The sequence below is a fragment of the Eumetopias jubatus genome, unplaced genomic scaffold, assembly GCF_037043125.1.
Source record: "Eumetopias jubatus isolate StellerSeaLion01/CBP00866 unplaced genomic scaffold, mEumJub1_p1.0 scaffold_12, whole genome shotgun sequence".
Classification (NCBI taxonomy): domain Eukaryota; kingdom Metazoa; phylum Chordata; class Mammalia; order Carnivora; family Otariidae; genus Eumetopias; species Eumetopias jubatus.
In genome coordinates this window covers 78,461,313-78,603,372 of record NW_028274818.1, presented here as the reverse complement: position 1 = coordinate 78,603,372, position 142,060 = coordinate 78,461,313, and the positions used below count along the sequence as shown (strand labels likewise).

Genomic DNA, 142,060 nt, shown 5'->3' with positions numbered 1-142,060 from the left:
GTTCCTCCCAGTAGCAGAGGAGGTGAGAACAGGACCCCACGCTGGAGGGCAAAGCTGTCCCTTCCGCTTCGTCTGAAGCGCATGTTGATTCTAGCGTGTATTCTGTTACATCCGAGTTTCAATTAAACAAATCTCTTGCTCTGTGTTCTGTTTCATGCGTACCTGAATTAGCACAGCAATCTTCAACATGCCACCAAATACTATTGCTTTTCCCTTAAAATGCAATGTATATTCTGGGTCTTTAAGTGTTTCTAGCAAACCTCAGGACTACCTGGTGTACCCAATGCAGTCATGGTCTTTCTGGAAATGATCCAGAAGTTTGTGATAGATGGCTTCTTGAAGGTTATAGGAAGAAATAGTTAAAGGAAATAAAAAATATTTTTATATTGGTGGTACAGTCAGTTGGGCATCCGATTCTTGGTTTTGGCTCAGGTTGTGATCTCAGGGTCATGCGATGGAGCCCTTCGTTGGGCTCTGTGCTCCGCAAGGAGTCTGCTTGAGATTCTCTCTCTCCCCCTGTCCCTCCCTTCTGCTCTCTCAAACAAACAAATAAATCTTAATACCTGTATATGTATTAGAGCTCTCCTCCTGGATTTTCTGGCAATCTTTGGAAGTTCACTCCCAGATTGTCCAGAAACTAGTTATTTGCCACCATCAGGACACTTGATAACTTATATGAACATAATTAAAAACTTGATCACGAGGACTGTCATGCCTAATGTGGAGATGGGTTTCTGGTCAACCCTTTAAAGAAAAAAATCTAACTTTAACTTTTTCCTGCGCATCCTCCTGCAGATAAGATCATCATGATTCCAGCAACTCAAGCTCATCGTCTGAGGACCTGGTTTTCAATAATAACACAACAAGGGTTTTCACGCAGATGCTCCAAACGCTTCTGTTTGTTCTACACTGGACTGATAATTTTGCTTCTTGAAATTGTTGTGGTGGCTTTGTTCTCTGATCAGTTTCCTTCCATTGTCTCGATGACAATGATGGTTTCTGGCATTGTTTTTGTTATCATTACTGGAGGGATAGCCTTGTATGAATTACGCCACAACTCCCAGGAATACACCACCCTGGGACTAGAAGAAGGAACGGAGTGTGGCACTGCCCAGAGTCGTGCTGAGGATTCCGACAGGGAAGTAGCAATGGCCGTCACCCGGCTCTAAGACTACATTAAACCTGGATACCTCGGAGCCTTTTAGCCTTCTGAAAGTTCTATGAGTATTGCTTAAGTAGAAATAAACTCTGGCTTCTAAAAAGCTTTGTTGCCTGACTGTGGGGTGTTCTTATTCCCTCTTGCCTTTATGAACTCTTTTAAGAAGTCGTCTCTCTCAAATTCATGTCTGGTGAAGGAAAGAGTCTCCCCCTGCTTGTTTCTGCAGCTCCTCAACGTCTTACCGTCTTCCTAGCACCACTGAAGATCCAGCTGCTGCCCCTTATTCTGGCTGTTCGTGTCAACTCCTGCGGATTTCAATGTCCACGCAGGTGCCCAGCTCATGGCAGGTGCCCAGCCTCCTTCACCTGCACTGTCCTGTTCTTTCCCCATCAGATACCCACCTCTGTGGTCATGTTTTGTATCTTACCATAAACGCCAGACCCCTGAAACACCATTTTTGGTCCCTCAATCCCTCGCCATGCATTCTTCCCCACCACACACACCTCACCTATCGTTCCTGATGGCTTTGTGTCCTGCCCCTCACTTGACCGCTCTCCATCGTGATGAATTGTCAAACCCTTGGATGTCACTGGCTCCTCACCCTCCCACAGTGCCTTCATTTGCTTCTTGTCCCATTGGGGCTCCTTCCTGAGGTCCAAGAAAACCAGAGCCAGACAGTAGTTAAGGTGGTAAAGACAGATTTCGCTCAGAAACCATGACGATAGTGGAAAAGAGATCTCCATGTAGAGGTGGGCTCAACTCGCAATGCAACAAGGACAAGTGGGGATGTCTAGCCCAAGAGCAGGATGGGTGGGTGGGACCTCACAGAGAGGAAACCATGCAAGTAAAGGGGGACTCCTGCTGGAGGCAAGCCAGGTGCTCTGACATGGTCGGGAGGATGGTGGGGTTGGGGGAATTTGATCAACTCTGGAGGGTGGGAATTCCCCACTAAGCCAGCCCAGCAAGACTCTTGCTAAAATTGGGCAAATACAGAGACAGACTCCGAAGTGCTACTGCAGAGTCCTACCTGGGAATAGGATTCAGAGGAGCCTCTCTAAAGTTTGGTTAAGGAGAGACTCTGTCACTGGAAATACCCCCAATTTTTCACCCCTTTTAAATCTACAGCTCTGAGGACATAGGAACCTGACAAACTATCCACTGTCGATAGCCCCAAACATCTTAGAGCAAATCAAACAAAAAGGTTGACTGGGGGGCTCCCGGGGGGCTCAGTCGGTTGGGCATCTGCCTTTGGCTTAGGTCATGATCTCAGGGTCCTGGGATCGGGTCCCACATCAGGCTCTTTGCTCAGTGGGGAATCTACTTCTCCCTCTCCCTCTGTGCTTTCCCTCTGTCTCTCAAATAAAATATTTTTTAAGATTTTACTTATTTATTTGATAGAGAGCACAAGCAGGGGGAGTGGTAGAGGGAGAGGGAGAAGCAGGCCCCCCCCGCCGCTGAGCAGGGAGCCCAACGCAGGGCTCAATTCCAGGACTCTGGGATCATGACCCGAGCCAAAGGCAGACGCTTAACCCACTGAGCCACCCAGGCACCCCTCAAATAAAATCTTAAAAAAAAAAGGTTGACTGCTTTCTTTTATTTTTTTTTTAAGATTTTATTTATTTATTTGAGAGAGAGAATGAGAGAGAACACGAGAGGGAAGAGGATCAGAGGGAGAAGCAGACTCCCCGCTGAGCAGGGAGCCCAATGTGGGACTCAATCCCAGGACTCCAGGATCATGACCTGAGCCGAAGGCAGTCGCTTAACCAACTGAGCCACCCAGGCACCCCTCAAATAAAATCTTAAAAAAAAAAGGTTGACTGCTTTCTTTTAAACTCATGATCATTCCCTATTTCTGTCCTTCCTTTTGAATGTGTCCCCCATGCCTTCAGCCCTATTGAAGACTGGAAGATGGTTTCTTAATATAATTGGCCAAAGAACATTCCTTCCTTCTCCTTGGACTGACGTGTGGGGTCCCACACTGAAAACGATCACTAACTATGTCACCTCCTCTCCCTAGGAGTCACTTCCAGCAGTCAAAGCCCTACCCAGCAGCCCCCCAAGTGCCTCACCCTGAAATAGGAAGGCAGAGTTCCAGAAACTAGATCCTTTGGGGAATGTGTCTGCCATGATGGGCAAACTTAGAAGGTGTTAGAGGACGCGGAGACCATGCAGGGAGCAGCAAGAGGAGGAAATGGTCTTTCAATTTGCGATTAACATTTTCAGACATGAGGGAAACCTAGTGTAGAAATGAAGTTAAGTATAGGGGATTATGAAGGATCGATAACAAACAGCAAGGGCTCTTGGAACTTAAAAAATGATGGCAAAGGGGTGTCTGGGTGGCTCAGTTGGTTGAGTGTCCGACTTGATTTCAGCCCAGGTAATGATCTCAGGGTCCTGGGATCGAGCCCTAAGTCAGGCTCTGCGCTGGGGTAGTGTCTGCTTGAGATTCTTCCTCTCCCTCTCTGCCCCTTCCCCTGCTCACGTGTGTGCACTATCAATAAATGAATAAAATCTTTTAAAAAATGATGGGAGATATTAAAACACCAAATCTCTGGCTGATAAAAACTTGAGAAGAACCATCTATAATGGGAAAACTGAAACAATATCCAACAATAGGTAATTACAAAAAAAAGATACAGAATAAGACAATAAGACATTTTACTGTCCCTAAAACTGATATCATAAGGAAGTAAAGCTAACAGGAAATTATATTAATGGTAATTGTTTTTTTTTTTAAGATTTTATTTATTTATTTGACAGAGAGAGAGAGCGAGAGAGGGAACACAAGCAGGGGGAGTGGGAGAGGGAGAAGCAGGCTTCCCGCTGAGCAGGGAGCCCGATGCGGGGCTCGATCCCAGGATCCTGAGGTCATGACCCGAGCCAAAGGCAGACACTTAACCATCTGAGCCACCCAGGTGCCCCAGTGGTAATTGTTTCTGAGCAGTGAGGTAAGTAGTGATCTTTGCTTCTAGTCGAATCTTCTGGAATTTTCTGAAATTTCACCAAGGCTTCTGTATTATATTGTAATTTAAAAGACCCTAACTGGTTATGTATATATAACATCACTATCCTGGTGACTCAGTGAAAGTTTACAGGAAATGAAAATACATTCCCAAAGGAAAAAAAAAACATTTTCATACAGGCCATATCATGGTATTGTTTTAAAAACAATTATAAGCTTTTTTCTTGGCTTTTCTATCACTGAAATGGGGACAACTCCCCATGATATTTCAAAAATGTCTTCCACTGCTGAGATGGAATATCTATAAGAAAATAGTACCCAAAACCCAGGAACTCTCAAACATAAGGGTCATTGATTTTTGATGGGTTTATTCTCCTCAAATGACCAGTCTATAGTTTTTCAAGTTTTTGTTAATAAAATGTTTTTCTCCCCCCCTTTTTTTAAAGTAGGTTCCACACTCTGAGATCAAGAGTCACATACTGTACAGACTGAGCCAGTCAGGTATCCCTGAAATTTCTTTTTTAATTAAAAGAAAAAAGAGTAAAATGTTATTTATCCTCTCTTTAATTACTTAAATTACTTTAATGGCCCCAAAGTAACCTAAATATTTATAAAAGAAGGAACAATAAGGGGGTGCCTGGCTGGCTCAGTCAGTGGAGTGTGTGACTCTTAATCTTGGAGTTGTGAGTTCGAGCACCACATTGGGTATAGAGATTACTTAAAAATGTTTTTTAAGGGATGCCTGCGTGGCTCAGTTGGTTAAACGTCTGCCTTCAGTTCAGGTCATGATCCCAGAGTTCTGGAATCGAGGCCCACGTTGGGCTCCCTGCTCAGTGGGGAGCCTGCTTCTCCCTCTCCCATTCCCCCTACTTGTGCTCTCTCTCTCCCTCTCTGACAAGTAAATGAATAAAATCTTTAAAAAATATGTTTTTAAAAAAGATTTATTTATTTGAGAGAGAGAGCGCGAGCGTGCACTTACGTGAGTATGAGTGAGGGGGTGGGGGCAGAGGACAAGGGAGAGAATCTCAAGCCGACTTCAGGCTGAGCACAGAGCCTAATACGGGGCACGATCTCACGACCCTGAGATCATGACCTGAGCTGAAACCAAGAGTTGGATGCTTAACTGACTGAGCCACTCAGGCGCCCCCAAAAATAAAATCTTTAAAATAAAAATAAATAAAAGAGGGAACAGATAAACAGTCATAGACCCATACTGCGCAAAACTATTCAACATAAAGAACAGGCAACGGATACTCAAAACAACATGGGTGAATTTCAAAATAATCACCCAAAATGAGGGGCACCTGGGTGGCTCAGTCGTTAAGCGTCTGCCTTCAGCTCAGGTCATGATCCCAAGGTCCTGGGATCAAGCCCCGCATCAGGCTCCCTGCTCAGCGGGAAGCCTGCTTCTCCCTCTCCCACTCCCCCTGCTTGTGTTCCCTCTCTCGCTCTCTCTCTCTGTCAAATAAATAAATAAAATCTTTAAAAAAAATCTTTAAAAAATCACCCAAAATGAAAGAAGCAAAATAGAAAAGATTACATACTTAATGCTGTTTATATAAAATGCAAAGCAATCTACAGTAACAAAAAGCAGATCAGTGGTAACTGGATATAGAGAGACAGGTATGGATTACTAAGGGGCACAAGAAAAGTTCTGGGAGCGATGGATGGGGGTTTTTCATCTTATTCCTGCTGATGCTTCATTGGTACGTACACAGTTCAAAAGCCACTGACTGTTTGAATTGGTGCAGTCTTGTCCCTCATTTCTACCTCCACAAAGCTGTGAAGAAAGAAGCATAGAGTGATTTTAAGCAGCGTTTCCCATCTTTGCTGATAGATTAGGAAGCCCTGGGTGCTGGGGAAAGTCTATTCTCCTGGTCCCGCTGCCAGAGCCCCTGTGAGGCACCAGGTGAACTGTGCTTTCAACAAGGGACTTGGGAAACACGGGTGTAAAGTGGGTGGGAGCCAAGAAGGGGGCCTCCATCTTGACCAAACCATCATCAGCTGAAGCCAAATGAAAACACCACCATCAAGAGCCAAGGTGGGGCACCTGGGTGGCTCAGTCGTTAAGCGTCTGCCTTCAGCTCAGGTCATGGTCCCAGAGTCCTGGGATCGAGCCCCGCATCAGGCTCCTTGCTCAGCGGGAAGCCTGTTTCTCCCTCTCCCGCCCCGCTGCTTGTGTTCCCTCTCTTGCTGTCTGTCTCTCTCTCTCCCCGCCAAATAAATGAATAAAATCTTAAAAAAAAAAAGAGCCAGGGGGAAACCATCAGGATTTCCTGGCTTTTCACCCAGATTCATAAGTACCGCTTAACAGTGTTCTACCAGCCTCTCCTGGAAAGAGTTTTCTCAGCCCCTCGGCATCTTCTATGACTGGAAGAATTGGGAGAAAGCTACGCTGATGGGTAAAAATGGTTTGCCATGAGAACCCACGTTATTCCAAATATCCAATCAAGATCCTATCTCCTATAAGAGAAGCCCAAAGAGCTGTGCCTGGCTGTTTCTATTGTGGATGCTCATTTTCTTACTAGGTGAGGTCACGGATGTCTTTTTAGGTTCATCGACCACTGCAATAACTTAGATGTTTCTTGTTATACCCTCTGTTTTTCTCTTGTTTTTATTTCTTTATTCGTCAATGTTTTTTGTATAGAAAGGATCTTAAATCCTTGTCTTCTATGTGTCTTTCAGCCTCCATTCCATTATATCTAGTATCATCTGTACTAGTTCTAGTCTAACAACCTCAAACATACCATCGAGTAATGCCGACACTCCCAAAAATGCAGTGTGTATCCTGGGTCTATACACATCCCTAAGCAAAGCTCAGGACTGTGGGCAATGCCCCAATTCAATACGGGTCTCTCTGGAAATCTTCCAGAAGTTTGTGATCGCTTTGTGGTGGTTATTGGAAGGAATATGGAAAGGAAATTAAGAATATAAATGAACCATCCCTAACTCCCTGGCAACCTTCTGTGCTCATCCTAACCTCCAGCCCTTTGACACCATTAGCATTTTGAGGTTTGTTTTTTTATTGTTTTTAAGTGGGTTCCATGTTGGGCAAGGAGCTGAAACCAAGAGCCTGAGCCACCCACGTGCCCCAAATGTATCTTTTTCTTTTTTGGGGGGGATTACTCATTTTGCTTCTGGAACTTTCTGCAGTGGCTTTCTAATCTGATCACATACCTTTTTCTCTTGCAATGATATTGGCTGTTTCTAGAATTGTTTTTATTGTTATTACTGCAATGTTCACTTTGTATGAAGCATGTCAAAACTCAGAAAATTCATCCTTCAGCCTAGGAGAATTAGCAAATCTTAGAAATGCCCAGCGGCTTAGAGGTAACTATTCCCAGTATTATGAAATGAAGCATCCACAGCAAGCACCTGACTACACGACACAATTGACTCATGAAAAATAAAAAGGAAATGAATAACTTTGGGAAAAACTAAAAAGACAGTTAATGATGTACCTTCAAAGAAAACACTATGTTCAGATAACACTGCTCAAATAACGTCACTGTGCGATTAATTAGAGCTTCCCAAGTGTTCTTATGCAGAGAGTATAATCCATATACCTGGTCCCTCCCCGCAAAAGGGCTCAGAAATTAACAGTATATCAGTTTCATTTAAACATAGATGTGAAAATCTTTAATCATTTATTAAAACTCAGCAGCAATTCATTGCAATCATAAGTAAAATGTTACAGGGAAAGCTTTTTCATGCGAAAGAAAAAGGCAAACCTCATGAGAAGTCCTGAAGGGTGTTTCCCTGACCCAAAGATATGGGCATCATTCAACACCGCAATGAAAGTTTCACCTAAAGGAAACGAAATATGATAAAGCACAGGAAAGAGGCAACTGTTTCTTGCATTTATGACTACATACCTAGACTACCTAAGACTTCAGTAATAACTTTTTACAATGTAACATTTCAAGAAACTCTTAGAACTGGTATCATTTCATGAGTGGACTAGATGTCAGACAAATATACAACCAGTCAAGGTTGACATTTGTTTACTCAACAGGCACTTACTAAGCGCTTGCTCTCTTCTCTGACAAATAATAAACCCCATCCCGGGTCTCACGACCCACAGATCCCAGCCTTCGGAGATAAGCGGGCGCAGCAATTGACCACAGTCCTCCAGGGCTGGAGAGGACCTTGAGCCCAACAGTGGCACTTACAGATGACAGAACACAGAGATTGAGTGACTTGCCCCTGGTCTCCCAAGGGAGGCACCCAAGGCTGTTCTCTTGGCTCCTTTCTCTCCCACACACTCAACGCTGGTTGATCACAACTACTTTCCTATTCAAAAGCCTCATAGACTGGCGATGCCCATCTGTGTTCTGCCCACACCCCTTTCCGTACATTTTCCTGTGTCTCCCATCAGGTCCGGCCACCTGAAGAACCTCCAGGAGCTTCATCTCAGTGTGTCTGAAACTTCATCACATGCCTCTAAATATGCTTTTCTTTCTGTGACCCGATTTCTCTGCCATCAACCATGAGTCACCTGAGCCAGACACATGGGTACTATACAGGTTTACTCTTGGCAATAACAGCTTCTTTTTGTTCCTCACACATCGAGTCACCGGGTCCAGACATTTCTGTTTCCTTAATGTGGCCTGCGAACCCCCCATCTGTATCACTGTCTCCCTCCCGTACCCCTTAAAGAGCTTCTTCTCTCCGTGACACTCTTCTGTCCCATCACACCCATCCTCCACCTTCCGCAAAGGTAAGGGGAACATGATTACACCACCTCTTTGCTTAAACCTCCCCACCCACAACAGATAAAACCTGGTCTTCTGAGCTTTCACATGCAGCTTTCTGGTTGGTCCTTGCCTACCTTCCCACACAGGGTTTACCTTCCCGGCACACTGAATTCCTTGCGCACCTGGGTATTTCCCTGGGCCTTGTCTCAGAGCTGCCGGTTCCCTCTGCTCGGCTAGAGTTTGGGTTCCTTCCTGTGGCCTTGCAAACATCTCCTCTTATTACGATTCAGTGTTTCTCTGTCACCTGTCTCTCAGATCTTGCATGCCTACCACCCCCCAGAGCCCGGTAGGCAAGCCTTTATCTTAGCAAGCGTACCTTCATATTCTTTCACCTGTGTTTTCCTCTTTAGTTCTACAGGAGACTTGGCAGTAGGGACCGTACCTGATAGGTCTCGACTTCAGCATCTGATGCAGGGATAATGGCAGCTACAACTTTGATACAATGTTGTGGTTTTAATTAATTAATTTCTTTAAAAAAAAGATTTTATTTATTTACTTGAGAGAGTGGGCGAGCGCATGTGAAAGAGAGCAGGAGTTGGGGTCGGGGCAGAGGGAGAAGCAGACTCTCCACTGGGCAGGGAACCCCATGTGGAACCCAATCCCAGGACCCTGAGATCATGACCTGAGCCGAAGGCAGATGCTTAACCGACTGAGCCACCCAGGCTCCCCTGTATTCTATCTGTTCTTTTAGGTATCTCATGCAGTGCGGTTTATCTGACCCCTGTCGCTGCATTTTGACCAAAGCAGAAGTCTTGATTTTAGGTAACTTGAACTAATTTAAATTTAAATAGTCCCATGTGGCGAGGGGCCTCTGTACTGGACAGCATGGGTCCAGACCTATCGGCACACTGGACATCTTCACTTACAGATGATCTGTCTCCCCGTCCTAGGCTACAAGCTCCTTGAAGAAAAATGTGTCCATGTGTCTCAGCACCAAGCTGATAATAGATGTTCAAATAATTATTGATTGAAAGACCGAGGAATATATTTTGAATCCTTGGCTTTGAATAAATCTTAGAATCAACTAGTTCTATGCTCCCATTTTACAGATGAGGAAAATAAAGCCCAGTGAGATGATGAAATCTGCCCAAAGGCATTCAGCCATGTGGAATCCAAGGACTGAACCCGAACTTTCTGGTTCTCAGTTCAGTACTTATTTTACTATATCATACTTCTTACAACATTTGACTCAATAAAATTGTGGGTTGTAGCATATGGAATTCATTTTACTTTATTACAACTCTCAATTTCCAGTTCGTATTGAATTTAATTTTACTTAACCACCAGAATAAAAGAATCTTATAGGTCTGTTGTGGCTCCCTTGACATGTCAAAATGCTATTGTCACCTGTAACTGGTGAATTCTGAACAATATCAATTTCTTGCTTTTGAGAATATAGTATTTTAACATTGGGAGAAGCTGGGAGAAGGGTACACAGGATTTCCCCATACACTTCTTAGAAATCTCCTGGGAATCTATAATCATTTCAAAATGAAAAGTTAAAAATTTAAGTAAGATTAAAACACAGACTATTTTTTAAAAGGAATCCTATTGTTTTTGTTTGTTTGTTTTTTGTTTTTTGAAGATTTTATTTATTTTTGACAGAGAGAGAGACAGCACAAGCAGGGGGAACAGCAGAGAGAGAGGGAGAAGCAGACTCCCCGCTGAGCAGGAAGCCCGATGCGGGGCTCGATCCCAGGACCCTGAGATCATGACCTGAGCCCAAGGCAGACGCTTAACGACTGAGCCACCCAGGCGCCCCTAAAACGCAGACTATTGAAATGAAAAAAAAAATATCAGTTTTTCTAATTTTACTTTTGAAGGGGACCCAGAAATGCTATTGTGGTTATAAGAACTGGCCACAAGGTGTCACTGGTGGCCTGTCACAGCTCACTGAAACTTTTTTTTTTTCCCCTTTTTCCCTAAATGAGAGTTGTCATTCATGAAGGACTTAAGAATATAAAAATACTATATATATATGTAAAGTTTTTATATATATAGTAAGTTAATTTATATATATATCTATATAGATATACACACATATATATAAACTTTATTAAGTAATCTCTATCCCTAAGGTGGGGCTTGAGCTCATGACCCCAAGATCAAGAATTGGATGCTTGGGGCGCCTGGGTGGCTCAGTCGGTTAAGCACAGCACTCTTGGTTTCCACTTAGGTTGTGATCTCAGGGTAGTGAGATCTGGAGCCCTGTGAGGGGCTCTCCTCAGGGTGGAGTCTGCTTGACAGTCTCTCCTCCACCCTCTCCCTCCGCCTCTGTACCCCACCACCCCCTCCCGTGTATTCTCTCTCTCTAAAATAAATAAATAAAATATTAAAAAAAAAAGAGTTCCATGCTCGACCGACTCAGCCAAAGCTGCTATATTCACAGTTTTTTTCTGGTTGGGAGCGTTGTGAAATCCCCGTATCCCACTCTTTTTTAGATGAAAACACAGAAAACCCCTAAGAGAAGGAATGGAGTTTCAAAAAGGCAAATGGGACATTGTCTAGAGGAACCTCCCTTCTCAAAGTGTGGTCCACAGACTGATAGTGATGACATGGCCTGAGAGTTTGTAAGAAGTACCAAACCTCAGACCCGAACCCAGATCTATCGAATCAGATTCCCAACAAGTTCAAAGGGCTGATGCTGCTGATACATAGATCGCACTTTGAGCGGGACCAGAATCTAGAAGAGACCCCAGAAAATGGACAGAGCCATGGCAAATATCAGCTGCTGCCAGTACCATAAAACCTTCCTGATTTGAAGCTCACAAAATTAGAATTATCATTTTTACCTGGATTGGGTTATCACAAGCTGATAGTTTATGCAACCTGCCTAATTATACCCACAAAATAATGTCTGCACAGCTATGTGTAGACATGGAAAACACAGAAATTATATTAAATATGTATTATACATCAAACTTTGGTTCTGATCTTGCAACAACAACAAGAAAAGTTTAGTGATAATTCATTTTAGAAACTCAGACCAGGGCGCTCCCCACCCCCTGCCGCTCAGGCCGCCCCTTCCCCCCCACGCCGACCACCCTCCTCCCCCCAAGATGTGGCACAACGCTGGGCTGACCCTGTTGGTGTTCAAAGCACGCTGCTGATCATACTGCTGCTGATGGTGTGCAGTTGGTATTTTCTTATGGCATCTTTTTTTATAGAAATTCAAGTTTCTGGGGCGCCCGGGGGGCTCAGATGGTTAAGCGTCTGCCTTCGGCTCAGGTCATGATCCCAGGGTCCTGGGATCGAGCCCCACATCGGACTTGTGGCTCAGCGGGGAACCTGCTTCTCCCTCTCCGTCTGCCTCTCTCCCTGCTCGTGCTCTCTCTCTCTCTCTCTCTCTCTCTGTATCTCTGTGTCTCAAATGAATAAATAAAATCTTAAAAAAAAAAGAAAGAAATTCAAGTTTCTGCAGGAACCGGTGGGAGACACGGGAGCTCAGGTGGGAGATCGTGAGCCCACAGGCTCTGAGACTGAAGAAGACACTTCGTCATCTTCACACAGGATCAGATCTTCTCGGCAAAGGAGGGCACCTGCTGATGAAGGCCACTGAACCTAACCCTAGTCCCGTACTAGTGAACGACGAAAGGCAGTGGGGAAACCTCTGTCTTTAATGACCTGGCTTTGCAGTTTGGTAAAAGATCGAAGAACATTTTTACTTGGATGTTAAGTCCAGTTAAAAGAAAAAGATTTATATATAAGCCATATGAAAAAAAAGGGAATTAAAACCAAATCAGACCACAGCAGATTTCATCTTGAAGATAATCTTTTGCTCCACTAGCTTTCTACTTACATACTTAACTCTCTGGCTCCCGGGCTTATTTTCTTGCACTGGTGTGGATCTGGTAAACACAACAGGCTTGAAAAACCGTGTTTTATTAATTCTGTAATGTATGTTGTATTTTTTGTTTGTGTTTTCACATTTTACCTTGTCCAAAATTGGGATGTGTCTCATGATTACTGTAAACCAGGAGAGGGTCGTGATGTGATTATCCCAGCCTGTGCGGGTGGGAACTTATTAACGGCTTGTCACAGCATTGTCACTGTATTGTTGGCAACAAATGTGTCAGGTGTAATTGGCATTTAAAGATGTCTTCAAAAAGATTGCACTATGATTCAGCATTGAAACGAACACTGATTGTGTACAAGGGAAAGCATGGAAACAGAGCAGCGGGGCGAATGTTTGGGGTTAGGGAAGCAAATATCTGGCGCTGGAGGAGTGACTGCCATTCCATATTTTCTCGTAAAGCAACAACAAAATGCTTAAGGGGGCCTAAGAAAGGAAGGTACCCACAGGTGGATGAAGATGTATTATGTTTTGTTAGCGAGATGCGTGCGAAAGCACTGCCCGTCAAGCAATGCGATCGAAGGCAGGAGAAATCGCCAAAACCCTGGGAATAGACGAAACAAAATTCGAAGCGATGAGAGGCTGGTGTGACTGGTTCATGCGCCGAGCACATGCGCCGAGCAGGGTTATCTTTAAGGCATCAGACATTGTTTTGCTCAGAACTTTCTGCTGACAGTAAGCAGAAGACAATGGTGGAGTACTCTTTGAAGAAACACCACAACCCCAGTACACTTGATGATCCCACGGGTGCTGTTAACGTGGACGAAAGCAGACATCCATGGCTGTGATTTGAGAAGTGATTCAGAAGAGCGGGACCCAGAATATGAGGTGATAGTTATAACCTAACCAGTTACTTCATACACTTTCTTTTGGGTATGCCCAAGATTGATGTGTTAAAAACCTGCTTCACTCTAAAAAACCACTTCAATAAATATAAAATAAACATTCTATGTGATGAAAAAAAAAACTCAGACCAAAGCATTAATAATGTTCTTCTTTTAGGGGCACCTGGGTGGCTCAGTCGTTGAGCGTCTGCCTTCGGCTCGGGTCATGATCCCAGGGTCCTGGGATCGAGCCCCGCATCGGGCTCCCTGCTCGGCGGGAAGCCTGCTTCTCCCTCTCCCGCTCCCCCTGCTTGTGTTCCCTCTCTCGCTGTTTCGCTGTCTCTCTCTCTCTCTGTCAAAATAAATAAATAAAATCTTTAAAAAAATGTTCTTCTTTTAAAAAAAAAGATTTTATTAATTTATTTGAGACAGAGAGAGAGAGAGAACGTGCGGAGTGGGGGGTAAGAGCCTCAGAGGGAGAGAGAGAAGCAGACCCCCCACTAAGCAGGGAGCCCAACGTGGGCCTCGATCCCAGGACCTGAGATTATGACCTGAGCCAAAGGCAGACGCTTAACGGACTGAACCATCCAGGCGTCCCAAAGCTGATACTGTTATTTTTTAGTTGTGCTAAAAAGCACCTAGTTCAAAATTGGCCCCCCAGCACTGCTGCTTTTATTTGGCTTTCTTGAAGGACAGTTTGCTCCCTGGCTCTTCACATCCCGTTGTTTACTTTTCCTTTCCTGTTCTTCCATTTTGTTCCCGGGCCTGTTTTGATCTTATCAATCTCTGCTTTATTTCCCCCCGGGGTGCATCACTTCTCTCACACTGACACTTCAATTCGTTCAGGTACCTTGTTTTCTGACAATTGCTTGATTTTCACAACTCAGTATAGAATGCTACACACATTCTCTTTGACTTGCCTATCTTCTAAGAGCCTTCAGGCTACATAGGAATCCTTTGGGATGGCCTTTTACTTACTTAATTTTTAAAACTTTTTTTTATTACTGAAGTAGAGTTGACATCAGGATGGCCTTTTATTTTATTGTTTCTTAAGATTTCATTTATTTATTTGACAGGGAGAGCACAAGCAGGGGGAGTGGCCGGCAGAGAGAGAGGGAGAAGCAAACTGAGCCAAGGCAGATGCTTAACCGACTGAACCAGCCAGGCGCCCCAGGGGATGGCCTTTTAAATTCCCCTTAGAATCTCTTGCAGACCAGTGGTCATCAAGGAGCATGCATTCACAACCAACTTCTTTTCATCCACGAGCAGCATCTGGTCTGCTATACTGTGGATTAATTTCTTACTAGCAAATGGTCTTTTTTTTTTTGAAAGTATTTATTTTTTATTTTTTTTGAAGGGGAGGGGCAGAAGGAGAGGGAGAGAGGATCTTTTTTTTTTTTAAAGATTTTATTTATTTATTTGACAGAGAGAGACACAGCGAGAGAGGGAACACCAAGCAGGGGGAGTGGGAGAGGGAGAAGCAGGCTTCCTGCTGATCAGGGAGCCTGATGCAGGGCTCGATCCCAGGACCCTGGGATCATGACCTGAGCCGAAGGCAGACGCTCAACGACTGAGCCACCCAGGCACCACGAGAGAGAGATCTTAAGCAGGCTCCACACCCAGCCTGGAGCCTGACCTGGGGCTCAATCTCAAAACCCCAAGATCATGATCTGAGCTGACATTAAGAATCGGTCTTTTAACTGACTGAGCCCCCCAGGCGCCCCTAGAGAGTATTTATATGGTAGTGGAAAACGTTTTTCCGTAAATAGATATACATCAATAAGTACTAATGTAGTCAACAAAATATTTATTGAACATCTGTGTTCCTGTCACTATGGGGGGCAATATTGAAGAAGAAAAAAAGATAAAACCCTTGTCTTCGTTGACTTACAGTCTAGTGAGGGAGAGAAACAGAAATCAAATAATATACTAACAAATGTAACCTTGCACTTGTGTCCAGGGCCTAGAGGGAAGTATGTGACACACTGAATGCCTCCACTGGCCAACTTGACCTACTCAGTAAAGTTAGGGACACTTCCCTAAGAAAGTGTCACAGGGAGAAGCCATGAGTTGGGTTTGTGACATGTTATGTTGGAAATGCTCCTGAGGTAGCCAAGAAGAGATGCTACGCAGGCAGGTGAACGTAGGGGGTTCAATGGGCTGGTCTGGGCCAGAGATACACATGTGAGAGCATCGGAGTGTAGATGACAGAAAAAGTGGAATGTGAAAGGTTTCCTGGGAGGGCAGAGCACTGGAACAGGAGAGGACACACAAGGGATTTTCTTTTCCGACAAATAGAGTCACCATTTTGGACGTCCATGTGTTTGATCCGTAACCTTCCTCAGGTACAAGCACTTTTCCTTGGAGGAGCCATCCTTCCCTTTCTTGCTGAGGTCAACACCCCTCCCCAGCTCCAGGGGTGGCAAGGACCTAATTGAGGCCCCAGTCATATAACATGATTGTATACAACCCATTGTAGACCATGTGCCTGGCCTCAGTGATTGATTCCGGATGGTCATACAACCCAGTTCTGACCAATGAGAGTCAGGCTGGAATATTTGTGGGAATTTTTCTAAGAGTCGATCTTCTTGGGGTTGCTGAAAAGACGTCCCATAAGCCTGGACCTGCTGGGGGCTCTCCGGCCTCCCAGAGGGAGGGCCTGCTTAAGAATGCAGAGCAGAGGGGCGCCTGGATGGCTTAGTTGGTTAAGCGACTGCCTTCGGCTCAGGTCATGACCCTGGAGTCCGGGGGATCGAGTCCCGCATCAGGCTCCCTGCTCAGCGGGGAGTCTGCTTCTCCCTCTGACCCTCCCCCCTCTCGTGCTCTCTCCCTCATTCTCTCTCTCAAATAAATAAATAAAATCTAAAAAAAAAAAAGAATGCAAAACAGAGTCAGCGGATGGATAGGCTGGGTTCTGATGACATCGGAGCCAACGTCTTGTGGATGATTAAGTTCCACGAGCTCATACATTTGCTTTTTTTTTTTAAGATTTTATTTATTTATTTGAGAGGGAGAGAATGAGAGATAGAGAGCACGAGAGGGAAGAGGGTCAGAGGGAGAAGCAGACTCCCTGCTGAGCAGGGAGCCCGATGCGGTACTCGATCCCGGGACTCCAGGATCATGACCTGAGCTGAAGGCAGTCACTTAACCAACTGAGCCACCCAGGCGCCCCACTTGCTTTCTGCTTTCACCTAGTTTAAGTAGGGTTCACTATTTACAGATCGCTTGCAACTAAAAAATTCTTGACATAACCCACCAACACCTTTAAAGAGAATACCAGTAAAGTGCTTAGAAGGAGCTAGTCCCCAAAAAGGTATCTGAATCACTAAGAGGTAGGTTGCCCCTGGCTACTGGGACTTCATTGCTAGATTTTTATGCCCTCCTATTAAAAAAAAAAGTGTGCCAAACCACTGTAATGTGGATAATCTAGTGGACTTGAAACCAAGTCCCCTGATCAAAGGTGAAGAAAAGCAACATAGACCTTGCTGATAATATAAACCAGGTGGGGAAAATGAGCATCTGAAGTGAATGCTTTTACAAAGCCACATTGAACCCAAGAATGTCTAAAACCTAGGTAGATGGGTTTATTCTAGAAAAGAAGCAGCAGATTTAAGTCCATTTTGTAACACATTTGTGTGTAATGTATAAAATTTTTGAATTTTTTTCTTCCAAAAGACAACATATACATACACACACGGATACTTGGTTCCCTGTACTTATATGCACCTGAGGCAGCGCCCGTTCCCAAAACATTTTTTTTTAAGATTTTTTTTTTTTTTTTGACAGAGAGAGACACAGCAAGAGAGGGAACACAAGCAGGGGGAGGGGGAGAGGGAGAAGCAGGCTTCCCACTGAGCAGGGAGCCCGATGCGGGGCTCGATCCCAAGACCCTGGGATCATGACCTGAGCCGAAGGCAGACGCTTAACAACTGAGCCACCCAGGCGCCCCCCAAAACATCTCTTCTAATGAAGATACATGCTTTAAATATCATGTTGATGGATGTTGAATATTAGGGAACAGAGTGGGCCCAAGTGTTTTTTTTATTAATATTTAAAAATCTAGAGCACAACCTGATTACCATGATTTAGATTTAGAATTTGTTCACATTTATTCCTTTTGACAAATGTCTTTTAAATACGGTGATTTAAATTTTGCTATAAATCAATGTAGAGCAGCAGAGGTAAGTTTGTGCTAAGTGCATTTCATAACAACCTCACAGAAGGGAAAAATGGCTTTGGACATATTTTTGGAAACATTTGTGTGTGTTTACTCAAGGGGGGACTTGTGCACTCTTTATATTTATGGTTTCTGCAAATTTCTTAGTAAGCCTTGGCACCCTGCTGAGGAATATAAATGACTGAGTAAAATTTATGATCCTTGAGTATGATAAAAAAAAAAGGAAGAAGTCAGCACTCTCTTGTCGATTAGCTGGATTAAAGAAGCCTGACAGAGGTTTCCTTGAATTGAGACAGGAAGTATCTTTTCAAATGCAATGTTGGTGGTGAATTACCATCTGATGTCATGTTAATTCTTCTCATTCATACACATCCCACAGTCTCACATCTTAAAAGACCAAGATCTTGGCCCCGGCATTCCAACAGATCAAGTTCCTTTAATCTGTGTTTTTGCTTCCTCACAGGGGTCCTGCTGCTACTTCCGGGCTCTCCATTTCCCAAACCCACATCTTGGAGGATCTTCAAACAGCTTTTTTAATTCTAAGGATCTTGCGTGTAGGCACCGTGACTGGTCGATTTGGCAATCCAGCAAACTGCCCTGAACATAGTTGGCATTTGTATTTGTTGAAAAGATGCGGGAAGCTCCCTGGATTCTATCCACGGTCCCAGAAGGACCAGTCCAGTGGCCTGAGTTCCAGAGGCTGGAGGCAGTAGAAAGTATGGGCAGGATTAACTCCATAATCGGAAAGTCGGGGAAGGAAAAATCAGCTGGGAATAGGTATTGAGGGAAGACAGAACACATGGAAAAGGGATCCTGTATTCCCAACTCTGGGGCAAAAAAAAAAAAAGAGTAGGGGAAAGTAGAGACCCTTCCTGAGTCCAGGAAGGGAACGCTCCTGATTTATGCTTCTCCGTTTTCAGAAGTTACTAGGAATTGAATGCTTTTTTCTGGTAAACGTGTTGTCTCCCCAAATACAAGCAGGAAACTGTGATACACCGTGACATTAAACTCAGTATCAAATCCAAAAGGAAAAGAAGTCCTTCAGAAGCGAAGATCTGTTTTCCCATCTGTGTGCAGAGTATCCTTCAGGAGTGCTCCTAAAATTTACTGGAAAAAAAATACAAAGTCTGTCTTATTATCCCCCATATTATTTATGTATCTGCTTTTTTTTTTTTCTTGAATAATTAGTGCTCTCTTGCTTTATCTAATGTTTAGTAGCTTGCTTGCAGTTAGGTACACATTAAACTTGATGTCCAGGCAACCAGCCTAAGGGAAATAAAGGAATCCAGTCGATATTTTTTTGTAACTTTCTTACACTTCAGCATTTCATCAAAGCTTCATTTGGGGGGCGTCTGAGTGGCTCAGTGGGTTGTGTCTGCCTTTGGCTCAGGTCATGATCCTGGGGTCCTGGGATCAAGCCCCACATCAGGCTTCCAGCTCTGCGGGAAGCCTGTTTCTCCCTCTCCCTCTGCTGCTCCCCCTGCTTGTGCCCTCCCTGTGTCTCTCTCTGTCAAATAAATAAAAAATAAAAAAAATCTTAAAAAAAAAAAAAGCTTCATTTGGAAGAAGCACAGCCCAGGAGATTCATGGGAACTGTTCGGTTCACTTGATTATTCAAGAAGGAATGTGATATGAACTGTTTTATGCTGCAATTCACTTGATTATTCAAGAAGGAATGTGATAGGAACTGTAGGTTCTAGCACAGGATTCCATATGATTCACTGACACATGTCAACGCATGTGGCTTGTACAGTTATCACGTGGTCACTTGGCAAACATTTAGCACCTATCTTTCATGTCTGAGTGCTATAAAATTTTCCTTTTCTTTTTTCTTTTTTTTTTTAAAGATTTTATTTATTTATTCATGAAAGAGAGAGAGAGAGAGGCAGAGGGAGAAGCAGGCTCCCAAGGAGCAGGGAGCCTGATGCGGGACTCGATCCCAGGACCCTGGGATCATGACCTGAGCCGAAGGCAGACGCTTAACCATCTGAGCCACCCAGGTGCCCCAAAAATTTTCCTTTTCTGATACAGGTATGTAATGTCAGCAAACAAATCATTTTCATTATTCTTTATTTGATGTTGTCCCTCTGGCCAGTCCACTGCTGTATATAGTGATAATTGTCCCAAGACTGAGGCTCCATTTTTAAGCCAGCGAGTCTCAAGCACTTTTCTGCTTCAGTGTCCCTAAGAGATGTCACCCTTCCATCGCGCCCCAATGGGAACAGTTTGTGCAATGGTGGATCAGGGAATATGCCCCCATGTCTGGGAAGTGGAGTGCCTTGCAAGTGCCCCTTCTGACCCCAAAGATGATGCTGGAAAGCTCACTCCATTCATTATTCACTCCTCTAGGGAAAGGTAAGCGCCAGCACAACTGAACACATGCTGGGGACCAGGTGCCTTATGTACAGACGTGTTATTCAATCCTCACCGTGCCAGAGGGTTGTTAGCCACATTCCAAGGTGATCAAGGCAAGCCTCTGAGATGTTAGGAGACTGGCTTAGGGCTCACCCAGATGGGAAGGGAGCAAGTTGGGAATTAGCCCAAGTTTCCAGGATTCCCAAGTCCCTCTCCTTTCACCATTACACTGCCTCCTAACAGCTACTTGTAGCTCAGGTGTTCACGTTTTAGTCCCTTTGGCTGCTCTAAAAGGGTATCATACACTGAAGGGCTTAAACAACGTTGATTTCTCACAGTTCTGGAGGCTGGGAAGTCCAAGATCAAGGTGCCAGCAGGTCTGGTGTCTGGTGAGACCTGCTTCCTGGGATGCAGATGGCAGCCTTCTCGTTGTGTCTTCATGTGGTGGAGAGAGAAATCATCCCTCTGGGACCTCTTTCATGAGGGCATCAGTCCCATTCAGAAGGGCTCTGCTCTCACCACCGAATCACCTCCCAGAGGCCCCACCTCCTGATACCATCACATTGGGGATTTTGACAGAGGAATTCAGGAGACACATTCATTCCATAACATTCACCTTATATTTATTTAAGATTTTATTTGACACAGAGAGAGGGATCACAAGTAGCAGAGCGGGAGGGAGAGAGAGAAGCAAGCTCCCTGCTGAGCGAGGAGCCCTTTGCAGGGCTCGATCCCAGGACCCTGGGATCACAACCTGAGCCGAAGGAAAATGTTTAACCGACTGAGCCACCCAGGTGCCCCCACCTTATATTCATTTGGAGGAGCTTGAGTGAATGTGGTATTTATCACTATATAGAACATTTTCCCCCCCTTTGGAGGAGGGAAAACAGGATGTGAATACATTAAAAAAAAAAAAAAAAGCACTCAAAAAAACTCCCCATTCTTGTTATGTCTGCAGGCCAGCTTTAGCAGAGAATCTTTGAGAACTTATACATAAAACAGAACTAACACCGCCATCATTGCTTAGGTGTGGGAGCTGTTGCCCAGAGACCCCCTGGCCCAGGGAAGCAATACCTCCCACGTCTCCAGATGAGTGTTGGAGATGAGAGTCCTTCACTAGGGTATCTAATTTAGTGCTCCGCTGAAAGGAAAACCAAGGTGACCAGAAATAGTCCTATATACTGACTCCTCATACAGTTGAGAAATAACAGGTGGGACAACATGCAGAGTATAGTATCCAAGGTAAGAAAGAAGACAGAAATCACTAGTAGAACATACCTTAGGAAAAACAAACCTATATAAGCATGGCTTCTCTTTAGAATCCAAATTGGTCACAGGATGAAGTCTGACGGGGGAGAGCATTCTGGATTATCTGGATGGGTTCCATGTAATCACAGGGGTATTTATAAGGAGAAAGGAGAGCCAGAAAAGATGTAACAGAAGCAGATTCAGAGCCACGCATCGAGTTGGGGGAAGGCGCCATGAGCTATGGAATTCGGGCGGCTTCTAGAAGCTGGGGACAGCAAGAGAGCAGATCCCCTCTTGGAGCCTCCCGAAGGAACCAGCTTTGCCAACACCTCGACTTTAGCTCAGCGAGACCCATTTCAGACTCCAGAACTGTCAGATAATAAATGTGTTGTTTTAAGCCATCGAGTTTGTGGTGATCTGTTATAGCAGCCATAGGAAACTAATACAGTCCCACCGAGGTTTTCCTCGTACGGACAGGCTAGTGGGCAGCGTCCTGCGGCTTTATGACGCCCTTCAGGGCCTGGCCCTTGCTCATCTCATCCCCCTGGTACCCCACCCAGCACTCTGGGGTTTGGCCACCCTGGCCTTTCAGGATCTTCCGCCTTAAATTTTCCTTTTTTCTCCATGCAGCCCTGCAGTCAGTAACCTCTTGTACATCCTACAGATCTTGGCTCCAAGGTTCCTGGGACATCCATTCAAGAAGCATTTATGCAGTGCTAGTTGCTTTTTTAGGGGCTGCAAGGGCACAATGAAACAGGAAGGGTCTCTGCTGTCCTAGTGGGGTGGAGATAGACCATAAGCAAGTAGCCAAATGATTCAACAAGTTCATTCCAGATAGTGAGGACTGCTGTAAGGACCAGGTTGATGCCGTGTTCATGAGCGGTGTTCAATGGGCTTCGGGGTAGGGCTCTCTGAGAGCAGCCTCCTTCCTTCCTTCGAGGGGCCTTCCCTGAAGCCACAGCCCCTAGCAGCTCTCCCTCAATGTTTCTGTCACCGTGCTTACATGGTATTATAGACCGAATTGTGTCCCTTTCAAATCCAAATGTGGAAGCCCTAACCCACATGTGACTGTATCTGGACATAAGGCCTTTACTGAGGTAATTAAGGTTAAAAGAGGTCACAAGAGTGAGCCCCAAAGCAATAGGAGGGTTATCCTTATAAGACGAGAAAAAGACACCAGGGATGTGTGTGCACAGAGAAAAAGCAAAATGAGTACATTGTGAGAAGGTGGACACCTGCAAGCCAAGGAGAGAGCTCTCACCAGAAACCAACCACACCGTCACCTTTCTCTTGTACGTCCAGCCTCCATAACTGTGAGAAAATTCTTGTTTTAAGTCGCCAGGTCTGTGGCATTTTATGAATAGCCCGTGCAGACCAATACAGCTGATCTGTAAATCTTCATGCCCTTGACCACGGTGAGAGCCACCTCACCAGTCTCCCTGCTCCTCATCCTGTCCCTCCTATGACCTAGGGTCTGCACAGTAGCCCAAGAGAACTGTCCAGAATGTAAGTAAGATTATGGCACTCCCAATTCAGAGCTGCCGAAGGACTCCCACGCCACATAGAACAAACTCCAAATTCCAAATCATGGCCCCGCTCTTCTTTCGGACCTTTCTCCCCTTACACGCACTAACCCTATAGACCCTTCCCGCTCCCCAGACACCAGGCTCCAGCCTTAGGGCCTTTGTACTTGTTCTTCCTCCGCCTGGGGCACACTCCCCATCTGTGCGCGGCTGTCACCTTCTGAGGCCTCTCCTAGTGACTCATCCCCCACCCTCAGTGTAGCCCTCCATTTCGGTCCTGTCACCTGGCTTCGGTGTCCTAAATGGTCTGTTTCCCTGTTGTTCCACACCTCACTCCCCTTCCCAACCCCGGCTGGTGACTCTGCCTTGCCCACTGATGAGCCCCAGTACAGGGCCGGGTCTTGGCCCACAGGGGCACCTGGCTGTTAAAAGTACGGTGGGTGACGTGGCATTGAGCTGGCACCTGCAGGACAGGGAGCCAGGCCCCCCGCGGAGCCAGCACAGCGAGCTAGGCCGAGGCGGGCCTTGCATCTCGGCGCTGCCCTGAGCGCCCGAGCCCCTTCCGTCTGGATTCCAGACCGGGGACAATATGGTGGCTCCGGGGGTCCCGAGGTCCCCCTCGCAGAGTGGGAAGCACCGGATGGGGGCCGGCCAAGTAAAGAGTCTCTCGGGGAGGCTGCCTGAAACCCGAAAGTGGGTCAGTTCCCGGTCGGACGCCGTTCTACCTCCCCCCCTCCTCCGCTCCCGGGCCGCCGCCCGCGGGGAGCACACGCGGCGCCCGGAAATCTGAACCGTGCGTCAACCAGCAGTCGGTGGTCGGGCCGAGCGGGCCCGTCGCCGAGGCCGATCCCGCGCGCCCGCCCCCCGGAGCCGCCTGCAGCCCGCACGGCGGCGGGGGGGGGGGGAGTCGCGCCGCCCGGGGCCCCCCGCCGCCTGGCCCGGCCCGGCCCGGCCCGACGTGGCGCCGCCGCCCCCCGTAATGACACTCGCGGGCGCAGCCAATGGCGGCGTCTCCCGGGCGCCGGGCGCGGCCTCCCGCCGCCAGAGGGCGCCGCACGGGGCCAGCACAGCCGCTGCCGCCGCTGCCGCCGCCGGTCGCGGAGGGAAGCAGCGAGCGAGCGCCCCGGCCCCCGCCGTCGCCGTCGCCTCCGTCGCCGCCGCCGCCCGCTCCCCTGCGCGCCGCTGTGCGCCCGCCGGCCGGCGCGGCCGTCCCCGCAGGTAGGTGGGCGCCGCCCGGCCCCCGCGCGCCCCCGGCCCCTCCGCGCCGCCGCCCCTCCCCCGCCCGGCGTCCGTTAACGGCCGCGCGCGAGCACGAGGCGGCGGCGGGCGCGCGCCGGGCGGGGGCGCCGGGCGGGGGCGCCGGGCCGGGGAGGGGCGGCGGCGCGGAGGGGCCCGGGGCGGCTGAGGTGGGGGCGGGTTACGGCCCCCCGGCGGGGGAAGGTCGGGCCGTGCGTCGCGGACCGGGCCCGGCAGCTCGGGGCTGACTCAGGCGGGCGGGGTCCCCGGGGCCCCGTCCTCTCCCCTCCCCTCCCCCTTCCCTGCCCTCCGGTGGCGGGGAGCCCCCCCTGGCGCGTCTGTGGGAAGCGGGGCGCGGAGGGCCGCAGCTCCCAGCCATCCACGCCTGCATGCGTTCCCGCTGGCACTGCACCTCCTCTTTGCTTACTTAACCCCCCTTCCCTCCCCCCGACCCCCCAGTTTATTTTTTCCATCGTTTGTGTCTGTTTGGTGACCGCGGGTCCCCTAATCCAGTGTCTTGGGTTTGGGGGCGGGAGGGATGCGCGCCGAGTGCGGGGCTCATTTATTTCGGGTTAACCACCCCCCCGCCCCCATTTCTTTTGCGCGGGGCGCCCAGCTAGGACGCGCGGCGGATGGTTTCCGTCTTTATTGGGGACGCGGAGACTGCCGGGTTTTAGGTTTCTTTCCCCACCCTTGAGGAATGGAGACCTGTCAGTTCTCATTAGCGCGAAGGCACGGTCGGGGATGGTCATCGCAGGGGTGTGGTCAAGCCGGGAAGCGCCTGCGGGGGCCCGAGAGTTTGCGCCTGCGCCCAGGTTGGGGAACTCATCAGCGCTCGGGTATTTTTCGCGTCCTCCCCCCCCCCCCCCGCCCCCAGTGCTTAGAGATCAAAGGAGGTACCTGTGCTAGGTACCGAGAGAGCGGGGATCTGCTTACATTAGACCTGCGCCGCCCGGGAAGGGGGCCGCCCGCGGGCCACACGGGACTGTTGAGCGCTTGGTATGTGGCTGGACCCAGCTGAGATGTGCTCCGGCTGAAAAAGACATATCTGATTTTAAACACTAGGTATGGAAAGAGGGGGGGGACAGTAAAAGATCTCATAATTTTTTTGTTTAAATAGTATATGTTAAGATGATAATATTTTGAACCTAATCGGGTCAACCAAAATAAACCGTTAACATTATTTACACCGGTATCTTTTTACTTTTGTTGAACGTGGCAACTTGGAAATTTGAAATTACATTTGTGGCTCGCCTTATATTTCTGTTGGACAGTGCTCCAGTAGAGCATCTGAATGGGGGCAGAGCGGCTGGGAGCCTGTGCCGTCTGCTTATCTTTTCCTGCTTCCCTGATGGCATGTGGCCTCCTGTCCCCTAAGCTCTCAAGGAGCCCCGGCCTCTTCCTTCTGACTCTGAGCTGAACTGTTCTGTTAAGCTGATTGCAAATGAGGATCTTGTCCTCATTTGCAGAATAATACAAGTTACTAGACCAAATTTTCTTTGTTGAAAAATTTTCTCTCTGCTGTGTATTGGAGTCTGGAAATAGTTGTGTTAGGTTAGAATCAGAATCAGATCGTGAATTATTGAGGATGAGTATTACCAGTATTCGTGTGTGGGTTCTGTAAAGAGCATGTTAATTTTCAGGCCCTCTACCACCAGAATGAACTGGAAAGCTCATGCCTTCCCTCGGAGTTACTGTGACTTTTGCTTGGGGGCTCATCCTCTGTCTCATAACAAAGTATCCAGGAGAAGAGTCATTGTTTCAAGAAAGTGGTAGAACATCTGTGATGTTTCTCTGTCTGGGTTTTGTAGTCTCTGAGGGTTACAATGTGGCCAGACATTTTTGTAAGTGTTACAGAGTGAGCTAACTGTTGCAAGCCAGGGTTGACAGTAATGTTACTTTAACTACTTTCTCTTTGTTTGTTTGTTTATGCTCTAACAGGGAGGAGGCTTGAGTCTGAGGATAGAATTTAATCCAGACTGGTAACTAATTTTTCACTAGCAATATAGGAATACTTTTTTAGGAAAACTACAAACACTGTGCCGTATACCCTGCCCGCTTTCTCTTTTCCTGTGTCTGTCTTGTAAGACTGTTTAGTATTCAGTCCTTGTGTCTAAACACATTATGTTATGGGTGGAACATATTTCCAGATGCAGATTTTCCCTGGACTGTTACCTAACTCCGTGCGTCTGCTGTATTCCTGTGGAAACCCTCTGCTCTAAGTTTCTTTAAATGATGTTCCTTGAGCATGTCGCTGTGTGTGTGTGTGTGTGTGTGTGTGTGTGTGTGCATGCGCGCAGAGGTGTGTTTATTCTGTTCCCCTGGAGTGGCTTTAAAATGCCCACCTGTCTGCCGGCGCTGTGTTTGTCTTTCAGAGCGCAGCCCAGGGCTGACTTAGACTACTAGCCCTCCTCCTGGCATCACTGCCTCTTACAGTGCGGAATAGCATGATGGATAAGAATTCTTGCTTGGAGCCAGGCTGTCTGGCTCTGAAATCTAGCTCTCCTACTTCCCTAGCTGTGGTCCCGGACTGCTTGCGTCACTTCTCTATGTAAAAGTTTCCTCATGGTACCTACTTCTTGAGACTGTTACGAGGATTGAGTGATTTAATACCTGCACAGCGCTTAGAAGATGCTTGGCATCCAGTAAGGGTGCTAAGTGTTAGCAATTGTTCTGTGTATACAGTGTGTGGCAATCACGTATCACTTAACCGTGGTGTCTTCTGTTAATGGGAGCTAGTTTCTAAAGTTACCTTGTGAGGCTAAAATGCCACAGATATGAGTACAGTGTCCAGCTACTAGCATTGCACATTGTACCAGACTCCAGTATAATCAGTTTCACCGCACAGGCACTGAGTAAATAGGAATTATAGTGAAGATCCAAGGCACATTTCCACCTTACCTAGAACTTCAGGATGAGTAACAGATTTAAAATCAGCTGATGGGAGGGGCGCCTGGGTGGCTCAGTCGTTAAGCATCTGCCTTTGGCTAAGGTCATGATCCCAGGGGCCTGGGATGGAGCCCCGCATCGGGCTCCCTGCTCGGCGGGAAGTCTACTTCTCCCTCTCCTACTCCCCCTGCTTGTGTTCCCTCTCTCGCTGTCTCTCTCTGTCAAATAAATAAATAAAATCTTTAAAAAAAAATAAAATCAGCTGATGGGAGAAAGATGAGTTGATGAGGAAATTCCAGCTTATAAAATTGTAGATAATTTAATGAAGTTTATATTAGTTGAGTTTCAGAGCTCTCCCATTCCCGTTCCCTTTCATTTAGGGAGAGGTGTGTCTGCCGTACTTCTCCCTTGTTGGCGATGAAGGAAACCCATCATTGAGCTCCTTCAGGGGTCACTTACAGTCTTTCTGTCACTGTCTCTAGATCCCCGCCGTGTTGATTTACTCCCCACCTTGTTCCCCTGAGGGTTGGAGGCGGAGTCCACCACAGCCTGCTCTGCCTGCCTGGTCATTTCCTCCCTGGAACCCTCCATTGTCACGCCTGCCTTTTCATGTTAGGTGTTAACTCTCTCGGGCCTCTGAACTTTGTGTGAAGTGTTCTCTTTATGCTTGGCCACTTTCATTCGTTCTTCCATTCAAATGTGTATTGACCTGGATCCAGATATTGGGAGACAATCCGGACTAAGAAAGACAAGGCAGCTCTGGGAGTAAATAGCGCAACAATTTAGGGGATAAGGGAAGGCCTCTAAAGGTGGTATTTAAGCCAGGACCCCGGGGGAAGAGGGGGAGAGGAACTTGCTCTGTGCAGTTCTGGAAAGTGTGTTTGGGGTGGAGGGACAGGCAAGCACAATGCCCCAGAGACATGGAGCCCTGGACTCATTCTGCAAACCCACAGAAGGCCACTGTGATGGGAGCTGAATGTGTGAGTGCATGAGGGCAGCGGGAAAAGAGGCTGGGAGGATCCTCCTGGATCTGATAGGTCATGGTAGGGACTCTGGATTTTATTCTAAGGGCCTGGGGAAGCCACTGAGGGATTTAAAGCAAAGCAGGGCTGCTGTAACAACTGATTTGTGTGTTTAAAAGAGCATTCCTTTTAGTTTAGTGTGGGAAGTGGAGGGGGGAGGGGACAGTGGAGGAGACTGGGAGCCTAAAGCCCAGGCAGGGAAAGGAGGACGTTGCGACATCTACGTGAGCTGGTGTGATCTGTGATCCAGCCGGGGGTGGCGGGGGAGGCCTGGGAAGTGGTCAGATTTGGGGGGCCCTGCACATACTCTATACAGTGTCACTTGGGGGCTTTGTCGGGGGGTTCATGGAAGTGGGACGGGAGAGAAAGGAGAGGGTGGTGCCAGGGTTCTGGTTTGAGCAAGTGGCGAGAAGGTGGTTTCATTACTGAAAAGGTAAGATTGTGCAGAGGGTTAGGATTGGCAAGAAGGCCTAGGATTGGGACCATTCAAGTCCGAAATGCTGAATAAATATCACACACAGCCCAGAACTTCATATATGTTATGGCCTTACGCATATCAGTGTAGAAGTGGATGGTCATCGGGGCGCCTGGGTGGCTCAGTCGTTAAGCGTCTGCCTTCAGCTCAGGTAACAATCCCGGGGTCCTGGGATCGAGCCCTCCATCCGGCTCCCTGCTCGGCGGGAAGCCTGCTTCTCCCTCTCCCACTCCCCCTGCTTGTGTTCCCTCTCTCGCTGTGTCTCTCTCTGTCAAATAAAATCTTAAAAAAAAAAAGGAGATGGTCATCTTATAAATGCTGCTTGGACAATGTGTAGCTGTTTGGAAGGGAAATATACATATCCCTGCATCACTTCTTACAGTCAATTGGTGGGTCACATTAAAAAAAATTTTTTTTAATGAAACAATAAAAGAGTATTCAGGGAAAACATGAATTATTTTATAATTTCAAACTGGTGAAGGTATATGTGAGTGTGTCCAAATCCAGGCACCATGAAAGAAAATATTGATAAATTCAGCCACTTAGAGATAAAAACTTGTGTCAAAAAGTGTAAGAAACCAGACTGAAAGTAAAAGGATTGACATCAAAGTGGGAAGAACAAAAACAGCACCACAAAAGACTACTTTCCTCTCTATGTAAAGAGCTTTCCTGAATGAGAAAAGCTCAGTATGGAAGGAAAATGGGCAAAAGATGCAACCACACAGTTTATGGGGAAGGAAGTACAAGTGACTCTTAAATATCAAGAGCGGAGCAGCCTCACTAGTGATAGAAGGGCTGAGACAAAACCTCATCACATTGTCACACCACTGTCACCCGTTTCTCACCTCCTGGTTGGCAGGAGTGAAACACTGGATGATTGATCGGTGAAGTGGCAAAATCGGGGCCCTCGTGCGTGGTTAGTTGGCAGGAGCGGATAACCAAACGCATACACCCTTTAGCCTACGGAACTTGTCAAAAATACACATGGGATGTCCTGGGTATCTGGTGAACTTTAGAGACTGGAAACAACCCAGATGTGCATAAGAAGTTACGGTACAACTGTATCACGGAACACGGGTTAAGGCGGCTTTTCCTGCGCCCTGATAAGGTGACCTTTGAGGTTAGTTACGGAGAGACAAAAGCAAGTGCAGAACACATCAGGAGCCCCAGTTTGTATAAAAAATAACAGACGCACAGGGTATGTTGAACTTTTTATTTTGGAATAATTAGAAACTCACAGGAAATTGCAAAAGTGGTATCTAGAGGCCCATGAACCCTTCATCCACTTCCCCCAGTGGTGCCATCTTACGTAATCGTAGTGGAGTATCAAAGCCAGGAAACTGAGATTAGAGAATACTGTGAACCAGAGTACAGGCTCTTACTGGTTTTTACGTGCCCTTGTGTGTGTGTGTGTCTGTCGGCCTGTCTCTGCAATTTCATCCTATGCGTAGATTCACAGAACCACCGCCAGAGTCAGATACTCTCTTGTTTCACAGAACTTCTTTGTCAGGACACAGAAGAGACCCTAATGGTGGGTGATTGCCCTCAGGAAGGGCATATGGGTGGCCGAGTGACAGGAGAGGAGACATTCCTTTTCAGTGTCCTAGTATTAAAAATCGTACTTTTTCAACAGTTTGTGATGCCTCTGAGACCTTTAGTGGAACTACAGACAGGCAGAGGGCCTCGAGCCCTGAGTGGTGCAGGAGGTCCAGGGAAGGGGGGATTGGTGACTGGGGGAGAGAAGGGGCCCCAGCGAAGCCGCAGGGCTCTCCTGTCTGGAGGCTAGCTGGAGTTGAAGCCCCAGTCTCAAGGAGGGAGTTATATACACCTGTCATGTGCTGCTCAGTTTGAACAAGAAAAGTGGCTGTTGGATTAACTTTATCAGATCCTTCCTCATTTTAAAATTGGAGGCCAGATTTTAACTGGATCCAAAAATAAGATGATGGATAAAGCATTTATCTTTTCTTTCTTTCGAAATGGGAGGGGGGCGTATTTCTCAGGTGAAACTCAGCTGTGATGGAAGAAAATCAGGACAGAGATTGCCAGGGGTCGGGGTGGGGCAGGGATTGGCTGGGGAGGAGGCCTGCGGGACCTTCCTAGAGTGACAGTAATGGTGTTTAGCCAAGATGGGGGGCTGGGGCTGGGTTACATGACTGTCTCCTTTGTCAAAAGTTGCCTTGAAATTTGTGCGTTTTACAAGGGAAAAAAGTTTCTGCATTTTACCTTAAAAAAACTGTGAACAAATAATTGAAATCTAGAGCAATGCTATGCATGCTGACGTGCTAACTGATGAATTATAATTGATGTCTGCCACTTAACTTTGCAGTTTATCAAAATAATAAGGTGGATTGATGGTTGGACAGAGGGATGGGTGGATGGACAAAGATGGGCAGATGTGATAAATGGCAAAATATTAATTATAGAACATAGGTATGTGATGTTCATTGAGAAAGATTTTTAACTTTACTGTGTGTACAGTTTTTCATGATGCAATTTTGGGGGAAGAAATCTACAAGAACATGAAATTCCCTATCCTACTATTTTTGACTATCATTTGGTACTACGTTCCCAAATCTTTAACCACGTAAAGGAGGCCTGTGTTTCATGCTATTAAAAGAGCCTCTGTCTTATTTCTGCTTAATCACCTACTTGAGTTGTCAGCTCTTTACCACCTGCCCTTTGTCCTTAAGAGGTCGAGGTTCAGGGTTTTCTGGCACTTTCTGGGGAAACAGCTCAAGGCTATTAACTCAGTGGATTATCATGATTCCCGAGTCCCTTCTTAGCTAACAGGGACCTCAGCCTAATTCTCCACCTTCCCTGTACAGAGGTTGGGGGAATGGTGTCCTGTTTATTGAAGATGGGGAAGAGTTCTTGCTTTGGGTGGCCTTTTCTTTTGTCACTGACTTTCAGGCCTGACTGCTGTGAAACACCCCCCCCCCCAACCGAGTGCTATTCTGGGTGCTTTTGAGTGGTAAGCTCTTGCTCTAAATTGGCCCCACTTTATTATTTTTTATTTTAATTTTTAAAGATTTTATTTATTTGAGAGAGAAAGCACAGAGGCAAAGGGAGAGGGACAAGCAGGCTCCCTGCTGAGTGTGGAGCTTGATGGGGGGCTTGATCCCAGGACTCTGAGATCGTGACCTGAACTGAAGGCAGACACTTAACTGACTGAGCCACCCAGGCCTCCCAGAATTGGCCCCACTTTAAATAAAAGAGAAAAAGGCTTGGTGGTCCCTTAAGTCATCTTTCCAAGGAAGGGTTCAGAGGCTACATAGACTTTTAAAAAATACTTTACGGGGTGCCTGGGTGGCTCAGATGGTGGAAGCGTAGAAGGCATGACATATACCTCCCATTGCCAGTAGGGACAGGTGTCCATATTTTTGGCAGTCTTGTTTCATTTCCACCCGCTCATCCCCCTTTAAGGTAGATTACCTGAGAAACAAACTCCAGAAATAATACCATTTTCCTTTTGTGTCAAAGGCTTTGGAAACGTTTTATTTTGGGAAAGTTTCAAATATTGACAGAGTAGAAAGAATCCATGTGTTTGTCACTGGTTGGCCACATTTTGCTGTTTCGTCGCCACCCCACTTTTTTTTTTTGGTTGCTGGAATATTTGATTTGATTTTTTTAAAGATTTTATTTATTTATTTATTTGACAGAGAGAGAGATACAGCGAGAGAGGGAACAAAAGCAGGGGGGAGTGGGAGAGGGAGAAGCAGGCTCCCCACGGAGCAGGAAGCCCGATGCGGGGCTCGATCCCAGGACTCTGGGATCATGACCTGAGCCGAAGGCAGTCGCTTAACCAACTGAGCCACTCAGGCGCCCCGATTTGATTTTTTTTTTTTTTTTTTAAAGTAGACTCCACGCCCAGTGTGGGGCTTGAACTCACAACCCTGAGATCAGGACCTGGGCTGAGATCAAGAGTCAGATGCTTAACTGACTGAGCCGCCCACATGCCCCGCTGGAATATTTTAAAGCCAATCCCAGATAGATCTTTCACATATGAAGACTTCAGTAAGGTAACCGCTTAAGCAGAAGACAAAAATATTTATAGAACTGACAGTATTTAAAAGAGGAAAAAAGATCACCAGTTACCCACCTTTGGGGCATTCCAATGCTTGTCCCCACCCCTACACTTTGAAACAGGTAGATTTAAAAATAAAACTGCCGATGTCAAGCAATAATGAAACTAAAACATTTCAGCTAGGAAGCCCGGGTGCAAGTGCCCCGTCCATCACGTGGGTTCAAGCGGGCCTTTTGTGTGAGACCATGTCCTCTTCGGCTTAGATCCCAGTACTCATCGCAGGATAACCGTGCCCCCTCCTCACGCCTGCCAGGGTACCTTTAACAAAGCCTGGAGGTATTTTTGGTTATCACACTGGGGGGAGGGGCGCTACCAGCATCTAGTGGGTAGAGGCCAGGGACGCTGCTACCATCCTACCGAGCACAGGGAGGTCCCCATAATAAAGGACTGTCTGGCCCAAACTGCTGAGGTCGAGAAACCCTAGTTCAGGACCCTGGGAGATGGTGTTTTATCACAGGTCTCTTCCCTGTGGTTCTACTTTAACTTGCCGGGAATTGCTTAATGAACAGTGATGGGGGGGGGGCAGACACCAATAGCTTTGACTGGTGTTGACATTTGCCAGTGTTAAGTTGAAGGTAAACCCTTACTTTTGAGAAAATTCCAACTGAATGACTTCATTCAGATTTTTTATTCTATCAGTTGTATCAACAAGGATTATTTCAGAAGTTTGTGTAACAAAATATGTATAAGGTTTCCACTCTGCTTACCAGGAAGTCAGACTCCCTCTGAGGCAAGCGGATGTGAAACCTTTTCACTTCTGGAGAGCTTCCAGAAGCAAAACAAGGCCAGGACTGTTTTAGTGGCAGCTTAGGCGTGCATGTAGATAGGAAGGGAAGAAGCAAAACCTGGAGCTGAAGGGGTGGGGTGAGAAGAGGGGTGGAGGAAAATGACTTTTTCATGGAGATTCTCTAGGAGGAGCATACAAAATCAGCATGGCTGTTGAGCCTTAAAGGAGAGTGAGAACCTGATGCTTCTGTGTGCTGCGCAACAGGGACCGTGCGGCTAAGCCAGGGTTCTCGGCGTCGGGGATCCCAGAGTCAAGTCAGCAGAGAGGGATGTGGCCACAAGTAATTGCGTGGCAGGATCGCAAATTACAGGTTTTATAATCGGGGTCCAGGAGCCCCGTGCCTTATGTAACTCTGTGCCTCGTTTCTTTTCAGATCGATCATTTAGAAAGTGGATGTGTGGGGTAACATGTCCAGTGTGTCCGAGGAGAGAAGAAAAAGGCAGCAGAACATTAAGGAAGGACTGCAGTTTATACAGTAAGGGCCTGACTCGTACCTGCATTCATGTCACATAGTATAGCTGACCCTTGAGCAACACGGAGGGGGGGGAACGCAGACCCCCCCCAATTTAAAGTCCACATGTAACTTTTGACTCCCAAAAATGTAACTACTAATAGCCTACTGTTGACCGGAAGCCTGACCAATAGCCTAAACAGTCCATGAACGCGTTAAGTTATATGTATTATTTACTGTATAAAGATAAAGTAAGCTGGAGAAAAAAGTGGTAAGAAAGTCATAAGGAAAAGAAAATACATTTACGGTACTGTATTATATTTATTGAAAAAGATAAAGTTGTAAGTGGATCTGCTCAGTTCAAGCCTGTGTTGTTCAAGAGGTCAACTGTACTTTTTTATATTGGATTAAGAAATCTTAAGTCCAATTTGTAAGTCCTCTTAATTCAGGTCCGAAGTTTGATACTTTTATTTAGCAATAGTTTTTGGTCTTGTACTTTTGATTTCTTGTGCGCTCTGAAGTGTACCTTACTGTCACTGATTTTTAGAGCTAAAAGCCTTTAGTGTCTCTGAAAGTGTTAGACCGAGAGGAATTGGAACCTAATCACATCAGAACACTTCTGATGACTGAAAAGTGACTGAGAATGAACTTGCACGCAGGGCTTTTGTAATCAAACATTTCTGTTGAGAAGCTTGGACTCTAACTAGCCTTCTCGAGCATGGCGGGGACGATACAGCCCAGAGCTTGGGCAGACTAGTCCAGGCCCAAGGGCCTCTGCTCTTCCCGGGAAGGAGACCAACTTCTCTGTACTACAGAATCCCAAAGTATTAGTGGTTCTATGCTATTTTACAACTTTCTTGGTATTTGAGGAATTACGCCTTCTTTTAGTAGAAGTAGGTTGGAGAAGAAAAGTGTTATACTTACTCAAGAGAATATAAGGGAAGAGTTACAGGTTCTTTTTCCCATGCCTACAGTTAGATATGAGTAATGGTAGTAAAGAGAGGTAGGTCTTTCAGACGTGCTTTGGACCCGTGGCAAGCTAACAGAAGCTCAGTTTTACAATGACTTCTGGATGAACCAATCCTGGCGAGAGCCTGATAATTACAATTACTTGGTTTCTTCTCTTTAGGTCACCACTGTCGTACCCAGGAACACAGGAACAGTATGAGGTAATGACGGGGAACACCTGTGCCTGAAAGCTCTGCAAGTAGCCTGAGAACTACCATGTCTAGTGGGGGTTGCCCGACGATGGCTTTGTGGGCCGAATGTGGCCCTTTGTTGCTATAAATAAAGTTTTATTGGAACACAGCCACACCTATCTGTGGCTGCTTGCATGACATATGGTAGCTGAGACAGAGACCATATGGCCCACAGAGCCTGAAATATTTTCTCTCTGGGCACTTAGAGAAAGAGTTTGCCAATCTCATACACATATAGGACAACATTATTGTCGGCACACGTGGACAGTTGTCCTGTATTGTCTTTCCTCCATGAGTGTAGTTTGCACTAATTTTTCCTCTGAAACCTTTGAAAATTACTGTTAGCCTACCTCTTATTTCGTTGAAAACAAGTGAGACAGATTATGTTTCAAAGGAGAGTTCACACACTCTCTTATGTAGGAGAAGAGATGATCTAACAGTCAGGGTGCCTGGATCCTAAGAGGGAACAGTTAGAGATAAAACTAGTGAGAAACGCAGTGAAAGCCCGGTTCCCTGGGTCTTAGACTAAAGGCCTTCATCGGTACAGACTGTTAGTTCACCTGTGGCTTCTTGTCTCTGTGGGTTTGGATCCTTCTAAGAAGTCCTTCTTTCTCTCTGCCTCTCTGTCTCCCCCTTCTCTGTTTCCTTTCTGTCTTCTTCCTTCTCCCTCCGCTCCATCTCTCCAAACAGATGTAGAATCAGAGAGTATTATGGCTAGAAAGCACCTGGAACAACTGTTCGTTTTACAATTCATTTTATAGTCCTGACATGTGGAACCGGGTTCCCGAGGGGTTAAGTGTTGGGTCACACGTCACCTCCCTTGTTAAAGGTTGATCTGTTCAGTGTTCTTTACTACTTTTGTCTGCTTAGACATGAATTTCATAAAATGAGACTGAAGACTTGAATATCTGTTTTTGTACTATTTATCTGATCTTGACTTTTACAACGTTAAAGCAATGATAGAAATCATGAAGGAACTTTTACATGTACCGAAACTTCAGAACTTTTATAGGTACCGAAAGAATACATATACTATGCTTCCTTGGTGAGAAAAGGGTTTAACATCCCCACTCCCAAATCAGTAGCTGACTTGAGCAAACATTTACAAAAGAGGAAATACAATGGTCCATAAAAATGTGGGACATTATTTGCAACTGGTGAATCACTAAATTCTACCTCTGAAACAAACAAACAAAAAGGATAGAAACAACAACAGCAAAATGTGGGAAATTGTTGGTAATCAGACATGCAGATAAAAAAGGGGACAGTTTTTCACCTAGAAATTAGTAGGGGTTTTATGTGTACACGTACACAGGTGCACACATACTACCCGGTATTGGTGGGGGTGCCGTGAAGGAAACAACTAGATGTGTTCCTCGTTATTGCCCCTTTGGAAGGCAGTTTAGAAATACTAGTCAGAAGTCTTATGATGCTCAATCTTTGTGACCTAGAGTTTCTCCTTGTAGGAATGCCTCACAGGCACAGAGTTGGGGATGTGAACAAATATTTTGCTGCATTTCTCTTCATGAGAAATTGAATTTTCTCTTTAAAAAGCGAGCAAGATAAAGCCCTTGCTGAGATGGCGGCGGCATGGTCTCGGTTCCCAGTTTCTTAGAGCTGTGTTTATTGCTACGTCACATAGAAGACTCGGGAAGTTTTCCGTACACAAATTAAAATTTCCTCATACCCTGACTTGTTCCGTAAAGGGCTTCAAGTGGTAACTTTCTTTCTTTAAGGTATATTTACGTGCTCTTGTGAGAAATCTTTTTAATGAAGGCAATGATGTTTATCGGGAACGTGATTGGAACAACTCGATAAGCCAGTACACGGAAGCTTTGAATATCGCTGGTTATGCAAAGTCTGAAGAAATTGTCATCCCTAAAGAAATAATTGAAAAGCTGCATATAAATCGTATTGCTTGCTATTCTAATATGGTGAGTTGTGATTATTTTATTTTATGTTATTTTTTAAAGATTTTATTTATTTGACAGAGACACAGCGAGAGAGGGAACACAAGCAGGGGGAGTGGGAGAGGGAGAAGCAGGCTTCCTGCGGAGCAGGGAGCCCGATGCGGGACTCGATCCCAGGACCCTGGGACCATGACCTGAGCCGAAGGCAGACGCTTAACCAACTGAGCCACCCAGGTGCCCGAGTTGTGATTTTTTAAAGGTGTTTCTAGAGAGAAAAAAACATTTTCAATAACATAGTACATTAAAAATCAGCTTTCTAATTTCCGTTTTACTTTTTTTTTTTTAATAAATATTTTATTTACTTGACAGAGAAACAGCGAGAGAGGGAACACAGCAGGGGGAGTGGGAGAGGGAGAAGCAGGCTTCCTGCGGAGCAGGGAGCCCGATGCGGGGCCTGAGGCTTTGAAAAATCAGCTTTGGATAAATGTTTTGGGATTTTAGAAATAATTTGTTTCTTGGATGGTCCTTAGAGTTGCCATGTGAGTCTGGCTTCTGGGCTGTGTCTGCTTATAAGAGAAATAAGTGCAGGAAGACCCAGGTGTTCACAGATTTGTTTTCTGTAGTGGATTCTTCATCGGCTAGCTGTTTGGGAGTTATATTTCCAGTTGACATTTTTTTTTTTTAAGATTATTTATCTGAGAGAGAGAATGCGTGTGTGTGCACGCACAGGGCGGGGGAGCAGAGGGAGAGGGAGAGAGAATCTCCAGCAGACTCCCTGGTGAGCTTGGAGCCTGACGTTTGGCTGGATCTCATGACTGAGATATGACCTGAGCCAAAACCAAGAGCCCGATGCCTAACTAAACTGAGCCACCCAGGTGCCTCTCCAGTTGACATTTTAATGAGTTTCAACAAAGGGTAACTAGTGGAGAGAGTAGGACAAGGGGAACGATTCCTGGGGCATCAGCCGAGTCTGAAAAGTTTTATTTCTTGAAGATCTGGGGCCTTTATGGCCAGTTGTTAACGTTTATCTGATCTGGGTGATGGGTACATGGGGATTGATATTCTATGTACTTTTGTGGATTTGAAATTTCATAATGAAGATAATTAAAAAAAAATTTTTTTTTGAGGGTGATTTTTAGAAAAATACCGCAAACGTAAGAGTTTAAAAGGGGGTGGGGGTAGTAGTCCGGGATCTTCATTTGTTTGCATTTGCAAGAAGGCATCAGTGCAAGAAGTGAATTGTGGCTAACTTTATTTGGCTTTACATCTCAGGGTTTCCACGATAAAGTTTTAGAAGAGTGTGATGCTGTCCTCAGTCTAAATGCCAGTAACTGCAAAGCTCTGTATCGGAAATCGAAGGCTCTCAGTGATTTAGGAAGATACAGAGAGGCTTATGACTCTGTAGCGAAGTGCTCCTTGGCCGTGCCTCAGGTATGGACCTCATACGTCAGTTTGTTGACTTCCATCATAACCATTTCCTTGCTTCCGGGTGGAGAAATGGCATGGAAAGAGTTAACATTTTCCAGCCAGCTGTCTGCATGCTTGAGTTGGAAGTGATCCTAAAGCGAGTGTCTGGACAGAAGAGGAGTTAGAGCTGTTTTGCCTATTTGTCTTCACAGTTAGTAAATACAAGCCTCCATTAATCACCTTTTCGTTGTTCTTTCCTCCCCACCTCCCCCCCCCCCAGGATGAACATGTAGTAAAACTGACTCAAGAATTAGCGCAGAAATTGGGATTTAAAATTAGAAAAGCATATGTCAGGGCCGAGGTAAGCCGGAGTTCTCTGCAGGAGGTATTTTCATTTTGTTTTGTTACCTGGAGTCAGTTCTATTTTTAACTTAATTTTTTAAAATTAGCATCTTTCTTTTCTTTCAGCTCTCATTAAAATCAGTTCCTGGGGATGGGGCTACCAAGGTAAAGTGATTACTTCTGTAAGACTCATAGCTTTTTGTTAAAAAAAAAAACAGATAGAAGCATTGGCAGTTCTGCTTTTAATGTTTTTGGTTTGCGTCTATTTTTGAGAGCTTTTTGTTCCTCAGACACATAATTGGCCAGAGCTTCCTGTCCTATAAAAAGAAACAAACAACTCAAGTAATATCTTTTACCCAGCATTTCCTGAAGTCCATTGGAGCATTTTCCAGGATGTTCGTAGATGTTAGGTTTTATTAGAAAAAGTGGCTCAGGGCCACATACTGATTTTGGGAGTCATTGGGTTAAACACAATTAACGAGTTGTTTTTTAAAGGTAAGTCTTGGAGCTGTTAGGATGCCATTGTGAGTTGGGGAGTGAGTAGCAGCTAGACTAGTCCCTCTGGAACGGGGATGCTCCTGAGTATCCGTTGAGAAATAGTGTCCACAAGAAGCCAGTGGTGGTGCTGATTGACTAGCCCTGCTTAGCTACGTGGCACCGAATATTCCGTTTGTTTCTTGGATCTTAACTGGAAGGAAGTCAGCTTTCTGTGAGAACTTGGCATTGCTCTCTTAGAGTGAGATATGACAGATGGCTTGTAGCGTCGAATCCTGACAATACTATGATCCGTTATTTGGTTTAATTTCTAGGCTTTGAACTGTTCTGTGGAAGATATCGAGCCAGGTATGTTTTCACCTGTCCTCTTCATCTAGAAAGTACCAGCTTTAGATATTGTATGTCTCGTAGTGTCGTCAGATAAGATTACCGTGTGATTGTTAGTATTAAAGCAAGAATAATTTCGAAAACTACCTTGGTGCTTCTGGATGTGCCCGCAAGGGATTGATAATACTGGATGTCGGTAGGTGGTCATTGAATACCTCCTGTGGCCCAGCCAGCATCTCACAGCTCTGGCCAGAAAGGGGCCCAGGCACTGTGAGAAAGATGGATACGTTTTCACAAGTGAATACGTCTATTCCTGGGTAAAACAAATGACTTTTAAAATTATTTTTACCCTTTCATTTGAATTGCTTTTACTATTGTCTTTCCATTTATTTTTATAATCGCTTCCCTATTTTCACCTAGCTCTTCATTTTCTCTGTTACTGGCTCTTCATGCTTGTCTTCTGTGAGTACACTGAGGATGAGTGAGTACGTTTCTATCCGTGTTACAGATTTATTAACTCCGAGGCAGGAAGCCGTTCCCGTTGTCTCTGTGCCTACATCCAGCTTCTCTCACCAAGTTGGAAGTGAGCTGGTCTCCGGTCCCATTATGCCCTTAACTTCTATTTTGCCACTGCAAGTGGAAGAGAGCTCTCTGCCATCAACAGTGTTGGCAAATGGAGGGAAGACCCCCTTCACTATGCCGGAAGCATTTTTGGATGATGGAGATATGGTCCTTGGAGATGAAATAGATGACCTTCTTGATTCGGCCCCTGAAGCCAATGAAACTGTTATGGTAAATTTCAGCGTTACTCCTCTCTTTTGAAGCCAGGCTTAATTTTTATTTGTCTCTTATTATTTTTATAGAGAGAGCGTGAGCTGGGTTGGGTGGGGGAAGGGCAGAGGGAGAGGGAGAGAGACTCTTAAGCAGGCTCCATGCTCAGCGCCAATGCAGGGCTCAGTCCCGCAACCCTGAGATCGTGACCTGAGCCAAAATCAGGAGTTGGATGCTTAACTAACTGAGCCAGGTGCCCCAGGTTTAATTAAAAAAAAAAAATTGCCATGTAACTGTATTTTCAGCATTACTTACAGGTAATGCTGAGGCTAAACTTTAGGTCTCTTACCTTAAAAATTACTTTTGTCCTTCTCTGGTGGTACCAGGCTCAAGTGGTTATTTTTTAAATAAAAAAGGAATGCTGATCTAGTAATGACCCAGTTTTCCTCAACACCTGTTGGAATCACATAGCATGGAAAGGGTGTGTTAAAAATTCTGAAAAAGAGGGGCACCTAGGTGACTCAGTTAAGCAACTGCCTTCAGCTCAGGGTCATGATCTCTGGGTCCTGGGATGGAGCCTTGGTCGCTTGTGCGCACATGCTCTCTTTCTCTTGCTCTCTCAAATAGATAAATAAATAAACAAAATCCTTAAAAAATAAATACAATTCTGAAAAAGAATAGGCATTTGATATTTAAAGAAAAACACGTCTTTTGGATTAAGAGCTTAAGGGATAATGCCTCAGGGTAACTGTAAAGCCAAGGTCAGGCTAGATCTGGACTGAGGCTTGTTTTTGTATGGCCTGCAACATAAGAATGGGGGTCTTAGATTTTTAAATGGTTGGAAGAAAAAAAAAAGGAGAACAGTATCTTTTGACACATGAAAGTGATATGAAATTCATATTTCAGGTTCATCAGTAAAGTTTTGTTGGAACACAGGCACGACCACCCCCTTATGTATTGTCTGTGGGCTGCCTTTTTATTGCAGCAACACGGTCCAATAGTTGAAACAGAGACTGTGGTTGGCAAAGCCTAAAATATTTATGATCTAGCCCTTCGCAGGAAAGGTTTACTGACGCTGCCATAAAGTATCTTGAAATAGTGGCAGCAGCAATAATATGAGGAGGAGGAAGAGGGGGAGCAATTCAGAGCTGGTTTCGGTGTGGCTGAAAGAGAGGGAGGAGGTACAGTGTAAAAGGCAGGCACCCCGGGGTTCGAATCTTCCCACCTCTGTGGTCTTTGGCAACTTACTTCACCCCCAGTTTCCTGGTCTGTACAGTGGCCCTCATGGTAGGAAGTATCTTGGAAAGGTTAACAAATAGATAGTATGTAACTTTCCTCAGTACTTAACAAGGCGTGGGAGCTCTCAGTAAATTGTCACAGTGAGCGGGGAGGAGAGAGGCAGCCTTCCATTTGTCCTTGTGAGATTGTACATTTCACATCCCCAAGAAGGATGGTCCAGGGTGTCTGGCTTCTGCAACTCCCTTCCCTTGAGCACCTTCCTTCTCCCCCAGCCCCCACACTACTCCTCTGGAATAGAGCCAGTTCTTATGAGTCTCAGGGTAGGGTGAAGGGAAGGAATCAGAGGGAAATGAAACGTGAATGTAACATTTGGCTTGAAACAGTACTGGCCTTCAGACCTTGATCCTTTTTGAAAAGTGGGCTTGCTGAGAACTAAGCTCTGTAGCCTAGATTATTCTATGGAGGCTTGATTTTGATTTCAACTTTGTTACTTAATTACCCAGCGTCAGAGTTTGTGCCTATATGCTGATGTTCAAAGCAGTTCGGCCTACTTGTAACTGAGTTTCCTGGATTTTAATAGAATCTTTTTTTCTTTTCTAGCCATCAGCTTTAGTCAGAGGAGCCCTCCCGGCTGCCAGTGTCCCCCCCAGCATACCCTTCTCAGCATCTCTGTTGGGCACCTTGCCGATTGGTGCAAGGTATGCTCCTCCACCATCCTTCTCCGAGCTGTATCCGCCTTTGACTTCATCCTTAGAAGATTTCTGCTCTTCTTTAAATTCATTTTCAATGAGTGATTCCAAGCGAGGTAAGAATCGAGCCATTTATGTAAATAATCCCAGTTAATTTTTTAAAAAAAGATCCTCTGTGTTTGGCAATTATTTAACTCTAGGGAGTTGGTACTTGGATTATTTTCAGGGTAGCTGAAAATATACAAACTCAGTCTTCAGTTTTAATTTGCCTGGACTGAGCTGTGTGCCATTCCGGAGCTCAGGAAGCATAGGAATATGTAGGGATGTACGGGGCACTCGTTTCGGTTTGTTTTCTTAAACAAGATACTTTGTTAAGCTGGGTGTCTGTTGTTTTGAGGGGCAAAATGACTTTAATGTTTTCTCCAAGAAAGGAGTACCCCAGCTGAGAGAATCTTAAAGACAGGCTATCCTTTTAAATTCTGAACGAGGTAGATACTTAGTTACGACTAATGTCGGGTCAGAATTGTTCAGAATTAGACTTACAGAATTTACAGAGTTTTCTGTTTCAGGCTCCCTCCCTGGAGGTCAGTGCACTGCCTGGGTGCCTTAGTTTTTACAACGGGTTGCTGAGTTTTTGGTCTGACTCCTGTTTTCGTAATTCCAGGTCTAATATATACTTTAAACAATAATGCTAACAATCTTCAGATTTTTTCTAAGGCATTGTTACATGGTTAAAGGGAGAAAAATCAAAACGATTGCTTTCAAGAGATTGACACCTGAAAAACCTAAAATTAGTGTGAAACAGAAGGGCAGAGAGCATATTAATCGAGTGGTAGACTGAGATAGAGAAAGTCATCGTGCCTTACTAATTTCCTTCATGTTGTGACGAGTTCCGGCTTCGTAGTTTGAAAAGGAGAGGCTCTGTTCCCATTTGGCGTATGAATTATTTTCTTAGTCCTTTTAACTGGTCCTGCTCCGTAGGCCCTGCTTTAGCTCACGTCTCCGAGAACAGCTCTTTATATAAGTGTGTTGGAGGGTTGTGTGTGCCCTTGGTCTCCAGAGGGAAGTCCACTGCCCAGTCTGGGTGTCACGAGTGAGGATGGGGAGTAGCGCGGGGAAGCCGTAGTCAGCCCCTGAGCCCTGATGCCCTGATGTTCTTGTTGCATGATTAGAATGAGAAGGTCTGTTGAAGTGTTTTTATTATTTTAGATCTGCCCACCTCCACTTCTAGAGAGGGAACAGCGCTTAGCAGCAGTAATTCTTCCCTTTTACTTGTAAGTGTCACTTCCTCTTTTGTAAATGCGTCGTCGCTTAAACGTGAACGGAGGCCTTTTGCTTAAGTAACTGACTGACTTGAATGGCCGTGCTGGTCTCCCTTACATTTTGCGTGTGCTGGGGGAAAGAGCGGTAAAATAAGACTCTCCTGGAGCATCCGGTCATAAATGCTCTGTGTGTGAGACTGGGTCTGTCGCAGACCGTGGAGGAGGCTTTAGTGCGGCAGAAACCAAACAGGGAAGCTGAGATCAGGGCGGATAAAATGCGTGTGCTGTGCTGTCGAAGCAGAACAGTTACCTGTTACTTTTAACAACTTTGCACGGAGGATCAAAGACAGTGGGGGAGGGGCCTAGAGACCCAAAGAGAGGAAAACAGAAAGAAACCGTTTTTTTTTTTTTTTTTTTTAAATAGAAGCGCAGCAAGGACAGACTAGTACGGATTTCAGCAGATGAAGAATGTCGTATTTTCACAAATTTGTTTCCATCTTTAGTGATAGTGCAATATTTGTTGGCTGTTTTTTTTTCCTGTTTTTTGTTTTTTTTTTTTCTTATTCTTCTTGCAGATGAATGGCCCAGGCACCTTGTTTGCTTCTGAGAGTTTCCTGGGAATTTCAAGCCACCCCAGAAATGACTTCGGAAACTTTTTTGGAAGTGCACTTACTAAACCACCTTCATCAGTGACCCCAAGACATCCCCTCGAAGGAACCCATGAACTGAGACAAGCTTGTCAGATCTGTTTTGTAAAATCAGGTCAGGACCAAACAAAGGAGCTGACGATATTAATAAGCTAGCCCATCTGAGAGTTCTTAGGAATTCGTCAGTAGGCGTGGAAAACACCAGCTACTGTGATTCTCCCAGCCCTATTTGAGTTCTTGCTTAGCAAGCAGCAATTATTGACTTGGGCCCCTTGGAGTCTAATAGGATAAGTCTGCTCTTATTTGATATGATTTCATTTATAGAATTATATGGAATGGAACATCTACCTGATTTTGAGATCTTATTGAAATTTTTATGAAATTCTTTATATTCTACATACATGTTTAAGAATGTGATCATTTTTTTAAAGATTTTATTTATTTGAGAGAGAAAGAGAGAGAATGAGTGGGGGCGGGGGGGGGAGGGGAGGCAGAGGGAGACTCACGCTGCCCGCTGAGCAGGGAGCACAATGACCTGGGGCTTGATCCCAGGACCCTGAGATCATGACCTGAGCTTGAAGGCAGACGCTTTACCTACTGAGCTAGCCAGGGCCCCCAAGAATGTGATCATTTTCAAATAAAGCAAGAACGAGAAAAAAAGCGTTCTAAGACCAATATTTGATGTAATGTTTATAAAATTGAAGTCTATTCTGTTGGTTTGTTTCATGTCTTTACCCCTAAGTCAGGTGATAGAAACACAGTTTGTCTTAAACTGGATCCAAATTCATTTTCTTTCTTAGTTGCGTATTTAATGGTGTTCTTTACCTTTAGAAGCCATAAGAATTCCTGTCCTCGTAGTTAAGTAAGGGTATGTTTTGAGGCCACTGGTGTCTAATAAAACTTTTGTGTTCTCTGACAGATAGCATATAAGAGGCACAAATCAGTAGCTTATTTACATTTGGGAGTTATAAAAATAGGATTTTTGTGGGAATGTAATAATCAGTATCCATCTGCTCACATCTGCTTGTAAATGTGCCTGTGAAATGAAACGTTACTTTTTGTGCCTTCGAGCAATCCTTTTTCACATCTTTTCCAGGCCCGAAGTTAATGGATTTCACTTATCATGCTAATATGGATCATAAATGTAAGAAGGATATTTTAATTGGTAGAATAAAGAATGTTGATGATAAATCATGGAAAAAAATACGTCCAAGACCAACAAAAACAAATTATGAAGGACCGTATTATATATGTAAAGGTGTGTACTGTAATTACTTAATTGGCATGCATGACATAAGTGATAAATGATTTGCTACATTTATTCTAATGGTTCCCCCATTACTGTTACTAAAAGTGTGTAGGTAGAGTTTATTGTAGCAAGTTCCTTGGGTTGAGACATTTGTATTTTTTTATTATTATTTATTATTTTTACCTTTGTTTTTAACTTCTTTTTTTAATATTTGAGCGAGCAGGTGTGAGCAGGGGTGGGGGGCAGTGGGGGGGGGGAGAGAGAGAGAGAGAATCTCAAGTAGACTCTCGCTGAGCATAAATCCCAATACAGGGCTCAATCCCATGACCCTGAGCCAAAATCGATAGTCAGCTGTTTAACCATCTGAGCCACCCAGGCACCCCTGTCTTTAACTTCTTACACAGTGTCTGTTTTCTTGATGTTTATCGAAACAGGCTTTGACCAGGTTTCAAACGGAAAACTGTCTCACACTTGAAGTTCCCGGACTTAGTCTAAACAGAGTCAGAACACTGAACTAAGGCTTTGAGAAGGTTGCTCTTTGAGGTTGCTTTTGAGAGAACTTTGTGGATTCATTTTTGTCAGATTGCTTCATCTGAATGCGCTTTGAATGTCCTTAAATGATTTTTTAAGCTTAGACGGAGTACATGAGAGAATCAAAGTCTTTTCCCTGTCAGAAATAGAAATAATTCAGGCTCGTGTGCCATTGTTTTAGAGCCAGTACCATCCCTGCGCAGTAAGTTGCGTGTCCTTGCTTGAAGCTATCCGTGAGTTGTTCGAGAAACTCAGATGGTGCCCTAAACATGTTTAATATTGACTGGCTTTGAAAAAACAGTGGCCGTGTTTTCACCGTCTTTTAATTGTCTGTCTTTCTAGATGTTGCTGCTGAGGAGGAATGTAGATACTCAGGCCATTGCACATTTGCTTATTGCCAAGAAGAGATAGACATCTGGACGCTGGAGCGGAAAGGGGCGTTCAGCAGAGAGGCTTTCTTTGGTGGCAATGGAAAGATCAACCTCACCGTATTCAAACTTCTCCAAGAGCATCTTGGAGAATTCATATTCCTTTGTGAGGTACTGTCTCTGAGCCTTATTTTCTGCTGTAGAATCGGTGAGAGTTTCTGACTTGCAAGCCCAGAAGTAGAAAATACTGAGCACTGGTCCGGCCATAATGGGGAGCATTCACTCAGCCAATGGTAGTTACTACTAGGATCCAAAAGAATACAAAAACCTTATTTTAAATATTAATCAGTAGAAGTATGTAATGTATAAGCATGTGCATAATAAGTATGGTACAAAAGTTCTATTTTGTTTTATGTTGTTGTGGTAATTCTTCTTCTCTGTCTGTTCCAGAAATGTTTTGATCATAAGCCTAGAATGATAAGTAAAAGAAATAAAGATAATTCTACTTCTTGTTCTCACCCGGTTACAAAGCATGAGTTTGAAGACAATAAGTATGTTGGTAGTTTCTAATTTTTATAGTGACACAATAGATTCTGTTTTTAGATCCAAATAAAACCAGAGTAGTATCTCCCCAGGCATCTTAGCCCTGTTCTTCTGTTGTCGCTGTTTTGAAAGATGATGACTATTTAAAAATGTCTATTAGTATATTTTGCTGGGAATTTTTAAATGAATTATTGATGTTTTCTACAGAAAAGCATTATTGATTTGTGGCTTCTTATGACATGGATTTAAATATTTTATGGCTTAATGTGTAGTCATCTTCCCCCTCCATTAATTCAACAATTGCATAAAGTGATTTATTTTTTCTGATAAAGATTTTAAAGATGTATTTTCAGTCTAGAGCTTGACCTGATGTATGTATATATTTGTATTTGTTTTCTTTTGAACAGGCTTTGGCAGAACAATAATACATCACTCTGTTTGTTTCTTAGGTGCCTTGTCCACATTTTGCGAGAGACAACAGTAAAATACTCCAAAATACGTTCTTTTCATGGTCAGTGTCAGCTTGATTTATGTCGACATGAGGTTCGATATGGCTGTTTAAGGGAAGATGAGTGCTTTTATGCGCATAGTCTTGTAGAACTTAAAGTCTGGATATTACAAAATGAAACAGGTAGGTTTGTGCATGATGAAGAAATGTCTCCTCACAAACCAAGAAACAGGCTCTTCACTCTAGAGACCATACTGATGGTCACCAGGGGGCAGGTGGGGGGGGGGCACATGAAATGGGTGATGGGGATGAAGAGCATGCTTATCATGATAAGCACAGGGTGATGGAAGTGCTTAATCACTATATTGCACACCTGAAAATAACAGAACACTGTACGTAAACTCTACTGGAATTAAAAAACTTAAGTGGAAAAAAAAAAAGGTCTCCTCAAAAGCAATCAGGGTTTGGCAGAGAGCAGTATCAGAGACTTTTCTCTATCATCGTGATATGGCAACATAACTATTGATTTTATCCTTAGCTTTAAGCTGTCACTGTTCATTTTTAGAGTGGCTTATTTTGAGTATAGCCTCATGTAGTGACTTGCTGGTACGAGTTCATGCATGTAGTGTGCTTTTGTGAGGAAGAGAGATTCCTCCGACCGCACCAAGAGCTATATTTGTAAATATCCATTGTGAAAAAGAGTGATGTGACATGCATTCATCTTTGGTGGCAGATTATGCTACATGGGGGGTAATGAGGGAATCGAGTCTGTGATTGGATGGGTGGACTGTTCATGCAAAGAGGGAGAACCTAAAGGAAGGCTTGTACATTTCCCAGGTATCTCACATGATGCTATCGCTCAAGAATCTAAACGATATTGGCAAAATTTGGAAGCGAACGTACCTGGAGCTCAGGTATTTTCTCTTGTGTACTTTCTGCATTTGGTGTCCTTTCTGGAGCGACTGCGTGGATGCCACTTGTTGGCAGGTGCAGTTTATACTTTTTTAAAAAAAGAAGATTTTATTTATTCATTTGAGAGAGAGAGCACGAGTTGGGGGGAGGTACAGAGAGAGAGCAAGAGAAGCAGGCTCCCCGCTGGAGCAGGGAGCCTGATGTGGGACTCGATCCCAGGACCCTGGGACCATGACCCGAGCCAAAGGCAGATGATTAACTGACTAAGCCACCCAGGTGCCCCAGATGCAGTTTATACTTCTAGTCCACTTACATTCTTACTGTTCACTGACTTATTCTTAATGTAAAAAAAATCCCAAATTTTAGTTGATCATAATAATAAAAAAAAAAAGTAGGCATCCCATAATACCTGCCAAGGCTGTAGGATACAGTTCTCTTACTCAGTTTAATTGGCAAAACAGTTGGGTTCTTGGGCTGTGGGGATCCTCGGAGTGCAGGAGGTAGACTGTGTCTGTGGTCCTGCTTCCCACCTGGCAGGACTGCTCTATCCACTACCTCCCCGCCCACAGAATCCTGGTTATCACCCTCCAGAGCTGGCTTTCATAAGTTGAGGTTTGGTGTCTGTAATCTGCACCTATCATATTCTCTTGCATTGGGTGGAGAATTGGAGATTTAGTTATCTACTCAGTGTCTCCGATAGTGTATATAATGGTCAACTCATCAAACCAGACAGTATCAGAAATTGTATGTATGCTATTATGAGAAAAGACATACCTGGCAATTCAGTATTTTGTTCTCAAAAAACTGGTGTTCTCTTAAAAGTAAAACTTATGTTTTAATTGTTTCAGGTACTTGGCAATCAAATAATGCCCGGATCTCTTAATATGAAGATAAAATTTGTGTGTGCTCAGTGTCTGAGAAATGGCCAAGTCATTGAACCAGACAAAAACAGAAAATATTGTAGTGCAAAAGCAAGGCACTCGTAAGTAGTGTGTGAGTGTGTGCAAACAATGCCTGTTTCATAATTCTGTTACATGGGTATAAAATCATACATAGAAGAAAAAACGATTGACTTTGAAGAGAGCAGAGCAAAGTAGATAACGTAGGAGTAATTGCAAAGTGAAAGGGAAGAGATTTTTACGATTTCATAGATAAGAATTCAACAGAATTTGGTAGTTTCTTCTCTGAATTTGATCAGTTCTTTGTTCAGGATTCCTAGGGAATGTCTGTTAAAATAATAGGAAATGCAATGACAGAATCATAAGGCATTTCTTTTAGAAGGGTTGAGAAAAAAATCTCTGGTCCTTCAGGTACGGACATTGTACCTGTCCCTTTATATTATGCCTTGTGCCAGTGTGTCTCTGTTTTTTCTGAACTCCATGTTTCTTAGGTGGACCAGAGATCGGCGTGCGATGAGAGTGATGTCCATCGAACGTAAGAAGTGGATGAACATCCGTCCTCTCCCCACAAAGAAACAAATGCCTTTACAGTTTGATGTACATACGTAACTTTTAAGCCACTTTTTTTTTTTATTAGGCATTTCAAATCATTAGAAAGTAGTAGTGATTCAGATTGGAACTTCAGTGCTCGTCGTAATACCAGAATTTTTAAATGGTCCTCTTGTTTTCCTTCCCCTTTTGTATGTGTGGTTCTGTGACAGTTTTCAGATTGACTGGGATTGGATGAGTTACTCGCAGAAAGGAAATAGACGGTGGACTCAAGAAATAGTTATGGGCATGACCTACCTTATTTTTCAGATGAATTACTTTGGGAGTGAGTAGGAGAGGATTTCATTTAAACTTGATTCCTAGGCTTTGCTATCCAACTCAAGGCCTTTTGTTACTATGAACGCTACTGATAAGTTTCTTTGACTTAAGCAATAGATATTAGCTAAAAGATACCCCACTTTATAGGATTTTCTAAAAGTAACCCAAAGGAAAAGTGGTCAGTGTTCGAGGCACATGTTCTTCAAAAAACCCTTAGAAGGTACCAGACCAACTGAAAGGGTCGTATTTCATTCATGAGGTGGCACGTTTCTGCTCCATACCCTCTGCTGCGTTCCGTGGTCTTGAACGTAACTGTCCAAGCAAACCCCTTGAGCCGGCTCTGGACTTGACTCTTCAAGGGAGAGAGTCTGGAGTGAGTCTGGAGGGATGTCATTGTGTGAGTTAAACAGAGACACTTGGAGCATTGACAGGCAGTAAACTTTCTGCCCCAACGGTGGACAGAAGGAGAGAACTGTTTGCCCACAGAAGCAGAGCAGGTGGATTGCAGAGTCCCCTTGGAAATGATGCCCCCTCTCTGACTTGCCCAAGAGAGTTGAGGAAGAGGCAGGTTAATTTCCCGTCGCCCAGGGTACCTTGCATTTTGTAAACATACACAGGTTACGAGGTCAGTCTCTGAAGGAGGCGGTATGTTTGTGTTTCATCCACAGTGGTTTTAGACTTGGGGATCTGAGTGATTGAATTGGTGGGCCTTGTAGGAGGGGAAGAAGGTTTGTTGGAACCATGGATATCTTAGGCTTTAAAAGAGGAGATTACGGGTGTACTCCTCATTCTTTGTTAAAACAAAGGTGACTGAGAACGATTCTAGTTCAGCTGCTGGGACTACTGATTATTCTTTAATCTCGGACGTGCTGTATTGCCGTGCAATGCACCAGTAGCTCATTTCCTCTTTTTTTTCTACCATACTAGGTATTGCTAAGGGATCCTTTTTCTAAAAGAAGAAATAATACTCTGTGTGTGTATGTGTGTAGACAGTATGGTGAGGTGGAAGGAGAATGGGCTTCAGAGTCTGCCAGAAGGGCCCTGGTCAAGTTACTCAGCCTCAGTTTGCTCATCTGTAAATGGGAATAATTACGTCCTAGGGAAGATTACATGAGATGGTGTTATGTAAAAACCCAGCACAGTGGCCGGCCTTCTCCTTTATCTTCTCTTCTCCCTGCTCCTTATCATTGAACTTTGAGAGACTATGGTAAATGTTTCCCTAGTAATACCTGCCTAAGAACTTATTGGGGTTTCACTTTATGCAGAGGATTGGGGGCGGGGGGCAGGGGCGTTGACATTGGTCCAAGGAAGGAAACCTGCAGTATTCAGGACTGACTGCTTTTAGATTTTTAGCAAAAACTGATGCTAAGTATCTGATATTATGTAAACTAACATATAGGGCCAGCCTCTGTTGAAACACAAAGTAGGCTAACAATTAATTGTACTAGAATGCTCTATAAAGACAAGTATATTGATATTTGAGAATGAGCTGTCTTGGTGATGGAGGTTTTCTTAGTTCTTGATAGTTGTGGTTCTTAGAGACATCTACATTTTGCTGATCGCTGTCACCTTATTTTCCTACCAGTTTCATTGTATTTACTTAGTAAAAACACAATGCAAATAACCAGAAGAGGTAATATTTGAACGCTATGTAACTGGATGGCCTGGCTCATGTATTCATTGTCTCCAGACAATGCATATCGAACAAATGATGGCTGAGGTTAGCTACCAGAATGGGTTATAAGTAAGCTAAATGTCTGAGATTTTTCCTGACACTGTTCAGGACCTTTGGAGTAGTCCGTAGTTTCTTTACTGCCTCCCAGGAGCTGACAAGGAGGCTCCGTGGGGATTAGGCAGGGAGAGGAGTTGCTGTCAGATTGAGGGGGCCAGAGATTTGCACTGTGGAGATCGAATGCTCTGCTGTGTTAAAAGCAGGTACTCTGAATAAGGGAGTTTGTAGACATTTTCTTATAAGAAAATATTCCATATCCTAGTTCCATACTTTGTTTTTTTTCTTTTGGAGATTTTCTTTTGAAAAATTTTGAGATAAGAAAGCTTAATATCATCTCGTGTATGTTGGGCTTAGAGTCAATTTGAATTCATTCAAAGTAATCTTATGTAATAATTGTGTTACTCAGTGTTAGCACAGATAATAACGCTTATTTTGCTTAAATGTAAAAATTAGGCAGTTTTACTAACTGTACTCTTGTCTTAAAGGATATTCATTTTTTTTTTAAACAGCTGTGTAATCATATTGCTTCTGGGAAAAAATGTCAGTATGTTGGGAACTGTTCCTTTGCTCATAGTCCTGAGGAGCGGGAAGTGTGGACATACATGAAGGAGAATGGGAGTAAGTTGCTCTCTTAACCTCTGGCTTGACATCCGTGAAATCTAGCCTGCTGGGAAGTTTCCTTCCTCTCTGTACATATGCCAGCTCACCTTGAACCCAGGGAGTAGTTTGCATTGTGCCATTTTGTCAGTGGAGTAGAGCCTGACATCTGATCTGTGTTTGCTTCGGTCAGAGCCAGATACAAATATATGGGAGTATTTGTATGACACAGACGTGTTCCCAAAACGTGGCCTGGGAAGTTCAGTCCTTCTTGACTGAATCAGACCATCTGCTCCAGTTGTGAATAGGCACCCCTGAAAAATCAGGTTAGAATTGAAGGTTTCCTCACGGAGGCCTTCCCGGTAGAACAGCCCCAGATTCAGAGGCCTGAGGAGAGAATGTTTATCTTGGTCAAACTGCAAGTTGATCATGGGAGTCTTTGAGAGGAGCCTCAGACAGCCTTTCACTTTTGACTGGAGAGGTTTTACTGCAAGGATGGGGATCGTTGTTTAATCTCTAGGAAACTGATGGAAATTTACCAACTGCCTAAGATCTGCAATCTCTGAATTACAAGAACCAGTCAGATTGAAGCATGTCCCCTGCTGTGTTTAACTGTTGTTCACACTCGGTGACCTGTGTGGACAGGACTCCTCACTGTCTTGCTTGGAGAAGGGACATACTCTTGGGCCTTACCGAAGATGTCCTTGCATACCAGGACTGTTGCAATGATTCCTGCTCCAACTGGTGTGGATGGAGAAGGATTTCTAGGTGGCCTCTCATCTTAGTCTGATGACATATTGTTAGAAACACTTGTGCAGGCAGCAAAGCCGATTTTTGACCTTAACCTCATTACCAGATTTTTTTTTAGCGCAGTGGTTCTCAACCGGGGATGAATTTTGCCACATATACCCGCCTCCCTTCGGAACATTCGGCAATGTCCGGAGACGTTTTTGTTGTCATGACTTGGGTGGGGTGTCCTACTGGCATCTAGTGTGTAGAGTCTAGGAATGCTGTTAAACATCCTGCAATGCACAGGATAGCCCCCCACAGCAGAGAATTAGCTGGCCCAGCAGTGAGGTCGAGAAACCTGGCTTCGCACTTGATAGTCATGCCGAATGCACTTGTTCTTACTGTAGGAAGCAGCTTGTAGCCACTGCCCAGGACCTGGTCACGGTTGTGCTGTTGTAAATTGCACCCCAGCATGTGGGTCCTCGGGGACGGTGGCTCGAGTGACAGGCTCCCGTCAGGTTCAGAATCTCGGTCTAGTAGTAGTGAGTTTCTGGTCTTTCTTAGTAGACAGGAGTGTATCTGCTGCAGGCCCCCAAGCCGTGTTTAGTAGCCCATATAGTTACGGAGGTGATAGTGAGTGTTTTACTGGGGGCAACATGAAGCAGTGGGAGGTGCTTTTTTTTTAAGCAATACCCTTTTAATGGTTTCTGACTTTTCAGCACCCCCAAAGGGTCTTGCAAATGCAGGGAGTTAATTCATCTTGAAAGCTAACGTTGGCACTCTCAACAGTCCGGAATTAGGTTCAGAGCCATGAGGGTTTACCTCCCCCCTTGGACAGGGCCCCTCTCCTTGCCTAATGTAATCCGTCTCCGTTCTGCCATCTCACTTTCCTCTCGAAAATGTATGCCAACTGATAGAAAAGGTGTGCATGATCTTGTGTGTATTTCAATGGTGTATTTACATTTCCGCTGCTGAAAGTGATTCCTTTTTCTTTAGTACAAGATATGGAGCAGTTTTATGAACTCTGGCTAAAGAGTCAAAAAAATGAAAAAAGTGATGATGTTGCCAGTCAATCAAACAAGGAAAACGGAAAACAAATTCACATGCCAACAGATTACGCTGAAGTTACCGTGAGTCCTTCGCTTCCACCACTGATGGAGCCTTTCCTTTCTTTCTCTTTCCCTCAAGCCTGGTGCCCTCGCTGGCTGCCTGCCTGCCCTCCTCCCGTCTCTCCACCTCCCTCTGGTGGGTGGCCTTGGGCCGTTAAACTTAAGTCCCCCGATTCTAGCAGATCCTTTCCTTGATCCTTTTGCTGACTTTGGAGCCAGAGAATTTGGAGCCTAAATGCTGGGGCCTCTCCTTACGAGCCTGTGGCCCTGGGCAGGTTAATGAGCATCCCTGAGGGGGGTCGTGATGGGTAAGTGAAGTAGGGTGGGTCCCGGACACTTAGGCTGAAGCCGGGCCTCAGAAGATGCTCTGGAAACGTGGGTGCTAACACACCCCCGCCCCCCGCCCCCGCCGCATTCTCTCCTTACCTGCCAGCGTCTGGCCTCTGCCTCAGGGTTCTGTGGATACCTGAAGTCCTCTGTGGTTTTTTACTGTTTGGGTTTTCTTTTAAAAGTTTTTATAAGAGTGAGGAGGACAGTATAATGACTATCTTGAGCCCACCATGTTAACAGTTCATTGTGTTTGCTTTTGTGAAGTAAATAAAATGTTTACAGATAGAGTTGGAACCCCTTTTGTCCCCCATCCCTGGGGAGGCAAGATCCAGTGTGTATTTCAAAAATCCAGGCTATGTTTACCTATCTTTGACATATTTATTCCTAAGCTATAGTTCTGCTTGGCTTGTGTTTTTAAAGGGGACATAGGCACATGCGTTATCCCGCTCCTTGTTTCTTGTTTTGTTTTTTGGCACCTCCCCATAATTGACTCTGCTGGATCTGGGTCACGTCTGTGGCCTGGCCTTGCCCCCACGCGTGTGCCTGGGATGTGCCCTCTGAACTCCACCTCCTCTGCCAAGGCACAGCGCTGATTCCCTTGCCACCTTTCAAGTGTTCCTGTGTTCCCAAAGCAGGGTCACCTGGACCTGCTGGGTTGGGAGATTTACCTGGGCTGTTTAATCAGGTAGATCTTCATCTGTCCCCCCGATGTAGCGAGTCACAGTCTCATGGGAAGTCTCCAGGAATCTGTTCTTACCCACTTGCAAATGATGCTTTCCCAGGGCATTTGGGGAACACCGCCCAGATGCTTACAGCTTGCATCTGTGGTGGTCTTCCACCGACGAGGACACAGTTCCTTCTGTGTAGGTCTGTGCCCCGGGGAACGAGTCCTCCCAGTATCTGGGCTTCCCTGGTCCCTGGCGTGAGTCCTGGCCCATTGTAGGAGATCATTTCATGTGCCCTGAATGGCAAGGCTGCTCGTCCCTCTGCAGCTGGAGAGCTCCGGGCTTTCCCGTCCTCTCTGCTGGTCCTCACAGTGTTCATCCGTCCCAGGGTCCTCATGTGAACCTGGCCCCTTGTCCTCCCTACACACGTCCTTGTTTGCGCACCAGCCCCCATCACCTCTCAGGCAGAGACTCGCTGGACACTGCCCTCTGCTGCCTGTGCTCTGGCCCTCCTCCCAGTGCTGGGATCCTTTTCTCGGTCCAGTTTCTGACTTTGACTTTGAGCTTTACCTTCTGGCCCGCTCCCCCCGCCCCCCCCAGATGGGCTCCCCGAGAATAGAGTCTGGGTTTCTAGCCCTGGTGCCCTCCCCAAACCGTGTTTGGCCCGTTGAGGGACCCAGACAACACCCACTGACGGGACGCGTGTCTCCCGTGCACTTTAGGCGGACTTCCACTGCTGGATGTGCGGCAAGAACTGTAACAGTGAGAAGCAGTGGCAAGGCCACATCTCTTCTGAGAAGCACAAGGAGAAGGTTTTTCACACCGAGGACGACCAGTACTGCTGGCAGCACCGCTTTCCAACCGGGTATTTTAGTATTTGTGATAGGTACGTAGCTCTCGTAACCTCCTGCGTGGAGAGTGCTGAGGTCACGTGACTCGCTCAGTCATCCTGGCGGTGGGCAGAGGTTATGGGGGTGAGGAGGTCTGAGAGTGGGTGCTTGGATTGGGGCTCGAAGTGTTAGTTGCTCCTTGGATGTTTCTTCACTCTTCTGTGGTTACGTGAAAAGATTGACTAGCCTGCCCATATGGGGTTGAGATGTCTTAAGATAACCGAGGAGAGATGTATGTTTGTTCCAATTTGCCCAAACCATCTTTGAGTTGTCAGGGGTGAGTGGCTAACCACAAGGTGCCCTGCAGGGGATGTTCGTCGGTTCGGAAACTGCCTCTGAATACTGGCTGTTCCAATGCATATATGGAACCGACTCAGGTCAGAGGGCACATCCCAGAGGTTACTATCGCCCCTTTGTTTAAGTTGCCTTAGAAGATGTTTTAGCAAAAAAACCAGATAGTTTGGAATTGCTCCTCATTTTGTCAAATCACTGTCTGTATGTAATTTCCCAGTTCAGATCCATGTGCTACTCCAAACTATTGAAGACATCTTTTACGTAGCATCACTTCTGATTTCTTTCTCCTGCATCAGGAAGGACTGCAGTCTTTCCTCCCCTCATCAATCAGTATTTCTCACCAAATACATTTAAAAGGGCTATTTTTTTTTCCATTGTAGATGTCAAGGCTATCTAATGTTCATTTTTCTAGGCTTAAGATTTTGAACTAAAAGTTTTATGCAAATCACCAAGCTAGTGAAGCACGCACTTTTTGGGTTTGTATAAATAACCTGGGGACGCTCACCACCCACGCTGACTCGCCCTGCAGGTATATGAAGGGCACCTGCACAGAAGGGAATGGCTGTAAATTTGCACATGGGAACGCCGAACTCCATGAATGGGAAGAAAGAAGGGATGCCCTAAAGATGAAGCTCAACAAAGCAAGAAAAGATCACTTAATCGCCCCAAATGATAATGACTTTGGAAAATATAGTTTTTTGTTTAAAGATTTAAACTAATATGCTGGCTTTTATGTATGTTACCTAATCAAAGCATTGACCAGAAAAATTGAAGGTGTTCTAAGGCACGTAGCAGAGGAGCTGCAGATTTTCTGCTTGTATTGGCGTCTATCGTCCCTCCTGAGCAGCAACCCACAGTAGGTAGGAAAATGCGCTGTTTAACAGGTCTGGCCATGCTCTCATGGCACCACTGGCATCAAATGGCGAAGTGACCGCTACCCTGTTGCCATCTGTTGAACAGACTTTTGGATGAAGTGTGTTGGGGAAGAGGGTAAGGTTATGTCTAAGACGACTCCTTGAGTTGGTCCTTCAGATAAGAACCATCTTGGTGAGAGAGTAGACACTTGCGCTAGGGGTCAGAAGACATGATGGATGAAATTCTTCACATGTTTTAAATGGAACAAATTTGTTTAATATAATGAAGTTTGCTACTTATCTGTACGTAGGTTGCTAAAAAGGATTTTCTTAACTCAGATTTTAAGCCAAATAACCATTTAACACTAGTACATGTTAAATGGGGTATTTTTCTGTATTTGTATGTTTCACTATAATAAGGGAACTAAGGATAATGTGCATTGAGACTATTTTGAAAAAATAATCAGTTGATTCAAATTTTATTTCTTGGTCTTTTGCTGTTTAAATGATGATTTTGAAAGATTACACTTGTACTGTTGGTATTGTGTAGTGTATGGACCAATATTGCCTGTAATAAACATTTTATATATAGATGTCTTTCATTTTTTGGTGTGGTCGTCCCCCCCCAAAGAATTATTGAAAATGGGCCCTAAAATCAGTTTTGATTTTTTTTTAATGCCTTTAAGCAATTAATGATAGTATGCAAATTAGACATGATAGCATCTTTTCACTCTGTCCCACTCTCTCCCAGATTTGGGTTGATAAGCAGCTTCTCTTGTTCAGTGACATGTTAACTCTTCTGGGGCTCTTCTGTGTTACATTCAGATGCATGAGTAGCAAGGAGACAAACAGCCAGCTAGGATGTGGGCCATGGGTTTCCACAGATGACTGGCACAACGGTCTCAATAGGGCTGTTGGTTGGCAGGATGGCCGGCAGACACAAAGACAGAGCTAAGCTGTCCTCTGGGACCCTGACCTGCTTCAGAGGCTGGGACACGGTGAACTAGGAAGAAGAGTGGTCTGCAGGGTGTGGGGTGGGGGTGGGGGGCTGCTATGTCCTGAGGTTGTTACCAGTGCTCTGTCCTTGTTGGGGTTGGGGGTCGGGGGCAGTGGTGGATGGGCTTGGAAGACAGGGATCTGCTGGGCTGTGATGTGCCAAGCCTTCAAACCCTCACACAAAGTCACTTCCTCGTGACGCCCTTGAATGAGTGGGTTTAGGGGGGTAACGGAAAAGGGTCTTGGTTCCTGTATGTGAGTCCGGCCACCGTGGAGAGGAGGATATAGCTGCCGGTAGTGAGATGAGACAAGTAGAACATCTAGAAGAACCAGAGGCTGCCTGTGACTCCTTGAAGACAGGAGAGACTCTTGTTTTGCCTCCATGTGCGGGAAGGCAGTTGGGACCAGTTTTACTTGGTGGATGCATTAGGAGTGCATCTTATTTGCCAAACAGATAATCTGTTATGGGTGACATTTTCTGTAGAATAGACTCGTAGTGTTATTTTCCTACCAGGTCTCTAGTCTGATGGCCTTCATTACATTTTTTCATTGTTGTACTTTCTTCCAAACTCTTTTGTTTTTTTCCCCCCCAGGGAGGAAAGCAGATGTTAAAAAGTGGTCTCTGGTGGTCTGTTTCAGTTAACAGATAAAAAAGTCAGTTGTCTTAACTTTTGGAATCCACGCTAGAAACTTAGTTTGAGATCCTGTGAGTGGCTGAGAACTCAAAAACTCTTTAGTTGGCCTGGAGAGATTAGAATATAGACTTCTTGTATTTGTTGCAAGGGAAGAATAGCAAGTTCTGGAAAGCCAAATCTGGGGTCCTGATACAAGGTCTCCAAGAAACAGCCACCATTGTCCAGACCGCCCAGGCTCAGGGCGTAGGCTTCCCTCCTCTAATACCTGCCAACCTGTACCTTGTCAGGCATATCCTGTTTGCTAAGTAAATGCTTAGAAGCTTTAAAAGTTAATGAGCATTATTTCAACATATACTCTCCCCGCCCCCTTCTCAGACTCCACCAACTTGATCGTGGTGTAAAAAGTGGCTATGAAAGCTCAGATATGGGTCGATGTGGACAAGTTATGGCTGACGGAACCCTGAAGAGCAGTGTAGCCTGACCCTGACAGCCTGGTGTGTTCAGAAATGAACTTAATCAGTTTCAGAAGTACATTCTGGTGTCAGAGCAGCACGAAAATGTCTAGAGAGAGAAGAGAAAATGAACTGCCTTTTTAAATCCAGGGCAGTTTCCTGGCCTATGAGACGTCACCTTGCATTGCCACAAGGTATTGTGGGTCTTAAAAGAGAACCCACAGGCAGCGAAAGTTCTTTGGACCTTATAAAGGCCTGTGCCAATGACAGGTGTCTCTTATAGAAGTGTAGGGTGGATTCTGTGCTAGCCACCTACAGTGAATGGAGACTGGTGACTTTGGCCATATTTGTTTCCCTTAGTAATACACCAGTGACCTCAGATCTACACAGACAAATCAAGAGGGACTAGAAATGCTAAAATAAGGTTAATATTAAAAAAACCTAGAAACAGATTTTTTTCTTGGCGTCTATAAAAACAAGATTATATAAAACAGTACGAAAACACTGTACTACCGAGTTTGTAATATAACATGAAAAAGTAAAAGCACAGGAACGGGAAGAGGAAACGGAGCTATGTTGGAGAAGCTTCCATCTCTTACTGGAATTAAGGTAGTATAATCTGAAGTAGAAATTCTGGAAAAAATCTAGTCAAGTGACTTTCAAGCCTCGGTTTTTCTTGCCATCTGTGGGGTGAGTCCAAGCAGCACTGTACAACAAAATGGTAGGTGTAAATAAGCTACCAACGTCCTGGGCCTCAGTGGTGGACACACTGAATGCCATGGCTCCCTAGCAAGGTAGCCAACACTAGCCACACCTTAACATCCCTGGAAGCCAGGCACCAGGCTCACCCAGCTGCCCTGGGGCAGAGGTGAGGTCTCACCTTAGCTTCTGGTTCTCGCTAGCCCATGCTTTTTGTTTTGTTTTTTGCCTGCAGTCATACTGCCCTGGTTCCCTCAGAATTTTATTTGCCCAGTTTTGTGATTATTCAGTCATCTGCAGCCTCAGCAGCTGTGTAAGTATGGACTTACTTCGCCCCAGGTACGCTTGTTTCTCCCCCTCATGGCAGTGATTCCTTTCTGTCACTCTCAAATCGCATTTCATCCCTCACTGACTTGTCCTTTATAATCACAAAATTTTAGAAAGGACCTAACATTTAGAGTCAGAGACGTTTCAGAGAGTCCGCAGTGGGTCACTGGTCACCCGGGCAGCCTGCCTTTGAGTCTGAATTTCCCATCTATTAGCTTTGCGGCCTCAGTCAAGGGACCTTCAAGCCTCGGTTTTTCTTGCCATCTGTGGGGTGAGTCCAAGCAGCACAGACCCTTCCCCAAGGGCTGACGTGGTGGGAGCTGAGGCTCTCGGGCACACGCCGCTTAACTGATGCAGATCGTGCACGCTGGGAGACTACAGTAATTGAGATTTAGTGAGATCTCACTGTGGGCCTGGCGCTTTCGGTAAATCATCTCATTTATCCTCAAAACAACCCTGTGGGAGAGGTACTGCTATTACCCTCCATTTTACAGACGTGCAAACCGAGGCCGAGTGACCTCTCCCGCCCGCCTCACTTGTGGGACCCTGGGCACCTCTCGTCCCTGCATCTATTTTCGTAAGGCTAAGCGGGGATAATTAACGGCACCTATGTTCCCCGGGGCCTGTACGGACTCGCGAGCACGACTGCCATCATCATCATGGCACTTAAGACTCAGCAGGCCAAGCGGCGACTCCCGGATTCCCGAGCTCCCAGATCCCGCGCTGGGAGGATCCGGTCGTGGACTGGCCGGACGCTCGACCCGCGCCTGCGCAGACTCCGCGGGCGGAGGGCGGAGCCTGTGGGACGACAGCTGGCGGCCGCAAGGGCGCTTGTGGCGCGACTGTCCGCGCAGACTCCGTGGGCGAGGGGCGGGGCCCGCTGGGGGGCGGGGCTGTCAGGCGGTGTCGGCATCCGCGCAGACTCCCTGAACGGGAGGCGGGATCACCGGGGGGGCGGGGCCGCCGGGAGGGCCCGGCATCCGCGCAGACTCCGTGGGCGGGGGCGGAGCCGCCTGCGCGGGGGCGGGCGCCGCGGCGGCGGTGTGGCTGACGTGGAGGGTCCGGGTTAGCGGGCGCGGCTGGCTGCGGGATTGGGGAGCGACGGGCCGGGCCGGGCCCTCGGGCCCGAAGCGGCGGCGGCGGCGGTATAAAGCTGGCGACAGGGAGCATGTAATGTCGGAATGCGGAGGCCGCGGCGGCGGCAACAGCAGCAGCAGCAGCGACGACGCCGAGGACGAGGGTGGCGGCGGCGGCGGCGGCCCCGCGGGCTCCGGCTCCCTCAGCCCGGCCCCGGCTGGAGCGTCCTCGGCGGGCCGGCTCCGTCGCGGGCTGCGCGGCGCCTCCCTCATGGCGCGCCGGCGACCCGAGCTGCTCTGCGGGGCCGTGGCGCTCGGTTGCGCGCTGCTCGTCGCTCTCAAGTTTACCTGCAGGTGAGGCGGCCCGCAGCCCCGGGGCCCCGGCCGGCGGCGCAGGGCCGGCTCGGGGCCCGCAGGGTCCGGGGTTGGAGCGGCCTTCGCGGGGGGAAGTGAGGCCTGGCTTCGCCTGGAGCCACGGACCCGACCCTGCTCAGCCTGCGGCCGTGCCCGCCACTTTCCCCGCGGGCCGGCCGGCCAGCCGGGCGAGGTTTTCGGGTGCTACTCGGGACCCTTCCTTCATCCCATTTTAGCACCGAAGTTAGTGGGCCACGTTCTGAGCTGCTCGTCACCTGTTGGGGTTTCTTGGGGGGGGGGGCGCACCTGTCACTTCTGCCCAGGCTGTAGGACCCTCATTTAACACCCATCTGGTTTCCCTTATGCCGCAAGTGTAATGATTCACAACTGTTAGAGCCCCAGACCCCTTCGACAATTCGTGCACTCATCGATCTAACGATTATTCATCCACACGTGCTGCGGTGGGTAACACTCACCCAGGTGAGCGTTGAAGATAAAAATCCCACTCTCCTTTCCAGTGGGACAGGCAGTAAACAACTTAATATAATTTTAAAGGGCTTCTGTAAGTGCTCTGCGGGGAATAGAAGGAATGAGGGTGGGGCAGAAAGGCCTTCGTGACCACAAGACCTAGGAAGCTCACCCGGGGAGGAGGAAGGGGCCAGCCCTGGGAAGATTTGGGGGAAGAGTGTCCAAGGTAGAGGGAGCAATAGGGGCAAAATCTGGACAGGGCTGTAGTTTTACTGGAGCTGGAAAGAAGGCCTGGGTAGGCTGGACCATAGTGAACAGGAAAAAAATTAAAGTTACTGTGCCTCTTTTGGGGAAGGTACCCAAATACAAAATGTACTTTAAATTTCACGAGTACTTTTGGTCTCCCAAGTCCTCAGTGTATCTTCTCGGACTCCCAATTTGTAAGTCTGTTGCAACTGACTGGCCTGTTAGCCAAGAGGAAGATTTCAACTTGCAACATTTTTACCGAGTGTGTTGAGCATAGCATGTGGTCTCTGTTGTCAGAGAGGCGTCAGAGGTTTGGGAATTTCAGTGAAAGGAGACAAATTATGATAACTGTTATTGATCATTTGCCAAGTACCAGCAGGGTTGCTCATCCTTGGCACTTGGGCAGAGGGGCTGTCCTGAGGGTGTTTAGCAGTATCCCTGGCTTGTACCTACTAAATACCCATAGCACACAGCCCTAGATATGACAACCAAAAATGCCTCCAGACATTGCCAAGTGCCCCCTGGGGAACAAAACTGCTTGCTTGAGCACTGCAGCTCACTTACATCAGTGCATTTATTTCTTTACTACATAATCTGAGAGCCTAGTATGGACCCAGTAAAGGCTCAGTCCCCAGTAAAGTCTGGATATACTCTTATCCTTCTAGGTTATAGATGAAGGAGTTGAGCTTTGGTCATGTTACAAAACTTGCCCCAAATCACACCCACCTATTAAATGGCTGAGCTGGAATTTGAATCCTTTATTGTTAGGTACTAGGCTCTTAACCTCGCTCTTTATCATGTGCTGCGCAAAGGAACGTATATGAAGTATTTTACAACGTGGAATTGCAAGATGTCTTTGGGTTCAATTTTGGAAGAGAGGTCCATTGTGTGTGGACGTCCGTGTCTGTCCCTGACACCCCCCCCCCCCCGCACCCGACTCCCCGCAGCTCCAGGGGTGGGGAACTTACTGACATCCGTTCGTCCATGGAAATAATGCTTCGTGTTTTTTCTGAAAGAACATGACTTTAAAAAGCTAAGAAAGTCCTTTGAGATTTGGGGAAGAAGGAAGAGTGTAAATCCATTGTGGCAGGCAGAGCACCTACCTGCTTCGGAATAGGAGTGAGCCAGTGAATGGCCGCTTGCCTGTCCCTCTTCTTCCTATGCCACTGGCAAAGCTGGAGAGTCTTTTAATAGACTGAACTTGATTTTTTAGAGTCTTGTTTGATTGAATGGTGTCCTGATACTGTTGTAGGCTCGAACATTTCTGACCCCCTTCTTCTATTTTACTTTTAAGATTGTTGCATTAATGAAGACAGGAGCTTACGAGAAAGTAGGATTTTTTTCAAAATTTTATTTTTATTAATAGCACCAGGCCTAAAATAAGGGACAGCCCTCCTCAGTTTTGGTTGCTTAGCTGAGTTCAAACCAGATAATATAAAAAAGGTTGATTTGGGGTGGAAACACAATAATTGTGCATTTTGGGGCCTTTAATCTTTATTTTACCTGCCCTTCTATTCATTGAATCCCCTTGACTGCATCCTACTCCCTTTCCTTTCGCCCTGATTTTGGAGGGAAAAAGTTGTGTCTGTATCTGTGTATGTGTGTGTGTGCATATGTTCATTTTCCTTTTTTGCATTTTGTGATTTCAAAGCTGCTTCAGATCCTCTTCAGAAGGAGGTGTAATGTGCACGTTTCATACAAAATTTGGGAGTTGCAACCTGCCCTTTTTGCTTGCAACTAGCTCTTGTGTTTTTCGAACCTGAGACTGAGCCTTCAAATCTTCAGGAAATCTTTGATCTCGGTAGAGTTTCTCAAAAACCTGTAGCAAGTTTAAGAGTTAGATAGAAACTTGTGAATGTTTCTGGTGGAGCAGAGGCAGATGTTTGTCTTCCCTGGTTAATGTTTGCTTTTCCATGGGCCACGTATTTTATCTGGCTGGTGGACTTTAGGAGCCGCTCCGAACACGCAGAGCAGTAATACTAAGTGGATTATTTTCCTTTGTTTGGCTGTCACAGACCTACACTTTCCCTCAGATTGTGTTATTTAACACTCAGCATGCAGTTTGACTAGTAGAAGAATCATCTCGAAAGAGGGGAATTTTGGAGCCTTTGATAACGCGTCACACAGGGCCTTCTTCATCTCTTTGCATGGCTGCCTGTCATTCAGGTCTCGGCTTAAAAGATTCCCTGTCACCTCACCCTGTTAAATTCTCCACCTAGCAGTGATCCTTTTGTGGGTTTTTGTTTGTTGCGTACGTGTTCGGTTGTATGTCGTCTCCCTTGAGAACATTTTCGTGCTTTCGGCTGTAGCCTGGGTACCTGCAGTACGGTTTCTGAAGCATACAAACATTTGCTCAGTGAACATTTTTTTTGAGGATTTTATTTATTTATTTGACAGAGAGAGAGAGACAGCGAGAGAGGGAATACAAGCAGGGGGAGTGGGAGAGGGAGAAGCAGGCTTCCCACCGAGCAGGGAGCCCGATGTGGACTCGATCCCGGGACTCCAGGATCACGACCTGAGCCGAAGGCAGTTGCTTAACCAACGGAGCCACCCAGGCGCCCGGGAAGTAATAGATTTAAACCTGTCTTAATTCAGGAAGCTAACACCTTCTAGATGCAGAGGAGGACATGGGATTCTTTCCTTAATGCTAAATGACCCAAGGCTCTTAGAGGAGGTAGGGTCTTGGGTGTTTAGGTTTTCCTTTTTGGTTCTCAATATCTTGTCTGTCTGCTGGGCGTCTCAGAGCTGGCACACTTTCCTTCTTGTTCTTCCTTCCTGCTACCTTGCTGTATTCTGAGAAGCCAGATTATCAAGTTAGTTTGAACACATATGTGAACATAGAACATAATGATGTGGCCCTTAGGATCATGCCTAGTAAAGCAAATGAGCCTCTGACACTTTGATTCTGAGTGTTCTTGATTATGTCTATCTCTGTGGGTTCATATTTATTTTGCCTTTGCATATGTTCAGGTGAGGTAGGAGGGTCGGTTCGTTTCACAAATTATCGAACTTCAGAGGACCAGGCACCATAAACGGTGAGGCTCTAACAGTGAAAAAAATAGGGTTCTTGCCTTCAGGGAGTTAATGATGTGGTAGAGTGAATTGGTAATCAGTAAAAGAAGTCAGTTACTGATTGTGGTGAGGGGTATAAAAGCAACCAACAGGGAGCTGAGAGAGAAAAAATGAGGTCTCCTACTTTGGGTTGAGTTGTCAGAGGAGGAGACACACCAGCCAAGATGTTTTTCTCATCAGCTTCATGGTGGTATATTTTATTTTCAGTAAAATTGCACATTTTACATATACAGATTACTTTTTTTTAAAGATTTTATTTATTTGACAGAGAGAGACACAGCGGGAGAGGGAACACAAGCAGGGGGAGTGGGGAGAGGGAGAAGCAGGCTTCCCCGCGGAGCAGGGAACCCGATGTGGGGCTCGATCCCAGGACCCTGGGATCATGACCTGAGCTGAAGGCAGACGCTTAATGACTGAGCCACCCAGGCGTCCCCAGATTAATTACTTTTGATAAATTTAACCACCTCCATCCTTTCAGTCAAGATAGAGAACGTTTCCTCCTCCCCAGAAAGTTTCCTCAGTACCCCTCTGCAGTCAGTGTCCCTGCCCCACTTCCCACTCTAGATAGTCACTGGTGTGATTATTTTGTTATAGATTAGTTTTGGAATTTTATATAATGCATTCATGTTATATGTATTCTTTAGTGTCTGACTTCTTCAGTGTAATTATTTTGAGATTCATCCAGTTATAGTATGTATCAGTTCTTTTATTGTTGAGTAACAATTAATTGTAAGAATATACCCCAGTTTATTCTTTCACTTAATGAGTTACTCCAGCTTCTTTATGCTTACTATTTAGATAATTTATCTTTTCCCATCCTATGCTTTCATCCTATGTTTTATGTTTAAAATGGGTCTCTTTTAGACAGCATTTGGTAGGTCTCGCTTCATTATCTAGTCTGGCATTCTCTTCCTCTTAATTGGGTGGTTTAGTCCTTTTATATTTAATGTAATATTTAATTACATATTTAACGTAATATTTGATATTGTTGGGTATAATCCTGCCTTCTGGCTGTTTGTTTTCCATTTGTACCTTCTGGTTTTTGTTCCTTCCTTGGTCGTTTTCTGCCTTTTGGGTTAATTGAATCTTTTCTAGGGTCTCTTTTAATTCTGTTGGTTTCTGGGCTAAATCACGGTAATGGTTTTATGCCATGGTAGTGCAGATGTGTGAACAGCTCAAGGTGTTCATTAAGCTCCTTTCACCTGGTGGGGTGCAGCCTCAGCCAAGATATTTTGTCTTGATGGGAAAAATAGTGGCAGCTCTGTGACTTCAGACCACTTGTTCATTCTTTTCTGTCTTCTCTTGGTCTCTCCCTTTTGGGAACTTCAGGTACTCAGGAAGACTGTTTTCCAGTTAAAATGGGCTGATACTTTGTTATTCATCTTTATTAACCTTTGGATCATGATATTGTTAACCTTAAAAATTAAACAGTTATTTTACCAGAAAAATGGGTTTATTCAGAAATAGCAGAGAATTGCAATCCAGGACATGCAAGCTGTGGCAAATCATAGGCAAGTCCCACAGACAAAGGAGAACAACATTATCTTATGGAGAAGGGGGAAGATGGGAGGGGTAGTTGTGAAAGAAAGTCCATTGGAGAGAAGCAAGAGTTTGGGGGGGATGACAGTTTTTCAATGGCTGATTGCTGGAGTAGTCAGTCTTTTTGTAGGAGTTGTTACATCTTTTCCTGTTGGGGCTTGTAATTCTTTTCCTGTTGAGGATTCTCCTGTTGGAGTCTAACTGATCATTTTTTTCCTGTAATTGACATGGAGAGGTGCTGGCTCCCCCTTCTGGCCTCCCCGCTCCATTTTAGTGGCTTCCCAATATATATATATATCTGGAGAAACTACATTATTATTTATTACTTTTGCCTGAATGCCCTGGGTAAGTACAGGCCAACTCCAGCTCATAAACATAATGTTTTCTCAGAGTGGGTCGATGATAAGAATTTCCCATAGAAATCTTACTAGTGGTAGCCACGAGAGCTCCCTCCCTTTAGTTCTGAGCAAGCTCACTGGTTGTTCTGAAGCTCTGGAGATCAGTGGCTCCTTTGGCGAGCCAGGTTGCAGAGAGGTGAGGGAGGAGTGTGTTGGGTGTGGGAGGCAAGAATAGGGATTATTCTAAGACCTCCTTCTCCTCTGCTCTCTGCTGCCTTCCCACCCCACACCTGGGGAGACAGTATTAGAGAGTTGTTTTCAGCATATTGGTCACATCTCGCATTCTCTCAGCTAAATATTGCCTTAGCACAGCATATTTTTTACTCCTCGGTGATGTTTTAGAAACTCCATGTTCTTATTCAATTTTATTCAAAAATCCCAGAGATTGTTCTCTTAAGCTTCGATCTCCCTCCACATAAAGCTGTTTTTAGAAGAAGATAAACTTAGCAATCGTGTTTGTGTTTGCTCTTTTGTAGTCGAGCAAAAGATGTGATAATACCAGCAAAGCCACCTGTCAGCTTTTTCTCCTCGAGGTCTCCGGTGCTTGACCTCTTCCAGGGGCAGCTGGACTACGCAGAGCATGTTCGCCGGGACTCAGAGGTGGTGCTGTTGTTCTTCTACGCTCCGTGGTGTGGCCAGTCCATTGCTGCCAGGTCAGAGATTGAGCAAGCAGCGGGTCAGCTTTCAGACCAGGTAATGCTGACACTCAGCCTACAAATAGATGAGCCAGCCCTGTGTGCAGGGCTGGTTGTTCCCAGAGAGACCCCTTTACCCAGCTGGCTGACTGAGCCAGGGTGAAGGCCAGGAGCCTTACTTTAAAAAAATTGTAAAGCCTTCTGTAAAGAAAAAGGATTTCTGATGGTGAGGGTCATAAGTTGGTTAGAGGCAGGAGAGGGGGCAGGAGAGGGAAACACTGAGCTGTGTTTCCTTGTGATGCAGGTCAGTGTTCATCTCAGGGTGCCATGCTGTTTGGTTTCAATGCTGAAAAGCCTAGTTGAATATCCATTGGATACTTGTCCTTGAGTTATTTTCTTTTTCTTTCTTTTTTTTTAATATTCACATTATTTATTAGAGAGAGAGAGCGCACGCGTGTGTGTGCATGCACATGGGGTTGGGGTGGGTAGGGAGGGGCAGAGAGAGAATCTTAAGCAGGTTCCATGCCCAGCATGGACCCCGATGCAGGGCTGGATCTCACCAGCCTGAGATCAATGGCCTGAGCCGAAACCAAGAGTCAGACTAAGCCAACCAGGTGCCCCGCTGTAAGACAGATTTATATGTCATGACTACAATGTAACATGCTGACCTTTTAAAAATACTTGGACCAAATAAATAAATAAATAAAAGTAAAAATAAAAAAAAAAATAGAAATACTTGGACCAGAGCTATATGCAACAAATACTTAATGAAGGTTAACCTTTGTGCTAGACCAAAAGGCTGGGCAAATGAGTCATCTGTATGGCAGTGGTTTTCAACCCAGTGGATCCCAGTTGCCTTTTATAAAACAAATATTTTATGAGGTGTCTTTTGCTGTCCTGAAAAGGAATTCATAGATGATAAAACTTCCTTGCACATTAAATTGCAAAAGAGCCAATCCACTAATATTATAATTATAAAGGTGGGGGAAACAAAAGTAACACAGTCAGGTCATGTGTGTTTCAGGATGTAAATGCTCGGGCAAAATAGGTCCTGGTCCCTTTATGGAGAACTGTTGGGGGCAGACCGGTAGAGGTGTGTTGTGTTAGAGATTCAGGTGCCGTGGGGACACTGCCCTCACTGATTCGAGTTTCCTAAGCGGTAAACAGCCCTTGGTAAAGGCTGGAACCAAACAAAGTAATTTCTGCCTTGGGTTTACATAGGAGTTGCCTTCCCCAAGAAATTCAGTGAATACAAAAACCATACTTTGGATTCACATATGAAATGGAATTAGGTCCTGGGCTTGATTACTAACAGACAGGTTTTCTCCAGCCTCATTGTTGGGCAGGACATTTCAAACTGCCCTGGGGTGCTGGGGATAATTCTTCCCTGTGCAACGTAGTTTCGAGCATCATGGGCTATCTCCCACAGTGCCTGCTCACCCCATGCCCTGTAGCTTCCCAGTCACTGCAACAAGCAGAAGAGCATCGCACAGATTTCTAAAAGGCTGCTGCTGAGAACCACTCATCTGAGGTAATTTATGCAGGCAGCTGAGTTCCAGAAGTTTCTTTGGAGCTCTGGGTTGATTTTTCTTAGAAACAATGTTATAAATGCTGGTGAGGCTTTCTGCCCAACCTAGCAAAGCCTTTTGAACCATTATAGATCCCTGAATGTGGTGCAAAGTACTGTTTAAATCTAGCTCTTCATTAGAACTCTTTATTGCTTGGGACACTGGTTCTGAGGGGATTGTGATTTTATGTTCCGACTTCGGACCCATGGGATCGATCTGTTCCCCTGTACTCCCTTTACCCCCCTCCCCCTTTAAAAATGGCTAATAATAGGGGCGCCAGGCTGGCTCAGTTGGTAAAGCATGTGACTCTTGATCTTAGGTTCGTGAGTTCAAGCCTCAAGTTGGGCAGTAGAGCTAACTTAAAAAAAAAAAAAAAAAGTAATAATAACCAAACTGGCAGACACTTCCAGGGAGGAAGCAGGAACTCTAATGGAGCACTGGGAGGCAAGCGATAGGTTAGCATAAAAGAAGTCACCACTTCATTCCCCAGGCATTCCCTAAGTTTTCTGAATTAAGAGAACATGTGGGGAACAAGGAGGAAATCTGTGTTTGGGGCAGGTGTCAGTTACTTGTTACCTTATTGTAAGCTGAAGCAGTGGTGTCCTTCCGAGTGATTTTCGGAACGGCATTCTGGTGTGCTGGGCCCTGTGCAGTTTCTCATGACAGCTCTGCACACTGGCGCTGGCATCCCTGTGCTTGGAAGCACAGGACCTCAGACTTGGATGGTGGAGCGGTTGGCTAAGGATCACATGACAAGTGGTGAAGGTTATAGTGCCACCCACAGCTAACGGGCACTGCTTTTTTCAAATTTTTTTTCCAGCTTCTTCCAAATGGAGAACGTATTATTCTGTGTTCTCACTAGGGAAAAGGAGGGGGTTTATTTTTGGAAACAGGCAAAAATCGTTTAAGCCACACTGCTTTAGTAAAATTAGCAAACATGGTAGATTGTGCCCTGTTTTTGAGTAAAAAAACGAGATGTCACCTTTAAGTAAAGATATTGTTTTCCTTTCTCATAAATGGACTCTAAAAGGAGCTCTAAAGAGCTTCCACGAAGTTTTGAGCAATATTGCTATTTACAACATATAAGGAAGGCCTCTGAAAGTGACTTTTCATTTGTAATCTTCATATTTTTTCAGTATTACTATGAAAATTTCTTCACATAGCAAAGGTAAAGGAATTGTATATATGATTGCCAGTTAAATGTTGTTAAGGGCATTTTATTTTGCTTATTTGATCATGTATTTATTTCTCTTACCATTCCTCTAGTCAGTGGTTCTCACCTAGAGGAAATTTTCTCCCCCGGGGGACCTTCGGAAGCATTTGGAGCTATTTTTGGGGATCACTCTTGAGGGGGGGAGGCTGCTGGCATGTAGTGGGTATGGGCCAAGAATACTGCTAAACCCTACAACCAGTGTGTAGGACTGCCCCTCAACAAAAACACACATACAGAAAGCCTCATAACAGTGGAAGGCCAAAATAGCAGTAGTGCTGAAGTTGAGAAACCCTGCTCTAATCTATGAACCCATCTTCTTTTGGGTACTTTTCAAAGTAGATTGGAGACACAAGGACACTTCTGAAATACCTTAGCATCTACCTATAAATATGTATTTAATTTGTATTTTTGCTGCTTAATACTACATTTTAGAGCATAGCTGTAATTCTCTTATTCTTACTGGTTTTTAATATAGTTGTTAAAAATGGAGTGATATTTGTGATGTTTTATTTGCAGCTAACATTATTTTTCCTTCTCCCATGCTCGGTTTGACTGTCAAAAGATATCCTTCCATTGAGTTTTAGTGTAATCACGCTTAGAAAAAGCTCACTGGTGCTCATTCACTTTAGAATTCAAAGCAAATCATTTCCCTCTTGGACTAGACTGTAAAATACTAGTAAAATACTAGAGTCCTAGCTAGACACCATAGATAAAGGTCTGTCTTTTTTTGTGTGTGGTGGTAGATGATGACCTTCTTTGAATACTGGAGATAATTTTTTTCTCACTTTCTGTTTCAGAGAGGAATAGTTCCATTTCTATGATTTTTATCTTTAAAATCTTGGTAATTTTTCAGTTGTTATTCATAGTCATTTGAAACCTTTTTTGGTTCTGCAGGTGTTGTTTGTGGCAATTAACTGTTGGTGGAACCAGGGGAAATGCAGAAAACAGAAGCATTTCTTTTATTTCCCCGTGATATATCTGTATCATCGGAGGTAAGAATTAGTTTTCTAATTCCAGTTACGTTCCAAAGTGAATTTTTTTTCTGTTTAAAAGTATTAGATATTCACTGTAGGAAATTGAGAAAGTACAGATAAGCAAAAAACACAGATAAGCAAAAATAAATAAAGGGATCTGGATATTTAATCAGCCATACGTAATCATTATGTGTTTGGTTTATATTGTCCTCTGACTATACATATCCACCCTCTTTCTTTTTTTCCCAAAATAAAAATATGGGATTGTGTAGTAATAGTATTTCCTAAATTGCTTTTTCTTGCTTGTGTGAACATTTTTTTCATTACGTAGTGTCTGGCATTGTTTTTGGTAGTGCTAGTGGCCCTATTGTGCGGCTGTACATTTCAGACATCCTGAAGTACTTTATTGTCTGAAAATACACAAAGGTCCTTATCCTGTCACCTGGCAACATACTAAGCAGGAGGGAATCTTAGCACCTTTTCAGCTGGGAAGAAAATTACCACGAGTCCCCGGTCCTACGCCCATAATCCTGAAATCCAAAGAGCTTTGAAGACCCAAAAAGTTTTCGTAAATTTTGTTCCTGTATGCATTCATCTAGCCTGAAGTAACAAGAGGCTGCCTTTGGTCTTTATCCCACTTAAGGAGCCAGTTTATTTATTATGCTGCAGAAATATTGGTGTTTGATTTTGGAATACTGCCCAGACCGTGTTAAGTAATGTCTAAAATTGGTCTTGAAGAATTTTGGAGACAGATGAAACTTTAGACTTTGTTCAGTGTAATTGGCTTGAAGTTTGTTAATGAAGGTAAAATGGGTAAAGAATGTTTGATTAGTAGGAGCTTTACTTTTTATGCTTTATTTTTTCCCTTCCTCTGAACTCCCTAGGCTTTAATCAGTGAGGATTTATAAGAAACATCAAACTATCATTTGTGGATTATCTGTCATGTTCCATCATACCTCATGTTTCTAACATAAAATGTTGTGTGGCATGTAGTATTGTTTCTCAAGAGCTGTTAAGTAATATTTGACAAAAATGCACTTTCTTACCCCATCTCCACCTTCAAAATCTCTTCTAGATACAAGAGTACTTCTCAGAGAGTAAACTCTTGCATTTGAAGATGCTAAAGCTCTTTGCTCTGTAATGGGATAAATAAGCTTGCCCTGCGAAGGTCCCTGCAGTTCTCTTTTTGGAAGTAGACAATATTTGGAGATAGGAAATAGGGCACAGGTGCCTAGTGAGGAGTATAGGCCTTGCCACTAGGTAACCAAGTCAACTGCCCAGAGGTGGGCCTAATTTGATGTGATGCTAAAATCAGGAGAGTTCCCTCGAATCAAGTACAAAATATCTTTTTGGGTTATATGGCTGTGCAGTATATTGTCTTACACTGTTTGTTTTCTTAGATTTATGGAAAGATTGAAAGGACAGGCAAGGAACTTTAGAAACATCTAGTCCATCCTTCTTGTTTTACAGCTGAGGAATTTGAGGTTGATACTCTCCTTGAAGTGCTTGCCCCTCATCTTTGCCTGCTAGGTTTTACTTGTTTCAGTTCGTTCAGACCTCTTAATACTCACTTGAATATCTCCCATTCCCAGTGTACTAAAAGCAAGCAAGTGCTAAGGCACAGAGATACCTGAAGTGTAGCCTTTTCATATCCTATTTAAAAATCTGCAAGTTCTCTGTTTTATACATAACACACACGAATGAATGTATGTCTTCAACTAAGTTCTCTTGTGACCATTCAGTGGTGTTGAGGTTCTCTTGGTTAATAGTGCTTGCAAATGTGGCCCCTTAGCCTCAGCCCTGGGCAGACAGACCATTGCTGTTTGTGTGTTTCTGTTGTTGTTGTGTTCGTAATGGCTTACCTACTAGTGGTTGCTTAGAGAAATAATAGACTTTCTGTTTTGCTTTTAAGTAGATTCCATTTTTTTTTCTTGTATTGATACCAGTCACTAAGAAAGTTTATAAAAGGCTCTAAGGCAGGGAGTAGTTTCTTGTAACACTCTTTCCAAGGCTCAGCAGCCCTGGATCAGCTCTTCCCGTGGTTGTGACTGTGGTATGCTGGTAAAATGTGTTATGCACCTGCATTCTGAGATCTTCTCAGCTTTTACAAGTTACTGGGATCCTTCTAACGACCCTCCAGGAGCCTGTTTGCCTGAGTAGATGACATTTCCAGATCTTTTGGCTCCGTTTTGCTGAACAAAATGTGTTATCAGATGATTTTTTGCTTTCTTCCTTTAAATTAAAAATTGTTAGTGGCTGATGGGGTTGGTGGTGGTGGTAATTTTTAAACTAATGTAGGTCTTGAATTGATAGAGTTGTTAACTCTGTCTCCCAGCTGTGCATGTAGAGTGCTATTTTTACTTTTTTCATGCTAACATTCTTTTGTTTGGCATCATATTTTCAGTGCACCCTGAGGAATTGTGTTTATCTCATCCCATTATATGTGTGTTTGTCATTTATGTAAGCATATGGTATCACAGTCACAGCATTTATGTAAATCTTTACTATGCTCTGTTTATTTTGCTATTAACAGCAAGCTTAATGTCAATTTCTATTTAGAAGAATGGTTATGGAGTTATTATATTTTAACTTACTCCCCCATCCTGCCACATACCATTCAGTTATATTTGAGCAGCGTCTGCGTTGTGCAAGATTGAAGAAAGCCATGTGAGGATTCTGATTAGCTTAGGAGGGTAACTGAAAGTTGGTCTTATTTCTTAGCAATGCTAAATCAAATTCCTGTGCATCTCTAAGCACACCTGGAAGGGAAAATAAGATCATTTTTGTAGATCCCTAACTTTGTCCCTTGCCATTGTCTTTTTTTGTTACAGTAAAGCTTTGAATAGGTTATTTAGTGATCCTTTGTGTAAGTGCCTATGGGAATATTTAATAAGTACATTTTAGTAGGCCAAGGGCCAATTGCTCAGCTTGTTTTTTATTTCAGAGTGATGTGTAAAAGAAAGTCCCGTCCCCCCCCCACGTTGAATTATGTAGTTAAGATCCTGCAATCCTTTAGCATTTGGTCAGTTTCCAGGATTGCCTTCCTGTTTGGTTTTGTTTTTTAAAGAAATACTATTACGGGAATTTTTCTTTTTCCCCCAGAGGCTAGAATGAATGTTCTTTGTTTGAAATTCAGTTTGCAGTTGAATTAAGCTCATAGAAAAGTAGTGGCTGCTTGTGCCACCCGGCACATGAAATGCTTACTCTCAGTTGGTCCTCCATTCACCTCCCGGGACACAGGCTACTTACCTATGAAGCAGTCAGGATCGTCTTGTTGGTGTTGATGATTTCAGTTATACGTTACAGGTTTAATGCATGGTGTATTATTTTTATTTTTTTATTTTTATTTTTTTTGGTACTAGTTTTGGACCAATCGAATACAAAGGCCCCATGAGTGCTGTTTACATTGAGAAGTTTGTCCGCCGGGTGATGAAACCACTTCTCTACATCCCATCTCAATCAGAATTACTAGATTTTCTCTCAAACTACGAGGTACCTGTCTTTCATATCTCCTCCCATCCCCAAGGTTTCATTGGGTTGTGTTGGATTGTTTATATTAGAAGGGTTTTTTATACCTCTTGATTTGCAGCAATGAAAAGATCACATTATAGATAAGCCCCAATTAAATGATTTTTGAGATACTCGATTGTAGGGATGGTTTAGCCAAGTGAGTTTTGAGAGAATGGAACACTTGTAAACCTTGTGAATTTTTTGTTTGGGAATTTCCCGCAGACTTTCAGTTTGTCTCATGATGAGCTTAGAGCATATAAAAATTAACTTACAGGTTTATATGCACCTGCAAATTTCTAAAAATTTTATTTGACACTGTATGGCATGTTACTATGGAATACTTGGTTTTACTTGTCAGCTGTAGTTTAGTTTTAAAAAAAACTGGGAATGTGTGCCCTTCTATTTTATAAAGTGCATAACTCTTTCAAGGTCTTATTAACAGAAAGTTTCCTAACATGGCTTCTCTGCTGCTTTCCCATTGCCAGCTTCATCCCCTGATAAATTGTTTTTATAGGATCTTAGTGTGTGTTCAGGACCACTTATTAATCAGAGGCCAGTATAAAGCTTAAAACGGTCTAAATAAATTAAGACTAGTTCCACAGAAAAAGTCATTGTAGCAAGTGTAAATCGTACTTGGGTATGGCAAGTAAAAATGATACTTAGATACAAGAGCATAGGTAGCTGAGACATAAACCCTATGAATCCAGACCTCACTGAGGATTTAGTAATTGTGACTGGGTTGGATTTTACCTTTTGCACTGGGGAGATTTTATGTAGCTTGGACATGAATTTCTTTCACTGGGATGTCGTTACAGCTTTTCGGTCATGTTAGGAACACTGTTTATATGTTAACTCTGAGTAGGTTCTCTAAGCAGCAGTGTTAATACCTAGTTATTCTGCGTGTAAGTTCTCTGGTGTGCATTAGAGTGAATGTGTCCTCACTCTTATGTGGCTACGGGGTGGCTCTCTGTGCCCCTCACAGGCTTGTCTCTCGTTCTGCCAGGGCAGGCTGGCAGCTGGGAGCCACCCTGGGTGCCTGGGCCTGGTCCCGTTGGCAGCACTAACTGGTTCTGTGACATGGGGCAGGTCACTCACCTGCCAGGCATCAGGGGACTGGAACAGGGCATTTCACTCTTAGCTGCAATTGTTGTGTGATAAGTGGGTTTTCATGTAGATTTGCAGTAGATGACGGTCATGGAGGCGATATGGCAGAATGGTGAAGAATCGGGACTTAGACACTGAGCTCCATCACTTGTTAGCTCTGTGGCCTATGGGCTTCTTAACCTCTTTAAGCCTCCATGCCTTCATCTATAAACAGGGATTAAATAAGACATGAAAATGCCTGCAGGATGTAGTCCCAATAAATGAAAACTTATCCATGGAAATGGCATCATGGGAAAATCCTGGATATTTAGCACTATTGAGAGAACTCAACACGTGTGTAATGTTTGCTGGAATTCCTACTTATATAAGAAATCTTTTGTTTGTTTTGTAATCAAGATGATAAAAAATGACCTGCAGGGGCAAAGAGGCCTTCCTTCAGGTAGGCTCTTTAGGGACTTCTGTGGAACACTGTGCCTAGTTTTGCTTGAAACCCTCTGTTTTTTTCTTTACATTTTCACTGAGTTTCTCCTAAAAAAATAAAGGGAAAAATGGCAGACGAGCAATGGCACATCAATAAATAGTATATATTATGTGTTTACCCTTTCAAAGAAAAGTATGGAAAACATTGAGATCATTTAGCCTTATAATAGGAGCACCGAGAGGCAACTTCATTATTATTTTCAGCTCCTTTGGAGATTTGTATCCAGAGAGTTTGGAGCCAGTTCTTAGCAGGGGTCATGTGATAAGGAGTAGGACTCAGCTAGGACTCTAGAGGTCTAGGTTTTAGTCCTGACATTAGCAAGTCTCTGACTTCTGAGTTTTACACAGATTTCTCATCTCTGAAGGTAGGGAATTGGCTCACATAATCCCTTCTGACTGTTTTGGCTTTGGTGAAGTTTAGAGGCTGAGAGAGGGAGGCAGAAGAAGGTTCGTCAGTTATTGGTTGGGGAAGTTTTTTTTGAGACATGGCTCTTGAACGTCTGTATCAGAGCTCTTTCTGATCTTGTTTTGTTTATGGCCTCTATAGTGTCTCTGTGGTTGGACCTGCAGGAGAGAGGCGAGTTCCCCTTTATGACTGAGCAGCAAGGCTGGTTCTTTACCTTTAGCCTCTGCATTCTCTGAATCTGTGTGTTAGCAGTGCTTTCAGAGATGATGCTCCAAGTTTGATGCTGAGTTCACATCAGACTCACTGATGTGCTGGTGACATCACTCATTTCAGCAGCCCGCTGAGTTAGAGTGATGTACAGCAATGTTTAGACTGCCTTTAAAACAGGACCAAGAAGGTGCTGCCAAGATGGGACCCTGTATGGCCTGTCAGCCTATAGAATGCTTCCTCCCAAGGGGTAGATAGCTTTTATCATGTTAGTATCATCTTTCACTGGGCTGCTTCTCACTGAGGTGAAATTGCCTGGTTGGCAAGAGACAATATTTGATTAATGGTGAAAGAACTTGGGAGGCCAGCCCAGCATGGCACTTGTGAAACCATTTATCTTGTGAAACATACCAACACTGCCTAGATGGTCTCGGTTTCGTGCACACTCTTTGTAAGATAACGTAACGGCAAAATGTTAGATCCAGAAATGAAACCACTGCCATGGCTTCAAGAGTTGAATAAAGAGGAAAGGTAAAGGCATTTTTGGAGGCCCCGCTATAGAGCACAATATGCTTCTGGACATTCCTCTGAATTAAGGTTTCCCAACCTCGGCATTACTGACATTTGGAGTCAGGTAGTTCTGTGAGGGTGGGGACTGTCCCACACTTTGCAGAATGTTTAGCAGCAGTCTTGGCCTCTACCTACTGGATACCTGTAGCACTTCCTCCCCCCCCCCCCCTTAGCTGTGACAACCAAAAATAGCCAGGCATTGCCAGATGTCCCCTAGGGGGACAAAATCGCCTCAGTTGAGAATGTCTCTTGTAAATTACTGTTTTCCCGAATAAGGCCTTAGGATGCTTCACAGGTATTAGAACAAACAGATCTTTTTTTTTTTTTTTTTTTCAGGTAGCACACAGAATGCCACAATGTAATTGTTGCAAGCTTATCTTGTATCACAGTGGCAGAGAGAATATGGAAATCAAGCAGTGCCTTACTGGAAAATCCTGGAGCGTTATCTGGGGGGGACTAGAGACAGGATGAGTTGTATTGTAATCAGTAGAGCTGTCCGTGATGTTCAGCCTTATACTCAAGTTGTTACTGCCCCTCCCCACAAAATATGCTTCCTAATATGTTAAAGGTCTTGCTAATTTAAAAAAATCTTACTATGAAAGGTACATCTTTTGATCAAGAGCCTTATCTCATAATTTTTATGTTTTGTAAAGGGATTTCAATATTAAGTGTATTTAAATTTAAGTATACCAGAATTGGGATAAAGTAATGCTTTAATGTTTTTGTGGCACTTCTGAGGTTTGTTAGAATGGCAGTGCTTTTTGCTTATGTCTCTAGGTGTGTTTGTGGCATCTTGAAGGAGTGCATTTGATAGTTGTCCCCTCATTAAGAAAACCATACTGATTAATTGTAAATTCATTTGTCTCTAATCGAGATATTTGTGAGCAGTTTGGACCATCATAAAATTGTGCTGTTAGTGTTTATTACTTGGGAAGTGATGATATTCTGGAAGTAATAACCTTTAACATAAACTTTTACTTTATTATGTGTATCCTGACCATATATGTATATGCTTATGTTGCTGTCACAAAGAGAAGTGCTCTAGTTTTACCTTGGTTGGAATTTTTGTAAGTCCTTCAGATGAGTCCTTCCAAAAGCCTCTTTCAGTTGATTTGATACTGAATTACCGAAAACAGTAAAAGTTTTTAACCAGTGGAAAACATTGTATTTGACTTGATATCTCAAACCTGCCCAAATCGGTTTGCTCGTCATTACCTCTAGTTTTCTAGGTTTTAGTCCTGACATTAGCAATGTCACTGAGCCCGGATGCACTGAGTAGAATATGACACCAAGCCCGGATGCAATTTTTAGGAAAATAATTTTGCCTTTGATTTATTGAACATCACAGAAAGACATTGCAGGGTGAATATTATAAATACATGTTTCTGTAAGTTCCAAAATACTTTGTTATTAGCCAACAAAGAATGTGTAAGCTATGCTCTGGTGAAGTGCCCTCCAGTTTTCACGTGCTTTTGCTTCTTATCTTCCTCATAGCCATATGAGATAGAAATGGTAGGTCCTTCGGAACAGATTCGGAAGGTGGGGGGCGCAAGGGGTATAATTTAACCCTCAGTGGAGACTGGCCTATAGCCCAGGGCTTCTGGCTCCCCAAATTTTTGCTTGTGTCCAAAGAAATGTTTAAGGTCTGAGAGTTGAAACTTCACTATGGATCTAGAAGTTAAAACTTTGAGTATTTAACTATTTTCTGTCATTTTTCAGGCTTTCTCTTTCAGGATAGAAAAATTTTGAAGGTGTTGGCTTCTTAATTTGTAACTTTTCCCCCTTCCTTTTTAGGAATGGTTTTTAAGAGTAAATAGTGATTGAGGATGGGGCCATGGGTGTTGACCTGCTGGTAAGGCAGCAGGGTTTCACTATTTCGTGTTACTGAGTGGGTGTTCTATGTAGGATAGTCACAGTATTGAGGCAGGGTAACATCTAGATTTTTCTTCTCAGACGTGCACTAAAATCATACCTGCCTTGGAGCACCTGGTTAGCCCAGTTGGTAGAGCGTGGACTCTTGATCTCGGGGGTTGTAAGTTTGAGCCCCATGTTGGGTGTAGAGCTTTCTTAAAAATAAATAAATAAGTAAATAAGTAAATAAATGAAATCATACCTGCCTTATAAATAATGAATGCCACTAAAAACTGAAGTAAACTTGCCAGCGGATACTGCAGAGGGAGAAGAAGAGCTTGAAGTCCTCTTGTTGCAAACCATGTTAAGAAATTCTACTTTCGGGCGCCTGGGTGGCTCAGTTGGTTAAGCGACTGCCTTCGGCCCAGGTCATGATCCTGGAGTCCCGGGATCGAGTCTTGCATCGGGCTCCCTGCTCAGCGGGGAGTCTGCTTCTCCCCCCTCTCATGCTCTCTTGTCTCTCATTCTCTCTCTCTCAAAAAAAAAAAAAATCTTAAAAAAAAAATTCTACTTTCTTCATTCCCTCCAGCTGTAGAATCCCCCTCTTCCTTGAGGGTTCTTCCTGCCTATTTAAGATACAGACAGGAAAGTGTCGTTTATCACTTGTGGACAACATAGACAGACATATGCCAGGGCATTTTTATTTTGGTGAATGTCGAGTTGAGTGGGCAGGGAATAGCGTTTGGTAATGGTAATGTCACTTACAAAGTCAGGAGTTCTATGGCTCTTCTAATTTTAGTATTTTTTAGGTATCATTTGACTTAGGTATCAGTAGCTTCTACATCAATAATGCTTTCTTATTTTTGAAAGCACTTGACAGAATCATCTGATTTGTGCCTTGTAACCTACCTACCAAAAGCGAACAGTATTATTTAGAATGCTTATCTTGTATTTGCAGCCAAAATAGTTTTTGATTCTTTTCATGAGTTTTGTGTGATTTATCCACTTAGGATCAGTGATTTAGCATACATCCATTAATTTATTCTTAGCAGGTTTGTCACACCACATTGTTTTAAATTTAAGTGGGATGGGAAAAAAATCTTGGGACTCTTTTGGAGGGGAAAGCAGGGTGTCAGGAAAATTGCCCGGTGATAGAAAACCTGAGCCTTTTGGAGAAAAACCTAGTAGAATGCCTGGCACCTGCTGTTATCCTGTTGTTTGTTAGTAAAAGTCTGCTCTGCAGTTGAGCAAATAAATAGATACCACCTCTGTCAACTCCTAGTTTGATAGCACTGTGAATGAAACAGTTTTGAATTTTCTAGGTGTGAGTTAACATTAGTAAGAAATACTTCAGTGCCATTGAGTAGAAACACTGAGGTTACTATTCTTACGGCCACTAGAGGGTGTGCGCACCGTCTGCCAAAATGTATGCCTCACTGCAAATGGTGTTCACTTAGCAAAGAAATATTTTATGCTGACGAGGATTTGCTGGCCTCCTATAAATAGCCTCTTTCCAACCTCCTCATGGTAGCAGGTGCTGAGTATACTGTACGCCATGGAATGGAATTAAAAGCACGCAAACTGGGTCAAGTTGTAATCTGGTACTCATCATGTTTTAGTCTTGCTAAATTATAGGAGGAGCTTTGTCTCATCTTTTTGTCTCCATTCTTTCACTCGTTAACAAATGTTTATTTTGTGCCTGCTCGGTGCCAGGTACTGTCTGAAGTGGATATGTAGTGATGAACAACAGAGACCCTCTGGAGATAAACAACAAACAGGAACACAGACAAGGTGCAGGGAGTTGAGTAGTGTCCTCCCAAAATTCCTGTCTGCCCCGAACCTCAGCATTGGCCTTATTGGGAAATAGGGTCTTTACAGGTGTCGTTAGTTAAGGATCTCGAGATGAAAGCATCCTGGACTTAGAGTGGGTCCTAAACCCAATAACTGGTGTCTGTATACGAAGAGGAGAGGACACAGAGACATGGGCGAGAAGGCCATGTGAAGCCACAGGCAGACACGGGAGTGATGCAGCCACAAGCCAGGGAATGTCTGGAGCTACCAAAAGCTGGGCAAGAGGCAAGGAAGGATTCTTCCTCAGAGCCTCCAGAGAGAGCACGGTCCTGCTGCCCTCCTGATTTCGCACTGCTAGCCTCTAGAACTGTGAGAATAAATGTGTTGTTTGAGGCCACCGAGTTTGAGGTAATTTGTTAGGGCGGCTCTGACTAATGTACAAGGTTGTTTCAGGTAAGTGCCCAAAGGAAAATGAAGGAGGGTGATGTGGTAGACACAAGGGCAGGGAGGAATGGTATAACTGCTTTAGAAGACAGGGAAGCCTTTCCTCTGAGGAAAGGATGTCGCCGCAGAAACTTCCACTGAAGCCTGTGTGTGAGGCAGCCCTGAGGAAAGATGGAGGGAGTGCTGCAGGAGGAGGGAACAGTAAGTCAGAGGTCCGAAGGAAGGACTAAGACTGGTGGAGCTAGAGCAGAGGGCACAGTGGTAGGAGAGGAGGTCACAGAGGTATCTTCCTACTGTCATGGGTCCCATTTAAACCTGACCAGTTACACGCGTGAAGGAAGAGCACGGGCACTTGAACTCCTGTGTCTGCTCACCTGGAGGCCAGTTAAGCATCCAGGAGTGGACCAGTAGGACCCTGGGGGTGGAAGACCTTCACACGTTGGTAAGCATCCGAGTGAGCAGGGACAGCCTATGGACCGGCAGGGCTTGCTCCCCAACTTCAGCCCAGCGTCAGGCCGGTCTATGTGCTCGGCCGTCTCATCTGAAAGAGCCTCACAGGTGTGCGGGGCCCAGACAGAGTCGTCTGCCTGAGAGTGGCCCCTGGGTTTATTTGCTGCTGAGCAAACTATGGGCCTGTACCTAGGAAGGTCCTTGTGTGTGAAGATGCACTTTTTTGTTTGAAATATTTAAGGTTCATTCTCAAACATGCCAGTTTTCAAAATTCAATATAGACTGTTAATGGTATTGTGCATATTTGAAAAATAACACTTGAAATAGACTTTGCCTGTTCCTTGTGTTCTGAATGGCTAGTTTTTACCAATTTCTGTAGCTTTGTATCATCCCCTGTAGTTGTTGAGTCTTATGGTTTTCATTTCTTTGGCAATGAGAAGTGAAAATAATTTTGCAGATGGGATTGTTTGCTTTGTATTGTTTATGGGATTGCTTTGGTCAAAGTGCTTGAAAATTGCAGTGCTGGTTCTTTTGAAGATGAGGCTCCTTCCTCCAAACTACAAAGGCCCTTGGAAAACTGCAGCGGTGAGGCTGTCAACAAGAAGAAACTCTTCCCTTATAGAGGCGTCCACCCCGTTACTCGTTTTGAAAGGTTGAGTTTGGGTTTTCTGTGAAGACTCAGAATTCGCATTTTCCTTACTTCACTACTGTGTGTACCCATGTGCATATGTAGGATGAATTTATTCCATTTGATTTTGGTTTGGAAGATTGGTCAGAATTTAAAGAAACTTAAGTGAGTCTGTTGTCTTTCTGTTAGTTTCCATTTTTGTTGTCTTTTGTGCCCAATATTAACAAAGTGACTAGAATTTCTAAAGATGTTGTCTTTCTTTGTTTTCGGTAGAAGAGCTTATTACACTGTCATAGCCTTGTTTGAAACCGTAAAAACCCAAACACTGTAATTCTACTTGAAGTCAGTCCTGGGTTGGCTTGTTAAAAACATGTTGAAGGAATTTAGCAGAAGAAAATGTTGTTTTCTGATTTCCTCAGTTGTTTGAGAAATAAATTTATGTGCTGTTTTCTTTTTTTTAGATATTAGGATTAAACATTCTGACTCTCAGTTTCTAAAAACCAGTTGATTTATTTAAAATTGAATCTTAAAATAAGCAAGTGTTTTAGATTTGAAAGGGTGTGTGTTCCACTACAGATCAGAAATTTCCTCTTTTTTTTTTACAGTGTACTGATGGAAAATTTTACCAACAGATTACATTTCTACTTTACCTTTGGGATCTGATTTTGTCCCAGTGATCAGATCAGCTCCATTTACTTATTAAGCATGTGCTTTAGGGCCAGAAAGGGGTCTTTACATTTGCCTAGTGCTTTATCAAGCTCATTCTTCTCAGTAACCTTGTGATGAATTGTCCGCATTTGTCAGAGAAGGAGGCTGAGGCTTTCCATTGAAGGGTCCACCCAAGACCATTCAGTGTCAGACTCCAGGCCCGGCACTCTTTCTCCAGGGATCTCACAGTTTGGCTTTTAGGGCAGATACGATTATCACAGGATGCCACCAGACAGAATTTGTGCCACAGGGCCTTCAAGAGAAGGAAGCAATTACCCTGACGTGGAAGGCAGGATCGGTCTGGTAGGGGACAATTAATTGGTTTGGCAGAATGCAGGGGTGTTCTGTGCTAAAGCTTAGATAAATGGATTGAGCAGGGGGAAAGAAACTTGTGGGAGTGGAGGAGCGAGAGGGTAAGAGATGGGCCTTCCACAGACTGACCTGACCAGAGAGGAGGGTTGTCATTGTATAAGGTGGGGTCTGGGTGTGGGGGCAAAGAGCCCCTGGAAGGATGACCTTGAACACTAGCTGAGCCAGTCTCATTTAACCTGATTTCCCTAAGTGTGAAGGCATGTTTAGAGTAAATGAGAGGAAGCGATTGAGGAAGAAATCTGAGAGAGGTTATAAAGAAATCATTGATTTAGTTTGCCTGGAGACACTAAACGAAAGGCATGAGTACCTGAACTTGATAGTGAGGTTTCTAGCCAGGGACCTAGAAGAACTCTAAGCAGGGCAGAAGAACTGTAAGCAGGGCGCCTGGGTGGCTCAGATGGTTAAGCGTCTGCCGAAGAACTGTAAGCAGAGGGTGGAGAGACCCACTTAGGGAGAGGGAAGGAAGTTTCAGCTCTGAATGCCCCTGTGAACGCTCTGCGTCTCCATCCCTTACCCTGTTGGTTGTCTAGATGGAGGGAAAGCTCAGTCCTGTTCCGCAACTTTGTTCACGTGGTTAGCCTTCTTAAAAAATGAAACACAACAAATTGCATTTGACAGATAATGATGACATGTCCAGATATAAAATATTCCTGTGACGCAGTGGCCTCCGGGTCCTTCAGTCACCTCATTCTGCTCTTGTTCCTGCAGCCTGGAGTCCTCGGCTACTTTGAGTTCAATGGCTCGCCCCAGCCTCCTGGTTATCTGACCTTCTTCACTTCAGCGCTGCACTCACTAAAGAAAGGTAAAAATGATTCCAGACATTGGTACTTGCAACAAATGTGTATGTATTGGGATCTGCTTTTACGTATGTTACCCTTATGATTATATATTTTAATTTTCCCGATTCCTTTTCTCTGTATTTATATAAAATACACTGTTTTGTGTTCTATTGGCAAACAAAATACTATGCCATTTCAAATACAGTCTAGTCTCTAAGATGTTTAGCTTTTTAAACTGTGGCTTGATCATACCGTGTCTGCAATTATATATTTTGCAGTTGAAAATTTATACCGTAACCTTTTTGAATGTATAGTTACAAGTTTTGGTCAGAGTTTTAGTGGTTATATTACCAGTTGGATATACCATAATTTGGGAATACATTTCCTTTGGGAAGTATTTTTACAAGTATAAAAGTCATGTCACATCACAGCATAAGCAAGCATATACATATATATAAAATTTTGTTTTATTTGTTTATACTCAGCTGAATCATGTATTATTTGAGGTCCCTACTTTTTAAATGAAACATTGTGTCCTGCCCATCTTTTCATGTTGCTCCATGTTCTTCTCTGTAGCAGTCATGACCTCCTGTCAGTTTTCTGTTGGATACACTTTCATCTCACTTGTCTGTGTCTTCTGTTACCGTGCTGGTCCAGGCCCATTCCCCCGCCCCTGGACTAGACCAGTGGACCCTCAGCTGGTACCCACTCTTGCCCCTTCTTCCTCACATTAGGGTCCGTTCTCCCCAGCCTCTAGGGCCCGGATCTCTACCTATCAGACCCCAATTCATCCTTCAGGATCCAGTCAAATACCACTACTACAGTTTCCCCTGATCTCAGTTGGGTATCCTATTGCTTCTCATTCATACCACTTAATATAGTTTGTATTTATGTATGAAGTTATGAGATTTGTTTAACGGCTGTCTTCCTCAGACTGTGCGATTTCTGAGGGTGGGGCCCGTGTGTCTTCAGTAAGTGCTCTTCCTCCAGCATCTGGCACATAGCAGGGGTTCAGTCACTATTTGCCAAGTGAGCGATCAGATTGATGGCTGTGTCATCTTTCCCCCAGTAGATCAACCAAAAATATGTAACTGTCCTTCTGTTACTGGGTATTAGATTGCTTCCATATTTTGAGGGGAGGAGGATTAGAATAGTATACTAGAAATACATCAAACAGTCATATGACTGGCTGTTTTAAGATAGACACTGTCTTAGGGTTGTATGCATAGAGAACTACTGCATTCGTGTTTTTCACCTTGGGGACATTGAGAGAGGAAATCATGCTGTCACATAAGTATGTGTCTGTCCACTTGAAAGACTCTGAGCTGCCCAGATTCAGGTGACTAAGAAGACTTAGTGTAAGTTTGAATTTTGAAAGCAGCATACTGCCTACATAAAAAAGCTTAAGAAGCCGGTACTCAAAAATGTTCTTAGAAAATGAAAGCCCCGGGGCGCCTGGGGTGGCTCAGTCGTTAAGCGTCTGCCTTTGGCTGGGGTTGTGATCTGTAGGTCCTGGGATCGAGACCCGTGTCAGACTCCCCTGCTCAGTGTGGAGTCTGCTTCTCCCTCTGCTTCCCCTCACCGCTCATGCTCGTTCTCTGTCTCAAATGAATAAATAAAATCTAAAAAAAGAAAATGAAAGCCTCAGAGATCTCAAGTGAAAACTGAACATGAAAGGCCAATCTGCACTCACTTACTCATCGACATGATGGTAGCATTCAAGTTTTTGAGTTGAAGAGGACATTTCAAGATGGTGGAAGGATGTTTTATTATCTGGTTAGCTTATATTGTGTGCTAATGATTCATCTTAAATTACTTTTTCATTCAGAGGTTTCCAAAATATTCTTTTTTGGAAGAACCTTTGCAAGTACAAGATATGGTAATCTTTTACCCCCGTTTTTTCTTTTTTTTTTTAAGCAAAGGAAGGTGATAAATGAGTAAAAACTATTTGAAGGAACAAAGTAAACCTCTTTGGTCGAATCCCTGATATTGACAAATGATCACAGGCAGTTTCTTCTCAGAATAAATCTAGTCTCTGATTACCTTGACTACATTTCTTCCCTAGCTTGTGACTCTAGGGGGGTCTGGTAAAATCCTTTGCATATGAACTTTGCAGGAGCCGAGATTCATTTTGATTCATCATTTTTCACTTCATTTTTGTGGGTTTAAGGAACCATTTTTAGAAGAAAAAGGCAAGTTTGGAATGACAACTTTCCATAATGTGTGCACTAAAACCTTGCTTTGAGCATCTGGTTTTTTCCTCCGCTTTTCTTTCTCATACCCACAAGTCAGACAGTATTTTACTTATTAATAGTAGCTGTTCAGTAAGAGAAAGGTGTGCACACTTTTTTTTTAATGTTATAGTTTGAAATGTAAATTATAGGTCAAGGTTGTATTTAGATTGTGTACAACAAATTGAGGCCTAAGATACATTTGCCTCACTTAACAATTGGTTATGGAGAGCTTAACTAGAGAAGTGTTTAGTCTTGTGGTAGAAAGCAGATGTCCTGGTTTAACATGCCACAAGTGTTTACAAAATGCACATATCTTTCCATTGCCTTTATTCTTTTTTAATTGTCTTGGAAATAGCCAGGACACTCTCTGACATTTGTCTTCAGGTAGCTGGCTGGCATCAGTGGATAGGTATTTTGAGAATGTACCGGATGTGAAGCCTCGTGTCTAGTGTGGAGAGTGTGCTACCAGAGTGTACATGCCTGCCTCAAGAATGCGTGCGTTTAGTTGTAAGATCTGCTTCCGTGGTACTTTGCTCCCTCTCTTAAGACCGTTTCTGTAACATTTGATACTTTTACACATTATCATAATGGAATTAGGGAAAATTGGCTTTCCGCCTGAGCACTTAATACTGATTGCTTTCTCTTTTTGTTTGTTTTAACTGTTTCCTTTCATCTCAGTTATCTGGGTCCTTCTCTGCTTGATTGCAGTCTTGGTGCTGATCTGTCTGTGGTGGAGGCCTGCCTGTTAGGTGGTGTGGGCGGTGCTGCTTTGTCATATTTCTGTCCATTATTTTCCTAGCTGTTACTGTCACCATTGTTTATATAGCAGTTCTGTGTTGTCTGTCTTTTTTTTTTTTTTTAAGATTTTTAATTATTAGAGTGCATGAGAGCGGGGAGGGTCAGAGGGAGAAGCAGACTCCCCGCTGAACCGGGAGTCCGACGTGGGACTTGGTCCTGGGACTCCAGGATCATGACCTGAGCTGCCCACGTGCCCAGCAGTTCTGTATTTTCATGTAGTTTAATGTGTGGTTCTTTTTCTTGATTTCAGTGTTGTAGTTAAAAGGTTGAATGAATGACTATAATAAAGGGCACTTAACCTTGAAATTGCTCAAGTGAGAGTGATTGAAGCAATGAGATATTAAGTCACTTTGGATCTCTTCCCACCACCACCACTTCTCCTCGTGCCTGGCCTTTTGGGTTCCTTAGACCAGAGTGTAGGCATTGCTCACGACAGGACTGCGATGGCCCCTTCCTGAAGCATTATTTCTCTGTCTTTCCACTGGCTTTTCTCTGTCCCCCTGACACTGGAATCCTAATGAACTGAACTGAAATTCACATGGTACTTAAATGTTACCTTGAAAATACACTAATCCATTAACTAAGGATGTCGTTTCTACTTTTTTCTGCCACCGTTAGGAATTCCTAAACTTAGTTGACTGGGGAACCTTGTGGCCTTAGTTTTCTAAGGACCACCCTTTGGGAACTACTGTTGTAATGAATTTTTTAAAGAAGAATTTATTAGAGGACGAACTGCTAATTCCAGTGTAGGGTCTCTCTACTCCACCAGGTGGCGTCCAGTGGAGCTGTGCTTTGCTGGTAGAATTGAGTCAGGATGCATACAAAGCGCTCTCCTCCATATCCTTATTCATGAATAAAGCTTTTTTTGGAGCACTTTTCTGTTAGATTGTGAAATTTTATGTAATATCAAGAAGTCCAGAGAGGAGGATTTTCTTATTCTATAAGTGACACACATTCTTAAAGGTATTGAGAAAACAAGGGACTGATTTCTTAGGCAAGGTTGATTCTGAGATTGCTTTTTTTTTTTTTTCCCTTGGGTTCCTGGATCTAACTCTTGAGAGTTTGGATCAGGCATTGGGTTTAACAGTTCTCTGTGAATGAAACAGGTTCTAGGATTACTTGGTATTCTCGGATAATCTCATTCATTGTCACTGTACTCATAGAGGGAAATCTTTTCCTGTCTCCTTGAGTTCTAAGGCCCTCTGGGTACTGATTAATACACATTAGAGTAAGGTAGAAATTCCATACTTTTTGTTCCTGTGCCTAAAACTGACTTTTTTTGTGATGTTGCTATCATTTTAGCAAGGATGTCCTCATGTTTCACAGGCGATGCTTTTCTTCCCCTTGTGGCTTATCTCTTAAGCCTTATAAATGCTGCTAGGTAAGAATTAAGGCCAGACCTCCCCACATAAGTTAGATTCAGAAACATGACTTTTTAATTCAACGAATATTTGAGGATCTACTATGTGCTCCAACTAGAAAGATGAAAAAAACTAGTCCCCAACATGTAGTACCACCAGAGAGTGAGGCAGGCAGGCAGGCTTGCCTACAATGTGAGTCTGGGGACAGGTTTGTGACAGGTCGTTGGAGTGTGGAGGCGGGACATCCACATCAAATCACGGATAGCTCAGAGGAAGTGACTGGTGGGGTGGGGAGGGTTTCCCGGGAGAATGAGGTGTAAGGTGAATGAGGTGTCAGCCTTCAGGTAAGTGTGTAAGGAACTAAAGAGAAGATAGAGAGGGGCTGGGGAAAGCAAAAGGTATGCAGGAAGCTCCGAACCAAATTTAGTCATTTATAGATATTTAGATTCCTTGAACCTATGTATTTTAAAAATAGGACCATCTTTACTTTCTGTTTTGTGATATTTTCTACTTTTGGAAGATTGTCCTTTTTAGGGAGTGTGTGTGTGTGTATCCTATTTCTCCAAGGTTTTTGGTTTTCTTGTTTGATGTTTTTGAAGCTAAGATAAGACTCCAGACAAAGAACCAAAAATATTTAAATCTTAAGAAACTCTCAGGGATCACCTTCTCTAATAAAGTCACAAGCTTACAGTGAAACAACTCAGTGCAGACAAACCCAGTTCTGGTCTTTACTTGTTTACTTGACCAAGTGGAGTCACCTTTATGTAAAGGTGAGTATGGTAAGCTGATACTAGGCTGAGCCCTTCTGTTAGTCAAGCCCTTTATCTGGATGATCCATTCTTCACTCTTTGAAGTAGAAACTGTGAATATGTCATTGTGACTGTCTCTGGTAAGGAAACAGCCTCTGAGGAGACTGTTAACTGACTCGAGGTCACTGTGGCAGGCAGAATGGTGGCTCCCCAGAGATGCCCCTGTTCTAATCACCAGAACCTATGAACATGGTCGCATGGCAAGGGAGAATTGAGGTTGCATGTGGAATTGGGTTGCTAATCAGCTGACCCTGAGAACAGGAGATTATCCTGGATCATTTGAGTGGGCCCAATGTCATCAGGAGGATCCTTTAAAATTGGAATTAAGAGGCAAAGAACAGTGTCAAAGTGACGCAATTTGAGAAGGACTTGTCCAGCCCTTGCTGTCTTTGAAGGTGGGAGGGGACACAAGCCAAGGAGTGCAGGCAGCCTGTGGAGGCTGGCAATGGTAAGGACATGGATTCTCCCCAAGAGCCAGAGGGATCATGCCCTATTGACACCTTGATTATAGCCCTTGAGGCCTGTTTTGGACTTCTGACCTCCAGAACTGTGAGATAAATACGTCTTTTTAATCTACTAAATTTGTGGTAATTTGTGACAGCAGAGGTAGCAAACGAATACAGTTGCATACCAGTAAATGAGGAGCTGGGCTAGGAACCCAGGACCACGTTACTCCCATTTACTGTTGTACTCTCCTGGGATGAGGCAGGGGGCACAGGATGGTGATTCCTGACTCCTGGCCTTTGCCCATGATACTGCTTTAACTAGAATGCCTTTCCCTAGTTAATATCCACCTCCCTAATTTTTCAAGGCCTAGCTGAAGTCCTTGGGGTATTTATAAATACTGTCTCGCTAGCATAACGTCTAGCACATTACGGACATCAAATGGAGATTTCCATACCACCGGTCCTTTCCTGGAGCTCCCGCTGCACGAATTGGCTGTGCTCCCACTTAGCAACTAGCATTGTTTTCTAATTTTCCCCGGAACTTTATTAGTATCTTCCTAACAAGGAGTTCCCATAGGCCTGGACTGAGTCTCTTAATAAGTCATTTTAGTAGCCGGTGTCCTTTGTAACCGTGGCCTACTCGTGACCCCTTCCAAATGGTCTTCACGTTCCCTGTCTGGAACATGAGGGAGCTGTGCCCTGGTCACCTGTAAAAGACACTTCCGTTTGAAAATGCACTGGCTCTTGGCCTGTTTTTGTAGACCTTGGAGCTAAGAATTGCTTTCATATTTGTAAAGGGTTGTTCGCAAGAAAAAAAAAGAACGTGAAAAAAATAAAAGAACGTGACCCTCGTGCTAGACCCTAGTAAGAACAGCCTTAAATGGGGATGGAGGAGGGATTTGTAAGCAGATGGGTTTCTTTTGTGAAGTCTCTCCTTCCCTGAAGGTGTTAAAACAAAAAGGAATTTAATTGAAATATGTGTAAGAGGGGCGCCTGGGGTGGCTCAGTCATTAAGCGTCTGCCTTCAGCTCAGGTCATGATCCCAGAGTCCTGGGATCGAGCCCCGCATCGGGCTCCCTGCTCAGCGGAAAACCTGTGTCTCCCTCTACCACTCCCCCTTCTTGTGTTCCTGCTCTCGCTGTCTCTCTTTCTGTCAAATAAATAAATAAAATCTTAAAAAAAAAAAAAAAGAAATACGTGTAAGAGAAGTACTTGATCATTTTAATATTGTGCTTTGGTGGAATACGGATGGTGTGAGGGTGTTTACTGTCATGTTAGTATATGTGACGGTGTATATTTAGCTTTGCAGTTTGTGTTCCCCTAAAACAACATTTGGAACTACATTTCTCTCCTCCCTAACTCATAAGAAATTAAAAGTCCCGGTGAAGGAGTTCTGTGTTTACTTAGCATTTAGCAGTATTGTGGCAGGCACCAGAATGTGCATGTCTCTGTGGTGCCCAAATGCCAGAGAATTTTCTGGATAATTGTTTTGTGCTTTATATTAAGAATTTTGAAAATACACAAAGGCTCCGAGTCAAATTTCTAGTGACAAAATGCAAGTAATTGCTATAGTTTGTATGTTGGAAACAAACATTTCTGTAGTCTATTACATTTCTTTAAAGGTTTTTTTTCATTTGGATGGATGTATTATTGGAAATGTGGGAAGTCATCCACAGAATAAATATAAATCACTATATAAATGCTAAGTAACATGGGGGGGTGTTACCCTTTTTATGTATTCCTATTGTTTCCCTTTTCCTGCCTTGTATAAAACCTTGGAAAGAAGAGTGGGAAAGCAGTTCATAAAAATAGCAGAGTATAGAGTAAAATGAGGCTGGTTTCCAGGGTGGAAGGTACCATGATGCAGGTTTGCTTGTTGGAAATGTCACTACTTCCCAGAGTAAAGAAGTGAAAGAAATTTTCCCAGAGAGTCAGTGACTTCTTAGCCATGCTGATGAAAAGCCACATGACTTAATCCAGTGGTATTTAGTTTTGAAGTATCATGCTTTATTTATTAGCCGTTCTCCTCATGAGTATTTTACTTGACCTGATATTCCATTTTGTTCCACAATCCCTAAGAGATTAGCTCACACAGATGTCTGCTGGATAGCACATGGCCAGTCCTGATATAAAAATTTCCTCACTGCTCAGCTCCAGCATCTCTCTCCATTCTTTGAGTAGATCCTTGGGTGCCTTACTTTGCAGTGCACCAAGTGCTGTTAGCTCTAGGCCTCTGAGAGAGAATTAACTTCAGAGGCTCAGCAGTTTATACAAGGTCTAGCGACCCACCTTTTCCTTTCTGAAGGAGAGATAAGGTCACACTTTTAAAAATAAAAATAATCATTCTCTGCTGTTGGAGGGGTTCTTGTGGAAAAAAAAAATGCAAGAAATATTCTCTTAGGTGTCCTTCCCAGATCATTGACCATTATTAAGACTTACTGGCTGTTGGATTTATGTCAGCCTAAGTTTCTTCCTGAGTTTACATGAATCTTGCTTTTTTCACAATTACCACCCTGGCATAGGCATAGTCCAGTAGAAATATAACATGAACCACATAGGTATTGTAAAATTTTCTGGTTGGCTACATTAAAAGTTAAGAAGAAATTGGTAAAAATAACTTATGTATATAAAATAATACATTTAACCCACTGTATCCAAATCATTACCATTTTAACATACAATCAGTATAAAAATTGTTGAAATATTATATATGTATATTTTTTGAACCAAGTCTTTTAAACTTTTACACTAGTTTTTTATACTTTTACACTTAACAGCACATTTTAATTCAGATGCTGAAATTTCATTGGAAATACTTAATCTGTATTTAGATTACATAAAAATTACGGTGGGAAAAAGAGGTTTACATACTCAAGTTGTTTTAAACATACTTAAAAGTTTTCCAATGACTGAGTTGAGTCGGTCAATTTAATTTAAAATTAAATCAGTTAAAATGAAATAAAGTTAAAAATCTAGTCCCTCACTCACATTTATTTATTTTAAGATTTTATTTATTTATTTATTGGGGGGGCAGAGGGAGAAGCAGACTCCCCTGCCAAGCAGGGAGCCCAATGAGGGGCTCAATCCCAGGACCCTGGGATCATGACCTGAGCTGAGGGCAGATGCTTAAGGACTGAGCCACCCAGGCACCCCCTTCACTCACATTTAAAGTGCGCATTAGCCATATGTTCCTAGTGGCTAACATATAGGACTGTGCAGCTCTGGACATAGGCCTCATTATCCAAGTGTCCAAGGGTAAAGCAGTTTTTTTCTTGAGCTACTGAGTCTCCTGCAAGCACATCCCTGAGTTAGTATTTCAGATTTGTGTCCCTGGTTATCTGTTAGTTGGTGAGTGTGAGTTGTGTAACTTTGCTTCAGGCAAATTTATTATTATTACTGTTTTTTTTGAGAGAGCTCAAGAGAGCGTGTGCACAAGTGTGCGAGTGGGGGAGGGGCAGGGGGAAAGGGAGAGAGTTTTTTTTTTTTTTAAAGGTTTTATTTATTTGAGACAGAGATAGAGAGCAGGAGCAGGGGGGTGGGGTGGAGAGGGAGAAACGGGCTCCCTGCTAAGCAGGGAGCCCGATGTGGGGCTCAATCCCAGGACTCTGGGATCATGACCTGAGCCGAAGGCTGATGCCCAACCAACTGAGCCACCCAGGCGCCCCAGGGAGAGATTCTTAAGCAGACCCCATGCTGAGTGCAGAGCCTGCTCGGGGCTCGATCTCATGACCTGAACCGAAATCAAAAGTTAGACACTCAGCTGTCTCAGCCACTCAGGTGCCCCTATTAATAATTTTAAAACAGTTGAAAATCTGTTCTCTTTCCTAGTAAAGGAAACTATTGTTACTCTTTCTGGACTGTTTGAGAATTTTAACATTTTGCCTCCTTGAGGTAGTAGATTTTCCCTCAGTATGTGTGCGCTTTACCCCAATACTAAACCGAAGTTTTCATATTAAAAATTGAATTTCAGGCACGTGGTTTTAAGCAAAATAAAATAGTCTGGTATTAAAATGTTATGCAGAAGCCCCGAAACAAAAGTCTTGATGTAAACCAGAAAGATCGCAATGAGCCAGATGCATCTGAGTAGAAACCAGATGGAATTTCAGATTCTTCCATCCTGGATGCGTCTTTGGTGGTTGCCACGAGGTAAATGGTGACAGTGGTGTTTGGAAGGCACGGGAAGGTCGACAGAAGCTATATGCCCAGGGGGAGTGTGGGAAGCAGGGGTGGAGCTTTCCATTAGTGGCAGAGAACAACGCCAACTTCAAAGATTGGGGTAAAGGGGTAAACCTGTGTAAGTACTGAAAGTAGACAAGATTTTTTTTTTTTAAGATTTTATTAATTTAAGACAGAGAGATAGAGAGCATGAGCAGGGGGAGAGGCAGAGGGAGAGGGAGAAGCAGACTCCCTGCTGAACGAGTAGCCTGATGCGGGGCTCGATCCCAGGACCCTGGGATCATGACCTGAGCCGAAGGCAGACGCTTAATCGTCTGAGCCACCCAGGCGCCCCTGAAAGTAGACAAGATTAATGGATCAATCAAGATCATTTATTACTCAGAGCACACAAACAGTGACGTGGTGCCATGGGCCTAGATGGTGGCTGTGTTTGTGGTGGGCTGCCTTGTATCTGAGGGACCCAGAGCCAGGGACTCAGCACCTTTTGTAGCAAGCGGCCAATAAGCCAGTCTTCGTGCTGTGGTCAACTCGACCTCCTTAGTTGCCTGACTGACCACCTACAGAAACTGGTTTTAACTACTGCTTTTACCCTGATGTTCTTTCCTGGTCTTGGTACATGTTGCAAGTGGTCTTTGTGACATCTTTCACTAGATGATTAATAGACTTGAAACTGGCCAGTTATCTGGCTAAGAAGAGTTTATTGAGATTTAAAAATAAATTAATTGAACAGGATCGTGTATGTCATTGTTGGACCTTATTTTGGTGGGGGAGGGGGAAGCATTTCAAATTTATTTTTATTTTTTATTTTTTTTAAAGATTTTTATTTATTTGACAGAGAGAGAGAGGGAACACAAGCAGGGGGAGTGGGAGAGGGAGAAGCAGACTTCCTGCAGAGCAGGGAGCCGGATGTGGGGCTCAATCCCAGGACCCTGGGATCATGACCTGAGCCGAAGGCAGACGCTTAACCAACTGAGCCACCCAGGCGCCCAGCCTGTCACTTTTTATTCCTCTGCTCCGATAAGTCATGTTGGTGACACTGGCCGACTGTCAAGTGCATTTCCTTAGTGGCTGCTTTTCCTTCTCCTCTTTACTCTTTTCAGCCGTGGCTGTCCACCAAGATTCAGCCCTCTTCTGGAGAGCGGTGCCTTCTAACCCTCTCTCACGTCCTGCTGTTTCTTCTGACAGCTTTGGCATCTGAACTTACATGTTATGCCATTTTTTTTTAAAAATTCAGATTTTGAGCTAATTTTATACTTGTAGAAAAGTTGCAGAAACAGGACTGGGAGTTCCTCTGTTTTCTTCCTTCACCTCACTTCCCCCAGTGTTAAGATGTTATATAACCAACCATTTGTGACGGTGCTTTGGTCAAAACTAAGAAATTACCATCGGTACAGTATCATTAACTGGCCTTACTTAAATTCTGCCAGGGTCTTCATGAAATGTTTCTTTTCTGTTCCAGGATCCAATATGGGATCCCACATCACATTTAGTTCTTTTTTCTCCTTAGTCTCTTCCAGCTGATGACAACTCCTTAGTCTTCCCATGTCTTGTGTGACCTTGACCCTTTTCAGGAACACTGGTCATTGTTGATCTTCTTGCTCAAAGAGCTCCAGCTTTCGCCTTTAGGAGTGTCTTGGTTCGGCTCCTGTGTCCTTTGAACGTGCTCTGTCTTTTATTGTGACACAAGTTGTTTCCGTCTCCTTTTGTGCTTCCCTTGCCCCAGCTCTGGAATCAGCCTCTTCTCCAGGGAGCCCTGGTTTCTTTTATGGAAGAAAGGCAATTAGAAACCAAGACTGGGGTGCTGAGTATGCTCTTTGGTATCGGGTGTCATGACTTGTAGGCCCTTTCAGCGGGTAGAGCAAGGACATGTATGTATTTACACCCACGCGTGTGCGTACATCTGTAGTTCTGTGTGTGTGTGTGTGTGAAAAGCCGTAAGTTTATACTAATGCCCTCTGATTCCAATCTAACACCAGAGTGTAGCTTTCCTCTATTAATGTGTAACTTTTTCCACCCACCCTGAGAAGCCTGGCTCTCATTGTCCTTAGTTTTATGGTACTCAGTCTAAGATACTGTTGCAGTTACTCAGTTCTTTCTCCCTACCCTTCCACCCCTCCATGGTGGCGTGATAGTTATTTGTTAGTGCTTGTGTTCCACATTGGGCTCCCCTACATCTTGGTTGGTTTAGTGACTTTTGTTTGTGGGTATGTGAAGGGTGTGAAATATCGCCTAGGCTCTGAGAGTCCCGATAGGAAAAGGTGTCCCCAGAGGAGGAGGGTCAGGCTGACTCACCCCTGTTCTCCCTACCCCATTTCCTCTCCTTGCCCATCCTTGTCCCCCGCCCCCCACACGTACCCAGTCTCTGTCGTTTCTGATTTACCCTTCCTGTTTCTTTGGTTTTGTGCCATTTTAAACTCATCAGATTTGTATGAAAGGTGGTCTCAGGGATTGCCACACCCACTTTCTCCCGCTTGGCAACTCCTCCAAGAGCAAGGCGACACCCCTGCTGCAGAGTGGGACTGGAGGTGGGGGGTGAAGCTGGAAACCAGGTGTGTTTTAGTACCTTCATATTTTTACATTTTGGCTACTTAGATAGAACTTGGTTACATTTAAAGTTAACTGGTATCTTAGTTAACATCCAATAAAGCAGAAGGGGGCTAGGAAAGAGGGTACCTTTTCCTACACCATCTTATCCACTCTCCTTTAATACTAGATATTTTAGTCAATTTTTAGCCACACAAATACTACATCTACTCCTTGAGGGAAAGAAAAGAGAGCTTACACATAAGGATAAGGTCCCCTCTGATCTCTACCCCCACACAAAACTATTTTTATTATCCTTTCAGAGTCTTTATACTTTTTTAAAACATACATTCCTGTAGGAAAAAAATTATGTTGTTTTAGAAGGTGTGAGATTTTGTGTTTTTTTTTTTAATTTTTTTAAAGATTTTATTTATTTGAGAGAGAGAGAATGAGAGACAGAGAGCACGAGAGGAAAGAGGGTCAGAGGGAGAAGCAGACTCCCCTCTGAGCAGGGAGCCCGATGTGGGACTCGATCCCGGGACTCCAGGATCATGACCTGAGCCGAAGGCAGTCACTTAACCAACTGAGCCACCCAGGCGCCCCTGTGTTTTTTTTTTTTTTAACCGATAAAAAGGTATACTTTACCTTTCTTCAGCTTGCTTTTTCACTCATGTGTCAAGAAAAATGTTCATGTCGTATAGATAGCCCCACTCCATTGTTTGGAACCTCTACCAGAGTATTTCTTGGTGACAGTCCTTACGTGTGGCTCTGAGCGCCCAGGTGTGGATCAGCAGTGGGGCGCGGGGCTGCAGCTTCTGCCCACATCTCATTGTGAGCAGCACACCCCCTTGTTCTCCCAGTGGCTGCCACTTTCCGTGTCCCACCAGCATCATATCAGAGTGGCCTTTCTCTAGTGGTCATCAATACTTGGTATTTCCTGTGTCTCAGATTTGGGGCAGTTTGAGTTTAAAGAGGGGTACTTTGTTTTAATTTGCTTTCCTCTGAAATAGGGAGGTTGAGTGTATTTTCATGTAATTATTAGCCTTTTACATTTTTTTCTGTGGTTTGCCCATTTTTAACTGCTTTCTTTTTCTTATTTACTTGTGTGAGTTCTTTGTACATTTTAGATTCATTCATTTAACCAGTATCTATTGATCTCTTAGATGCCTAGGCACTGCTACAGGTGCCAGGGTAATGGCAATAAATAAGGTTTCTAATTTCACAGGAGTTAAGAGGAAGTTGAACCAAAGAAAATCAAAATAAATCAACCAGATTATGTAGATATTAATAAATGCTATAAAAAAATAGAGTAATGGTAGAGTGCTTGAGTGGAGAGGAAGCCCCAGTTTGCCCTTACAGACTTCATCCTCGGAGTATTTGCACTGAGGTGGGGTGGTCAGGGAAGGCTTCTTGGAGAAGGTGGGGTTGGAGCTGAGGTCTGAATGGCGAGGAGCCAGCCATGGGAGTGTCCAGAGAGAACATGTGTCTGGGCTCTACGGTGGGGCAAATGAGTGACGGGCACGGGGTCACGGGAGAGGAGGTCACATCATCGCAGGTGACCGTGAGGGATGGTCATCAGGAGGAGGCAAGAGGTCTGTTTCATGAGGAGGTTTCTCCAGCCCCTCCTTTCTTGTCTAAGCTAGGTGACCGGAAAGAGCTTTGCGCTGGGGATTTGTGCATCAAGACTTGATCATTGGGTTTGCGGTTGTTTTAAGGCATAGGCTTTTTCTTTAATAAAGGAAAATTTTCTGTTTCAGATTACCTAGGAACAGTACGATTTGGGGTTATCACAAATAAACATCTTGCGAAACTGGTATCCTTAGTACACTCTGGAAGTGTGTATTTACATAGACATTTCAACACATCACTTGTAAGTATTTTGAAATCACATTTATATTAGCGCAGTGGTTCTTAACCTTGTTTAGGTCATGGACTTCTTTGAGAATTGGATAAAATCTGTGGGCACTCTCCCTAGGAAAGTGTACATGATTTTATATGCAAATTGAGAGTTCTACAACCCCATGCTAGAGCCCGTATCCCTGTTTACCAGCCCCTGCATTAGAGGGCTCTCAAATGTAACATCTAGAAATTCTGTTTATATTCTTTGACTCTGGTACAGCCTCCTTAGTTTTCCTCCTTGGATGAAATTGCAGGATTGTTGCATTGGAGAATTGTTACTCTGGGCCCATGTTCTCAGAGGTTAAGCTTCCATTGGGCGATGTTCTCTGTTCATTTGTTCCATTCATCAGGAGTACTCATGTGACATGCTCTTCTCCTTAGGTGATGAAATGGATTTTGAAGTTCTTGTTAAGTCACAGTGAGAAGTTGATGGCTTCTCACCCCAGCGAGCCTTGGTTTTCCATTGTCGTCTTTGTTCCCTGACTTCATTTGCTTTTGGTGAACCAACCCCAACTCAGCTATTTCTAAGCTTTTGACCTGTATCCTGCTTAGTCCTGTACCTCTGCTCTATTTGTTGCTGCTTCTTCAGTCCCATCACTGAGAGTTTATTTTTCTTAAGTATTTTCTGTCTCTAACTTCACTGACAGTGTGTGTGACTTACAGGTTGAGTGAAGACCAGTATCTGTGTAACCTGTGTACCCAGCCCGTTGAACCTGGGCTCCCCTTGACTCAGCGTGCAAGTTGCATGCCTGTGGGGGGACCGTTAGGCCCTCTCGGGGTGTCCCCTTGGTTGCCAGTCACCCTGGCTTCTGCAGCTCCCTAGCAGCCCAGATGTTGTGCTGTATTTCTTGTAGTTTGGACTCCAAAAGTCAAATGTGTTTTTGTGTTTCCCAAATAGAAATGTGTACATGATGTTTGAGTATATTTTTTCAAACTCCCGCCGTCCCACTTCGAGAGTCACTGCTTTGCTGGTTTCTCTGCCGCCTTCCTGCTCTCTTCCTGTGCCTCTGAGCTGCTTCTTACTTCCTCTGCTTTTGCTGTCTGTCATCTTCCTTCATCCTCCTTTTGTAGCATGCTCTACAACCACCATGTATGGATTTAGAGGGGAGGGCACTGAGGAAGGAACGTGAAACAGAGAAGCTAGGGCCGTGGGAATGGCCCTGGCAAATGCACTGGGCTTACTGCATCAGGTCTGTAGTTCTTAAGGTCATTTGGTTGGTTTAGCAGAATTCCTTTTATCAAATGAACTACTACTGGGATACCAGTATTTTAACATAAAACCAGTGGACATCTTTGTCACGAGGCAATTTAATTCTCTGTTTTGGAGCGTGTAAAAGATCTCATTTTGTGGAACCCTCCAAAGCACTTTTTTGGGGAGTTTCATTTGAAACCCAGTGATGCATATTTTTGGAATTTCAAACATAATTTTATGTTGACCTACTTTGGTTGTTACAGAGAAACAAAGCACAAAAATCTAAGTGTCTCTTTCCTTCATTCTGTACATATAAGTGTGATCTGTGGGCTTGTACAAGTTGTGGGTCATTTGTGGATTCTTTCAAGTATTTGTTGAGTTCCTGCTGTGTGCCAGGTGTTCTTCTAGTCACTGGGGGTACAGGGGACCAGAACAGATACAAAGGTCTGCCCTAACCGGGGCGGGGGGGAGGAGAGGAGGCTCTTCCCGCCATTATGAGCCAAGTTTTGAGGAACCACTGTAAAAATCTAAATGATCCTTGACTTTATAACTTCCGTTCCTGTAGGTGTTCATTATCCTTTTACAATAATCCTTGTATAAGAACCCAGTAAAATGTAATAGCTCCCTTTGGCCAGGGTGAAAGAGGTCATTGTTGCCAGCAGCAGATCGGGAGAGTTCTTCAGTGGTAGACGAGTCAGCTGAAGGGGACAGGAGGCATCTGTGACCTGGAAGTCACCTCTCTGCAGCCGCTTCTGCTCTTTCCAACCACTTGTGAGGAAACGCTGTGTCTGGAGGAGCAGGGGCAGGTCACGTCCCTGAGTCGTTTTGTCTGCAGCTGGGCAGTGGTGGGGTGGTTGGGGCCTCCTGAGCCTGCCCTGCCTTCAGCCCTCCCTGTGTTGTCCTTCGCAGGTCTTTCGCAGGGAGGCCGTCAACTACACGGCAGAGAACATCCATAAGTGGGCCTTAGAGAATCGAGAGGCGCTCCTGCGATGGCTGCGGCCGCACGGCGGCAAGAGCCTCCTGCTGAACAATGAGCTCAAGAAGGGGCCGGCGCTTCTTGTATTTCTACCTTTTAATCCTTTAGCCGAAAGCCACCCTTTAATAGATGAGGTAAGAGTCATAATGTTAAAAGGTATCTCCTAGGGAGCAGGAAAGCCTCATGAACTTGGACGTCTCGCTCCTGGTTCACAGTGATTTCCGCCAGGAGCCGAGAGCCTGCCAGCAGCTGCCGCTGCATTTCTGCGCCATTACTCCTTCCTCCCGTAAGTGGGCAGGAGAGTGGGTGCCGGGGGTAGGACCCACCGTGGCCTCTCTGGCCACGTTGACGGACAGCTGCTCGGGTCTGGGGGAGTCGGCGAGAACAGGCCTGTCTGAGCTGCGCCTCCCCAGGGTGGGACCAGAAGTCCTCCGTCCCGCCATGACCGGCTGCAGGAGTGGCGTAGAGGGGCTGGACTGCAGCACAGGCAGGGTGCGGGGTGGCCTCGGGGGTGGCCATTGTCGGGGGGTTGGGCCTGACTGCCAGCCCTGGCCGACCTCAACCCCTGGCAGCCGGGAGCGGCAGTGGTGATACTGGGCTCCCTTGTTTCTCTAAGCCTTTCTTGTGAAGATAAGCAGAGCTGTTTCCAGAGGCGGACGCTGTCAGGAGTCTGCCCCTCCCTCTGCTTTTCCTGTTTCGGCTGGTGCACTTACGCTCTCTGGGTGGGAGTTGATTTTATACATGGATCATTTGGAGGCACTTAGAAAGAGTAATAACAATTACCAGAGAGTACCTGGGATTGCTAAATTGGATTTACTGGGGGGTTTATTTTTTCCTTCCCTCAAGGATCCCTTAACTGGCCAAAACCAATTTCAGACAGCCAGTGTAGCACTGGCCGGGCTAACCAGACACTGCCTCTCTCCGAGCCCCTCTGCGTGAGCCTGATGGTCTGCCTGGAGGCGGCAGGGAGACTGGCCTCTTGCCCAGCCGGACCCCTGACTTTGCTACTCTGGAGCCTCATTGTGAGAGTTGTTACCCCTGATGCTACTCTGGCTTTGAGGAAGAAACGAGAGAAATGAAATAGCTTTGTTTCTTCTCCTCTGATTAGGGAGGACTTGAAGTAATAAGACTTATTTTCTTGAGAAAATCTTCACTACACGGATAGTTTATGAACTAAGGCATTCTCCCAAATTACTAGGCCTTTACTGCATCTACTATTAAGAGTCATAAGGCTCTTTGTAGGAAAGGTGGGGTTTTTAACCACAGCATTAGCTATGGTTTGGGATTTTTACTTGGACTTTTAAAATTTCTTTGTGGAGAAGTCTATCTTGTCTGATTTGGGCAAGTAAGCGTCCTGGGTGGGGTAGTATTTTGTGACTGGAGCCGGTCCTCTGTTCAGGGGATTGTGGTTGGATTTAGGCCCCTGGTGGGAGGACGCTAGCTTTCTTGCCTTTTTCCCTGGCTCAGTGTTTCCCTTCTCTCCCCTGACTCCTCCATCTATGGCCAGGCCTTCTTCTTCTTCTTTTTTATTATTTATTTATTTATTTATTTTTAAAGATTTTATTTATTTATTCATGAGAGACAGAGAGACAGGCAGAGGGAGAAGCAGGCTCCTGCGGAGCAGGGAGCCCGATGCGGGACTTGATCCCAGGACCCTGGGATCATGACCTGAGCCGAAGGCAGACGCTTAACCATCTGAGCCACCCAGGCGCCCCTTCTTCTTCTTTTTTAAATCTCTTTGTTCCTGTGGCTCTTTCCTCAGAGTTCAGGGTGTCCCTGCAAGGTGAGTGGATTCCCCAACCTCAGTGTATGGTTGAGATTGTTGAAAACCAAATGGCATCTCAGCGGTATTATGGCTTCTTTATTAGCCAAGTAAAGTGTTCTGTGCAGTACATTTCCCTTTTCATTTTAGGTCAGTTTAGCAAATGTTTATGGAGCACTGTGTCAGGGAGCCATGGGGGAGAAAGATGGATAAGACGCAGCCTTACCCTCGTGGTCTCAGAGGCTTGTCCAGTAGGGGCAGGAGGAGCTTGCTTTCAATTAATTCAGGGTGGAGGAAGGTCAGTTCCAGGCCCGGCTCAGGAGGAACTGGAGGAGAGAGGGCTCTGTGCCAGGAAGCTGAGGCTGTGGGCAGGGCAGGGATGGGGGACAGACTTTTGGGGTGGCCAGGATGTGGATGGGTTGAAGGAAACGTAAGGGAAGGCGCAGCCTGAGCAGAGGCACGGCGGTAGGGAGGTTGCTGCGGGTTCAGTGTTAGCAAGTGGTGCGGGTTGTGTGGCCCCCGGAGGGGCTGCCTGGAGAAGACCCAGGTGGAAAGCCTGAAGAGGAGAGGCCGTTGGGTGAGACTTTGAGGACTCCAGGGTTTAGCGTGGCCAGCACAGTGTCACCGACAAAGGAGAGATGTCCGCAGAGTCGTGTTCCCATGCTTGGCGTTTTCCAGGCAGCAGTGTTCCAGGAGTGTGGGAAGTAGTAAAGTCTGGAGCTTGGGTGCTGGTGGGGACGGGAAGTGGGGTGTGTGAGCAGGGGGTAAGGAAGCCGTCAGGGTTGGGTTGGGTGGGTTGGGGAACAGCACACTTGGACATTCCCAGGCTGAGTTCTAAGCTCATCAGCTCGTCAAGCACAGGAGAGTTTAAGCCTTAAGCCTTTTTCCTATGCCCACCTCGAGGCCCAGTTGGGCAGGCAGTTGAGGAAGCTTACGTTGTGGAGAGAGGTCAGCGTCCCATGAGGGTGGTAGCGTCGGGGCTTGCCAGGCAGCAGGTTTTGAGGCAGCTGTAGTGGGGAGTGTGGTGGGGGGCACACGAGAGGACGGCTTTATGCCGGCTCCCTTGTGAGCCCCGGTTTGGGACCGGCAGCTGCCGACACACACGCAGCGCCCCCCAGCACCCCCACGGGAGAGCTGAGCGTCAGGCCGCTGGCCCCCTGTGTCTCTGCAGAGGGTCCTGGAGAGGTCATAGGATGACCCAGTGTGCTGCTCAGAAGACGTGCTCCCTGCAGCCAGCAAAGAGTCCGTGTGCCTCGATTCCACTTTCACAGCGCCGCTCTGACACGTTCACAGTGTGTGAGCCTCACGAGCAAGGTCATGGTTGTCTTGTTCTGGCTTAAACATTTGTCTGATTAAAGAAAATGGAAGAAAGCATTTACAGCACAAATCGTTGAAGTTCTTTGCCAGATTTTCCTCAGTAGTTCATGTGAAATTAAGTATGACCTTAAGCGTTTCACATGTAAAGATGGAACTGGACTTGCATTGTCAAAACTGCCCCGGGTGTGAAAGGAATGTGAAAGTAAAAACTAGTTCAATTTATAGGAGAAAAGTAAGAATTCCTCTCTTTTTTTAAGAGCATTACTCTATACAAAATATTTTCTTCAATTAAAAATATCCTTTACGTGGCTGCTTTGCTTATAAGCAGTGTTGTGAAAAGAGATGAGGAGAGAAGACCCTTTAAGGACCCCTGCTGTCCTTAGTATACTCCTCCTTGGACTTCTTGTAAAAGATTGCAGTAAATACTTGAATTTTTGTGGGGTTTTTGGAGGGGTGGGCGGGGGCACAGGTGGGAATGGTAATCCATTGTGTGTTTGGGTCCAGAGCAGTGCCCAGATGGGGCCAGAGGGCAGCTGGGCTCCTGTGGATCCTATGGGCCTGACCTTATTAGTGTGCTGTGCTGTCAGAGCCTTTTCCAGAGAGGGCTGAGACGCTTTGTGTGGGGGGAGAAAAGGAAACACTGGTTTATCATCTAAAGTGATCTTTTCTTATGCCTGAGAACTATTCAGTTTATATTTCTGTACAAATGCATATGTCTCGAATTAACACTCTCTATAAATACCGTATATAAAATTTGGAGTTTTTTTTGAAATTGGAAAAGTACTCACTAAGTGGCTTTACACACACACACACACACACACACACACTTGAATGAAACAAAATCCCGAGTGACTTAACACCTTTTAACTAACTGGCAAGATTTGATCCAAATGAGCACGTGATTCTATTTTAGACAGTAGGTGGAGCAAATGCCTTTGGATTATAATGACTTGCTTGTTTTTCTTATGAACCTGGGGTGGGTAGTGAAAGGTATTGTTTGGAGGTAGTCTTAGAATGAAATGTAAATCTAACCGGGCTAGTACTGATCTAAGGGTAAAGTGGTTAATCTCCCCAGGAAGTGGGAGTGTGTATGTTACCCTGAGATGCCATTCATTCACCAGATCTTCTTGTGCATTTGTTCTGTGCCTGGCTCTGGGGAGAACAGGAGAAATCAAACAGGGTTTCTACCCGTGAGGGTCCATAAGCTTGTGGGGAAGAGGGGCATCTGAGCAGACACTTGTGAGACTCTGTGGGAAGGGCTTTGGGGCCCTGAAGAGGCAGAGCTGAACTCCCAGGTGAGGTGGGGGAGGCGGCGTTAGCTTTACTGAAGCAGCCACCCTGCTATTGGGCCTTGGGGACAGTATTGAGGTTTGTCGGATGGAGGAGGTCCTGGCCAGGCCTACTCTAAAGAGGGTGGGGTGACCCTGGAAAGGCAGATGCAGGCTAGACTGTGTTAGGTTTTATCTTCCAGGTAGTAGGGAGCCATCGAATGTCATTTGGCAGAAGAGTGCTGTGCTTAGGGTGGTAATTTTAAAATTAATAGTGATAGTGTGGAGGCTGAGTGAGGCAGGGGAGAACACGTGGTGGTGGTCTGTGACGACTGAGGGCCTGAATTGAGGCCGTGGCTATGGGGACACGAAGGGGCCGGCTTTGTAGCTGAAGTCAGAGGTGGCGGGGCTTGAAGCTCGTGCGGACGCAGAGGGGAAGTTGGGGCTCGAGGGATCACCATTCCCACTTTGTGATGCTGTTTTCCCAGAGAGGGCAGCACAGGGTGGGGAGGAGGTTATGGGGGAAGACAGGATGGATAAATATGGTTTGGAACAGGTTGAATTTGTAGCCTCCTGTGAGGTGTGAATTTATTTGGAAACAGGTATGCTGTGAAATACTGTGATCCACTCATGAGGTGTTTGGGACATTTTTAGACTGTTAGTAAAGGTGAAGAAGACATCGTACGTATGGAAGAGTGGCCCCTCAGCCTGGAGGTATGTTGCAGGGGGGGAGTTTGGCTCTCGTCGTGTGGTGGATGGAGACGTCTGCCTCTAAGACCCCTTCCTGCTCCCCACAGGTGGCTCACTGTTAATAGAGTGACATGTTCTGAAAGGTAATCCAGGCCTCTTCATTCATAGCTTTGGGGTAATGCTTTCCTGTTTGATGGAGTAAGCGGAAGAGCCGGCCCGGGCTCCTGGTGAATCGGACCAGGATGCTGCCTGGGCCCGATGGCTGTGGGCTCCCTACCTCCACCATCGCTGCGCCTCTCATGAGCTCCGCCCTGTGTTTCAGATCACCGAAGTGGCCTTGGAGTACAACAACTGTCACAGGGACCAGGTGGTGGAGCGGCTCCTTCAGCACCTGCGGCGAGTGGATGCCCCGGTGTTCAGGCCTCTGGCGCCTGAGCCCCCCGCGCAGCTACCGGAGCCGCCGCTGATCACGGCATCCCCCTGCTGCAACACCGTGGTGCTGCCCCAGTGGCACTCCGTCTCCAGGACCCACAACGTCTGTGAGCTGTGTGTCAACCAGAGCGCGGGAGGCGTCAGGCCGAGCTCGGTCGGCATGCCACAGTGCAGCTTTTTTGAGATGGCGGCAGCTTTGGATTCTTTCTACCTCAAGGAGCAGACCTTTTATCATGTGGCGTCGGGCAGCATAGAATGCAGCAATTTTCTGAGTTCCTACAGCCCCTTCAGCTATTACACTGCATGTTGCAGGACCATAAACAGGGCCGTGACGGGCTTCATTGATTCTGGACAAGGTGTCTTTGAAACCCCGACCGTCGCGTTTTCTTCCCTCGAGAAGAAATGTGAGGCCGATCCCCCAGGCTCCGTTCCTCACATTGAGGAGAACAGGTATCTCTTTCCTGAAGTGGACGTGAGTAGCACAAACTTCACAGGCCTGAGCTGCAGAACCAACAAGACCCTGAACATCTACCTTTTGGATTCAAATTTGTTTTGGTTATATGCAGAGAGGCTGGGGGCTCCGAGCACCACTCGGGTGAAGGAATTTGCCACAATTGTTGATGTGAAAGAAGAGTCTCACTATATCTTGGATCCAAAACAAGCTCTTATGAAGTTCACCCTAGGTACTGTGGGCAGTTTCCTTCCCCAACATAAAAAAGTATTGCTTAACTTATTACTGGTAACTTTTATCCAGGGATCTCAGTACATCTGGTCATGGGGGGATGTCAGTTCTGTAGCTCATTTGAAATCTTTAGACTGTAGTTGGTCATCATTTTAAAAGAAGCTAATTTTTGTATTAAAGGGAACAGAAACTTCCTAACTCCAGATTTTGGATAAGTTTGTCTTGTAGCCCCTGGGGGTTTGGGGGGGATAGGAGTCCAGCGTTCCAGATTGGCAGTGCCTGTCCCGTTTCTGAGTTGCAGTGAGCTACATGGGATGGGCACCTGGCCGCAGGAAAGGCTACGAGCATCCCGGGGGGCTGATGAATGGGACCCCCATGGCAGCGCCTCTCTAAAGGAGCTTAAACAGGAAGCAGTGAAACGTAGAACCACCTGTCCTCCCTTTGGTCTCACAGGTTGGGATGTACAGGTATCAAGTCCACCAGACCTAATTTGTTCTCTTGCTGTGTATACCTCCTTGACAGATGCTGCTGTCATCTTCTGTGTCTAGATTGTAACAAAGAAGCATCAAGGGCAACAAACAAATGTCCCGTTGCAAACCAGCAAAAACCCGCTTTGGGGGTGGGGAGTCCCGTGATGGGAAAACATCCGCGAGCTTGCTGCTGGGGCTTGGCAGCAGCAGTGAACTAACCCATGCTGTCCTGTTCCCAGGACTTTGCTGACATCCTTGATGTCCACACAAGGAAGTGAGAATTCAAAAGCCGTGTTAGTTCAGCCTCAGTGGAAACACGGGGAAAGTCAGTGTTTGCCAAATGGAGACAGGAGGAATTTGGTAGGGAGAGAAACCTTTTTACTTCCAAGTTTTAGAGAGTATGAAAGCAAGAGTAAACTCAAAGCCCCCTAAATAATAGTCCTTTTAGCTGTCTTCTTTTAAGCCCCGGTGAAGCTTACTTCTGATATTTGACACTTTTGGAGAGGCTTATGTAAATGTTGATTTTTTTTTTCCCATGTCAAATTATATATATATATATATACACACACACACACACACACACATATATACACACACATATATATATATAAAATATATATATATATATATATTTTAAGATTTTTTATTAGGGAGAGAGTACAAGCAGGGGGAGCAGCAGGGAGAGGGAGAAGCAGGCTCCCCACTCAGCAGGGAGCCTGATGCAGGGCTCAATCCCAGGACCCCGGGATCATGACCTGAGCCAAAGGCAGATGCTTAACCGTCTGAGCCACCCAGGTGCCCCATCAAATTATATATTATAAATGTGAAGCTCCTGAGTGTTCAGAGGAACCCTGTGACCAGTTGCTTTATGAATTGCATTCTCTATTGATACTACAAATTGTTCCTGATTTGTGTTTTCTAAAGTTACATTTTGGTATACTGAGTTTTCTTTCCTTTTTTTTTTTTTTAAGATTTTTAAATTTATTTATTAGATAACAAAAGAGAGCAGGAGTGGGGAGTAGGGGTGGGGAGAGGGAGAAGCAGGCTCCCCGCTGAGCAGGGATCCTGACACAGGGCTTGGTCCCAGGACTCTGTGATCATGACCTGGGCGGAGGGCAGACACTTAACCCACTGAGCCACCCAGGCAACTCCCAAGTTTTCTTAAAGTGAAACAAGCCTGTGGTTTTAGAGTGTTTATTAGACTTCATAATTCTGTTCAGTAATACTTAGCATTCAGTGAGCTCATAATGGTGTTCAATTTGAATTTAATGGTCATCTGAAAGAAGCCTTCTTCAGATTGCTTTTGATCTTCTGTATCTACTCTGAAACATACGTCTAGCTCAGTTTTTCTTTGTCCTGTAGTTGGTGACATTTGTAAGGGTCCTTGTGAAAAAGTGCCTGTGTGTCGTTGGTTTGCAGAGTTGACTCTTCAGTCAGCTTCTCTGGGCCAGTTTAGGGATTTAGGGTTTGTTCACATGAGAGAATTTTTGGTTTTATGTTTCAGAAACCTAGCCAAGTAAGTAACTCACATGCAAGACAATGACCTCTCTTTAGTATGCACATGACACCCTTCACTTCTCCTTCCTCTGTGGAACACATCACTATGGATCAGGACCTCAAAATGGAGAGTTAGAAGTAGGAGAAAGAAGGGAGAACGCAGCAGATCAGTCCTGCTTTGGACAGACAACCAAGCAATCTGAGGACACTGGAGTTTATGGGGAGGGAAAAGCTCTCAGTTCAAGTTAGGTTTTCAGATTGCTTGTGGGTTTTATTTATAGGTTTTCCCACTAAATATGATTGAGTTTATTTTTCCTAAACTTTCAAAAAGGAAACTTGAAGAACTCGAATAAACATGAGAGACACCTGTCCCCTTGCGGCAGGTTGTGTGGTAACTGTCTTTGTAGTGATGTTTAGTGGTCTTGCGATCGTAGGTTGAAATCTCTTAAAGATTGTGCCATGATGATCTGTGCAGTCTCGGGTGTCTATCTGTGGACAGATCCTGTTAGAAAAAAAAGGAGAATTCCTAGTCTGTAAATACTAGAGCATCTGACATTATGCGGCATTTTGTTACCGAAATCCCCGCCTGGTGCGTTCAGGGTTTTGCCTGTAGGTGAAGTGTTAAAAATGCAAGCCTGTGAAGCCAGCCCAGTTTTTTTAAATGTAGAGTTTAAAGTAGGCCAGCTACTCTCCCAGTACTTAGCGAAGAGCTGATCTCATTTTCTCTTTATTTTTAGAGTCTTTTATTCAAAACTTCAGCATTCTTTACAGTCCCCTGAAAAGGCATCTCATTGGAAGTGACTCTGCCCAGTACCCTTCTCAGCATCTAATCACTGAAGTGACAACTGATACCTTTTGGGAAGTGGTCCTTCAAAAACAGGTATGGAATCATGAGAGAGGCAGAAATCATGCCATCTCTCCCTATTAAAATAATCCCCAGAGCCTCAGTTGTGGGGGTGAGCATTCAGGTTTGATGTGCAGATTAATCACATGGCAGTCTTCTAGCACAACACGCATGAGTTACATGCTGGTTTTCTAACTGCAAAAAGTCCTTAAAGAAAGCACATAATGGGGTGCCTCGGTGGCTCAGATGGTTGGGCATCTGTCTTTGGCTCGGGTCATGATCCTAGGGTCCTGGGATTGAGCCCCACATCGGGCTCCCTGTTCGGCGGGAAGCCTGCTTCTCCCTCTCCTTCTCCTGCTCCCCCTGCTTGTGCTCTCTCGCCCTCTCTGTCAAATAAATAAATAAAATCTTAAAAAAAAAAGAAAGCACATAATTGGAAAGATCTAAAAATAAAATTTTTCATCATTGGTGCATAAGCAGCATTTCTTGAATGCCTGCTGGGTTCTAAGCACAATGAGGACGTGAGCCCATTTCCTAGGTGCCAGTAACAGCCGTCTTCCCTTCCCCCAGGACGTTTTGCTGCTTTATTACACACAGTGGTGCGGCTTCTGTCCATCCCTCAATCATGTGTTTATCCAGCTAGCTCGCCTCCTGCCGACGGATACATTCACTGTGGCAAGGTAAGGGAGCCTGCGACACTCCGGGCCTGTGCCTGTCTTCCTTCCTTACGGCTTAGCCATATGGTTTGCAAGGGTCTGCCCGTTGTTCGTTAACCTTGGGTAAAACTTGGTGTGATTTAATTGTCAGTTTAAAGCCATGAGCAAAACCTTACTGAAACCGAAGTTTTCCTGATGAGTTCTGAGTGTTCCTTCCATGGTGTCGAATATTGTTTAGCCCTGATTGAATTCATGGAAGGGTGAGGGGGGGAGCAGTGCCGACCTAGTTGCTAGGATAACCCTCGGATTGGCCAACTCTCCGGAATACCATGGGAAGGGTGCCCACGGACTTGCATGGCACTGGGGCCTCGGCCTAGTGAAAGGGGACAGGTCCCCAGTGTGCTGCCGACCGACCCTGGGACCTGGAGCAAATCTCTCTACCAGGTTTAGTTTCCCTCCTCACTGCTAAAATTAGGAGGAAGGATTGGTTGATAACTATGTGTTCTAGTTTTGTGATTCTGTGGGTAACCGGACATGGCCTCTGTAGTAAGCAAAACAATTTTTAAATCATTGTTTTGTAAAAAACAAGCCTCAAATAAAGAGTTTTTGGAAAAGGTACTAAGCTGTTTGGGGTAAGGGGGGGGGCGTTGTTTAGACTTCAGCCTTCCAGACAGAATTAAATATAAAAGATTAAATCATAGGAAAAAATAGAACATAGAATGTTGGGTTTGCTAGTTCCTTCAAGAGATGGGAACTTTCCAAAGTGAAGCAGTTACAAAAAAATAATTAAAGATAAACAGATTCCACTAGAAAAGGGCTCAATGAGAGAAGTGAGGAAGGTAGGCTTTAAAAAAGGGCAGTAGCTGTATTTTACAGCATCTGTATTTCACCCACTGGATCTGCTATAAGTGATGATTAGAGCCAAATTTGAGGAGTTACTGTGCCATGAGATTTTTCTTTATACATCTTATCTGCCCTGCTCGTTGGAACACTCAGTGAAGCAGGTCTTAGGATCTCTTTTTACGGAGGAGGAAACTGAGTCACAGAGAGGGTAGGTAACTTGCCCAGAGTCACACTGCCTGTAAGTGAGGGACCAGGACTCAGAATCAGGTGTTCATACTCCAGACCCTGAGAAAGAACAAAGGCTTAAGGAACTGCCAAGAGGAGAATGCGGTTGTCCACACAGGGGAATGTTCTTCAGCCTTAAAAAGGAGGGACATTCTGACACCTGCTACAACATGGATGAACCCTGAGGACTCAGTGCTAAATGAAGTACAAAGGTACAAGAGGACACGGGCACCTGGGTGGCCCAGTCGGTTAAGCGTCTGCCTTTGGCTCAGGTCATGATCTCAGGGTCTTGGGATCCAGCCCTACTCAGTGCTCCGTGCTCAGTGGGGAGTCTGCTTCTCCCCCTGCCCCTCCCCACCCCTGCTTGTGCTCACACTCTCTCTTTTAAATAAACAAAATCTTTAAAAAAAAAAAAAAAAAAAAGGACACATACTGTGTGACTGAAGGGATGTGAGGCACCCAGAGGAGTCAGATTCACAGAGACAGAAAGTAGATGGTGGGTGCAGGGGAGTGGGGAGCTGTTGGATGGATAGAGGGTCTCCGTTTTGCAGGATGAAGAAATGGTTGGGGAGTTGGGTGGTAGTGATGGATGCACCCCATTATGAGTGCACTTATCACTGCTGAGCTCTGCACTCAGAAATGGTCGGGCTGGGACATTTTATGTGTGTTCTACCACACTGAAAAACCAGCTGGGGGGCAGGGGAGACACAGCTGGGAGGGACTCCTGGGTGAAGAAAAGACTTGAGTAGGTTTCTCCTGGAGGAGGAGGAGAGTATAAGTAAACAAGTATGGAGATTACAGTCTAATAAGTGTGAATTAAAACAATAACAAAGTGTCATTTACACTTACTAACAGATGCTTTTAAGTGACAGCATCTTGTGTTGATAAAGTGAAGTTGGCACAGTCAGACCTAGCTCATGAATTGGGCGTAACCTTTTTGGAAAGCATGTTAGCAGCATTTGTAAGAAAGCACAAAAATAGTTAACATTTTTGCCCCAGTTAATTTCACTTTGGGGAATTAAGGAACTAGGGCTTGGAGAGGAGCGTGACACTGTGGCATGGTTTATGTCCAACAGGAGAGCCACAGCTAAGTCAATTGTGGCTGGGAGTTTGATGGGATTTTGACCCATTTGTGAGAGCAATGCTTTTCATATAATTAATTGAAAAGAATCGCATATGAGATGGACAAGTGCCGCTCTTCACAATCGGAGGCATATACACCAAGCCCGAATGAGAATCCCAGAAAGAAGGTCCTGATTAGCCCAGTGGAATTCTGAGTGGATGTTTACGATGATGTTTTTCTTTCAAATTAAAATTTTTTTGAAGTAGAACTCAGGAGAAGAAAAGTATTTGATGATAGACTAAAGCGTTCAATGCCACTTGTTTAAAAAACGGAACTCTGATGTTTTAGGCAGGCTGTCCCAGGCAGAGGGAGGAGTGCTGTTTTGTTCAGTTGTTTGAAACGATTATAATTTGGTCATCCTTCTGGACAAATACATGGCACTGATTCACTCCCACCCCCCATTATACTTTCTGGAAACTTGTATCAAGTTAGTGATGCAAAAAATTGCCATCTTTTGTATGCATTGTTTGTGATGATTGACATTGGAGCCTCCTGGCCAAGTGGCCCTCTGTGGTCTGCTCCCTCCTTCTAGGATGTTTTTTTGTTTTTTTGTTTCTGCACCACCTGAGCGATCCCTGCGGGCTGGGGTTGGGGGCTGCTGCCTCCTTCAATAGTAATAAAGCACAGGGTGGGTAGTTGAACATGGGTGTCATTTTTTGTCATTTTCTGCGTTAGAAAATTAATCTAAAATCTGCTAAAAAATACAGGTTTTGTGGCCTCCCTCCAGATTTACAAAATATAAATATAAAATAGAGTGTAATCTTTATTTTCCAGCTTTCTTATGTCTTCAGAGGCTTGATGTATTTTGCACAGTGATTTCCTTTTTCCAGAGCCAATTCAGGGATTAAACTACTTGACCAGATCCCGTCAGGTGGGTGGACTGCTCCCAAGGTGTCAGTGAGATGGTTTTTTGTTTTGTTCTGTTTTGTTTGGAAAGCTCATTTTTACTCTGAGGACATGTCCCTTCCACTCTGTAAGTGAGGTGGAAAGTTACATGTTCTGGAAGCATCAGTTCTTCTTGCCTGAGTTGCAGCCAGCTTGCATTGGCAGTGCACTGACTATGAGGGGCTGGTCAGTGTGGCCACAGCAAATGTTCCAGTCTCTTCTCTTATCGGAGAAGCTTCTTTCAGGGTGGAGTGTCTTGGGCTGATCTTTTACTTTTTCTCATCTTTCCCTTTGCCAGGATTGATGTGTCTCAGAATGACCTTCCTTGGGAATTTATGGTCGACCGTCTTCCCACTGTCTTATTTTTTCCCTGCAACAGGTAATGCTGAATTTTTTCAGTATTTGGGTGGATGGGATTCTTTTGCTGAAAATGAAATGGGTTTAAGGCACTTCAGAAAAGTGAAATGCAAATCATTAGCTATTACTAAACTATTATGAATAAAATACATTGTTCAAAAAATGTGCCATTAGGGACCAAGGGTAAAAGGGCTTTGGCATCACGAGGTCGGATGTGGTTTTGGTGAGAACTTTCCCCTCCCAGAGCGTGTGTTCTCACAAACGTGAATGTGGCCATCAGGACTCGTTTGCCTTCTTGGCCTTAGGAGCATACTACAGTGGATTGAAAGCAAAGAGCCGCATTCACGTGGGGCAGGATAGTCGCTCATTGAGCCCCCGGATGTGAGGCCCTGCTTGCCCCAGGCTTTCACGTGTGTCATTTTCCATTGGGTCCTGCTGATGAGCACCTTGTGCCTCTTGTGCAAGTTGGAAATGGAGACTCTTCTCCCCACTGCACCCCATTCCTGGGATTCAAGGAGCCTTCTCCCCAGGTGTGCAGACTTCAGTGAACGTCTGCCCTGGGGCTGTCACCTTGATGTCTTCACATTTGTCTAAGCGGACTCCCAAATTCAGTGATGACAGTAACTACCCTGAAAGCCCAGTAGACAGGGGTGGGACATAAGCAAAGGGGACAGCCTAACTTGGCAATTAGGAAATGTTAGATGAGGATGTTTTGCTAAAAGGGAAATTGACTCTTGGCCTTTGAAAGCCTGATAAACCAGATGTTCTGCCCTGTTTTAAAAAAAGATTCCCTTTTGTTTATAAAAGAATGGGTCCTCAGGGACCGGTCACCCGGCTCTGACAGTATCTTTCCAGGGGGAAGCATTTGCAGGATTATCTTAGTGAAGTTCCTAAGTCATACATGTGATGTCTCCTGTTCTCATCTCCTGCACTCACTTCTGCTGTTCATTGTAGCCACTGCCATACTTTCTGTTTCTCCAGGAGCGTGCTTCCTTCCTAGAGATTGAATCATTTCCTTGTTTTTTCCTCTTTATCTCAAGGAATTTTTGCTGGAATACTTCCTGGGGTAGTAGGGTCCTGTCACATCAAACACTAAAAACGGAGAGTGACTCATCCTGTTCTGTTAACTGTCGTGATGAACCTTTTTCCTTCTAAGAAGCATTTAAAGTGCCACACAGTCAAGGGATCCTGGGCACTAACACTAGCAATTTCATCTGTGTGGGATGGAGGTCGGGCATGAAGTCTAATGAAGCCTGGTTTTGGAATTTCAAACATAGTCTGGGAAAGCGGTAAAGTCATAACACCCAGCACATGCCTTTGCATGGCGATGTTCTCAGCAACTAGAATGTAGGAGTATGTATTGAGAGAGAGCAAGAGAGAGAGACAGGGAATCGTGTTTGGGAGACTGAGTCAGGCTGTGCGGGGGGCCGAGCTTTCATCGGGAAGCCACCTGATGTCACTGTGGGGATGCGTGTTGGTGTTCCCTGCAGCCCCTCCCCATTGAAAAGTCAAGGAAGTAAATACTGGATATGAGAAGACAGCCCAGCTCTTTGTTTGGTATGCAGAGCTTGGGAAACCAAAGCCTTACTGCTCAGGAATGGAATTTTTCTTATTTCCTAAAAACAGAGTATTCAGCAATGAAGTAAGCTCCTCGTCAGCTGGTTCAAGTTGAGTGTTGGACATAATGGGCCAGAAGGTGTACATGGGCCATGGGCAGGAGCTGACCGCTTGCAAGAGAGGAAATGAAAAAGGTCTTTTTCACGATGCATATGCTTATGTTATTTTTAGTGAAGAGAATATGTGGGTTTTGATAAAAGAGAAGTTTGCACGTGCACTAGGTTCAAATGTGTGCGGCAAGTAGGGGAAATGTCAAGATGTTGACAGTTCTTTTGGAGGAGGATTCCAGGTGATGTGAGGGCTGCGCCTTGTTTGCTTTGCAGCTGGTCCCCAGCGAGCATGTGTTTTATAGTCATGGAAGAGAGAAGCCACATGGAATGGCTGTGCCCCTCCTGCCCCTGCAGGTCCGGCTCTTCTGTGCAGGGGTGTCTTGGAGCCGCTCTGCTCGCACCACTCTGTGTGACGTTGCGGAAGTCAGGTGCTCTGGCCGGGCCATGGCTGAGGATGTCCCGGGGCTGCGGTGGTTTACTGTAATGTGGGCCCTGGGAAGGGAGCAGCCCGCCTGCCCCCACTCTCCTACTCCCTTCTTTGGAGTAGAGGCCTTATATCCTGTTCCTCATGTTTTCATCTAGCCGTTTAGGTGCTAGAGGTGCGTGAACACACTCCTAGCAGATTGAGAGCAGATGCACACCGTGGGGCCTTTTATGACTCCACTTCCAAAATGATTCCTTTGTGGAAGTTTGTTCACACCTTGTGTCCTTGCTACTCCTAGAAAGTTGGAAAGCCATTCAGCACACGGGTTCGGTGGATTCACAGAGATTGCTCCAGGGACTGGACTCTAGAATAGCGTGCTGACAGGTGTCATTCTCAGTCCTGTAAATGCACACACACTAAGGCACCTTGGCAGCTCTCTCCTGGGGATTCAGCTCCTCTGTCCTGTGAGACCAGGTTTGTGCTGCACGGCTCAGGGGCGGAGCCAGCCTCCGCTTGTCTACTCGTCGTCGTTCCTCGCCCACACCTCATAGGGACCCGGGGGTTTTCAGTCGTCTGTTGAAAGGCTGGGAGTCCCCAGCTCGAAGCAAGTGTCTCTCTGTGAAGAAAACCATGCTTTCAGGAAGGGTGTGGTTATATACTTACTCCACATATTTGACTAGTCCATGTATCTGAAAGTCTCTGTAAATGTATAAAACGGGGCATGTGTGATTTTAATTTCCCTGTGATTCTTCTTTCACTGGGAAAGAGCTATCCATCGGCAGAACACTTTTGGTCTGTTCTTAGATATTTGACCACTGGCTTTGTGTGTGGAGAGGGTGTGTAAGCTTTTAATGGTTTCTTGGTTTTTTAAGGAATGATATGATTGTTTTTCAGCTAACACTCATCATTAGGTTAATTCGTGTCATCTGAACAGCAGTCCCGTGAGAGCGACGATGTGTTTATTACCCCTTTTACAGAAATGAGGCAGTGCAGGGGGGCAGAGGGGTCACCTGTCTGGGCGCCTAGGATCGTGAGCGGCAGCCTTGTGAGTGTGCCCGGCAGGCGGCTCTGGGGCCCATATGTGGCAGAAATGTTGGTTATCAGACAGTTAAATGACAGCTTCTAAAAAGGAATTTTCTACATCAGGACTTGCAACAGAGCTTTGGGGGAACCCCCTTCATACGTCACTTTCCTTCCTTATTCTGTGCTTTCAGGGCGGGGTGACCTTAATTTCTCGGAGTCCCTTGGTTGGTCTTTGTATCGGGTCAGGGCTTGAGTGATACCTCCTCCATCGTGGTAATAAAAATGTCTCCAGATGTTGCCAAATGCCCCTGGGGGGTTATAGTCACCCCCAGTTAAGAACTCCTGCCTTGGATAATGTGTAATAAATGCTGGTGGAAGGAATCTGGCTGAGTGTTCAGTCTTTCCTATTGCACCAAGCACTGTTGACAGCCACAGAGTGACACGGGTGACATCCTCCCCCAGGATATCCTTCCTTACACACCCCTGAGCCTCTCAGAGCTTGCAGAGGCCCCGTTGACCACGCGCTGCCGGTGCCCTCCATCCCTGGCTTGAGGCTTGGGTCTGGGAGCTTCCTGTCTTTCTTGGAAGGTTGTTATCAGAAACTGGACTCTTTGTCCTTAGGAACAAACACATATTTGAGATAAGCCACCTTAATTACAGAATGAGCACATGGGACATCTTCAGCTTCATAGAAAAGTTTTTGCCCAGATAACATTTTCCCCGCTGACTTTCATTAAGTAAAATCCTCGGAATGTCTTTTGGTGGGAAGTAAGCAGCCCGACCTTCGGTTGTGGTGTGGTTTGGTCTACGGATGTTGACAGGACTCTCACCTTTGACTCCTTTCCCTTTCTCTCCAGAAAGGACCGTAGTGTGAAATACCCCGAAGACCTTCCCATCACCCTTCCTAATCTGCTGAGGTTCATTTTGCATCACTCAGACCCTGCTTCCGTCCCCCAGAACTTAGCTAACCCTCCTACCAAAGAGTGTCTTCAGAGTGAGGCAGTCTTCCAGCAGGGGCACATCTCCCACTTGGAGAGAGAGATCCGGAAGCTGAGGGCGGAAATCAGCACCCTTCAGCGCGCGCAGGTGCAGGTGGAGGCCCAGCTGTCCAGCGCGCGCAGGGACGAGCATCGGCTGCTCTGGCAGCAGCAGACCCTGGAGAAGCAGCACAGCCTGCTCCAGCTGCACAGTCGGCAGCTGCAGGCCCTGTACGAGCAGAAGACCCGCGAGCTCGAGGGGGTGGCCCGTAAGCTCCAGGAGCTGGCCGACGCCTCGGAAGACCTCCTCACCGAGAACACGTGGCTCAAGATCCTGGTGGCAACCATGGAGCGGAAGCTGGAGGGCAAGGATGGAGCCGAAACCCTCCCTCCCCCACGGGAGGCCGGCTCTGACCACCCTGAGCCTCCGGGTCCCCCCCGGCTACCTGGCAGCACCCCTCCGCCTTCCAACAGCAGCTCCACGCTGGCGTCCGAAAGGAGCAAGGAGAACAGGACAGACTTTTAAAATGACGTGAAGAAATCAGAGGTGAAAACTGTACATTGGGAATATATTTATGCAAATTTTATTGAAATTTATTGTAAATAAAGATTTTCTCAGTGGTCTAGAAAATCAGGTTGAATGTCATTCAGCGTTTATTGAACAGGGATGACATCCCTTCCACTTATTGCACAAACTTGGTAGCTTGGAGACAGAAACAGTAACACAGTCCATTTGAACATTTGTCTGAAAAGTTAGTCTGTATTTTCGTGGCTCAGTGTCAGAGTTCCCTCCCCATTCCCCGACTGTTGCTTCTGTGATGACATGAGGGATGAAAGGTTGATTTCCTGACTGACCCATCAGGAGACCAGAACACAACAGTGGGGCTATTCAGAAAGAATTCAATGAGAGGTCATAACTTAACTAAGCCATGTGAGTGTGTGGTTCTGGCGTCTACGCTAAAAATAGTAGCTATTGATCAATAGGAACAGTGAGCGCTATTATGTGGTTGTTCGCTGCCTCTCTGGGCACTCCCACTTGCCTCACAGAGACCCCCATCTGTGCGTGCCCCCCCCACCCCCCCGCAGCCTGCAACCCTGATCCGGCCCTGTTACTGCAAAGATGTTGCCCCTGGCAACCGGGGCGGAGGTGGGATGAGGAACCCCCAGGAGTGAAACCCAGGAGAAAAGTGAAGGTTCATCATTTCAAAACCAGAATTTCACTGCCACCGGTTCAAACCTTAGGGCAAGTCTGACAGTCAAGCCATCACGTTCAGGGACAGCCTAGGGCTGGGGTTCCTCGGTTCCCCAGGTGAAGACAGCCTGGGTGTGTGCTGCTGGCTGCGGAAAGTAGAGGTAGAAAGCCTGGAAGTTCTGAGATGTGAGTGGAACGGATCAGACACCCCTACACCTTCCACGTTGGTCTCCAGGGTCCTTCACCAGAAAGCCAGCCTTCTCCCAGATCTTCCAGGGGGCGCCTTTGAGAGTGCTGGCCCCCTCCGGCCCAGGGGGCCTCTGAGGGTCTCCGGCCTCTCAGGCTTGGCCATCCCCGTTTTAGGGGCCAGGGACGTGTCTCCTGTGCTAAGGCCCAGCTGCCTTGCAGGGGCTCCTCAGTAGCCCCCTGGGGCGTCTCCTTCCTGCCTACAGCTCAGACGCTACTGAGCTACCCTTCTCCCATCCTGCAAGCTAACACTTCATGTTTGACCCCCAATTGAAGGGTATGCTGCTGAAACGAAGTGTTCCCTAAGCTCTCTCCTTGGGGTTCCGGAAAGCAGATTATGAGTTCCACATGCTTGTTAGAGACTTGAGTGAGGCCAGAGGACCTGCCATCAGCCCGACCAGTGCTCCGCGGCTAAGCCCACGCCGGCCTCCAGTTTATTACCAAGGATGCCTACACAAGCCATGTTTTAATCACGATAGTGGAGAATGTGCTTTACGGCGGTGGGATTAACAATCTCAGCAGGTTCACTGAAGTATACACAAGGGACACCTTGGAGATGCAGGTTGTGGGGGTGCTGGCCCCATCTTCATGGGAACCCCATCCTGAACCTGAAACTCTACCCGCCGCGCCCTCCCCCGGGGCCCACTAAGGGCGGGCTGTCAGGCCGCCGTCCCAGGGGGCTCTCCTGGGTGCTCATGCACTTGGGGCTCTTGGAGCAGGGTTGGGAGACTCTCCTAGGTGGCCCGCTGGGGCAAGTGAAGTCCAGTACCCAGCAGATGGGTGGTGCTCGGAGAAGAAAGGAGACTAATGCATGAAAAGGAGGAGGGGGGACCCTCAAGATTTCCTCCCCTGCCCCTTCAGTGCAGAAAGTATTAAATAGAACAACAAACAAAAAACACCATTTCCTCTTTGCTGGGCCAGCTGGGTTTCAGATAAAGGTAGCCACCACGGGCACTGGTGTTCCTACCAAAGCTTATGACGAGTAATGCTGGGGCGGGGCGAGGGGGGGACAGCAGTGGCGGGGGAGAGTGCTCAGCATGCTCAAGAAACTGCTCTGCCACCAGGCCGCCTGGCAGCCCTCGGGACGCGGGCCCCGGCTCGTCCTTCACCGGCTCTCAAGCAGCGGCGGCGGCTTCCTTGCAGTTAACTCCACTCTCAACAGGAACTGGTTATTTTGTGACCGAAGGGGTGGGGGGCGTGGTTCTTCCATCCGTTGCTAACCAAGCACAGATCACCAAAGCACCCCAGCTGGTCAGCCACGAGACCTAAAACAGACATGTCCCGTCCTCTGCCCACACACATACACACGTATATATTAGAGGCCCCGGCCAAGTGCAGTGTGGGCCTTCCATGTCTAAGACCCCGCCCCCCAGCCTTGAGTCAGCTTATCATGACTATAGTCTGTCCCATGTGCTCTACACGGGATTTTTAAAAATCAGCAAAAAAGGGCTTCAGCACATGCTTCCGGGGCCTATTTACAGTTCACAGGTTTGTGAGTTCACGTGTTACAGTAGTAGCTCCATCAAAAACAGGCTCAGCTCAACATTCAAGTAACAAAAGCGCTACGGGGTCGTGAGCCCCGGCAAGGTCAGGCCTGCCCACTGCCTGCAATGGGCAGTCCCACCAGGAGGCGTCCCGGCTAAGGACGGCCAAGGCCTCGGGAGCCAGTGCATGCGGTGATGAAGCCCAGCCAGGCCATGCCGGCAGGTGTCAAGCCTTCCCCAGCAGCACATCTGTGGTTCTGCTCCTCCCCATGCCTCTCAGCCGGCTGCAAACAGGCCTCGGAGCCTCTGCATCCCAGCTCAGCCGTGGACGTCTGGGCCGTGTGGGGTCAGCTTGGCCTTTCTCTCCCCGCACGGTCCCTTGGCGGAGTACTGCACCAGTAGGAAGGGCTCCTTGGTCTCGCCATCGCCCACGATGCTCTCCTCGTCTTCCGACTGGCTGATGTGCTGCAGGCGCAGGTAGCACCAGCATCCCAGGATCAAGGCCCCCAGGGCAGCGATGGCGATGAGGATGACGATGACCGTGACCACGCCCGTGGTGGGGCTGTGGTCCATAATAGACATGGTCAGCGCCTGGGGAGCTTCCGCAGGAGGAAGCTCGTGGGGCCGTCTGCTCAGCGAGGCTGGAACCCAGGCTGGACCCGAGAGCCCTGAAAGACAAAGCAGGGTGAGGCTCCACCGGGGACTCCACAGGGCCCTGACAGCTCCTAAGCTTGGGGCAGCCGGGGTGGGAGGACCTCTCCCATAGGGGCTCTTTTTAATCAGGTCTTAAGCCTGACCATCCTGCCCTCATCCTAGTGAAAAACATGCCGGATGGCTTTCGCTGTTTCTAGCACATGACGTCATGAGCATTCCCTTCGCTCCCAACAGCCCACTTCCACTTCCTACCCCTGACACCATCAGTGCTTCTGCTACCAGACAGAAGTCACCCTCGCTCAGCCAAGGAACCAGAGATGCAGGGAAGTGGGCCCATGACCTGCAACCTCACTGCAGTCCCCCTGGAAGCGGGAAGAGGGTCTGTACGAGAAGAATGTTCTGAGAGCCCAGCCACACGAGGTGTTCAGGAACTGCCCAGGGACAAGAGGAGCCAGTACTCCGTGACAGCCAGACACGAGGGAATGGAAAGCAGGGAAATGACCTCAGTCCCTTGCTCCAAGGGGCGACATATGTAACCCAACCAAGTCTTCCGGAACACCTGGGAGAGGCTGCAGCAGATGACAGCCTTTGTCCACAAGAGAACTGTGACCCGCCTGGGCAGAGCCTTCAGCAGCCCAGTCCTGGAACGTGGAGGCACTCAGGACAGCCTGGGGGAGGGCAGGCGACAGCAGGGGCGGGCCCCAGACAGCAAACGGGTCAATACGCCAATGCCATGCCAGGAACACAGGGGCCGGGGTGCCAGGGCACTACGTTGGGCGGGGCAGGCGATACCCGGGGAGGTGAGGCCAATGCTGAGGCAGCAGGAAGAGCCAGCCCCTGGGGAGGAGCATTCCTGGCAGGGGAATGGCATCGGCGAAGGCTCTGAGGCAGGGGAGGGTCTGCGGGCAAGCGCAGGAGCTGAGGGCGGTGGGCAGCAGGAGCGTGTGCTGGACCGCCGCCTCCTGGCTGCTGCCTGCCTCAGACAAGCCTCTGCACCTCGCTGGGCCTCGGATTCCTCCTCTGTGGACGGGGCTGGTGAGGGGCACAGGGGAGTCAGCACTGGGAGGCCCAGCAGGCAGAAAAATCCCAGACCCTCTCGGGCGACTGAGGCTGCAGGTGCTGGAGCCAGCCGGCTCCCCCGCGTCCCAAGACCCTGCACTTTCTAACTTGGCCTCCTCGCCCTAAAGGAAGCAAATAAGAGTAGTGAGCACCCGAGCGTCTGAGGGTGGGGAAACGCGTGGGCCACCCTCAGCGCTCAGTAAGAGCTAGCTGTTGAACTCTGCAGAGATGGCCGTCAACACGGAGAGAGCTTTGGAAGGGAAGGCTTTCCCTCCAGACAGGATGGAACCTGCCGTCCTTGAGCAATAACAGCCATAATGAGAAGTGATCTTACCCATACCAAGGAGACTCTCTGCCTACCCAAGGCCAGGCATGCCTGAAGGTCCAAGGCAGCTCAGTCGACGCCCCTGGAGTCTGTCCAGGGCCCTCCGCCCGAGTACGGCCCTGCCAGCTGTGCCCACATGTGCATAGACGTCCTGGGCGGGGGGGGGGGTGATACCCCTGACGTCTACCCCTGTTACCAGCTGCAGGCTCAGGCTGCGGCTGTCACTCCCACCAGGCTCTGTGGCCCACCTGTGTGGGTCCACTGTAGCCAACGCCCCTGTGGCCCAGAGGAAAAGCCTCAAGTCCTACGGGGCCCAAGAGGCTGCGCCCACACCCCCTGCTTCTCCCCGGCCACACTGACCTCCAGGCCTTTAGCCAGACAGGTCTCTGTGCCCCAACGCTCTGCTCCCCTCCTCCGGTTCAGTGGGCCTCAGCTGGGGCCACTGTGCCTCCCAGGGGACATCTGGCAATGTCTGGAGACATTTTTGTCGTCACCACCGGCAGTGGAGGGTTTCCTGGGATGGAGTGGACAGAGACCAGGGGGAGTGCTAACATCCCACGGTGCAGGGGACAGCCCCCACTAACAGAGATCCGGCCCCAAATATCAGCAGTGCGGAGGGTGAGAAACCCTGGCGGGCCCTGGTTAACTCCAGGTCAGGAAGGGACGCCTGCCAGGCCCCGCAGCCCAGGAGGGTCTCCTCATCCTGCACCTGCACCTGCACCTACTCCTGCCCTCCTTCCAGGGCGCTTGCTTCAGTGTGCAACCCTGGCTTCCACAGCATGGCCATCTGGTTGGCACCTGCCTCCCCCATCGGGCTGTGTGCTCCAGGAGTGGCCCTGCACACTGCTGGGCTGCCAAGTGCACAGGCTATCCTGGCCTCCTCTCTGCCACCAGCAGGGCTGCCATCAGCTCCCACCACCCCTCTCAGCCTGTCCCCTCAGGCCTCCAGACAGGACAGGTACCCAGCGCCGCATGCCCCGCCCAACAGCGCCCCGGCTGTGCCGGGTGAACCCCTCTTCCTGCTACAGAGGACGCCCACCTGCCTTGTCCCTCCCCTGGCCCTCTTGTGTCCGGCACCCGCTGGGGTGCCTGCCCTCCTACCAGGCTCCTGGACAGGAAGGCAATGCAGTATCAGTTCAAAAGGGGAAGTATATGTGTGTTTGGGGGCAGGAAGCAGGAAATCAAACAATGGCGGCAAGACCTGAGGAGGGGGGACCCCTAAGGCCAAACCTGCCAGGGAGCCTAGGAGGCACCTACCAGTTCAAGGGGAAGCCACATGGTCCTGGGACTGATGGGGAAACTGAGACAGAGGCAGCCCCAGCTCAGAGGGACCCTTTGAGAGGACTGGTGACCGCAAAACCCTATCTGCTGCCCCCGCCCCAGGCCAGGAGGACTCTCACCCCCAAGTGCACAGAGCCTGGTTGACCAGGCCATGGGCATGCCTGGCCTGTGCTTACTGGCGCCACCCTTCCCCTCAAGTGAGTTGTTTGTCCCTGCATTCACTCAGTGAATATTTCCTGAGAAATGATGGTTTAAAAAATCTGCTCACATCAAACCCTTCCTGGCATCAGCAGAGAAGCAAAACTCCCTGCCTCCCTGGATTTCTTCACAGCCTCCCTGCCCTCCCACCTCAAACTTTCTGTTCCTTCTTCCTGGAATGTTCTTTTCCTGACTGTCCCATGACTGGCTCCTTCTTACCATTCGGGGCTTTCTCCGTGGGTGCCTCTGGGAGGGTACCTTCCCAGACCACCCTGGCTCCAGACGCCCCACCACCCCACACCTGCCATTGCCTTTCATTTTACCATTTCGATCCCCAGCCCTATTACCAGTGCACAGTAGGTGCTCGATAAATCCCCACTGAGTGTTCCAAGCCCGGAGACAGTGATGAGTTAGAGGGGCCCCTGCCCTCATGGGGATCGTGGTCGGTGGCTCCCACCCGAGCCCGCTCTCCAACCCAAAGCCACTCCCGGGACCCTCCGCATGGGTCCCCACACCTGTCCCAATAGACTCCAGGAAGCTGGCAGCCTGAGTGCAAGGGCAGGTGGATTCCCAAGAGGTCTGAGCCCATGAAGGGGCAGCTGTCTCCACGTGCTAGGAGGCAGGGAGAGTGGGGTGCCACCGGGAATCAGAGCCCGGGGGACATGTGAAGCATGACGGTGGCCGGCTGGTTCCCCCTGAACCCCCGTGGCCCAGGCTGGACCCTACCCACTTGCTTTGCCTCTCCCGACTTCCCTCATGCCCTTCCGAGCCAAGGTATCTCCTGCAAGTCAGCTGACCCCTCACCCTGATCCAGGCAAGCACACAGGGTAGGACAGGGATGCCACAGCTTGGGCTGGGTTGACACCCAGGATGGAGCGTGGGAAACCTGCACCCTCTCAGAACAATCATCAAAGTAGTTCAATACCCATTCCAAACACTTGCTTCATCCTCCCAACAACCCTGTGGCTAACACGGCTCACCAGTATCGGTCCCACTTTACAGATAAGGAAACTGAGGCACAGAGAGTTTGAGTGCATTGCCCAAGACTGAAGAGCCAGGATGCTGGATGTACCCCCAGAAGTGGGGCCCAGGAGATCAAAGGAAGGGGTCTTCCAAGTGCAGAGGACCGGGGCCAGCCTGGTGGACAGAGCGGAGCCAAGAGCCTGGAAGCTCTGAGTGCTCCGCGGGGGGCGGGGGGGGGGGCGACAGAACATACCTCCCCACCCCCAACCTCTGTAGCAGCTCCTGGAGAATTCCCTCAGTCAGGATGAAGGCTAGCACCTGAGGCCATCTGGATCCCCCAAAACATACAGGACCAATCCTCCACCCTCCTGCTCCGTGGACCCTCAATCCTGCCTCCCCGGGCCAAGGGTGGCCTGACCCTCGGATCTCACTCACAGCTCCTAGAAAAACAAGCTCTAAAGTCCAGGGTCACCAGGCTGCTGAAGCCCGCCCGAGGACAGGGCACTACTGGGCAGAGTCAGGATGCAGGGGGAATATCTACTCTGCCAGATCCAAGCAGGCACTGGGACCCAAGGACACATGGCACAAGGCTCCTGCCGACCAAGAACAGCAAGGATGCAGATGGGAAAAAGCATTATGGGGCTGAGGCTGTGTGCAGCCATATAGCCAGTGTCATCTCGGCCTCCCATCGGCCACCCAATCACACCCCATCCTCCAGAAGAGGAAGCTCGCACTAGAAACCCCTAGATTCCCTGGGGGCAGAAGAGGAAGCTGGTGCAGACCGAGCCCAGGGACTGCCCCAAGGTCAGTCTGGGTCTCCTGGGGCCCAGGCCTGTGACTGGTGCCCCCACCCTGTGAATCAGCCACTGGTCATTCTCACAGGGTCAGCCCACTTGGCCAAACAACTTTAGTAATAACAGCAGATGCCCAACGAAAGTTGCCAATGACTACTATGTGCCAGACGAGGAGAAGCTAAGCACTTCCACTTCACACAGATCCTCTCTCCGCTCAGCCTCAAAACAACTGTAGTGTTGTTATTAAGCCCACTTTGCAGATAAAGAATCTGTGGCAAGTTAAGTCAATTGCCCAAGGTCACATAGCTCAAAGTAGCTGCACAGGGAGTCAAACCCAGGCAGCCTGGATTCTGAATCCCAGATTTCAACCCTGACACAAAAATGTCATATTCTTGGCCCCCACCTCCCCACTCTCCTGCCTCAGGCCCAGGGGTCAGGTAAACCCCAGTGCGGCCCCCGCCCGGGGGGGATGGGTGACAAGTGCTCGATGCTGGGGACACAGGGATGACAGGCGCCCCGGCAGCTACCGCGTGCTGAGCGCGGGCAACGTGCAGGCAACCGTGCCAGGCGAGCTCGACGCACCATCTCATTTAACCCTGCCAGGCGACGCCGTCTCCCCCACTCCACCACGGAGCTGAGCGAGGCTAGAGGAACGAAGGGGCTCGGCCCCCTGGGCGACAGCTGGAGGGGGGCGACAACTGGAGAAGAAACTCCAGCCGGCCCGACTGGGGCGGGGGGGGGGCGAGAAACGGGGACCACGATACCCAGTCATGCCCACGCCGCGCAGTCACCGCCGACGAAACTCGGCACCAAACGCTGCGGCCCGTCCTCAGTTTCCCCACCTGCGTAATGGGCGCCAGACGTCGCCAGGACCCGCGCTCCCACCCCTAACCCCCGAAGCCCTCCGGGCCACCCTGGGGGATGCTAGGACGCCCGCCTCCTCCGTTAATTTTAAATAACCCGAGGCGTCCCGAGGAAGCCAGCGGCCGGCCTGGGGCGCGGAACTGCGGGCCGCGGTGGCGGGCAGGCACTGGGGGACGGGGGGGAGGGCGCAGAGACCCGCTCCCCGCAAAGCGGCCGCCGCCCCCCGCCGCCTTCTTTGTCCCGTTTTCGCCGCAGCGCAGCGGACAAAGAACCCCCGCCCGCGGGCGCGGTCCTCCGGAACAGACCCTCCTCCCGAAGCCGCGCCCCCGCCCGGGCTGCCCCTCCCCCGCCGCAGAGACGCCCCCCCCAACCCCCTGGCCCACAGCTGAGCCGCCCCGCGCGCGCCCCCAGCCCACCGGGGGCCGCCCCTTCCCCTCCCGCGAACCCCCGCCCGGCCCGAGCGCCCGGCCCGAGCGCCCGGCCCGCCCGGCTCTGCTCACCATTGCGCCGCCCGCAGCCCGGTCCGATCGTACCGCAGCAGCCCCGCGGGCCCGGCTCCGCCCGCCAGCCAGCCCGGTCCGGCCGCGGCGCACCGTCGGGACGCAGGAGCCCCGCTCTGCGGCGGGCGGGGCATCTCCGGCTCCGCCCCGGCCAGAGGTGTGGCCCGCTCGAAGCGGCCAATGGAAGCCCGCGCTGGGACGGCGGGGCGAGCCGGGGCGGGGTCACGTGCGCGCAGGGCCGGGGCGGCCCCGGCGGGGCGGGGGCTGCGCGCAGCCGGCAGCTCTGGGGGCGGGGGGCGGACTCGGCTTCGGCGCGCGCGGATTGGGCGCCGGTGGGTGCGGGGCGCCAGCCGCAGCCCTCCGTCCAACGCCGCGAGGTTGCCCTTATTCCCGCCCACTCACAGAGAAGGGCAACTGAGGCGCACCGCAGGTAAGAGTGTTGTCTGGGAACAGGGTGCCGGGGCACCCTGGGCCGGGGCTGGAGAGAGAGCGGGACATTGCAGTTGAATGTCCTAGTTTGGGGAAGGAGCAGGTCATTCAGTCGTTCGTTCATTCATTCATTCATCATTTGCGCATCGGTTCACTCCACCCTGCGGAACACCCACCGGGTGCCTGATTCGCCGGTGGCCGAGAGAACAGCCGCCAACAAGACCAACAAGGACCCTGCCCCCACGGAGCTCTCCTTCAGGTGCGGGCTGAGCTGCGGGGAATTTGCAGCTCTTTGGCCGCTTGTAATCATGGCTCTTTAACGTAATAACCCCGTGATTAGGCCCCCACCACGTGACACGCCCTGTACTCTTGGCTTAACATATTTTATCCACCCGACCCATTTTACAGATGAGGAACCCACGGCTCCAGAGTGAAGTACCACAGTCTCCTCGTGATGGAGGCAGAATTCCAGGCCAGGCCTTGTCTGCCTGGACACACCGAGGTGCCTGTTAGTGCGCTAATCCCCACTTGTGCACCCAAGAAGGCAGTCCAGCGAGATGAGCGCCCCCTTGTGGCCAGCTGGGGCCTACAGGAGGGGTGAGAGTAGGTCCTTCAAGGCGTCTGTGGCCCGAGTCCTCAGGACCCCACAGCTTGGAAGGCAGGAGGGGTGCAGGTAGAGCCCCTCATCCCGGGAGCTGGAGCCTTTGTCTGCTGTAAATGTCTCTCCAAGCCTCAAGCAAAGCCTCTGGGAGCAGATGGAGGGCCCAGCTCACGAGGCCTGGTGGTCAGGCCCTGCTTACTCTACCCACTCCAGCATGGCCGGCCTCTCTCCTTCCTCCCAGGCACCAAGCTGTTCCTTCCCCCACCCCCGCCCAGCCACCTGACCTTGGCCAGCGCTGTCGTTCTTCTGCAACATTCTTGCCCTTCATCTTCCAGATACCCACCCAAGAGCAGTCCCTGTCATTAGTCTCCCTCCCCGTGCATTGTGAGGGTGTGTGATTAACTTTTGGTGCGTCTCTCCCGCCAGGCCTTGCTCTGTTCTGTGCATTGCCACATCTGCAGAACAATACCTGACACACAGTAGATCCTGAATCCAGGGGTGGTGAGTGAGTGAGTGAATGATCACACTGTAGACCTCCAGGCCTGGCCCAGCCTCCACCCTAGCCAAGGGGGGCCAGGCACCAATGGTGAGCTGGAGGTTAAGCAGGAATGGGGGACAGAGAAACAGAGTGAAGCCTGGCTCCAGGTCAGCTATTCTTGAGGCGAGATCAAGCATCTCAGAACAGCTCCAGCTCCTGGCTCTGCCCAGTGCTGCCTTCAAAGGCTCCCCTCCGGTCAGCCCCACCTAGGAGCCCAGAGCAAGGGGAAGCAGGTTTTTCCCACGGAGCCAGTTCCAGAGCTCTCTGCAGTCCCAGCGTTAAGTTGGCAGAGATGTCATTAGTGGTGAGGATGTGGGAGGGGCAGGCTCAGAACCCCAGAGCCAGGACTGGCAGATGACTGGAGAGGCAAGGACACTGTGAGGGGTGGCCGGGGGAGACTCTGGGGCAAAATGGTGAGGGGAATGCCGTGTGACATAGAAGTTGAGAGCCCGCTGGGGCTCGAATCCAGCCTTTTTTGCTGGGTAGCTGTGGAAAAGCAGCATAACTTCTCTGTCCTTGAGTATCATCTGAAGATGGGGGCAGGAGTAAGGTCGCCATCAGGGGGTGGTTGGGAGTCCCTCAAGTGCCTGCTGCAGAGGACGCAATCCTACCCGTTCACTATTAACAGGGTCAGTCAGGTGTGGGGTGAACTTGGGCTTCCCCATGTGGAATTTGGGCGACTCACTGCGCCTCTGGGACCACGGGTTTCTAGTCCCATGAAACCCACCTGTGGGATGCTGAGAGGTGGGGGGCTAGGAGTAGGCGACCTGGGACCAGACTTTATCTTGCCCAGAGTGAGTTGTTTCAATAACAACAAGAGTGATGTTATGATAATAGCAGCAAACAGCAAGCACCCCATATGCATAAGCACATTTTAATCCTGTTTTACAGATGGGGAAACTGAGGCACAGAAATCCCCTGGAGGTCTTGTTGAAATGCAGGTTCTGGCTCAGTAGGTCTGGGCCTGAGATTCCGCATTCCACACAAGCTCCCAGGTGATGCTGATGGTTTGTGAACCACACTTGGAGCAGTGAGGGGCTAAGGCACTCACTAGAGGTCACCCAAAGTGGTGAGCTCTGAGCCCGGTTTCATCCCCACATGGTAGGCTGTAGAGTCCTACACTTAACTTCAGCTCTGCCTGCCTGGCCCCAGCTGTCTCCCCTACAGAGAAGCAGGAAGTATAGCTCCCCTCCCCAAGCCCATTTCCTCTCTCAGGGCCCCTACCACCTCCCTCCGAGGTGACATCTGGCCCTTAGAACCTCCCAGCCCCGAGCATCCTAGGGGTCCTCCCTGCTGATGGCATGGAGCTTTTCAGATGTTCATTAGCCAGGAAGATAATTAAGGGCGAGGGATGAGTTCACCCTGGCTCCCTGGGGCTTGCCAGGGCCCAGCTGGGCCTGCTCCCTGGCAGTCTGGCCCTTTGCCTGCTTCCCTGGGGTGCTGGAGGGGCCGGAACAAGGGAGGGGCTTGCTGGGGAGTAGAGCTAGGGAGACTCCTCCAGCTGGGCCTCCCCGCCTAGCTACAGCTCTCAGGCCGAGCAGGCCTCTGCTCATGAGGCTTCCCCGTAAGGGTTCCAGGCCTAAAAACAAAATGAAAACTGCTTGGCCAGGGGGCAGTTTCCCAAAGGGTGAGGGGCGACCCACTGGCGAGTCCTGCAGGCTGAGGTTAGGGTGGGTCACAGAGAAGGCAGCCCCTAGCTCTGAATCACACAGCAATTCTTCTTCAAGGGGAGAGAGCTTCACTTACTGTTAGGCAGCATTAACATCCCTCCGGCGCCGCCTCAGCCACTGCTAGCCAGGAGAGAGCGGGCCTTGGGCTCCGAATCTCGCTCGTCTATACTCTTGAGCTAGAATTTCACAGCCTCTTGTTTTCTGCCTGTTTATGTTTACAGTCTCCTTCTATTTGTGGTACAGGTGTCGCTTTTCCATTTATGGTAGTGACATAGTCATTCCTTTTTAAATCAATCTATTTAGGAGGGAAAAAGTGAGTCACCTTGAAGCGGCATATAGTGGGAGTGACTGGAGGGGGTATGGGGACATGGAAGCATTGGGGATGGTGGCATACGGTTGGATGATGTGGGGAACCTCTTGGAGCTGAACCATTCACAGCTCAGGCACCCCACCATCCCCTGACTGCAGGGCCCAGCAGAGCCCTGGCTGGGAGACCGAGATATCCCCTAAGCTCCTGTATCCACAAGAAAACTCTTATCTGGGTGGTCATGGGTTGTGTAGGGCCTGGGTCAGCTCTGGTCCTCATTCCTGAGGTCTGTGGTGTCATTGTGGGGATCAGCATGCCTCACCTGAGGTGCTCCCACACCCCTACACCACCCCTGGGCTGCCCTATGTTTCCATCTGTGGTATTCACCCTGCCCGCCCCCACACTTGACCGCTGGAGCCCGTTAATCACCCATTCACTAAATCATTCATCTATCCAATCTTTATTGGGCACCTACCATGTGCCGAGCCCTGGGCTGGGCGCTGGGGAGATAGCCATGAGCCAGACAGGCAGAACTCAGGTCGTGAACTTCAGGTACACAGAATTATGGGCACGTCATAATCCGGATCATGGTGTATTCTCTTTGGTCCTTGCATGACCTGCTCTTATGAAAAATGTCCATGATTAAAATAATTCTAGTCATGTAATACACACCCCGTAGCCCATCGATCAAAAGCTAGGACCCTAACAATGGCCAACATCTAATCCCGAGGGACCCCCATCCCATCCCTGCCTTGAATCCTGTCTTCATGACTCCCTGCCTTTCTGTTTGGGCAGTTTTATCATACCTACATCCTACAAGTATTCAGGCACACCTTGGAGATATGGTTGGTTTTGTTCCAGACCAATGTAGTAAAGCAAATATCGCAATAAAGCAAGTCGGATGAATTTTTTTTTGTTTCCCAGTGCATGTCAGAGTTATGTCCACACTATACTGAAGTCTATTAGGTGTGCAATAACATTATGTCTATAAAACAATGCACATGCCTTAATTAAAAAGAAATATTGCTAAAAAACGCTAGCTGGCTTCTGAGCTTTCAGTGAGTCGTAATCCTTTTGCTGGTGGAGGGTCTTGCCTCGATGTTGACTGATCACGCAGCTGACTGATCGGGATGGTGGCTGCCAAAGATGAGGGTGGCTGTGGCAGGTTCGTAAAAATAAAACAATGAAATCTCCCACATGGATGGATTCTTCTTTCCCTGAATGATTTCTCTGTGGCATGGGATGCTCCTTGATCGCGTCTCACCCACAGTAGAACTTCCTTCCAAACTGGGGTCAACCCTCCAAACCCCATCGCTGCTTTATCCAGTAAGTTCATGTCATGTTCTCAGTCCTTTGTTGTCATTTCAACATCTGCATGGCATCTTCAGAAACCACTTTCTTTGCTCGTCCGTGAGAAGCAACTCCTCATCCCTTCAAGTTGTATCAGGAGATTGCAGCAATTCAAATAGAATAATAATGAAAAAGTTTGAAATACTGCGAGAATTACCAAAATGTGACACAAGAAATGCCACCTGAGCAGAAAGAGTATATTCGTTTCCCGGGGCTGCTGGGTTAAATGGCCACCAACTGGGTGGCTTTAACACAAGAGAAGTGTCTTCTCTTCCAGCCCTGGAGGCCAGAGGTCCGCGTTCAAGGTGTTGGCGGAGCTGTGTTCCCTCCCAAGGCTCCAGGGAAGGATCTGTTCCCTGCCACTCCTGGCTGCTGGTGGCTGGCGGCCATCCTTGGCAACCCTTGGCTTGTGGATGCGTCACTCCAGTCTCTGCCACTGCTGTCACATGAGTTCTCACGCCCCGCCCCCCAACATTATGGTGGAATCATGGACAAATATAATTGTATATATTTAAGGGGTACAATGTGATGATTTGATACACATTATGGAATGATTGTGTGGTAAGAATGCCTAAGATCTCCCCTCAGCGATGTGCACGCATATGGTACTGAGTTGGAAACTGTCCTCTCATGTTGTGCATTAGATCCTCAGGACTTCATCTTTTAACTGAAAGATTGTACCCTTTGACCTCCATCTCCCCATCTGCCCCTCCCCCCAGCTTCTGGCAACCACCATTCTATTCTCTGTTTCTATGCAACTCGCTCTTTTGTTTTAATTCCACATATAAGTGATACCATACAGTATTTGTCTTTTTCTGTCTGGTCTGTTCCACTTAGCATAATGCGCTCCACCTTCATCCATGTTGCAAATGGCAGGATTTCCTTCTTCTGTATGGCTGAATAATATTCCAGCATGTGTGTGTGTGCGTGTGTACCACATTTTCTTTATCCACTCATCCACTGAAGGACACTGAAGTTGTCTCCATGTCTTGGCTATTATAAATAATGCTGCAGTGATGTAGGGACCCAGATATCACTTCAAGAGAGTGATTTCATTTCCTTCAGATCTATACCCAGAAGTGGGATTGCTGGATCCTACGGGAGTTCTATTTTTTATTTTTTGGGGACCCTCCATACTGTTTTCCGTACTGGCTGAACCAATTTACTTTCCCGCCAGCGGTGCACCAAAGCGTCTTTTCTCTACATCTTCACTGACCCTTTGTTATCTCTTGTCTTTGAAGACAGCCATCCTCACAGATGTGACGTGGTATCACACTGTGGTTTTGATTTGCATTTCCCTGATGATGAGTGATGTTGGGCACCTTTTCGTCTACCTGTTGGCCATTTGTATTATCTGCTTTGGAAAAATGTCTGTTCAGGTCCTTAGCCCGTTTTTTATTTTTTTTATTTTTTTATTTTTTTTTTAAAGATTTATTTATTTATTTGAGAGAGTGAGAATGAGAGAGAGAGAGCACATGAGACGGGGGAGGGTCAGAGAGAGAAGCAGACTCCCCGCCGAGCAGGGAGCCCGATGCGGGACTTGATCCCGGGACTCCAGGATCATGACCTGAGCCGAAGGCAGTCGCCCAACCAACTGAGCCACCCAGGCGCCCCAGCCCGTTTTTTAATTGGATTGTTTGCTTTTGTTTGCTGTTGGGTTGTATGAGTCCTTTATATATTTGGGATCCCATTCTGTAGATTGCTTTTCCACTTTATTGTTTCCTTTGCTGTGTATAAGCTCTTTAGTTTGATATAGTCCCCCTTGTTTATTTTAGCTTTTGTTGCCTGTGCTTTTGGTATCTCATACAAGAAATCATTGCCAAGACTAATGTCAAGGAGATTTGCTCCTAGGTTTTCTTCTAGAAGTTTTATGGTTTTAGATCTTGTGTTTAAGTCTTTGATCCATTTTGAGTTGATTTTTGCGAGTGGTGTAAGACAGGGGTCTGATTTCATTCTTTTGCATCAGACACCCAGTTTACCGAATACCATTTATTTAAGATTTATTTATTTTAGAGAGAGAAAGAGAGAGGGATAGCACGAGTGAGCCAGCGGAGCCCACTGATGCAGGGCTCACTATGCGGGACTCGATCCCAGGACACTGAGATCATAACCCGAGCTGAAATCAAGCGTCAGACACTCAACCGACTGAGACACCCAGTTGCCTCCCAGTAACATTTATTGAAGACACTTTTTTTTTTCACTACTGGCTGTTCTTGTCGCCCTTGTCAAAAAAACTAGTCAACCATATATGGGCTAGTCCCATTCTAACTCAGTAAGGCTTCATCTAAACTTAATTAATCACATCTGCAAAGACTCTTTTTCGAAATAAGGTCAGATTTGTAGTTTCCAAGAATTAGGACTTTAATATATTTGGCGGCAGGGGGCGGGGAGGACACACAAGTCCATCCATAACAAGGGCATTCAGACAACCAAAAAAGTGTATCAAGGTGTATGAATCTTCTGGGGCTTAATTTCTTCATGTAGTAGTACATAACTAAGATTGACCCATACTAGTTCACTTGTTTTAACTGTCCTGTCGTATTCCACTGGGTCAGCATACAGCTGCTCTCCTGTGGATGGCCTTTTGGGTGGTGTCCAGGCATCTGGAAGTGCTGTTTGGATGTTCTTGTGAATAGCTCTTGGTACACACATGCAGGATTTCCTCTGGGGTGTTTACCTAGAAATGGAATCACCAGGACTCAGAATATGTGAGTGTTCAACTTTAGGAGGCAGTAGCAAACAGCTTTCTAAAGTGGTTGTACTGGGGCGCCTGGGTGGCTCAGTCTTTAAGCGTCTGCCTTCAGGTCGGGTCATGATTCCAGGGTCCTGGGATCGAGCCCCGCATCGGGCTCCCTGCTCCGCGGGAAGCCTGCTTCTCCCTCTCCCACTCCCCCTGCTTGTGTTCCCTCTCTCGCTGTGTCTCTCTCTGTCAAATAAATAAATAAAATCTTTAAAAAAATAAAGTGGTTGTACTATTTACACTCCCACTGACACTGGGTATTATTAGATTTGAAAATGTTTGCCAATTGAGTGTAAAGCTGTTTCCAGTTGAGACCTTGATTTGCATTTCCTTGATCACTAATGATGCTGAACATCTTTCTCAACCTAAGGTCTAAACTAGATTCACCTATACTTTCTACTAAGGTTCTGAAGCTTTGTTTTGGATATTTGAGTTCCTAATCTATAATCAACATCAAGTTCTAAAGGATATTTACCTATAATTTCTACGAAAGATTTTTAAGTGGTTTTTGTTTGTTTTTGACATTTAAGCCTTTAATCCAGAGTTGATTTTTGTATACATGGTATGAGGTAGGGATTGGTCGTATAACCTTAGGGGTTTTTGTAGGGTGACAGGTGTATTTGGGGGACCGTGGGCAGGACATTAGACTGGCACTCTTGAGTATACTAGAAATTGCTCACTGGGTTTTGAGTTCAAATTCTGCTTCTCTTATGGATTGCCTGTGAGATCTTATGCTTCAGGTCTGTGAGCCTCCATTTCCTCATCTGTAAAATAGGAATTCCAGTGGATACTGCCCTTGGCTGGTTTGGAGATTCCAAGAGTTAAAGTGTGCAGAATGCTCCCCACATTGCTTGGTACATAGCATAAGAACACCGACTAGCATTTATCGAGCACCTGCTATGTGCCAGGTAACTTGGCAAGCACTTTATATGTGTTATTAACTCATGGAACCCCTGGCAACTCCATGAAATAGACGTTTCCCCCCACCCTTTACAGATGAGGAAACGGAGTCTCAATAGGAGTGAGTAAATCCTCCAAGGGTACACACCTAGCATGCGGCAGAGGACTTGAACCCTGGCATCACCACCACACATCAAAGCCATCTCCTTCCCTTCCTAACAGCCTCCAGGATCCAGTCCCTAGGGAGTGGAATGGCTGTCTCTCCAGGAGGAAGTGTCTGAAGGTTGAAATGGAGGAGGGGTGGGCGGTGCAGTTGATCCTCCCCTCCCCGCCCCTCGATTCCCCTGGAGCCCCTGCCTTTGACTCTGAAGGTGGCGAGAGGCTGGTAGCAAAGTCCATCCATCCTCTTCCTCTAGGGCCGTCGGAAGCCACAGAGATGAATCACTGGCCGTAATGTTCCCCCCGGTGTCATCCATTACCCACAGCTGCCCTCCTGGGCCTGGGTTGCCTTGGGGTCAGGCAGGAATTACTCCCAAGGCCCAGCTCTCAGGCGTTTTTCTCCACAGCTGAGCCCAAGCGCACACAGCTCTCTTCTCTAGATCCGAGGGCTGGGGGCTTCCTGCAAGAGGGGACACAGACTCCAGCATGTGCTGCTGGCCTGGGGTCCGCCAGCAGAAAAAGGGCCCTGAGCTGCCCTTGAGCCCAGCTTTCTCACCTCCCAGTTACCTCTTCTGAGCCTATATTTCCTTATTTTTAAGATGGGAGTAACTAGCTCTTCCTTGCTGAAAGATGTAGAAATAATCCGCACAGGAGGCATGAGTAGACCGCAGCTGAGCTCGTTCACTAGAGTTACTATTATATTCACGCCTCCGGGGGTTGTGTCCCAGCCCGGCTGAGGGTATAAGGCTGGCATGTCTCCTAGAGGAGACAGACCCCCAGTGTACTGCCTGCAAAAAAGGACTTCTAATCAGCCAATACGTCCCCCCCTAGAAGCTTGTTTGGGATGATGAGTCATGGAATAACTGTTTATTGAACACCTACTGTGTGCCCTGCAAGCTTCCGTGGTGACCGACAGTTGTGTCCCTGTATCCACGGCACTTACGGTCCAGCACCCCCAGGAAACGCGGGGTCCTGCTAGGAGACCTCCTGGGGGGTCAGTCCTCAGCCAGGATGGGGCACGGGCTGGGGGCAGAGGGCTCCTAGGTCTGCCCCTGGGTGGGGTAGGGGCTCATGCACACCCATCCCTTAAAGCGTACAAAGTTCACATCCCCCACACCTGCCCATTGGAAGGCCCTGCCTGAGGGGCAGGGGTAAGCATGGAACTGCTGGGATCATGCGGACTCATTTTTGTCTTATGGCATGTACTAGTTTCTTGCTACATAACAAACCACCCCAACCCTCAGCAGATGACATTTTTCCTCATAGCTTCTGTGGGTCCGGCATTCAGGAGGGGCTCTGCTGGTTGGTTCTGGCTCAGAGTCTCTCATGAGGTTGCAGACAAGATGCCAGCCAGGGCTGTGGTCACAGGAAGGCCTGACAGGCTGGAGGACCCATTTCCATGTGCCTCACTCACCTGGCTGTGGGAGGGAGGCCTCTGCTCTTGAGCGTCCTTACAACATGGCAGCTGGCTTCCCCCAGCCTGAGTGATTCCAGATGGGGAGCAAGAAGGACGCCTTGTATGAGCTCGTCACACAAGTCACCGTCCCTCATTCCCACTGTATTCTGTTCCCTGGAAGTGGGTCACTAAGGCCAGCCCATGCTCAGGGGGGCGGTTCCACTTTTTGAAGGAAGGGATGTCAAGGAATTTGTAGGTCTATTTTAAAATCCCCATATTGGGTGACCTTGGGCAAGTCCCTTCTGTGTGAGCCTCAGTCTCCTCATCTGTGAGATGGGGGTAATGAGTCATAGCCCCTACCTGGCAGGGCCTTTGGGAAGTTGAGACAAGAAGATACAAGTGCAGAGCCTGTCGTGTTAGTGACACCCCCAGTAAACCCAGGTGGTTGATACCACTGTGGGTATTTAAAGGGATTTATCCGGGACCAGCCCCTTTAAAAATAAATAAATAAAACAATCAAGTGGAGAGGGGGTATATGTTAAAATGATTGGCCATGAGTTGATGGTTGTGTGGAGGGGAAGGATGGTGTGTGGAGGCTCCCTTTATTATCATCTGTGACTTTGTATATATTTGAAATTTTCCATAAGAAGTTTTTTTAAAAAATGGTGTGAGCCCAATGTGCCCACTTTACAGATGGACAAACACCAGAAGCAGGCAGGAGGATTGGAGTATGAGTGGGGGTTCGTAGGGCTGGACTGGGGCCCCACGTGTGTTTTGTTCATCCTCGGGAAGGGGCTCGTGCATGGACTCTGGGGCCTGCTTCCCTGCCTGAACCTGGGTGTGGAGAGGGATCTCCCCTGCCATCTGAGTCCCAGATCTCCAGCAATCCATCCGTCTGAGAGGACCTGGTGCCTAACTATTACGCCCATACCTGTGAGAGGCATCTTTTTTTAAAGATTTTATTTATTTTATTGTATTTATTTAGAGAGTGATCAAGTGCAGGGGGAGGGGCAGAGGGAGAGAGAGAGGGAGAGAGAATCCTAAGCAGACTCAACACTGAGTGCAGAACCCAATGCAGATCTCAATCTCACAACCCTGAGATCATGACCTGAGCCGAAATCAGCAGTCGGACACTTAGCCAACTGAGCCACCCAGGTGTCCCTAGAGGCATCTTTTAAGTGTATAAATATTAATCTTGTTTTGACAAGGGGTATATTTTATTCTTTTTTATTTTAGATCTTTTTTTTTTTTTCCAAAGAAGATACTTGTTCATGGTAAAATCAAAGGGACAAGCCAGGCTCCCTCCCTTCTGTCCTCCAGTCACTTCCTAAAGACAACTATTGAATTTCTTTATTCAACAGGTGTTTGTTGAACACCTACTATGTGCCAGACACTGTGCTAGGTGTGATGTCCACTAGAAATATGATATGAGCCCCGAATGAGAACCACACGTGAAATTTGAGATTTTTAAGGAGCCACATTTAAAAAACATAGAAACAGGTGAAATTAATTTTAATAATGTATTTTCTGTAGCTTCCTATATCCAAATCCAGGGTATGGAAGCGGTATAAAAATTATTGAGATAACTTACGTTGGTTTTTTTTTTGCACTGAACTAGTCTGCTCGGGCTGCCGCAACAAAATCCCACAGGCTAGGGGTTCAGACCACAGAAATGTCTGTTCTCACGGCTCTGTAGACAGTAAATCCGAGCTCGAGGTGCTGGCGGGGCGGGTTTCTCTTCCTCTTTCCTAATCTCTTCTTACAAGGATAGCAGGCAGATTCGGGCCCATCTTAACTGCCTCATTTTACCTTTTTTTTTTTTAATATTTTATTTATTTATTTGACAGAGAGAGAGAGAGATCACAAGTAGGCAGACGGGCAGAAGGACAGGGAGAAGCAGGCTCCCCACTGAGCAGGGAGCCTGATGTGGGGCTCGATCCCAGGACCCTGGGATCATGACCTGAGCTGAAGGCAGACACTTAAGCGACTGAGCCACCTAGGTGCCCCAGGATTTTATTTTTAAGTAATTTCCACACCCAGCATGGAACTTGAAGCCACAACCCCAAGATCCAAGAGTTGCATGCTCCACCGACTGAGCCAGACAGGCACCCTGACATATAACATATTAATTTCAGATATACAACATACTAATTTGATATTTGCATGTATTGCAAAATGATCAACGCAATAAGATTCCCTAACATCAGTCACCACACACACAGTTACAGATTTGCTTTTCTTGTGATGAGAGCTTTTAAGATCTATTCTCTTAGCAACTCTCAAATATACAAGACAGTATTATTAACTGTAGTCACCATGCTTTATATGACATCCCCAGGACTTACTTATCTTATAACTGGAAATTTGTACCTGTTGACCACCTTCACCCATCTCACCCCCTGCCCCACCCCTCCCCCCAGCTGTTCTTTGTTTGTGGCAACCCCCAGTCTGTTCTTTGTTTCTATGATTTAGTGTTTTTAGATTCTGCGTGTAAGTGAGGTCATACAGCATTTGTCTTTCTCTGTCTTATTTCACTTAGCATAATGCCCTCAGAGTTCCATCCATGTGGTTGCAGATGGCAGGATTTCTTTCTTTGCTTTATGGCTGAATGGTATTCCACTGTATACGTATACACCGCAACTTCTTTATCCATTCATCCATCGATGGACACTTAGGTTGTTTCCATGTCTTGGCTGTTGGAAATAGTGCTGCAATGAATCCATATCTTTTTGAGATAGTGATTTCATTTCCTTTGGATCTATACCCAGAGGTGGAATTGTTGGATCATGTGGTAGTTCTATTTTAATTTTTTTGAGAAACCTCCATACTGTTTTCCACAGTGGCTGAACCAATTTACATTCCCAACAGTGCAGGAGGGTTCCTGTTCTCCACATCCTCGCCAACACCTGTATCCTGTCTTTTTTGGAATAGCCATTCTGCAGGTGTGAGGTGATCCCTCATCGTGGTTTTGATTTGCATTTCCTTGGTGATTCGTGATATTGAGCACCTTTTCATGTACCTTGTACTTGTGTGCATACTTGGCAAGTACTTTCACAAACTTGGCCATCTGTATGTCTTCTTTGGAAAAATGTCTGTTCAGATCCTCTGCCCATTTTTAAATCACATGTTTTTTGTTTTTTTTTTTTGCTATTGAGTTGTATGAATGAGAGATCCCCATTTTTAAAACTACAGATGGTAATATTCCATACATGCTGTTCTTTGCTTTTCTCATTTGAAAATAGATCTCAAAACTCGCTTCCCATCATCTTGCATAGATATGCCTTATTCTTTTTGATTTCTTGATTTTAAAGAATAATTTGAAACATATAAATGCATGGTGCTGCTGAGCTAGAATCACAGAACCTGGCATTTGTTGAGCGCTGACCGCCCCGAGCTCCGGTCACCTCATCCAGTCGCCCCCACAATCCCACAAGTGGGTGCTTTTCCCCCAAAAAAATTCAAGTTCATGAGCTGCTTTTTTAAGAAGGTAGAAAATAAAAAACCACTAACTTTCAAGGAAATGTCAATTCCTGGATCATAGAACTGCCAGATGATAGGGTCTGCGAGACTTCCGTGTCGAGATTAACAGAATAATAAAATACAAATGTATACTGTTATCATATTTCATTAATATGGAGTAGTATTATAATAGAGCAATATATGAGCAAGAATATAATATCATCAGGAGGAGCTGAGAACTGGGCTGGCTCCCAGTGGTTCCCTGTCGTTCCCACAGGAACTGAGACTGGGGCTGGTTCTGGGGCTGTGCTGTGGACACGGTACCAGAGCCCAAGG

General features: G+C 46.4%; 3 protein-coding genes and 1 pseudogene across 5 annotated transcripts; 3 read left to right on the top strand and 1 right to left on the bottom strand.

Moving 5' to 3' along the window:
• The first annotated feature begins 11,937 nt into the window (after positions 1 to 11,937).
• LOC114219849 (small integral membrane protein 13-like) lies at positions 11,938 to 12,437 on the top strand (annotated as a pseudogene).
• An 11,536-nt stretch (positions 12,438 to 23,973) lies between these two features.
• Positions 23,974 to 57,698, top strand: ZC3H7A (zinc finger CCCH-type containing 7A). 2 transcript variants are annotated; one of them, XM_088017373.1, is made up of 23 exons: positions 23,974 to 24,076; positions 33,725 to 33,826; positions 34,932 to 34,971; positions 36,738 to 36,935; positions 38,184 to 38,342; positions 38,599 to 38,679; positions 38,787 to 38,825; positions 39,470 to 39,503; positions 39,991 to 40,274; positions 42,093 to 42,297; positions 43,391 to 43,455; positions 44,019 to 44,205; positions 45,187 to 45,348; positions 46,213 to 46,409; positions 46,689 to 46,789; positions 47,231 to 47,412; positions 48,067 to 48,143; positions 48,990 to 49,123; positions 49,532 to 49,637; positions 52,149 to 52,257; positions 53,962 to 54,095; positions 55,792 to 55,955; positions 56,783 to 57,698. In XM_088017373.1, exons 2-23 carry the CDS (start codon positions 33,759 to 33,761, stop codon positions 56,970 to 56,972), a joined length of 2,916 nt encoding a protein of 971 aa, XP_087873499.1. In that variant the 5' UTR covers positions 23,974 to 24,076; positions 33,725 to 33,758; the 3' UTR covers positions 56,973 to 57,698. The 2 variants fall into 2 exon arrangements, with proteins under 2 accessions (XP_087873499.1, XP_027973268.1); XM_028117467.2 differs by lacking the exon at positions 23,974 to 24,076 and adding an exon at positions 25,042 to 25,159.
• A 3,571-nt stretch (positions 57,699 to 61,269) lies between these two features.
• Positions 61,270 to 119,246, top strand: TXNDC11 (thioredoxin domain containing 11). Of its 2 annotated transcripts, XM_028117663.2 has the most exons (12): positions 61,270 to 61,646; positions 67,846 to 68,062; positions 71,680 to 71,777; positions 75,122 to 75,251; positions 84,989 to 85,082; positions 99,164 to 99,276; positions 101,407 to 101,607; positions 106,833 to 107,625; positions 110,329 to 110,471; positions 111,006 to 111,115; positions 114,466 to 114,546; positions 118,496 to 119,246. In XM_028117663.2, the coding sequence occupies exons 1-12, from the start codon at positions 61,390 to 61,392 to the stop codon at positions 119,139 to 119,141; spliced, it is 2,883 nt and encodes a 960-aa protein (XP_027973464.1). In that variant the 5' UTR covers positions 61,270 to 61,389; the 3' UTR covers positions 119,142 to 119,246. The 2 variants fall into 2 exon arrangements, with proteins under 2 accessions (XP_027973464.1, XP_027973465.1); XM_028117664.2 differs by lacking the exon at positions 114,466 to 114,546.
• SNN (stannin) lies at positions 119,177 to 128,285 on the bottom strand. Its single transcript, XM_028117666.2, has 2 exons — positions 128,176 to 128,285; positions 119,177 to 122,205 (listed from the first exon to the last, which is right to left on the bottom strand). Exon 2 carries the CDS (start codon positions 122,117 to 122,119, stop codon positions 121,856 to 121,858), a length of 264 nt encoding a protein of 87 aa, XP_027973467.1. The 5' UTR covers positions 122,120 to 122,205; positions 128,176 to 128,285; the 3' UTR covers positions 119,177 to 121,855.
• Positions 128,286 to 142,060: the final 13,775 nt, after the last annotated feature.

Coding starts and splice junctions, on each gene's coding strand:
- SNN (XM_028117666.2), bottom strand. CDS start 122,119: ATGTCTATTATGGACCACAGCCCCACCACGGGCGTGGTCACGGTCATC.
- TXNDC11 (XM_028117663.2), top strand. CDS start 61,390: ATGTCGGAATGCGGAGGCCGCGGCGGCGGCAACAGCAGCAGCAGCAGC. Junction 99,277..101,406: donor GACATTTCAACACATCACTT/GTAAGTATTTTG, acceptor TGTCCTTCGCAG/GTCTTTCGCAGGGAGGCCGT. Junction 101,608..106,832: donor GCCACCCTTTAATAGATGAG/GTAAGAGTCATA, acceptor CCTGTGTTTCAG/ATCACCGAAGTGGCCTTGGA.
- ZC3H7A (XM_088017373.1), top strand. CDS start 33,759: ATGTCCAGTGTGTCCGAGGAGAGAAGAAAAAGGCAGCAGAACATTAAG. Junction 34,972..36,737: donor GAACACAGGAACAGTATGAG/GTAATGACGGGG, acceptor TCTTTCTTTAAG/GTATATTTACGTGCTCTTGT. Junction 46,410..46,688: donor AATTCATATTCCTTTGTGAG/GTACTGTCTCTG, acceptor TGTCTGTTCCAG/AAATGTTTTGATCATAAGCC.